At 34.4% G+C, this 144,179-nt stretch overlaps 2 protein-coding genes and 2 pseudogenes across 2 annotated transcripts; 3 read left to right on the forward strand and 1 right to left on the reverse strand.

Annotated features, from left to right (window-relative positions):
• The first annotated feature begins 12,051 nt into the window (after nucleotides 1–12,051).
• LOC149190394 (homeobox-leucine zipper protein HAT3-like) lies at nucleotides 12,052–24,181 on the forward strand (annotated as a pseudogene).
• A 236-nt stretch (nucleotides 24,182–24,417) lies between these two features.
• LOC149190395 (uncharacterized) lies at nucleotides 24,418–25,848 on the reverse strand. The gene has a single exon (XM_089410500.1). The coding sequence runs from the start codon at nucleotides 25,846–25,848 to the stop codon at nucleotides 24,418–24,420; it is 1,431 nt and encodes a 476-aa protein (XP_089266626.1).
• An 8,902-nt stretch (nucleotides 25,849–34,750) lies between these two features.
• Nucleotides 34,751–50,211, forward strand: LOC149190396 (G-type lectin S-receptor-like serine/threonine-protein kinase SD2-5; annotated as a pseudogene).
• Nucleotides 50,212–101,691: 51,480 nt separating this feature from the next.
• LOC149190397 (G-type lectin S-receptor-like serine/threonine-protein kinase SD2-5) lies at nucleotides 101,692–104,567 on the forward strand. Its single transcript, XM_089413395.1, is given in 2 exon segments — nucleotides 101,692–104,356; nucleotides 104,359–104,567. Coding segments are annotated over 2 exon segments (2,751 nt in total). The 5' UTR covers nucleotides 101,692–101,811; the 3' UTR covers nucleotides 104,565–104,567.
• Nucleotides 104,568–144,179: the final 39,612 nt, after the last annotated feature.

Genomic DNA, 144,179 nt, shown 5'->3' on the forward strand with positions numbered 1-144,179 from the left:
GTTCTAAATTGTGAATTAATGTTTGTAGAGCAGTAGAGTAGGTTTATGTCTTGTGATTTTAATTAAAAATTCATGAGCAGTTGCAGATATACAACATAATTTCTATGCCTTTTGTGGCAACAACCAAATCTATTTTTCCTATCATTTCCTTCAATGTATACATTGTTCATGTCTTGGGGCCTTTGGCCATCACCAATGCTCCTTTGCTAATTTTTAGCCTCCTTTTCTAAATCTTGTGAAATAACCTTCATCATATAGTTGTCCCACAAAGATCAAGCTCATGCACATTTCTAATACATGATTGGCATGTTTCAATAATATATCTTGTCCATCCTTCAATTGGTCTAGACATTTCCCACTCCAAAAATAATAAAAAAAATGATCGTTCCCTAAATGCACTCTACCATAATCACAAGGATTATATGCAACAAAACTATCTTTGCATTGGGTTACATGGTGAGATGTCCTAGAGTCAAGGATCTAATCAAAGCTACTACTAGATGTATATAAACATGCATCTTCTACTGAAAACAATAAATAACACATCACCATCTGTGACTACAGTAGTAATCTCACCTTCATTTTTGTTCTCTAACTTACAATTTGTAGTGGTTAGCTTTTGATCCTTTTATCCTTGCTTCCAGACTTGACACTCTTTCTTCATGTGTCTTAATTTACCACAATGAAAGAAAATGAGCCTACCCTCGATTTTGATCGGACTCTCAATCTTGAACGCCCTTATCAGCGCCGATCAATTCTCCTTCCATGATCAACTAGAGCTAGAGCTTCTCCTCACCGGTTTTCTACAATTGACTTGTGTCACAACTCCTCATTCATTAAACTGCTTTTGACATCATCAAACTTTAGGATCCCTATAGGTGCTGAAGTGCTCATAGCTATAATTAAGTTTTCTCAGTTGTCTGGCATAGAACACATTAAAAATATAACTCTAATTTCATCATCTAGTATGATTTTAATAGAGGCAAGATGACTAGTAATGATATTGAATTCATTCAAGTGCTTAGTAATTGAAGCACCCTCCTTCATCTTGAGATTATAGAGCTTATTCATCCATAACACCTTTATGTTGTGTTATTTTCATATAGATCATGGAGATTCTACAATAATCTTGTTGTCGTATTTTCTCTGGCCACATTGAAATATACATTCTTTACTAGCTATTGGCGGATTGCTACAATCACCTTTCTGTCTAGCTTAATCCATTATTCATTCGTCATTCATGAGGGTTTCTTTGCTATACCCTCAATCGACAAATAATGATCTTTTGAAATCAATATATCTTCCATATGTAATTTCAAAATTAGCCCACTTTAACTTCTCCATGTCACTTAACATTGTTGTCTTCATTCTCAATAAAATGCCCCCCCAAAATCAAGATGCCGCTTACAAAGCAAGATTTTAATTATTACACGTTTTTAAAATGAATGGCTAAAATCAATCTCCTTAAATAAAAACAAAAGATGAACTCTTTTTTTTTTCCTTTGTATTTTTATTTAGAGAATCAATGACATAGAGATCAGAATTTTATTAATAATTCTACAAAACTTTATAATGAAAATCTCCAATCAAATAAAAAATCACATAAATATACTATAGGAAGAACACCTATTCATACATAATTGATAACCCTCCTGCTTTTGTTTTGAGGAGCCATAACGATATTCTGTAACATGAATTTTAGATATTCTCTACCCTCTTAGGGGAAAAACAATAGAGAACATCGAGGCAACATTCACATGTTTCGGAACAACAACACAACATGAACATACAAGCATACGAACTGCAATTTCCTCATTGTACATCTAAAAAATTTCATAGTATGACAATTGCTGATAACCTAGATCTAATACTAGTTGATGGGAATCAAAGGGGAGAAAAATACAATCAGAGATAACACAAGACATATATTAGAAACAAGAATACATTGACAAATGGAGAACAAGAAAATTACAAGTTTTACATTTACTTTACAAGCCTTGCCTTTGCTTGGATTGCCTAGGCTGAGACAAAATTACATATTTATAGTTGATCCAAAGACTCAAGAGATTTTGAACATGTTTTCTGCATGGGGTAGGGCAACGTTTAGAATATGACAGGTGGTGGCGTTGTTAGCTGAAGATGGTTAGCTGGAGACAATGACTTCCAGAAGTTCAGTGTAGGCTAAGCCTCTGTACTGTGGCTGCATAATTTGGTTTCATAGCTAACAATCATTCCACCATACTAAATGCCTAAATATTGTTCAATTAGAGGCAAAGCTCGTTATGATACCCTTGGTTGACTCAACAGAGGTCAACTCTTGATCAAGATGCATAATTTCATGCTTTAATTGTAGATGTTGGCAGAATTCCATGCTTTAGTTCTAATTCTACTTGTTGGTAGTAGTTGTTCCCCAAAAAAACGAATCTTTTTGTTCCAAGAATAGAGTGGGGTCCAATTTTGAAGACAAGATCAGTGACGAGAAAACATTCTTCGAGCTCGCCACTGACGTTGGATCCATGGAAGGATCCACCGCCACACTTCCTTTGAAACTATACAACCTGTTGCTAAAGAAAACGACAATGAGCTACACCAACTGTATGAAAGAAGAGGTAGAGTGATCTCTTTAGGAGAACAGTCGCGGAGGTTAATTCACTCAATTAACTTGCGCAATAAACATAGTTTAAAAAATGGTTGCGTCGTAAAAATCAGATGTGAAATTTTCAGGAAGATATCGCAAGAAACTATATTTTAGGTTATGATTTCAAAACACAAGAAAATACATTCACATGAAAAATGGAGGCTGCAGTTCCTTCACCCAATAAAACTAGGAATTTTACACAGATTCACTCTTCTCTATTTCTTGCGTAGTCACTCACAGTAGCTAGTTGTTTTATGTGCCCACCAAAATTTTCTCCACACATTTCTCTAAAACTTCTTAGAATTACATCGGCAATAGAGCCAAGGACTTTTACTTGTTTATTCAAAACATAGAATTTTAATATTTTAATTCATGACAAGTCAAAGTATTAAACCCTAGGATGGGTATTTGTACTAAAACCATAATATTTTGAACTTATAGATGTTGCAAAGTACATATATCAGTTGCGGAATAAATGTCTAGATCATATATTTTACCAACCTTGCATTAAATGCTCATTTGTTTTAATTATATGATGTGTTGTAGAATGGGAAGTTTGTACTCCCGCTCAGAATTTCATTTAATTCATGTCCTTTAACCTGCAAACAAAAATCTTCTCCATGAAAGGAAAAAATATTTTTTGATTTGTTGTTGTACTTCAAAGGATGGTTGTTGTCAGTTCAATAATTGTAGTAGTTGGGATTAATTTTCCAACACTCCCCCTTAATCAAAACTACCACCATTTACAATTTCCAAACAATCTCTCAGATGGACAAATTTTTCATGTGTCAATGGCTTTATGAAGCCTTGTCTGCAAACTATTCCTGTGACTTGCAATGTTGCAACACAATTTCACCATTGTTAATCAATTCTCTAATAAAAAGATATTTAGTGTCAATGTGCTTGCTCCTCTTGTGAAAAACAAAATTATTTGATAATGCAATTGTGGAATTGTTGTTGTGGGTACATAGTTGTTGGTACCTCTTGTTCATGCCATAAATCCTCAACATTCTTTTCATCCAGACTGCTTGACATGTTTTTGTTGCGACATACTTAACTTCTCTTGTCGACAATGACACTATCGGCTACTTCTTGGAGGCCCATGAAATGGTTCCCAAACCTAAATGAAAAACATATCCTCTCTTTCAATCATTAAAACTTCTTGCCCAGTCACTTCTTGTGTAGCCAACTAGCCTAAAATAATTTGTAGTACTGTATAAAATACCATATTCCTTTGTCCCATTGACATACCTTAAAATCCTTTGGTTTCTTTCCAATGTGTCTCCTTGGGTGTCTCCATGAACTTTGACACCAAGCTCACTGCATACATTATATCAAGCCTAATAGTTATCAAATACATCAAGCTACCAACCATACTTTTGTATAATGTCAGATTAACATTGTTGCTACAATCTTCTTTGCTTAATTTCAATCCCATGATAGTTGGAGTTGGTGCAGGCTTGTTGTTTTTCATATTAAACCTCTCCAAAATGTCTTCTACATTCTTTTCTTGAGAAATAAAAATACCAGTTTTTGTTTGCTTTACTTCTATGCCCAAAAAATACCTTAACAAGCCTAAGTCTGTCATTTCAAACTCACTTTTCATGAATTCTTTGAAAGCAACAATGAGGATATCATCACTCCCTATAAAAATCAAATCATCTACATATAAACAACAAAAAGAAGCTTACCACCATTTTATTTGATGTAGAGAGTAGGTTCGCCATCACATTTGTGAAAGCAATTGTCCATCAAGTAAGCATCTATTCTACTATACCATGCATGCGATGCTTGCTTCAACCCATAAAGTGATTTATTCAACTTATACACCTTATATTCTTAGCCTTATACCTCATAACTAGGTGGTTGCACAACATACACTTCCTCTTTCAACACTCCATTAAAGAACGATGACTTCACGTCCATTTGATACACTTTCCATTTATGTTACACTATGTGCACTGTCTCCATCATCGTAATTGGAAAAAATGTACCTGCATAATCTATTCCATGTTGCTTCTTGTAGCCTTTGACAACTAGTCTTTCTTTATGCCTTTCAATCTTTCTTTCAATGTTGTTCTTGGTCTTATAGACCCACTTCACTCCAATGACTTATTTTCCTTGCAGAAGGTGCACTAAATCCCATGTATTATTCTTTTCTATTGCTTTTATTTCTTCATTCATTGTCTCTATCCATTTTTCTTCTTTGACTACATCCTCCAAATGGATTGGGTTGTCTACATGACAAAAGAATGAAAATAAGGAATTCATACCTACATTACTATCAACTTCATTTTTCTCTCACTTAAATTTATGAATTTTTGTCTTCTTATGCTTGTGGAAGATGGACTTGACGTGTCACTTAATGCTACGCTTGAAGTAGATGATGTTGTAGATCTTTGTGGTGTACTTGGAGTAGTATTTTCTTGACTACGCAACACAACCCTATTATTTGTTGACGGTGCCACTTGTTTATTTCTTTGTTGAGATTAAATAGGAGTAGGAGGAGTCACCATTGAGGAACCACTTGTTGCGGTCAAATCCTCTTTGTTTTCCTATGGTATACATGTTTTCACATTGATTTTATTCTCGAAACTTTGATCCCATGCTTCCTCTTCTATGAATGCACATCTTTGTTGATTATGAAATTCTTGGTTAATGTATAGTGGAGCTTGTATGCGTTGGATTCATCACTATATACAACAAATTTTCATTTCTCCCCCTTGTTTTCCAGCTTCTTCCATAATTCATCTAGGACATGTGCATAAGCCACGCATCCAAACACTCTCATATGAGTGACATTATTCTTTCTTCCACTCCATGCCTCTTCAGGAACCATACACTTGACACTTTTGGTTAGACACCTATTAATGATATATATTGCAAAAGTGGTAAATTCAACCCAATATTCATTTGGAAAATGCTTCGCCTTCAACATAATCCTTGTGATTTCCATAATGGTCCTATTCTTCCTTTCCACGACACCATTTTTCTAAGGTGTAGACCTTGTTGTAAATTGCTTGTGAATTCCATGCTCCCTACAAAAATGTAGGAAGTCATTTGAGATGTATTTGCCACCTCTGTCAGTCCTAAAAAATTTGATGTAGTGTCCACTTTGCTTCTCAACAAGAGATTTGTATTGGTGGCGCTCAAACACTTCACTTTTCTGTTTTAGGAAGTATACCCATGTCTTCCTTGTGTAGTCATCTATGAAAGTCAAGAAATAATAGTTTCCACCAATTGATGGTGTCTGCATTGGTCCACACAAATCTGAATGGAAAATCTTGAAGGGTGCCTTTCCCCTTATTGAATTTCATTCTGGAAATGATTCTATGTTTTTTTCCTAAGATTCATCCTTCACATAGGTTGTCCCATTTTTCTATGAATGAAAATCCCTTCACCATGCCTTTCTTATGTAGCAAATTCAGGCCTCCAAAGTTAAGATGACCAAATCTCAAATGCCATAACCAGTTTTCATCTTTGACCTCTACTTGAAATTTTATTTGTGTGACAACTCCAACTTTTTTCCATCCTCTTGTGAATTCATTGGCAATTGTGCATGTGCATCTTCTTCCTTCAAATTGGTTTTATCTTTAGGGGAAACATTCTATTGCTTGTCATCTAAACTTTTGCAATTAGCTATTTGCTTGGAGACTTATCCAAAATTGTACCCTCTCCATTTTTGAAGAAAACATTGTAGCCCTTTTGCATGAGTTGTCTAATGCTTATAAGGTTATGCTTCAAACCGAGGACAAAATAGACCCCTGAAATGTACTTCTTCTCCCCCTCCCTTGTTAAAATGTTGACTCTTCCTTTTCCCATGACAGAGACTTGGCTATCAATCCCTAATGCCACTTCAAATTTCACACTTTCATATAGAGTGGAAAACATTTCTACATTCCCTATCATGTGGTTGCTGCACCCTAAATTTAGAAACCATACATCCATTTGTTTTTCTTGTGTTACATTACAACCTAAAAACATGTTATATTGGTTCTAATTTTCCTTTGTGAAATTTTCACTTGGTTTATTACTTATATCACGTTGCTTCTTTCTATATTAATTTGAATAATGAGCATAATTATTACAATAATGACATTGAACTTGAGATTTATCATACCTCTATCCTTGTGCTTGATTTTGGCTTGGGCCTTGACTTGAATTTTGATTGTTACTCCTTCCACTTGAATTTGAAGGGTTGTATCTTCCACCTCTATGTGGGCTTCTTCCTCTTCCTCTAGCATTTGATCTTCCTCTACCTCTACCTTGACCAATGGAGACTTGTGTCTTGAGGGAATGCTCCAATGAGGAGCTTGTTGCTCTATTCAATCTATGTTCATGAGAAATTAATGATGCATGAAGCTCATGTACTGAAAAATGTGAGAGCTCCTTTGTCTATTTTATCGTCACAACAATAGGGTCAAATCTTGTTGGCATAATTCTCAAAATTTTCTCAACTATTCTCCTTTCCTCAAGTGTCCCACCATGAGACCTGATTTGGGTAACTAGTCCAATTACATGTGTAAAAAACGAGACTATATTCTCAGACTCTTTCATAAAAAATTTCTCAAAATATCTTCTTAGAATTTGTAGTTTTGTTATATTCAATTTTACCATGACTTTGTAGGTTGTCTGGAGGATATCCCATCCTTGCCTGGTCTTCCTTGCTGTTGCAATCCTTGGGAAAATACTTTCATGAACTGCTTGAAAAATGTAGAAGAGGGATTTTGAGTCATTCTTCCTTTTGTCCCTCAATAAATCCTTTTTTTCTTGTATCAAGGCATTGTATGTTGCAGCATCTGCTGGTTCTTGGAACCCATTCTCCACCAAATCTCAAATATCTTGAAAAGAAAACAAAGCCCTCATTGTAATAGTCCAATAATGATAATTTTTGCCATTAAATTGAGGTATATGAGGATTAGTCAAGCTTGTGCTTGATGTTGCCATTTCTTATTGTAAAAAATATCTTTCTCCTGTTAGTAATTATGCTAAAAAAATGCCTTCAAAACAACCTTTAACTCCTAGTAAAAACACTTTCACTTACACTAATAAAATTTTGAGTGTGCTCTGATAAGTGAAAGAAGAGGTAGAGTGATCTCTTTCGAACAACATTTGTGGAGGTTAATTCACTCAATTGACTTGCAGAATAAACAAAGTTTAAAAAATCCCAATGTCTTAAATACTTTAAGGAAGATATCACAAAAAAATATACTTATGATTTCAAAACACAAGAAAATACATTCGGATGAAAAATGGAGGCTGTGACTCCTTCACCCCCTAAAACTAGGAATTTTACTATGAGTTTGCGTAGTAAATCATAGTAACTAGTTGTTTTACATGTAGAGTGAAATTCCCTCCACACTTTTCTCTCTAAAACTTCTAACTAAGCCAAATACTTCTACTTACTTGAGTATTCAAAACATACAGTTTTAATATTTTAATTCATGATAAGTCAAAGTATTAAAACCTAGGATGGATGTTTGTACTGAAAACACAATTTTTGAACTAACATATGTTGCAGAGTACATAAATGTGTTGCGGAATAAATGTCTGGACAGTAAGTTTTACCAACCCTGAATTAAATAATCATTTGTATTAAATATCTAATGTGTTGAGAAATGGGAAGTTTGTAGTCTTGCTCATGTCCTTCAATTTGAAAACAAAAATATTCTCCGTGAAAGCAAAAAATAGTTTTCGATTTATTATTGTACTTCAAAAAACGGTTACTATCAATTGAATAATAGGTAGAAGCTTCATTGTAGCTCTTAATGGAATTATGGCCCATCCTATTCTCAATATTAATGGAATTATGGTCCATTCACTTGAAAATCTATCACATTTTGTCCTAAATCTTGAATGTAATTCTAGCCCAACCATTATGATAGAAAATTATACATGGTTCTAAAAGTATTCCAAAGAAACACTAAATAAAAAAGAGATGAATGAAGCAAGCCTCGAACGAAGAAATAACACACCATACCAAAAATGGTTTGCACTTTGATAAGGCAAGATAAATAGTTGTAGTGATGAATGAACATGAAATGTGCATCTAAAATGTGCATCTTAACAGGCTAAAGCAACAAGTGTTTAAGTGGGCATGAACATTTTTACTTGAACAAATAATTTGGCAATGTTATATGAGGTATAAGTGTAACTTTACATAGCTTCTATTATGGCAGGCAGGCAAAGGACAAATCTTACACTGTTTTAAAATCTCAAATGCACAAGCATACAATCATTAATGTTCGGATAATTGTCACTAACAAACTTGTTGAAAATATGATGTACATCTAATGTACAGTAAAGCCATGAGAGTGGGGCTAAACAATGCAAAGCTTCTTGACAAAATCCACAATGCAATGAAAGATTCCCCCCGTTCTATGGCTCTTCATACTAAAGGTTAAACTTGAAAAATATAATTACCTAGACCATTCTTATTGTGTTTAACATAATCTATAACATAAGAAATGGAAAAATCATCACATTTACAATAAAAAAATTAGAACTACAGCTGCAATTTCAGAACTACAGATTGTGTGTTCATGGCTGAAACGTTCTCTCTTCCACAATTTCTAAATGGAGGAAGCCCACAACCCAAAACCCCCCACAAAATTGAAAACCCACACAAAACTTTATCGACCTATCATAATAACACTCATTCTCCAGTTACTTATATGTCGCTCAAGGCTGCTGGACATTGAACCACGTCGAGTTGTTGCACAATCCGCCCGCCCTTATGACCTAAAGAAATAGGTGTGGTCTGCTTCATATAATAGTGGCGAAGTGAAGTGCGCCTCAGGCTGCGTATATTAATAAGCAATTCCAATTCTAGTTTAAGTTTAAGCACAACCTCCAGTAAACACAAAGGCTAAGGCGGTAGAGCCTATTGAATTGAAAGAACCAACAGCTAAGAAATATGACAAGGCCAACAATGCTACAATATTTAAAACCCACACAAAACGCACAACCCAAAACCCACAAAATTGAAAACCCACACAAAACCCACAGAGATGAAGCTAAATTTCAAAAAATTAGCCAAAACTCACAAAAGCAACATAAGTGAAGGTGTTTTAAAACATGTGCACATGCATAACAAAGGCACAATAATCCAATTTAGCTAAATGTGTTAAAAAACACAGTATTCAGGCTGGTAGTGTCCTATCTTCTATGTCCAGTTGTTGTTTTTTCTCCATGACAGAAAGCCACAGGAGCCCCAAATGCTCCAAAAACAGTAGCTTAGACTGCATCAACTTGCAACAACCTGCAAGACAACATCAAACATGGTTAGATATCCCCAAAACTACAGAGAAAATGTGAAATTCAAGCGCACAAATTTACCTACAAACCTGAAAAATCCATTTGGAGCACGAAACGACCATGTTCAACACCGAGCTGAGCTAAATCTGCCATAGGGAGGAACATAAACGAATAATCAGCCCATACCACCAGATGGGGAAGAAAAATTCATCAAAAAAACAAGACAAAATGGATGAAAACAACTGAACAACCTTCAACACGACCATATTTGTTGGTCCATAAACCACTACCTCCATCACCGATGACCATTATGGCAGTGACCGCCATTGGAGCAGTGATGTGCAACTACCTGGCAGAGCTAACAGATAAGAACATGACTCGAACAGAAATGAACGCAACACAAAACAAGCTGCAAAGGAGATGGCGTTACAAACCCTAAACCTCGACTCCACTTGTCGAACCGGTGGCTATGTATGCGCAATAGGTCAATGCAGGTTGTGGCAACATGTCATACGATGGGTGAGGTGCCAGCGTGGTGAACGGGTTTCTTGATGTGGACCCGTTCAAGCATTGGTGGCTCTCCTCTAGTTGGGAGTATTTAATATTCTTAGTAAAAAAAATAGTTTGCGATTTATTGTTGTACTTAAAAAATGGTTATTATCAGTTTAATAACTATGGTAGTTGGGAGTATTTTCCCAAAACTATATGCACGCTTGAAATTGAGCCTGGAACAGAGAGTACACTCCATTGCCTTTTTAAGTAAATGGCTAGATTATGTTTAAACATGTGGTATAATTGATAATACGAAGGTAACATAATAACCATATTACAGAGTGTCACCGTTATTTGCAAATGCTGCAGCTACCTGAGAAACTTGGAAACTGGGACAGGGTAAATTAACATTGTTTATTGAAGATATCCTTCCATATCTTCTTCCCGTTGGTAGATTGTACTGAGGCTATCTACTGTCAATCAGGTTAACAATATTTATAATTTAAGTTAAAAATGTCAAAATTGTTGAAGACTAACTGCAGAAAGAAGGAAACTAGGTGCAATTTAAAGCCAATCATGGGTGTTGAAACTAAATGCTGAAAGAAGGAAAGCAAGTGCAATTTAAAGCCACTCGTGGGTGTTAAGTGATTCATTAGCTCCTCGAGGTTATATAAACACATCATCAACTTGATTTAACTTTGTCATGAATATTCCACATCAACTATCAAACTAAGTAAAATCACAAATTTGATGTTCCTATAATATATCAGTAATACATACGACATTTCTGTTCAGTTTAGTATGAGTGGGATTTAATGATAATCTCATCAAGTCTCATGTTTAAATTTTATGGAAGGGATTGAGGATTACAGTTATTGTTGAGGGACTTAAACTATTTTAAAAGGGATTTCTATTAAGGGTAGCACTATCTTGATAATAGCATCTTCATGGTAATAGCATGTGATATGTGGTTTAAAGGTAAGTTTAGTTGGGTGAAACTAATGAGACTGCAGTTCAAATCCCATTGAATATATGGTCTGTTACGATCTCCGCTTAAGGAGTAAGCTCTCCATTTCTCTCAGGAAGATTGATCCTAAACCTTCTCTAGATTATTAGTCTAAAAAATTATGGATTCACCATTATTAAAAAAATAGCATCTATATTTATGCCGATAGGTGTCCCTCCTATTGGAGTTGGCAACTTTAATCATTTTCTTAATTAATCCTTTTGATCAGATGGCATAAATTGAAATATGCCAATATATTCTCGTAGTCGGCACTATATCAATGGATAGAATTCACACCACTAACTTGCTTATCTAAATCACATGTTTAAAGCATACTTAAATTAACTTTTTACCATACCATGATTAAAAATTCACTGTACCATTTGTTAATCGCCACCTATTATGATTAAGACAAAGTGGAAAGATTAAAAATGGTTGTGAAATGTATGAATCGACATCACCATCCATTTCAATTACCTTAACAACACCAACGGTTTCAATTCCGCCTACACATCACTCACCGTTTCAATTCTCCTATACGCAATGTGGCTAGAGGGATGTAATACATTGATTTAGCGTGGAAATCACTAACAATTTCAATTTCATATAGCCACCACTTACCGTTTCATTTGGCCTCCTCCATGCAGATAACCACACCATGGATTCCAAGGCGATTAACCTTGGGAATGGCTATGCAGAGATCAAGCGAAGATGGGATGATGGTGAGGAGTTGGAGAATGACTGAGTTTGGTCGAGGGTGCTTAGCGATGTAGAAGAGGAGGGCTATTCCAGGAAGAAGCTTAGACTGTCTAGAGAACAATGTGTTGTTTTGGAAGAAAGCTTCAGAAAGAACAAGGTGCCCGAACCTGTAAGTTTCTATACATAGTATTCACTTACAAGTTACTGCTCTATCGTTTGTGTTTCATCATGCTTTTGGCTGATGTAACTTCTTCTTCTTCCACAGAAGGAAAAGCATGCGTTGGCCTTACAGTTGAATCTCCACCATCGACAAGTTGAGGTGTGGTTCCAGAATAGACAAGCAAGGTTAGCTCCAGTCCTTTATTGATTCATTGTATTTTGCATGTCGAAATTCATATGGAAAGTTCCATTTTGGAATCAACAGCTACATAATTTGGCCTGTAACTATGAAGAATGACTTGGAAATCAATTGTTGTGCAAATTTATAGTTCGGAAAACTTTTGATCTGATGGAGATCCTATTGTGTTGACAGTTTTATTGACTCATTTCTATTATAGGTTAATTAAATGTTATGAATTTGTTTTAGGACGAAGCTTAAGAAAACGGAAATGGACTGCGAGCTTCTGAAGAGATATAATGAGGCACTTATAGACGAGAACAAAAAACTTCGCATAGAGCTGGAAAAACTGAAAGCTTTAAAAATGTCACCACCTCTCAGGCCTGCGTCAACCGTTACCATGTGCCCCTCTTGTGAAAGAGTTTCAGCAGTTGACAATAGTAGCCACTTGACTTTGGTGAAATATAGGTCTATGTTTTTACGTAGCTCTTTCCGACAATGAATTGTCGGGTATTGATCAGAGTTTCTTTACCCATAGTCATTGTTTAGCAATGGTGGACACCATCTCTTTGTCAAACATTTTAGGTTTTCTCTAAAGGTTCACTTTATGAAACATTTAGGGTTTCAGTATATTTTTTATTAATTGAATTCTGTTTAGAAAGCGCTCAAGTCTCTCTTAATTTATTGAATGAGACAAGGCATCTTGATAAACAAAGGAACATATAGCTGTACAGAGTGGGAGTCTATGAAATAAACATTGTATGTAAAATTCAAATGTTTATGTGAGATCATCTCTTTCTCCGAACCTTCTTGTGTTTATGAATTTTCTCCTTTTTTTATTATCAATCTAAACATGTATAATAATCGTTTTCATTTATTATTATTTTTAATAAAATACGATGACAATTTCTCTATTCATGCTCATAGTAAAAGTAAAATTCATCGTTATCGCTAAAAGCAGTACTTATTGACTAGTCAATGCATGCATATTAATGCCTACTTAATAACTATCATTAACACGATTTTTTCTTTCAAGGTTTCATGTTTGAGTTATACAACATAGGCAGGACACATGAAAATATTGTTATTGTAAAATGATTTAATAAATAAAAGACCTTTTTAGGTTATTTTATCGTTATTTTAAAAATGTTATAAAATTATAATTTTATTAATCATTGTTAATTTTTTTAATTTATTAATTTTATTAATCATTGTTTAGTTTGAACAATACAACATATTTCTATTGATGATCTTAAACTTGTTAAAAAAACTTAAAGTTTTTGTAAGCCCGGACCACTCATCTCGAGACACTTACAGTGTGAGTTTTACCCTTTAGTGCCCCTGGTTCCAGCCCTCAAGTCCCAACACTTATACATGGAGTTTTGTGCTTTTTAAAAATGTTTACAGTGTGAGCTTTACCCTTTAGTGCCCCTGGTTCCAATGCTAAAGTCCCAGCAGAGGAGAGAATGATTCAGAGGAGTCATTAGGGATCTTGGAATCCAGCTGAAGAATCAGACGAAGCTCTAGAGAGGAAGCGAAGTGGGAATTCACAGAGGATTGAGGCTCAGAGAGAATTGAGCAGCAGAATAGTTGAAGAAAGAAACCCTGAAGAAAAATCAAAAACACAGAGAAAACACTGAAGAATGAATTAAAGTCAATTTAAAGGGACGAACGAAGAAGTGTGGTTTCAGTATATGAGAACTGTTGGATCTTATAGATCAACGATGTGATGAAAAAGAGTGAGAACCATCGATCTCATAGATCGACGGTCATCACACAGTGAAGGATCGTAGGAGTTAACACAGAGAAAAGGTGGGTTTATAATGTTAGGCGATATTTCGGGCAAGGACTAGATGGTAAGTGGTTTGAGCGGTGATCAACTGACTCCATACATATCACGACGCGTGGCAGAGAGTTGGAGTGGGGAAACTACTTTATTAGGCGGTTAACCACCGTGTGTGTGGTCAACTCGAAACCAATGTGAATCGTTGGATCTTTCGGGAGAAGATCAATGGCAGAGAAGTAATGCGACATACAAAGGAGTGGACCTGATGGTGTTATGTGGCGTAGTTAATAAGTTTTGAGATCCGAAATCGCATTATTGCATATTGGATGCAATAGAGGTCTTTGTTAACAAAACCTGCAGAGAATCACGATTGCGATAAGCGAAAAGGTAAATCTCGAAAAGTGTGCCAAGGCCGTACCAAGGCAGAAAAGGTGTGGTAAGCGTATATTTCCTTTGTAAATGGTTTATTAAGAAAATAGCATCAATAGAAGGTTTATGTGCTAAATATATATGTAACCAAGGTTTAAAGAGGAAAAGGTTATATATGTGCGGTTAAAGGGTTAGCAAAGGTTTTATAAAGGTTAATGAGAGGGTTTTAGTCCTGATAGGAAGGATTTGAAAGCAAGGCTTTAATAAAGTATTTTTCCCTTGGGTTTATTAATTCCCAATGGTTTATAATATCAAATTATTGGTTTTCTTCGTTCTTCAACTTTTTAATATTAATAATTCCTTGGGTTCATAATCCCTTGAGCTTTTAGTGTTAATCTCTTAGGTTTAGTATTCATTTGGATTTATTATATCAATCCCTTGGGTTCATTATTCCCTTGGGTTTTATATTATAAAATAAACCATGTTTATTTTAGTGTTTGTAGTGTTTATATTTGGGTTTACCAATGTTGGGTTTATAATATTAGTCCCATGCTTCAATTTCACATTTTGACAAAGATTGTCTCACCATGAAAATAAAACATGTTTATTTTAGTGTTTGTAATATTTGTATTTGGGTTTACGAATATTGGGTTTATAATATTAGTCCCTTGGGCTTAATATTGTTCCCTTGGGTTCATAATCCGTTGGGGTTTTAGTACTACTCCCTTTGGTTTATTATTCATTTGGGTTTATAATATCAAAATTTGGGTTATTTTATTCCCTTAGGTTTATAATATAAATCGTAGCCAAACATGGTGAACCGCATTGTCACAAGGATTGTCTCACCATCAAAATAAACTATGTTTATTTTAGAGTTTGTAGTATTGATATTTGACTTTACTATATGTGAAGTTTCTAATATTAGTCCCATGGGTTTAATATTATTCCCTTGGGTTCATACTCCCTTGGGTTTTAGTATTAATCCCTTGGGTTTATTATTCATTTGGGTTTATAATATCAATCACTTGGGTTTATTATTCCCTTTGGTTGATAATATAAATCATGGTAAACCATTGTCAATCATAGCCAAACATCGTCAACCATGGTTGAATGTCGCATTGTGACAAGAATTGTCTCACCATCAAAATAAACCATGTTTATTTTAGTGTTTGTAGTATTTATATTTGGGTTTACCAATGTTGGTTTTATAATATTAGTCCCTTGGTTGAATGTCACATTTTGACAAAGATTGACTCACCATGAAAATAAACCATGTTTATTTCAGTGTTTGTAGTGTTTATATTTGGGTTTAACAATGTTGGGTTTATAATATTAGTCCCATGGGTTTAATATTATTCCCTTGGGTTCATAATCCCTTGGGATTTTTGTATTAACCACTTAGTTTTATTATTCCTTGGGGTTTATAATATCAATGCCTTGGGTTTATTATTCCCTTAGGTTTATAATATCGATCATGGTCAACCATTGCCAATCATAGACAACCATGGCCAACCATGGTTGAATGTCACCTTGTGACAAGGATTCTCTCACCATGAAAATAAACCATGTTTATTTTAGTCTTTCTAATATTTATATTAGGGTTTACCAATGTTGGGTTTATAATATTAGTCCCTTGGGTTTAACATTATTTCCTTCGGTTCATAATCCATTGGGTTTATTATTCCTTTGGGTTTATTATATCAATCCCTTGGGTTCATTATTCCCTTGGGTTTATATTTTTAGTCCCATTTGTTTAATAATATTGCCTTAGGTTCATAATCCCTTGCGGTTTTAGTATTAATCCCTTAGGTTTATAATATCAATCGCTTGGGTTTATTATTCCCGAGTCAAACATGGTTTATTATAATGTCAACCATGGTCCAACATGGAATTGTGATAGGAATTGTCTCAATATGTAAATCAATGATGATCGATCATGTTTATTTTAATGTTTATAATATTTTTCTTAGGGTTTATATACGTTGGGTTTATAATATTAGTCCCTTGGATTTAATATTATTCCCTTGGGTTCATAATCCATTGGGGTCTTAATATTAATCCCTTCGTTTTATTATTCCTTTGGGTTTCTCATATTAATCTCTTGGGTTTATTATTGCCTTAGGTTTATAATATCGATCATGGTAAACCATTATCAATCATAGCCAACCATGCTTGAATGTCACATTGTGACAAGGATTGTCTCACCATGTGAAATGCATCAGCCCATTTGTCCCAGGTATTTTAACTCTCTAAGGAGTCAAAATCTCTAACCTCCAATGGTTAAGGCCCTATTAATCAACATAGGCTTACCAACATACAATATTAACTTATCGGGACTTTAATCACCCCTTAACCTTCAAATAAGACTTAAACCCCAATATAAACACCAAATATAAAGACTTTATTAAATCCTTTCTTTTAAATCCTTCCTATCGGACTAAAACCCTCTCATTAAATTTTATATATGTTAATATCGAGACTTTCTTTACCCTACTGAACCTTCTTTACCGCTTAACCACATATATATATAACCATTCCTTCTTTAAAACTTGGTTATATATATTTAAACACATAAACCTTTTGTCGGCACTATTTTCCTTTATAAACCTTTTACAAAGGAAATGTCCACAAAACATACCTTTCTGCTTTATACGGCCTTTGCATGAATTTCGAGGTTCCACCTTTATCGCTAATCACAATCGCCATAGTCTACAGTCACATTAACATGTGGTTCCCATCTCCTCCGATATGTGATTAACCTTGGAACTCAAAACATATTAACTACACCATATAATACCATCGAGTCCACTCCTTTGTATGTCGCATTACTTCTCTGCCGTTGATCTTCTCCCAAAAGATCCAACGGTTCACAGTAGATTTCGGGTTGACAAAACACACGGGGTTAACCACCCAATAAAGCAGTTTCCTCACACTCCTCCGCTGCTACGTGTCCTTCGATTTGTGGACTCGGAGCCAAAACTCTCAATACCGTGTACCACTACTTTGCCACCTGAAATACCACTCAAGGTTATAAACTCGTCTTTTTACTGTGTTAACTCTTGCACCCTTCCATATGCAATGACCGTCGATCTACTCCATCGGACGAATTTTGAGGTTCCACCTTTATCACTAATCACAATCGCCATAGGCGGTCACATTAACATGTGGTTCCCATCTCCTCCGATATGTGATTAACCTCAGAACTCAAAACATATTAACTACACCATATAATACCATCAGGTCTGCTCCTTTGTATGTCATATTACTTCTCTGTCGTTGATCTTCTCCCGAAAGATCCAACAGTTAACGGTAGATTTCGGGTTGACAAGACACACGGGGGTTAACTGCCTGATAAAGCGGTTTCCCCACACTCCTCCATTGCTATGTGTCCTCCGATTTGTGGAATCAGAGCCAAAACTCTCGATACCACTTACCACTGCTTTGCTGCCCGAAATACCACTCGAGGTTATAAACCTGCCTTTTTACTGTGTTAACCCTTGCACTCTTCCATATGCAATGACCGTCGATCTACTCCATCAGATAGTTCCGATAGTTCCTTTAAGTTACTCTGTTGTTTAATCTGGACCATTGATCACTGAGATCCAATGGTTACTATGCAGCAATGCCTCACTTCTCCGCTTGTCCCTTTTTTACTTTGACTTTACGCTATTTTCATTGTTTCCTCTATGGGTTTGGGGTTTTCTTCAAGGTTTACATTTATAATATTATTGTTGGGATTTCATGTTCTACGTGTTTATATCAATATTTTTGAGATTTATACTATTAATACATTCATGTATTGATATCAATGTATTTATGGCTTAAATTCTATTTATTGTTTATAATGTAGTGATATAAATGTGTTATTATTAATGTAATAATGATTTATCACGTTTTAGTGCTTTATGGTTTGCAATGTGCTTCTTATATTGGTTTTCGTTTATGTTTTTTTATTTCTTTTTGTGTTATAACATTATTTATGTTTATATATTGATGCCATGGATTTAGGGCTTAGGTTCGGTTTACTATTTGCTTGGGTTTATAATATTAAATGATTAGGTTTATTTGTTCTTTAAGTTTGTAATATTAATAATTCCTCCCATTTATCATTTATTCCCTTTGTTTTATTAATCCACAATATTAAGGTTTAAATAATAGTCCTAAGGTTTAATATTAATCCATTACATTTACAATGTCTATTCCTTTAATTTATTGACGTGCCACTTTCATAATATTAAAAATTGCTAGGTTTTATTGATCCATTAGGTTTATAATATTCAAAGTCACATGGGTTGATCAATGTTTAAAAAATTAATTCCTATTGATCCCTTGCCGTTTTTTATCCCATTGGTTTCTAATATTTTTCCCTTGGGTTTATTAATTCCCAATGGTTTATAATATCAAACTATTGGTTTTCTTCGTTCTTCAACTTTTTAATATTAATAATTCCTTGGGTTCATAATCCCTTGAGGTTTTAGTGTTAATCCCTTGGGTTTATTATTCCTTTGAGTTTATTATATCAATCCCTTGGTTTCATTATTCCCTTGGGTTTATATTATTAGTCGCTTTTGTTTAATAATATTGCCTTAGGTTCATAATCCCTGGGTTTTAGTATTAATCCCTTGGGTTTATTATTCCCGAGTCAAACATGGTTTATTATAATGTCGACCATGGCCCAACATGGAATTGTGATAGGAATTGTCTCAACAATGTAAATCAATGATGGTCGATCATGTTTATTTTAATGTTTATAATATTAGTCCCTTGAATTTAATATTATTCCCTTGGGTTCATAATCCCTTGGGGTCTTAGTATTAATCCATTTGTTTTATTATTCCTTTGGGTTTCTCATATTAATCCCTTGGGTTTATTATTCCCTAAGGTTTATAATATCGATCATGGTAAATGCTTGTCAATCATAGCCAACCATGCTTGAATGTCACATTGTGACAAGGATTGTCTCACCATGAAAATAAATAATAATCCCATGGGTTTATTATTCCTTTGGGTTTATTATATCAATCCCTTGGGTTTATATTATTAGTCCCTTTTGTTTAATAGTATTCCCTTTGGTTCATAATCCCTTGGGGTTTTAGTATTAATCCCTTGGGTTTATAATATCAATCGCTTGGGTTTATTATTCCTAAGTCAAACATGGTTTATTATGATGTCGACCATGGTCCAACATGGAATTGTCATAAGGATTGTTGCAATATGAAAATCAATGATGGTCCATCATGTTTATTTCAATGTTTATAATATTTGTCTTAGGGTTTATATACGTTGGGTTTATAATATTGGTCCATTGGGTTCAATTTATTCCCTTGGGGTTTTAGTACTAATCCCTTCGTTTTATTATTCCTTTCGGTTTCTCATATTAATCCCTTGGGTTTATTATTCCCTTAGGTTTATAATATCGATCATGGTAAACCATTGTCAATCATAGCCAACCTTGGTCAACCATGCTTGAATGTCACATTGTCACAAGGATTTTCTAACCATGAAAATAAATGATGTTTATTTTAGTGTTTGTAATATTTATATTTGGGTTTATGAATGTTGGGTTTATAATATTAGTCCCTTGGGTTTAATATTATTCCCTTGGGTTCATAATCCCTTGGGGTTTTAGTATTAATCCCTTATTCCCTTGGGTTCATAACCCCTTGGGGTTTTAGTACTAATCCCTTCGTTTTATTATTCCTTTCAGTTTCTCATATTAATCCCTTGGGTTTATTATTCCCTTAGGTTTATAATATCGATCATGGTAAACCATTGTCAATCATAGCCAACCATGGTCAACCATGCTTGAATGTCACATTGTCACAAGGATTTTCTAACCATGAAAATAAATGATGTTTATTTTAGTGTTTGTAATATTTATATTTGGGTTTATGAATGTTGGGTTTATAATATTAGTCCCTTGGGTTTAATATTATTCCCTTGGGTTCATAATCCCTTGGGGTTTTAGTATTAATCCCTTGGGTTTATTATTCATTTGGGTTTATAATATCAATCCCTTGGGATTATCATTACCTCATGTTTATAATATCAATCATGGTGAACCATGGTTGAATGTCACATTGTCACAAGGGTTGTCTCACCATGAATAAATCATGTTTATTTTAGTCTTTGTAATATTTATGTTTGGGTTTACAAATGTTGGGTTTATAATATTAGTCCCTTGGACTTAATATTATTCCCTTGGGGTTTTAGTATTAATCTCTTGGGCTTAATATTATTTCCTTGGGTTCATAATCCCTTGGGGTTTTAGTATTAATCCCTTGGGTTTATTATTCATTTGGGTTTATAATGTAAATAAGTTGGGTTTACTATTCCCTTAGGTTTATAATATCAATCATGGTCAACCATTGTCAATCATAGCCAACCATGGTCAACCATGTTTGAATGTTGCATTGTGACAAGGATTGTCTCACCATCAAAATAAACCATGTTTATTTTAGTGTTCGTAGTATTTATATTTGGGTTTATAATATTAGTCCCATGGGTTTAATATTATTCCCTTCGGTTCATAATCCCTTGGGGTTTTAGTATTAATCCCTTAGTTTTATTATTCGTTTGGGTTTAATTATATCAATCCCAAAGGTTTATTATTCCCTTAGGTTTATAATATCAATCATGGTCAACCATGGTTTATTCTCGCATTCTGACAAGGATTCTCTCACTGTCAAAATAAATCATGTTTATTTTGATGTTTGTAGTATTTATATTTGGTTTCACCAAATTTGGGTTTATAATATTAGTCCCATGGTTGAATGTTGCATTTTGACAAAGATTGTCTGACCATGAAAATAAACCATGTTTATTTTAGTGTTTGTAATATTTATATTTGGGTTTACCATATTAGTCCCGTGGTTGAATGTCCCATTTTGACAAATATTGTCTCACCATGAAAATAAATCATGTTTATTTTGGTCTTTTTAATATTTACATTTTGGTTTACGATTGTTGGGTCTATAGTATTAGGCCCCTTGGTTTAATATTATTCCATTGGATTCATAATCCCTTGGGGTTTTAGTATTAATCCCTTGGTTTTATTGTTCATTGGGGTTTTAGCATTAATCCCTTGGGTTTATTGTTCATTTGGGTTTATAATATCAATCCCTTGGGTTTATTGTTCCCTTTGGTTTATAATATCAATCATTGTAAACCATTGTCAATCATAGCCAAACATGGTCAATCATGGTTGAATGTCACATTGTGACAAGAATTGTCTCACCATCAAAATAAACCATGTTTATTTTAGTGTTTGTAGTATTTATATTTGGGTTTACCAATGTTGGGTTTATAATATTAGTCTCATGCTTGAATGTCACATTTTGACAAAGATTGTCTCACCATGAAAATAAAACACGTTTAATTTAGTGTTTGTAATATTTATATTTGGGTTTACGAATATTGGGTTTATAATATTAGTCCCTTGGGCTTAATATTGTTCCCTTGGGTTCATATTCCCTTTGGGTTTTAGTATTACTCCCTTCGGTTTATTATTCATTTGGGTTTATAATTAGTGTTTGTAGTATTGATATTTGCTTTTACTCGATGTGAAGTTTATAATATTAGTCCCATGCATTTAATATTATTCCCTTGGCTTCATAATCCCTTCGGTTTTAGTATTTATCCCTTGGGTTTGTTATTCATTTGGGTTTATAATATCAATCCCTTGGGTTTATTATTCCCTTTGGTTGATAATATAAATCATGGTAAACCATTTTCAATCATAGCCAAACATCGTCAACCATGGCTGGATATCGCATTGTGACAAGAATTGTCTCAGCGTCAAAATAAACCATGTTTATTTTAGTATTTGTAGTATTTATATTTGGGTTTACGAATGTTGGTTTTATAATATTAGTCCCTTGGTTGAATGTCGCATTTTGACAAAGATTGACTCACCATGAAAATAAACCATGTTTATTTTAGTGTTTGTAGTGTTTATATTTGGGTTTAACAATGTTGGGTTTATAATATTAGTCCCATGGGTTTAATATTATTCCCTTGGGTTCACAATTCCTTGGGGTTTTTGTATTAATACATTAGTTTTATTATTCCTTGGGGTTTATAATATCAATGCCTTGGGTTTATTATTCACTTAGGTTTATAATATCGATCATGGTCAACCATTGTCAATCATAGGAAACCATCACCAACCATGGTTGACTGTGACATTGTGACAAGGATTCTCTCACCATGAAAATAAAACATGTTTATTTTTGTCTTTCTAATATTCATATTAGGGTTTACCAATGTTGGGTTTATAATATTAGTCCCTTGGGTTTAACATTATTTTCTTCGGTTCATAATCCCTTGTGGTTTTGATGGTAGGGTTACCCCTGCTTACACCCACAATATGCATGTAAAATGCATGGACACATTTTTTTCCTTGGAATTTAACTCTCTAATGAGTCATATCTTCAACCATGAATGGTTAAGGCCCTATTCATCAGTTCCTTTATGTCGGAACTCAATCACCCTACTTAAACCTCCTATCGAGACTTTAAACCTCCTCATAACCTTCATTATCTCTTTACCCACATATATAACCTTTCCTTTCTTTAGGATTGGTTAATATATATTTATCGCATAAAATCTTCAAACAACACTACTTTCCTTATAAAACATTTTACAAAGGAAATGCCACAAAACATGCTTTTTTGCTTTATACATCCTCTGCACATCTTTCGAGGTTCCACCTTTATTGCAATCGGGTATCTGCTCCTTCGCTGTTCACAATAATACACACCTCCTCCACACCTGATATTCGATTAACTATCGGACTTCACAAACACGCCCATATAACCCTGTCAGAGCCTTTTACACTATCGGGAGCATTAATCTTTCAGTTTTCCTTTAAAAACCCTCTGGGACAAAAAAATATTGAAAATACACAAAAATATGGGAAATTCGAAGGAAAACTCTGCCGAAACGCAAAGCCGGATCTTAAATATTATGAACCCTAATCTATGAATCGTCGGGTCTGTGGCTTTGTTACTTTTCCGTAGCGCTCCGACCTCCGAAACCTCTAATCCCCGATCAGCAATCGCTCCGATCGCTATCGGCATATCGATATATCGCATATCAGCCATCGGAGTATCGGGCCATCTACAATCGGAGTATCAGGCCATCAGAGCATCGGCCATTGGAGTATTGGGCCATCGGAAATCAACACTTCCTTCAGCTAGACCCCTTCTACTTGAATGCGCTGATCCCCGATTACCTTACGAACCCGATAAGGTAATTGGTTACGTCTGATAAGTTTTCGGGTCTGGCTACCAAATCGCATATCACCTTTTCTTTTGGGCAAGGTTCATTCCTCCCTTTAGATGATTGGGATGCGACATTCAATAATAATATTGGTTATATTATTGATTATAATAATAATTATATTTGTATATTATTATAATAATATAATAGTAATATAAACTCCTAATAATATTATAATAGTATTGATTATATTATTATTATATTGGTATATTATTTTTTTTTTTCCCATGGAAAAAGTCGTAATTTCTATTGATATAAAGAAATTACATTTTGCAGATGCCAAGTGCATATTCATATGGAGGCAGAGATGCCTGACGAGTTCATAAGCTTTTGACCAAAAAGAAAAACTATTATGTCTCCACGCAGGGAGTCTGTTGACTGCTATACTATGATTATACTAGTTTGCGGCTGTAGTAAGTATGATCAAAAATCTATCCGGCTCTTCGCAGAGAGCACTAAAACTTTAAGTATCCAAAAATGAGTTTGTAACCAGTACCAAGTTGTAGAATATGTACAGTAAATACAAAGATAGTCTAAAATAGGTGTGGGCCTTATAGCCCATTATCTGTAAGATCATCAAAAGGTCTGTGGTAATGCTGGTAGAAGGTCCCGTCGATCTCTTCCTGTATCAACCAGTCGTTTCCTTGTCTATGCGCTGCCTCTTTGGATAGTTGATCTGCCCCTGTATTTTGTTCCCTGTAAATGTGTTGACAGACAAAGGAGTCAAAGGATGTAATCAATCTTTTAGCTTCATCTAATATATGCCTCAATGAAAATGCATTGCAATGAGATGCATCATTCAACCAGTTGCAAATGATTTTAGAATCGCCGAATAGCTGCAGGTGTCTGCATTGTTTTTGCAGTGCAAAGTGGATAATATGTTTTGCTGTGCATAGTTCAACAAAGTTATTGGTTCCCCTGCCTAAATTAATTTGGATCTTGAAGCAATGATTTTCATTAAGATGAAGGATGGCCCCGCCCCCACATCCCGCCTCCTGTGCAGAGCCATCAAAGTAAGCCCAGGGCTTAGATTTGTCAATGGTTTCAGGTCTGATGGTGCGTGGAGGGGTGCTGGAATCTTCGGCTGGAAGCAGGTCAAAATCAGCGATGGTATGGAGCAAGATGGCAGGCCAATGGGGGGATCTATGGTTGAATATAGACTGGTTGCGAGCAATCCATAGTGCCCAACATACAAGAAGAGGCATATTTGTGGTTTTTCCTTTGTGATTTTGACACCATGTATTCCAGGCATCCATAAGATTGAGCCCATGCCAGTTTTTTAAGGTAGGATAGTGAGCAATGATGGAGTTCCAAAATTCCTTTGCTGTGGGGCAGTTTAGAAAAAGGTGCTCTGTGCTTTCTTCATCTCTGTGACACAGGTGGCACCAGAAAGGGCCATAAAACGATCTCTTCATCAGATTAGTCCCGGTAGGAATCTTGTCAAAAAGGATGTTCCACATCAGTAAGCGAGAGCGGGGGGCTGCCTTGAGCTTCCAGAGTATTTTCCAAATTGGAAGAATGTTCTGAGGCTTGTGTGGTTCCATTAGCCTAATATAACCCTGTTTCGGGGAGTATACACCGTGTTTGGCAAAGGCCCAGATTATCTCATCCGGTCCATCAGTGAGACGGATGTGTGCCTGGGTAAGGGCATCCGTATAGTCCTGCCATTCATGCTGCCACTGAACCAGAATGTCCAATTCACGAGCCGATATCCATGCCTGATGAAGAAAAGAGGAGTTGTTGTTGTCGCCAGTGTGCTTGATGTGGGTGATACCCCTGCTGTATAGATACCTTATTAAGTCTGCAGATAGTCTATGAGCATTGCCACAGCCTACCCACGGATCCAAACCGATTCGAACAATATTTCCCTCCTTGATACGCCATGTGATTCCTTCTCGCAGGAGAGGTAGTGTACCGATGACCGATTTCCAGATATTGGAAATGTTATTTATCGTTCTATGCTGCTGTCTGAACCAGTCCATCGGGTTCATAAGCCAGATATACTTCACATGTGCAACTCGGGACCATATATTGTTGGTGGTAATAAGCTACCAACCAAGCTTAGCCACCAAGGCTCTGGAAAAATGATCAAGCCTCTTGATGCCCCATCCTCCCCATCTCTTGGGTTTTGCAATAGTGTCCCATTTGACCCAGGTAAAAATATTTCTCGGTTGATTACCCTTCCATAAAAATCTGCAGCATATACTTTGTAATCTGTTTAGAATACCTTTTGGTATCTAGGATAGGGTCATCCAGTAGACTGGAGTTGCTTCAATCACCGCCTTGATGAGGATCAGTCTACCTGCCCGAGATAGGTATTTATGGTACCATATCTGAAGTCTCTTTTCCACTTTCGTAATGAGCCATGTCCAGTTTGCTATCCTGTATCCGAGAGGCTTTAATCTAAATCCCAGGTATTTTATACCCTCTGCCAGATTCAGAGAGGTAAAAGGAAAGCGCTGAGATGTGTATGTGATCTCATGTTGTGAGCAACCAACCGTAGTGATCATGGATTTACTACCATTTATCACCATCCCTATGGCTTGTTGAAATAGATTGAAGATGTTTTGGAGGGCCGTGGTATCCCCAATACTGCCATTTAAAAAAATGAGAATATCGTCAACAAATAATAGATGAGTGAGGAAAAAATTCTCAGCTATTTTGATGCCTGACAGGTGACTTCTATCGCGAGAAGATGTAATAGTCCTACTTAATCCTTCCATTATAAGTAAGAATAATAAGGGCGAGAGTGGACATCCTTGTCTGAGGCCTCTCTCCGAATTGAAGAAAGTTGTAGCTTCCCCATTAAGTAGCACACTGTAAGATACATCTGTTATACAGCTCATTATCCATTTGATATATGCAAAAGGAAATCCTAGGTGGGTCAGCAGTAGTCTGATGTAGAGCCAATTTTCTCTATCGAAGGCCTTAGATAGGTCCACCTTAAGTATCATACCTTTCTGCTTTTTAATTTGCATGGTGTGGAGGAGTTCCTGCACTGTAGCGATAGCTTCATGTATCTGTCTGTGGTGTAGGAAAGCAAACTGTTCAGATGATATATGTCGAGAGAGGATAGGCTTCAGGCGATTAGCGATGATCTTTGCAATAATTTTATACAGACAATTACAGAGGGAAATGGGACGAAAATCGTTGAAAGAGGCAGGATTGTCAGATTTCGGTATGAGGGCTATGAATGTGGATTTGATGGCCGGAGATATTCTGCCACTCCTTCTGCAGTTCTCCACGATCTTGAGCAGGTCATTCCCAAGGATTTCAAAGAAAGCTATGTAAAACTCAATGGTCCACCCATCTGGACCAGGGCTCTTATCTTTTTTGAACCATTTTAAGGTTGCCTCCAGCTCTTCCATTGATACTTCCATCAACAGATCCTCCGTGTCTTCCTGTTGTACGAATCTGGGGAAATGTTCAGCCACCCGCATGATCTCCAAGATGTTCACAGCTCTAGGAGCTTTATATATGCTCCTGAAATGCTCTATAGCTAATCTAGCCAGATCCCTCTGAGATGATACTAAGTGTCCTTGTTCATCGCGCAATTCCCAAATAGTGTTGATGGCTTTGCGGCCGTTGGAAAATTTATGAAAGAACTTTGTGTTATCATCTCCTTCGGTGAGCCATATTGCCCTACTCCTGAGCCTCCAGCTTTCTTCCCTTTCCTTCAGAATTTGTGAGTGCTTCATGATGTGGGAGGTGTAGAGTTCTTTGCTTTCTGGTGTAGGGAAGGTACCGTTAGATGTGTCCTCATGCGCAGCAATGGCCCTTTCTGCCTCCCTCAGAGAGTTGTCATCATTCATACGCTTCTGATGAGCCCAAATTTTAGAGATCCTCTTTAGTTCAGATAATTTCCTTATAAAGCCTTCAGTATGATCCTCTCCATCCAGGATGGGGTTGGTCTGCCAAAAGTTGGTTACCAACTGTATATACGAAGGGTCTCTTAGCCAAGAGGCATTAAATTTAAAGGGGCTCCTGATCTTCTGATTTACATCGGCCATTTCCAAGAATATTGGTCGATGATCTGAGATGCCTCCAGTCCCAACCCATTGACGAATGCGGGGGAGTCTGCTAAGAAGAGCTTCCTTGATGAGAAATCTATCAAGTCTTCTGGCCAGACTGTGATCTCCACTGCGATTATTAGTCCAAGTAAACTGAATCCTAGCCGAAGGAATGTCCACCCACTGATGTTCCTCAAGTAGGTTAGAGATAGTATCAGATAAGCAGTCTACCTGGGCCGAGTGTCCCCAAGATTCGCAGAAGCCCAACGAAAAATTTAAGTCCCCTCCAAGAATGATGTTGTCTGCCTGTAGGAGGTCAGAGTCCAGTAAGGTTCTCCAATAGTTTGCCCTGTCGGCGCAAGGACCATAAACATTCAAAATGCGAATTTCCAACTCCATAGAGTGGGCAAAAATATCCAATCCTATGAAGCCTCTGCCTCCCCAAATATTCCTGATCTCCATAGCTTTGTTGCTTATCCCAATAGCAGAACCCCCAGATCTCCCAGACGCATCCAATGCGTGGAAGGTCCAATTAGGCAGCCAGGAATTAAGTGTGTGTATTAGAGGTTCAGCTAAACAGAGAGTTTCTTGTAAAAAAATAATGTCCGACTGAGACGAGGTGAGCAGTCTTCTGAGCGCTAGTTTTTTGGGCATGCTAGCAAACCCTCTGCAGTTGAATGATAGAATCTTCATGTTGGGTGAAACTGCGGGCCATTCCTAGCTCTAAGGGCCCTGAAAATGGTTTGTTGTCGCCCGAGGGCAACTTCTTCACCCGCGGTATGTCTGGCTTTTGTGAGGCGAGAAGGTCAGCCTCTTGAGTTCTTATGGGTAATAGGGGTAGCCTCAGGGTCCAGACCAAATGCATCGAAGCTTCTTTCCTTCGATCTGGAGCGGAGTGAGTACCGGGGAGATACAGAGGGGGAGGGGATGGAGTGGGAAGGGAGGGAGGTAGATGACAGGGATGGAACACAGGGGGATGAGGCGGGAGCGGGGAGAGGGAGGGAGCAGATAAGGGAGGATGGAGGGGCAAGGCCCTGCGTACTAAGGGAACCCACAGAGGTCATGAGCGCCGATAGGGGGGAAGATGTGCAAATGATGGGATGAGATGCAATAACTTCAGATATGCAAGACACAGGAGGAATGTGTGAGGAGGATGAAAGTAACATACCCGGCGTCGAGGAGTCCTCCTGATCAGGAGCGGTGCTTGCTGGAGGTGGCGATGGAGGGTGTGTATCTGAGGTGCCCTTTACTGCGTCCGCATTATCAGGAGTACCGTGGGACTCCCCTGCATCCTTGACTCGCTCCTCCTGACTCTTTTTTGAATTTTGCCGAGAGGGATTTCCTTTGGGATGTTCAGTCTCCAAGCCCTGTGCATTATCCCTGATTTTCTGGAGGAGAGGACAATCCCTGTATAGGTGCCCCACTTTGTGGCATCTGCGACAGCGATACGGGATACCTTCATAGTCAATGATCTGTTTGCGTGATGTGTCCCTCCATTGAATAGTAATGTATTCCTGTAATCCGCCACTGGTGTCCAGATTGATGAGTATCCGAGCATAAGCCATCATGCCTGTGTGTTGGTCTGATTTTTCGTAGTCCATGTAGGAGCCTATCGCATTGCCAATCCGCTGGAAGATGTCTTCTGACCAGTATTGCAGGGGAAGTCCCGAGAGTCGAATCCAAACTGGTCCAATGCCAATCTGCTCAGTCTCGGGGTCAAAGAGGGGCGTCCATCGCTTGAGGAGCACCGGGGCGTGTTCAAAATGCCAGTAAGAGGACAATACCCAATTGGTGTGGTCGGCACGAGTGAATCTCAAGGCGAACCATCCCCTCACGAAAGTTTGCACGAAGGGGATGTCCACCAGATGGTGACCCCATACCTCCGTTGCCCAGGTCTTCAAGCAAGCGGCTGTGTAATTCCGACCTCTGATGCGTCCAACCAGTACCCTGTCAGCGAAGTCCATGGTCTCTCCCCACTGAATGTCCTCCTCTAATCTGAGAAAGATGTCGTCTGCCTTGGATTTGAAACACTTGTACTTCTTCTTTGGTCCTAGAGGGGGAGGCTGGTTATGAGACCGGTTCGGAGGAGGGGTTGATACAACCGGGGGGGAGGGTTAGGGTTAGACGAGGATGGGTAAGTGATACCCACAGTGACAGGGAGGGAACCGGCGAGCGGTGGAACTGCGGTGAAGCTGCCGGACGGGGGGGCGAAGGAGACTTGAGAGGTAATACCAGCCGAAACAATGGGAATCGAAGGGGGGAGAAACGGTCGGGTAAATGCTCCAGACACCGGGAGGTCCAAACCAGGGTTAGGGTTCAAACAGCCGGAAACGAAACCAAGGGTTGCCGGGGAGTGGGGGGGGTAGAAAGCGATGGCCAGGTAGGAGGGTCGTCCGGGAGGACCACAGGATGTAACCGTGACGGTTCCACCAAGGAATATGAGGGGTAATTCTCGGTGAGGCCAGAGCTGTACATACCTTCTGATGTGGAGAAAGAGGAGCGCCAGATGGAGACCCCCTCCAGCGGGTCTTCAGAGTAATCAACGGCTTCAAGTTCCTCCATGACGCCAGCTGCTTCTTGGAACGGCGGACACCTCGGATAGCAGGAAAAACTGGAGAGAAAACAGTGCCCAGGGAACGGACCGAGTGCAGTAGGTAAAGCGAACCGTCTGCGGGTTGTCAACCGGGAGATAGCGGCACAGCGAAACCCCCTCAATATCCCAGCAGGTCAACCAGCTCGAAGCAAGGGTGTAAGGTGACGAACGGGCCTATATTGGTATATTATTATAATATTATAATGAAATAATAATATTATTATTATTTTAATAATTATATTTTATTATTATAATTATAATACAATATAATTGTTATTTTTTTTTTATAATTTTATATTATTAGATTATTTAAATAATATAATGATAATTTAATATTATTATGAGCTATTCTTATTATTAATTAATATGTATTGGGGTTTATATAGTTATTATAATATTAATATAATATTTATAAAGTAATATATATAAATAATTTGGTTGTTAATATTTATATAGTTATTAATAATCCTAAATACTAATAATAATTAACCCTATGTATACAAATCCTAAGATAAATATTAAAAATACTAAAGCATAATAATCATAATAATAATAATAATAATAAGAGTTTATATTATTATAATAATATTAATATAATAATCATAAATATATAATTATATAAGAATATAGTTGCTATTATTTGTATAGTTATTAATTATCCTAAATCTGTTTGATAATATTTATATAGTTATTAATAATCCTAAATACTGATAATAATTAACCCTATGTATACAAACCCTAAGATAAATATTAAAAATACTAAAGCCTAAGAATAATAATAATAATAATAATAATAATAATAGTTTATATTATTGATGATGATGATGATGGTTAATGTCCACTGAGACCAAACTTTGGTCTATAATCATAATAATCATAAATATATAATTATATAAGAATATAGTTGCTATTATTTCTATAGTTATTAATTATCATAAATAATAAATAATTGGTCTTTATTGTTCTTATTATAATAATATTGATTATATTATTATTATAATAATAATTATATTTGTATATTATTATAATAATATAATATTATAATCAAATATTATTAATAACTATATTAATATTAACAACGAGATTATTTCTATATATTATCATATAAATATTATAATAATACTATAAACTCCTAATAATATTATAATAATATTGATTATATTATTATTATAATAATAATTATATCTATATATTATTATAATAATATAATAATAATATAATATTATAATCAATTATTATTATTATTATTATTATATTTTATTATTATAATAACAATACAATATAATTGTTGTTATTTTTTTTTATAATTTTATATTATTAGATTATTTAAATAATATAATGATAATCTAATATTGTTATGAGCTATTCTTATTATTAATTAATATATATTAGGAGTTTATATAATTATTATAATATTTATACAGTAATATATATAAATAATATGGTTGTTAATATTTATATAATTATTTATATAGTTATTAATAATTTTAAATACCCATAATAATTATTAATGTGGTTGATATAAGTCTATCGGCGTATATCAATCACATTAGAAAATGTGATTATATATATGTTTCATATATGCTTATAATAATACTATAAACTCCTAATAATATTATAATAATATTGATTATATTATTATTATAATCATAATTATATTGTATATTATTATAATATTATAATCAAATATTATTATTATTATTATTATTATAATAACAATACAATATAATTGTTGTTATTTTTTTTATAATTTTATATTATTAGATTATTTAAATAATATAATGATAATCTAATATTGTTATGAGCTATTCTTATTATTAATTAATATATATTAGGAGTTTATATAATTATTATAATATTTATACAGTAATATATATAAATAATATGGTTGTTAATATTTATATAATTATTAATAATTTTAAATACCCATAATAATTATTAATGTGGTTGATATAAGTCTATCCGCGTATATCAACCATATTAGAAAATGTGATTATATATATGTTTCATATATGTTTATAATAATACTATAAAATCCTAATAATATTATAATAATATTGATTATATTATTATTATAATAATAATTATATCGGTATATTATTATAATAATATAATAATAATATAATAATAATATAATATTATTATAATATTATAATCAAATATTATTATTATTATTATTATATTTTATTATTATAATAACAATACAATATAATTGTTGTTATTTTTTTTATAATTTTATATTATTAGATTATTTAAATAATATAATGATAATTTAATATTGTTCTGAGTTATTCTTATTATTAATTAATATATATTAAGAGTTTATATTATTATTATAATATTTATACAGTAATATATATAAATAATATGGTTGTTAATATTTATATAGTTATTTATATAGTTATTAATAATTTTAAATACCCATAATAATTATTAACGTAGTTGATATAAGTCTATCCGGGTATATCAACTACATTAGAAAATGTGATTATATATATGTTTCATATATGTCTATCCACATTTATCAATCACATTAGTAAATGTGGTTGTGTTAATTCTATCCAATAATAACATCATAATAATAGCATCCATATTTTTTTATCCAATCTGATGATAACATCTCACTATAAATAAATTGTTTTTCTATTCAATCAAAAACTTAACGCTAACCTGCTTACTAAATTAACCATATATATAGGTAAATTGTTTTTCAATTCAATAAAAATCTTAACTCTAACCTACTTACGAAACCAACCATATATATTACAGATTTTAAAAATGTTTCGGAATTTGAGCGAAGTCAAATATCTCAATTCCACCATAGATACTCCATGGATTTGTCGGTAGCGAAGCGATTTGCGCCTACTCCCTGCACGATCGATTCTTCTTTGTAAACACTTGGCGTTGTAGAATCGGACCAGAAGGCTGTTTTGCGTTAATGTAGGTCGTAGAAACGCCACAAGCAGGAGAGAATTCACGATTCTCAATGCTATTATAATTAAATGCTTCGAGGTCATTACTGCAGAATATCTTCTCTTTTTCTGAGTAAACACCAACCGTGCGAATGGTGAGTGAGCAGTCTCAGATCAAAACGCTCGTCAGATAGCAATTGGTCTATGAACTATGGAGAATATAACGTGGATTCGAGCATGAGCTGTATATATTGTAGGTGCAAATAAATTTATAACGAGTCTACCATCGCCGTGTGGGTAATTTATTTCATTATTAGAGAAGACCCTCAGACCCAACCTATTCTGTCTTCGTCCCATTATCTCATGTAAATAAATTTATTTGAGGGGAGAAGACTTTCTAGATCCAACCTATCCTCTCTTCGTCCCATTATCCCATGTAAATTTATTTGAGGAGAGAAGACTTTCTAGATCCAACATATTGTCTCTTCGTCCCTTATCTCATGTAAATTTCTTTGAGGAGAGAAGACTTTCTAGATCCAACCTATGCTCTCTTCGTCCCATTATCTAATGTAAATTTATTTGAGGAGAGAAGACTTTAAAGATCCAACCTATCCTCTCTTCGTCCCATGATCCTATGTAAATTGGTGAAAGCCAGCTTACATTTCACTGGACCAATGATTTATTTATTTGAAATTCATCGAACCACCAAAGCCAGCTCACATTTCACTGGACCAATGATTTATTTATTTGAAATTCATCGAATTTGACTATTTTGATTGCAAACTTCAAGGTTAGTTGTCCAAAGCATATCAATGGGCAATTACAATAAGATCTACATGCTAGGCAGCTTTACCTGGTTCGTTAATCAGTCACTTTCAGATTAAAAAAGATAAAGGAAACAATGTAGAAAATGCTCCAGCGAATTAGGCAGCTGCTTTTCTTTATTAATTTAATCAATGCACTTCAGCCTAAATAGGAAATCGAACCAGCCAAATAGCTAGGTACTTTATTAGTTTAATCAGTAGTCTTCGACCTAATTGAAATGAAACGATATGAAAATTGTTCCAGCGAAGTGGGTAGGTACCTACTTTCCCTTATTAGTTTAATCAGAAGGCCTTGGACGTAATCAAAATGAAGCTAACAGTGCGGAAATTGTTTCAGTTAGGTACTAACAGTGCAGAATTGTTTCAGTGTAGGTAATTCTCTTGATTAATTTAATCAGGAAGTTTTAACCCAAGAAAAATGAAATGAAGGAAACAATGTGTCATTTCCCTTGTAACTATAAACTGATAGCCTGCTGAAAATTTATCACATTGTCAGGCCGTGGAGGAAACAGTAGATATCAGAAAGGTCTGGCTTTTCACAAGCCATGAAGCCCTATGATGCAATGTGTCATTTCATTTTGTTGTGTTTGATTGGGGCAATCGAAGGGAAGTTCTTTGAACTGCCTTCCAATTGGCAAGTAGCTATCAGTAACTCCAGCCTTCCTAGGTGTTGAAGTCGTAATTTCAACGCAGACGCAAGAAACCGTCGAGCAAACCCGCCGGAGAGCTCTCGGGTCCATTTTCCGGCGAAGGGAATCTCCGTACTCTTGAACCCGAGAAAATCTGGAGCAGACGCGTGGCTCTCCCCTGACATCAGCGATAAAGTTAGGTGACAAAGTGCCTTCCGATATTGTTGTCCACCGTCCGATTTGATTGAATGTTCTCCGCCGTTGATCACCTGGAGCTGCATACGAACCTGCACCAAATTAAAACTATTGCGTGGAGTGTTAAATTTTTGGGTTGACCGTCGTGGAAGAAAGGACATGAAGTTTAATGTGTCAACGTAGAATTAAGTGGTGGCCTTTAATATGGTGATGGGCATACGTCCCATATTTTTTATATAAATTTGTTTATATACGGCATGTATTAAATATATGAAATCGTATGTAATAAGTTTTTTATGTTTGAGTGTTGACTTTTATCATTGTATGTGTTGCACATGGGAAAAAGAGAACAACTGGTGTTCGCAGTAGCGAGAGAGAACCAGAGATGTATGCACAGCAGTGCTCAAAATATACTTTGTAATGTTCTCTTTTGACTTTTGTAATGGAACGGTGAAAATGCAAGGTGAAATGAAAATGTTTTATGTGCTGAAGGTTTAGTAATATCCATGAGTGCATTTGTTTTGGATGCAAATGTAATTTGTTTTTGTTTTACAGCAGCGTGTAAAAAGAGTTTTACATCAGTAAATGTAAATGGAGATTTCACAGCAGTGAATATAAAAAGGATTTTACAGTGGTAAATCCCTCTCAGTAAAAGAGGATGAAGTTTGTATCAGTTTTTAATGAATAGAATGTTTTTATGGTGGTGAAATACTCTCTCTCTCAGTGAAATTTTTTAATCTTACCTGAGCACAAAAGATCCTGGAGTAAAAGAAACAGAGCATTGCCTCTGTGGTGTTTGTTTAAATCTTGGTTTTTGGTATTTTCTCCATTCAAAAATACCCAACAGTGGTATCAGAGCTGGTTCAGGCTCTTTAAAGAAGTTAAAGAAGCTGAAGGGAGAAGGTTGTTGCTGCAGCAAAACTTCTCAGGCAGACAGAAGACTCAGACAACGAAGGATTCAGGTATTCTTCATAGCAATCTTGTTTGTTATTGAAGAGACAGTCAGTTTTTTTTAAAAAAACACAGTCAAGGAATGGCTAGCACAAGCACTGGTATGGGTATGTTTAACACCCAGCTCCCACAGTTTAATGGGAAGAACTATGACTACTGGTTAATAACTATGAAAGCCTTGCTTGCTTCCCAAGACTTATGGGAAATAGTTGAAGATGGTTTTGAAGAACCAGCAGATGAAACTGAGTTCAATGCATTAACTCAGGGAGAGAAGGATCTGCTGAAGAGCAATAGGAAGAAGGATTCAAAAGCCCGTGTGTTGTTGTATCTAGCAGTAGACCAGAGTATATTTCCAAGGTTAGCAGCAGCTAAGACATCCAATGAAGCATGGGAAACCCTTAAGACAACCTATCAAGGCATGGAGAGAGTGAAGACAGCAAAACTACAATTGCTGAGGAAGGATTTTGAGAATCTGTGCATGAAGGAGTCAGATAACATTGACTCATTCTTCACTCATGTGATTGGTGTAATCACACAAATGAGAACTCATGGAGAAACCATTGAAGATAGAAGGATTGTGGAGAAAATATTGAGGGTCTTACCCTCAAGGTTCGATGCCATAGTCACCACCATTGAAGAGACAAAGGATCTCTCAAACTATTCAGTTGATGAGCTACATGCATCACTGATAACACATGAGCAGAGGTTGACTAGGAATGAAAACTCATCTCTTGAGCAAGCCTTCAAGACCCAGATGTCCTTTGGAAGAGGAAGAGGTCAAGGAAGAGGAAACCGAAGAGGAAGAGGCAGAAGTTAGAACAGAGGTGGAAGGAACAGCCTAGCAAATGCACAAGGAAGAGGCAGCAATCCAAATCAGAACCAAGGTCAAGGTAGCAGCCAACAAAGAGATCAGTATCAGGCTCAAGGACAAAGGTATGATAAATCTAATGTTCAATGCTATTATTGCAAAAAGTATGGACATTATGCTAGTGATTGTAGAAAGAAACAGCATGATATGAACAGCAGACAAAATGCAAATGTTACAAGAGAAAACAGCAGTCAAGAAAATGTCCTGTTAGCTTGTAACATGGCTAAAACACATAGTGAGGACATATGGTTTTTAGACTCAGGTTGCAACAACCATATGACAGGGAATATAGCCCTCTTCTCAGCCTTAAATCAAAACTTGAAGTCAGAGGTCACACTAGGAACTGATAGTAAAGTGTCTGTTATGGGAAAAGGAGAGGTAAAAATATTTACAAAACAAGGAGAAAGGAAAACCATAGCAGATGTCTACTATGTCCCCGGAATGAGATGTAACCTCTTGAGTATTGGACAGCTTGTCCAAAAGGGTTACAATGTTTACTTTGTAAATGATGTGTGCACCATCATGGATATACCACCTAGCAAAAGATGCATTGCTGAAGTGAAGATGACAAGGAACAGGATGTTCCCTCTCCGGATCAGGGCAGACTTGAAGAACAAAAGGGAAATGGCAGCAGTCACCCAAGAGGCCTTCCAAAGCGTGCCAAAGGATGAGAACTGGTTATGGCACTTGAGATTCGGGCATCTAAATTTTGGAGGTCTAAACTTATTGAGTAGAAAAGGAATGGTAAAGGGATTACCATTGATAGAGAAGCCGGACAGCCTTTGTGAAGGTTGTATATTGGGCAAACAACATAGAGAAAGTTTTCCATCAGGGAAGAGCATAAGGGCAAAGACACCCTTAGAGATTATCCACTCAGATTTGTGTGGACCAATGCAAGCTCCATCATTAGCTGGCAGCCTATATTTCTTGACATTCATTGATGATTTTACAAGAAAGACTTGGATATATTTCCTTAAAAACAAAAGTGAAGTGTTTGAGAAATTCGAAAACTTCAAGGCATTTGTGGAAAACCAAAGCGGGCTGCATATTAAAGTTTTGAGAACTGATAGAGGAGGTGAGTATATCTCCAAGGAATTCCTAAGATTTTGTAGAGAAAATGGAATTCACAAACAGTTTACAGCAAGGTACACTCCGCAGCAAAATGGAGTTGCTGAAAGGAAGAACAGAACCATCATGGAGATGGCGAGGAGCATGTTGAAGGCAAAGCATTTGCCAAATGAGTATTAGGCTGAAGCTGTACATTGTGCAATGTATATTTTGAACAGGTGTCCTACAAAAGCAGTGATGAACAAGGTGCCAGAAAAAGCATGGAGTGGGAGAAAGCAAGGAGTCACCCACATGAGAGTTTTTGGGTGTGTGGCCTATGCACACATACCAGATCAGCTAAGGAGGAAGTTGGACAGCAAAGGGGAGAAATGCATCTTCATTGGATACAGTGATGAATCCAAAGCCTACAGGCTGTACATCCCATCTACCAAGAAGTTCTTTGTGAGCAGGGATGTTCAATTCATTGAGGAAGAAGCTTGGGATGGAAGCATAGAGAAAACAGTGAATGTCAAGAATTGTTTGTCTCATGATGAAGATGAAGAGGAGGTGGCTGAAATGCATCCCCAAATAGCAGCACCAACACAAGGACAACAAGGGACACCATTGAGGATAAATGAAAGTGCTTCTCCAAGCACACCACAAGGAGGAAATTCAAGTGCATCTTCAAGCACTTGCACACCAAGTGAAAGAGGTAAGAAATTTAGAAATCTAAGTGAAATTTATGATGAAGGAATGAATTCCTTATTTGCCTTGTATTGTCATGTTGATGATCCTATTCATTTCGAAGATGCAATTAAAGATAGGAAATGGATAGAAGCTATGGATGAGGAGATGAATGCCATAGAGAGAAACAAAACATGGGATTTGGTTGATTTACCAAAAGGCAAAGAAGTCATTGGTGTGAAATGGGTCTATAAGACCAAGAGCAATGCTGAAGGCAAGATAGAAAGGCACAAGGCAAGGCTGGTTGTCAAAGGATACAAGCAGCAGTATGGGAGAGATTATGAGGAGACTTTCGCACCGGTTGCAAGAATGGAAACAGTGAGAGGAGTGCTGTCCATAGCAGCACAAAACAAATGGAAAGTCTACCAAATGGACGTGAAGTCAGCATTCCTAAATGGAGTGTTAAAGGAAGAGGTTTATGTTGAACAGCCTCTCGGCTATGAGAAGAAAGGTGAAGAGCACAAAGTGTGCAAATTGAAGAAGGCTCTTTATGGGCTGAAGCAAGCGCCAAGAGCATGGTACAGCCGGATATATTCATATCTCTTGGATAATGAATTTGACAAATGTGAAGGAGAACCCACAGTTTACATCAAGGAAAAGGATGGTAAAATTTTAATTGTTGTCTTGTATGTAGATGATGTTATTTTCACTGGAAATGATATTTATCTTATTGAGAATTTTAAATCTGTCATGAAGAATGAATTTGAAATGACTGACATGGGTTTGTTGAGATACTTCTTAGGCATAGAAGTAGATCAAAATGAAAAAGGAATTTTTATATGTCAAGCAAGATATGTAAATCAAGTTTTGGGCAGATTTAACATGCAAGAGTGCAAGGCAGCAATCACTCCCATAGTGATGGGATTAAAACTCAGCAGAGAGGACAGCAGCAAGGATTTTGATCGTAGCCTGTACAAAAGCATTGTGGGCAGCCTTATGTATTTAACAGCAACTAGGCCTGATTTAATGTATGCTGTTAGTTTGATTTCCAGATTTATGGAGAGGCCAAAGGAGGCACATTGGCAGGCAGCAAAAAGAATTTTAAGGTATGTCAAAGGCACCAAAATGTTTGGAATTTTATATAATGCCTCAGAACATTCATATTTGGTTGGATACACAGATAGCGATTGGGCTGGAAGTGTAGATGATTGGAAGAGCACTTCCGGTTATGTTTTTAATATGGGTTCAGGAGCCATCTCATGGGCTTCTAAGAAGCAATCCATTGTAGCATTGTCTACAGCAGAGGCTGAATATGTGGCAGCTACAGCAGCAACATGTCAAGCAGTGTGGATGAGAAGAATGTTGAGGAGCTTAGGCCAAGAGCAGGCAAAAGCGACAGTGATCTTTTGTGACAACAGCTCAGCTATTGCATTGTCAAAGAATTCTGTGTTTCATAAGAGAACGAAACACATTGATACAAGGTTTCACTACATCAGAGAATTGGTGAACAATGGAGAAATTGTCCTAGAACATTGCAGGACTCAAGAACAGGTTGCAGACATCTTGACAAAGCCACTTGATCAGAAAAGCTTTGAATTTTTGAGAAAGTGTCTGGGTATGACCGAATGCCCAGCTGTTGAAATTAAAGGGGAGTGTTGAAGTCGTAATTTCAACGCAGACGCCAGAAACCGTCGAGCAAACCCGCCGGAGAGCTCTCGGGTCCATTTTCCGGCGAAGGGAATCTCCGTACTCTTGAACCCGAGAAAATCTGGAGCAGACGCGTGGCTCTCCCCTGACATCAGCCAACGTAGTTTTCTCGGGCGATAAAGTTAGGTGACAAAGTGCCTTCCGATATTGTTGTCCACCGTCCGATTTGATTGAATGTTCTCCGCCGTTGATCACCTGGAGCTGCATACGAACCTGCACCAAATTAAAACTATTGCATGGAGTGTTAAATTTTTGGGTTGACCGCCGTGGAAGAAAGGACATGAAGTTTAATGTGTCAACGTAGAATTAAGTGGTGGCCTTTAATATGGTGATGGGCATATGTCCCATATTTTTTATATATATTTGTTTATATACGGCATGTATTAAATATATGAAATCGTATGTAATAAGTTTTTTATGTTTGAGTGTTGACTTTTATCATTGTATGTGTTGCACACGGGAGAAAGAGAACAACTGGTGTTCGCAACAGCGAGAGAGAACCAGAGATATATGCACAGCAGTGCTCAAAATATACTTTGTAATGTTCTGTTTTGACTTTTGTAATGGAACGGTGAAAATGCAAGGTGAAATGAAAATGTTTTATGTGCTGAAGGTTTAGTAATATCCATGAGCGCATTTGTTTTGGATGCAAATGTAATTTGTTTTTGTTTTACAGCAGCCTGTAAAAAGAGTTTTACATCAGTAAATGTAAATGGAGATTTCACAGCAGTGAATATAAAAAGGATTTTACAGTGGTAAATCCCTCTCAGTAAAAGAGGATGAAGTTTGTATCAGTTTTTAATGAATAGAATGTTTTTATGGTGGTGAAATACTCTGTCTCTCAGTGAAATTTTTTAATCTTACCTGAGCACAAAAGATCCTGGAGTAAAAGAAACAGAGCATTGCCTCTGTGGTGTTTGTTTAAATCTTGGTTTTTGGTATTTTCTCCATTCAAAAATACCCAACACTAGGTACAGCACCATGCAGGGGCCCCTCAGAGCAGTTACAGATGGGAATGGGAACGCTATTGTTAGCGAGAATGACATATTTGGGCTGGGATTCATTGATGTAAATTCTTCTGGCAAATTCGTTCTGTCTGTTGTAATAGGATTTATTCACACCTCGCTTCATGCAATGGAGGTTTGGACAGCAAACCAAAACCGGCCGGTGGCCAAGGGTGCTCTGCTCAAGCTGGGGAATCATGGGGATCTTGTACTGGAAGACTCCGATGGAACCGTGGTCTGGAGTATCGGTACTGGTAAGTCTAATGGTATTTTAATGGCGAATAACGACAATTTGCAGATCTATAATACCACGAATTCCTCGCTTGTGTCCGCGGGTTCAAATGTCGTGTGGCAGAGCTGGGATCATCCCACGCACACCCTGCTGCCTGTTGGGTATTTTTGAATGGAGAAAATACCAAAACCAACAATTCAAACCCACAGAGGCAATGCTCTGTTTCACCTTTCCAGGATCCTTTTGTGCACAGGGAGGCTTAAAAAAAATTACTGAGAAACAGAGTATTTCACCACCATAAAAACATTTCTATTCATTAAAATATATGCCTGATACATATTCATCCTCTTTGCTGAGAGGGATTCACCACAAAAAATACATTCAACAAAAAAATTTTACTCTGTCTCCACATGAGAATTTACTCTGCTGGGTAAAACTCTCATTTACATTCACTGCAGTGAAAAAAAACATTACTTACTGGTGTAAAACCTTCTTTTACATACTCCTGTAAAAACAAAATTTACACAGGCTTACAAAACCATGTGCGCTCCTCCTGTTTTTTTCATCCCTCGCTGCAGCGAAAAATTCTACTCATTTCATCCCAGTGTGTAATCAATACAATAACAAAAAAAAACATAATATACGAGCTCCCTCTTCTTTTGGATATTACATTGCGTAAAAACAAAAAATTAACACAAAGTCCATGCTTTTCTTTAAATGCACCATACCTATCTTTAAGTTCTCCATACGCTCGTGCATAAAGAAATATATTAAAAATAAAATGTTTACCAACTATCCTACGAACACACTTAATTTCATTAACGACGGTCAACCCAAGGTCTTTCACTCCACGCAATGCATTGAATTGCTGCAGGCCCGAATGCTGGTTTCAAACGATCAACGACGGAGAACATTCAATCGAATCAGACGGTGGACAACAATATCGGAAACCATTACATGACTGAACAATAGTACCCAAGAAATCTGAAATGGTGACGTATGGAGACAGCCACGCGTCAACACCAAATTTTCTCGGGCCCTTGTGTACGGAAACCACTCTCTGCAGGAAGGCGGTCCGAGAAATCTCAAGCTGGTTTGTGGTTTTGTTCTGGTGGTTTGGGCGTTGGTACGGCTGCTCCACGGGTCAACTCAGCCCGCTGTTGGAATTACGTTTTCAACACTCCCCTTTAATTTCAACTGCTGGGCATTCAGTCATACCCAGACACTTTCTCAAAAATTCAAAGCTTTTCTGATCCAATGGCTTTGTCAAGATGTCTGCAACCTGTTCCTGAGTCCTACAATGTTCTAAGACGATTTCGCCATTGTTCACCAATTCTCTGATGTAGTGAAACCTTGTATCAATGTGTTTCGTTCTCTTATGAAACACTGAATTCTTTGACAATGCTATAGCTGAGCTGTTGTCACAATAAATCACTGTCGCTTTTGCCTGCTCTTGGCCTAAGCTCCTCAACATTCTTCTCATCCACACTGCTTGACATGTTGCTGCTGTAGCTGCCACATATTCAGCCTCTGCTGTAGACAATGCTACAATGGACTGCTTCTTAGAAGCCCATGAAATGGCTCCTGAACCCATATGAAACGCATAACCGGAAGTGCTTTTCCGATCATCTACACTTCCAGCCCAATCACTATCAGTGTATCCAACCAAATCTGAATGTTCTGAGACATTATATAAAATTCCAAACATTTTGGTACCTTTGACATACCTTAAAATTCTCTTTGCTACTTGCCAATGTGCCTCCTTTGGCCTCTCCATAAATCTGGAAATCAAACTAACAGCATACATTAAATCAGGCCTAGTTGCTGTTAAATACATAAGGCTGCCCACAATGCTTTTATACAAGCTAGGATCAAAATCCTTCCTGCTGTCCTCTCTGCTGAGCTTTAATCCCATCACTGTGGGAGTGATGGCTGCCTTGCATTCTTGCATGTTAAATCTGCCCAAAACTTGATTTACATATCTTGCTTGAGATATAAAAATTCCTTTTTCATTTTGATCTACTTCTATGCCTAAGAAGTATCTCAAGAAACCCATGTCAGTCATTTCAAATTCCTCTTTCATGACTGATTTAAAATTCTCAATGAGTTGATTATCATTACCTGTGAAAATCACATCATCAACATACAAGACAACAATTAAAATTTTACCATCTTTTTCTTTGATGTAGACGGTGGGTTCTCCTTCACACTTATCAAATTCATTATCCAATAGATATGAATCTATCCTGCTGTACCATGCTCTTGGCGCTTGCTTCAGCCCATAAAGAGCCTTCTTCAATTTGCACACTTTGTGCTCTTCACCTTTCTTCTCATAGCCGAGAGGCTGTTCAATGTACACCTCTTCTTTTAACACTCCATTTAGGAATGCTGACTTCACGTCCATTTGGTAGACTTTCCATTTGTTTTGAGCTACTATGGACAACACTGCTCTCACGGTTTCCATCCTTGCAACCGGTGCGAAAGTCTCCTCATAATCTCTCCCATATTGCTACTTGTACCCTTTGACAACCAGCCTTGCCTTGTGCCTTTCTATCTTGCCTTCAACATTGCTTTTGGTCTTATAGACCCATTTCACTCCAATAACTTCTTTACCTTTTGGTAGCTCAACCAAATCCCATGTTTTGTTTCTCTTTATGGCATTCATCTCCTCATCCATAGCTTCTATCCATTTTTTATCTTTAATAGCATCTTCGAAATGAATAGGATCATCAACATGACAAAACAAGGCAAATAAGGAATTCATTCCTTCTTCATAAATTTCACTTAGATTTCTAAACTTCTTACCTCATTCACTTGGTGTGCAAGTGCTTGAAGATGCACTTGAATTTCCTCCTTGTGGTGTGCTTGGAGAAGCACTCTCATTTATCCTCAATGGTGTCCCTTGCTGTCCTTGTGTTGGCGCTGCTGTTTGGGGATGCATTTAAGCCACCTCCTCATCATCTTCATCATGAGACAAACAGTTTTTAACATTCACTGTTTTCTCTATGCTTCCATCCCAAGCTTCCTCTTCAATGAATTGAACATCTCTGCTGATGAAAAATTTCTTGGTAGATGGGATATACAACCTGTAGGCTTTGGATTCCTCACTGTATCCAATGAAGATGCTTTTCTCCCCTTTGCTGTCCAACTTCCTCCTTAGCTGATCTGGTATGTGTGCATAGGCCACACATCCAAAAACTCTCATGTGGGTGACTCCTTGCTTTCTCCCACTCCATGCTTCTTCTGGAACCTTGTTCATCACTGCTTTTGTAGGACACCTATTCAAAATATACACTGCACAATTTACAGCTTCAGCCCAATAATCATTTGGCAAATGCTTTGCCTTCAGCATGCTCCTCGCCATATCCATGATGGTCCTGTTCTTCCTTTCAGCAACTCCATTTTGCTGCGGAGTGTACCTTGCTGTAAACTGTTTATGAATTCCATTTTCTCTACAAAATCTTAGGAATTCCTTGGAGATATACTCACCTCCTCTATCAGTTCTCAAAACTTTTATATGCAGCCTGCTTTGGTTTTCCACAAATACCTTGAAGTTTTGGAATTTCTCAAACATTTCACTTTTGTTTTTAAGGAAATATATCCAAGTCTTTCTTGTAAAGTCATCAATGAATGTTAGGAAATATTGGCTGCCTGCTAGTGATGGAGCTTGCATCGGTCCACATAAATATGAGTGGATGATCTCTAAGGGTGCCTTTGCCCTTATGCTCTTCCCTGATGGAAAACTTTCTCTGTGTTGTTTTCCCAAAATGCAACCTTCACATAGGCTGTCTGGTTTCTCTATCAATGGTAATCCTCTTACCATTCCTTTCCTACTCAACAAGTTTAGACCTCCAAAATTTAGATGCCCGAATCTCAAGTGCCACAACCAATTTTCATCCTTTGGCACGCTTTGGAAGGCCTCTTGGGTAACTGCTGCAATTTCATTTTTGTTTTTCAAATCTGCCCTGATCCTGAGAGGGAACATCCTGTTCCTTGTCATTTTTACTTCAGCAATGCATCTTTTGCTGGGTGCTATATCCATGATGGTGCATACATCATTTTTAAAGAAAACATTATACCCCTTATGGACAAGCTGTCCAATAATCAAGAGGTTACATCTCATTCCAGGGACATAGTATACATCTGCTATGGTTTTCCTTTCTCCTTGCTTTGTAAATATTTTTACCTCCCCTTTTCCCATAACAGAGATTTTACTATCAGTTCCTAGTGTAACTTCTGATTTCACATTCTGATCTAGAGCAGAAAAGAAGGCTATGTTTCCTGTCATATGGTTGCTGCAACCTGAGTCTAAAAACCAAATGTCCTCACTGTTTGTTTCAGCCATGTTACAGGCTAACAACACATTATTTTGACTGCTGTTTTCTCTTGTAACATTTGCATTTTGTCTACTGTTCATATCATGCTGTTTCTTTCTACAATCACTTGCATAATGTCCATACTTTTTGCAATAATAGCATTGAACATTAGATTTATCATACCTTTGTCCTTGAGCATGATACTGTTCTCTTTGTTGGCTGCTGCCTTGGCCTTGGTTCTGATTTGTATTGCTGCCTCTTCCTTGTGCATTTGATGGGCTGTTCCTTCCACCTCTGTTCTGGCTTCTGCCTCTTCCTCTTCGGTTTCCTCTTCCTCTTCCAAAGGACATCTGGGTCTTGAAGGCTTGCTCTAGAGATGAGTTTTCATTCCTACTCAACCTCTGCTCATGTGTTATCAGCGAAGCATGTAGCTCATCAACTGAATAGTTTGAGAGATCCTTTGTCTCTTCAATGGTGGTGACTATGGCATCAAACCTTGAGGGTAAGACCCTCAATATTTTCTCCACAATCCTTCTATCTTCAATGGTTTCTCCATGAGTTCTCATTTGTGTGATTACACCAATCACATGAGTGAAGAATGAGTCAATGTTATCTGACTCCTTCATGTTCAAGTTCTCAAAATCCTTTCTCAGCAATTGTAATTTTGCTGTCTTCACTCTCTCCATGCCTTGATAGGCTGTCTTGAGGGTTTGCCATGCTTCATTTGCTGTCTTAGCTGCTGCTAACCTTGGAAACACACTCTGGTCTACTACTAGATACAACAACATACGGGCTTTTGAATCCTTCTTCCTATTGCTCTTCAGGAGATCTCTCTCTCCCTAAGTTAATGCATTGAACTCAGTTTCATCTGCTGGTTCTTCAAAACCTTCCTCAACTATTTCCCATAAGTCTTGGGAAGCAAACAAGGCTTTCATAGTTATTGACCAGTAGTCATAGTTCTTCCCATTAAACTGTGGGAGCTGGGTATTAAACATACCCATACCAGTGCTTGTGCTAGCCATTCCTTGTATCCTCAACTATGCCTCTGAATTCTTAACTGTGTGTTTAAACACTGACTGTTTCAACAGTACCAAACAAGAAAGCTTTGAAGAATACCTGAATCCTTCGCTGTCTGAGTCTTTTGTCTGCCTGAGAAGTTTTCCTGCAGCAACAACCTTCTCCCTTCAGCTTCTTTAACTTCTTTAAAGAGCCTAAGCCTGCTCTGATACCACTGTTGGGTATTTTTGAATGGAGAAAATACCAAAACCAACAATTCAAACCCACAGAGGCAATGCTCTGTTTCACCTTTCCAGGATCCTTTTGTGCACAGGGAGGCTTAAAAAAAATTACTGAGAAACAGAGTATTTCACCACCATAAAAACATTTCTATTCATTAAAATATATGGCTGATACATATTCATCCTCTTTGCTGAGAGGGATTCACCACAAAAAATACATTCAACAAAAAAAATTTACTCTGTCTCCACATGAGAATTTACTCTGCTGGGTAAAACTCTCATTTACATTCATTGCAGTGAAAAAAAACATTACTTACTGGTGTAAAACCTTCTTTTACATACTCCTGTAAAAACAAAATTTACACAGGCTTACAAAACCATGTGCGCTCCTCCTGTTTTTTTCATCCCTCGCTGCTGCGAAAAATTCTACTCATTTCATCCTAGTGTGTAATCAATACAATAACAAAAAAAAACATAATATACGAGCTCCCTCTTCTTTTGGATATTACATTGCGTAAAAACAAAAAATTAACACAAAGTCCATGCTTTTCTTTAAATGCACCATACCTATCTTTAAGTTCTCCATACGTTCGTGCATAAAGAAATATATTAAAAATAAAATGTTTACCAACTATCCTACGAACACACTTAATTTCATTAACGACGGTCAACCCAAGGTCTTTCACTCCACGCAATGCATTGAATTGCTGCAGGCCCGAATGCTGGTTTCAAACGATCAACGGCGGAGAACATTCAATCGAATCGGACGGTGGACAACAATATCGGAAACCATTACATGATTGAACAATAGTACCCGAGAAATCTGAAATGGTGACGTATGGAGACAGCCACGCGTCAACACCAAATTTTCTCGGGCCCTTGTGTATGGAAACTACTCTCTGCAGGAAGGCGGTCCGAGAAATCTGGGAGGCTCTGAAAAGGGGGCAGGCACTTGTTTCGGATTCATCTGCGACGAATACGAGTGTTGGATCTTATAAGCTGGTTATGGAACCGGGAGGGTTGGTTTTGTTCTACACAAGCTCAATCCAGGAGCCTTATTGGTCTATGGGGCTGCAAGGGCTAGACTACCAAGGTATTCTCAAGCCCTGCTTTTATAATTCCTCGTCTCTCACCTCCGAAGCCGTCTACACAATTCAGAATTTGACGGTTTCATTATATGAAACTATCAGCAATTTGTCTTCATCTTCTTCCTGCGTTAATGGGAATAGATCTCTACCAATTGATCCTCCTATTTTGAATAATGAAAACGAGTACAGGTTCCTAAGACTGGACAGCGATGGCAACCTTCGCGTGTACAAAGCCCCTCCGGCACCGGGACAGAACAATGTCACAAGCTGGAGAAGCGACTGGGAACTGGACCAATCTAATAAGTATTGTTTACTACCTAGAGCCTGCGGGCCTTATGGCATCTGTGTCAAAGGCCAGTGCAGCTGCCCGGGCTCCGGGACGCTGGATCAATTCAAGCAAATTCAGTCCCTGGACGTGACGCAGGGATGTTATAGCAGAGAGGGCGAACCCTCGTGCAGCCAGCGGTTGGCGACTGACCATTTCATGCTCCTCAACAGTGTGGATTATTATCCCAACGACTACCTGGAGCCTGAAGCGGGCGTCTCCACGGTCGGAAAATGCAGTAGCCTCTGCAATTCCAGTTGCTCCTGCAGTGCCGCCTTCTTCCGCAGCAGTTCCTCGTCTTGTTACCTTGCAAACGGCCCGCTATCGACCATGAAATTCACTGCGAACTAGATATACAAGGCTTATATCAAGGTTCTCAGTAAGTTGCCTCCTAACGTGACATCCGGGTCTAGGAATTCCCTGAGTATCGGCAGCATAGCCGGGATCACGTCCAGCTCGGTGGCCGTGGCTCTGTTATTCTGCCTGATAATGATCATAATAGTGCGAAGGACCAGAGCGAAGGAGCCAGTCATAGATAAAGAAGAGAGCGATCCGGAAGAAATGGAGGAGGAAGCCTTCTTGAAGACGCTTCCAGGGCTGCCACCCAGGTTCACGTATAACGAGCTAAAGGAAGCCACTGATAGCTTCAGTAGACAGCTCGGGACAGGCGGGTTCGGATCGGTGTACCGGGGCATTTTAAAGGACCAAACCGGAGTTGCCGTTAAGAAGCTGGACGGGCCGAGTCAGGGCTATAAGGAATTCAGAGCCGAAGTTGCCACGATCGGCAGCATAAGCCACATGAATCTAGTTAGACTACGAGGATTCTGCGCCGATTCACACCAGAGGCTCCTGGTTTACGAGCTCATGGACAACGGTTCTTTGGATAAATGGCTCCTCTCGGGTCCAGACGACAACAAAGAGTGTTTGACGTGGGAACAGCGTTACAACGTGGCAATGGGGACTGCCAGGGGCCTGGTTTATCTGCACGAGCAGTGCAGAGAAGTCATCATGCATTTGGACATAAAGCCTCAGAACATCCTGCTCGACACAAAATTCAATCCCAAGGTTGCCGACTTCGGCATGTCGAAGCTACTGAACAACGACATGACACAGGTCATAACAGCAGTGCGAGGGACTCCAGGGTACCTGGCCCCCGAATGGCTTCATTACTCTATTGCCACCAAGAAATGTGATGTGTACAACTTCGGGATGGTGTTACTGGAGTTGGTGTCCGGCCGGAAGAACTTTGATCCCTTGGCAGCCGATCCTCAGCTCCGTTATTTTCCGACTTGGGCCATGCTGAAGGCGCTGGAGAATAGGTATATGGATTTGGTTGATAAGAGGCTCGGGGATAACAGTGTGGACACAGAGGGTGTTACCAGGACGACTAAGGTTGCTTTCTAGTGTATTCAGGATAACCCCAACCAGAGGCCATCAATGAGCGTTGCCCTGAAGATGCTGGCGGGAGAATGGGATGTTCCTGATGCTCCCATGTGACTGTCACAGAGGTGGCCCAAATTCTTCGAAGGATATGTGTATGATGAGCTCATGAATGATGCAAATGGAGATCACGAAGAACAGAACGAGGGGTCCATAGTTGGGAACAACAGAGGCGCTGGCGGAACAGTGAAACCAGTGGCCGGCTCAGATGAATCCATTTTCACGAGCTTAGATAATTCCAGTCTCACCATTCCTTCCATACAACTCGGTGCACCCGGATGACAATTTAACCAGGTGTCATCACAATTCTATAGATAAATTTACACGGTTAATGTTGATTTCACCGTGCATATTATGGGAATTTATTTATTTTTCACTATTAATGTGGGTTTCACCATGCATATTATGGGAATTTTTCACCATGCATATTATGGGAATTTATATTGTTTTTAGTAATGTTGATTTTTTTCTTTACAGAATAAAGAAAAAGAAATTTTTTATCTTCTAAAATAAGGTTAGTCAAAAAGAAATTTTTTATCTTCTAAAATACTGTTAGTGACTTCATTAAAGTATTTTAATTTTCTTTTAATTTCTAGTTCTCTATCTTAACACAAATTCTCTTTAATTTATATGTAATAATATTTTTAATATTATGAATATTCTATAATATGGTTTATTCTTTTATTTTCTATTGTTGAAAGTTGTTTTTGTTGGATTTTGAAGTAATGGTGTATTCATTTTAATTTTGATATGTAAGTTAGATAAAATTCTTTTGGATTTGCTAGATATCTTTCTCCATAATTCTATGGAGATATTGCATACCAAGATTTCACATCCATAGGAGTGAAGAGAGTCTCAAAGATAAATTTCTTATTATCCCTTATCTAAAGATCCATTAATTTACAATTTTTTTTAAGCCCATAAGAATCTTTCTACCCCTCCATTTATGTTTTCCTCAATGCTATGGTTCTTGTTGAGTTTGTGATGAATATCAACTATGAGATATTTATATGAAGGAAATTCCTCTAAGTTGTTGTTTTCATATACAAAAGTATGAAACGTGATTTTTTTAAATTATCATAACTTCATTTTGTTAGTGTTAATAATGAAACCCATATTGGAGCAAAATTACTCAAGAAATCTTGGTCACTTGCCAAGATCCTAGGGACTCCTTACTATAAGAACAATATTATCAATGTAAAGAAGAAAAATTATGACTATTCCAACAAGAATAAGAATAATATTATTAGTGTAGAAAATAAAAATGATGACTATTCCAAAAATAAGTGAGTTGGTAGAACCTACTTCTCCGAAAAAGGACAGAGATAGCAGATAATAATGCTTGACTCATAACTATTTACTAACCTTCAATGTTCCTCAACTTGGGAATATGATACAAATCTCTCTCTCTCTCTCTCTCTCTCTCTCTCTCTCTCTCTATATATATATATATATATATATATATATATATATATGGTGTTATAGCAATAATAAAAAGTAATAATAAAAGTACAACAACAATGTGTGACTAATTTTTTATTGAAACCCTAGATTGCTCTAAGCTTCTAAGGATGAATTCCCTAGAGGGGGCTCCTCCCCCTCCCCCACTTGATGAAGTTGTTGCATTTTAGGCCCTAGTGGTAGCAATATCGAATAGGCCCAAAAACAAGGATGCACAAAAAAAGTTCATTAAGGAATCAGATTTAATCCCTTCGGTAGCCCTACCTATGGGGGTTTGTCAAACAATGATGAATTTCTTAGACTGAACACTAGTTGGACAATTTATGGGGACGTGGTTGTCTCCCCGTTCAATGGAAGGATGGATTGAGAAAACCTAGAGACATATGATGAAAGGTAACACCAAACTTTATGCCTGTGGGAATGGGTTTTGTTCTTTCTTGTTTGAACTTAAAGAAGATCGGGATGTAGTATAAAAAAATGGTTGATATTTTTTTGGTTCAAGAGGGTTTTATTTAAATAAGTGGTCTCTGGATTTTAATCCAGATGAAGATATTTGAAATGTGATCTAGGCATGGGTGAAGCTCTCGCAGTTGCCACTCTTTTGTTGGAGAGATGAATACTTGAGCGCAATTGGAAATGAGGTTGGCTAATATATCGATCAGGTTGAGTCCAAGGGTTCTCAATTTTCCTATGCTAAAATTTGTGTGGGGGTAGATTTGTAAAAGGGTTTCCTCTCTAAGATCAATCTCACACTAGGAGACTGGACACATAACCAGACTCTCAACTACGAGCAAATCCCTTTCAAGTGTAAATGTTTCCATGAATACGACCACTTCACAAGGGATTGTAAGAAATTTTTAGTGATTAAAGGGCCTGAATCACCCATTGATCAAGGTGAACAATGGAAGAGTCAAAGGAGGGGAGGAAATAAGGGAAAATCCTTGGGGCATAAGGCACAAACTATACAAAATAAAGGTGGGATTCCACATTAGCAAACCCTTTTAGTATTTTGCAGAATCATAAAGGTGTTGAAGAGGTCACCATAAACCCTAACTCACAGAAGCACAATTTAAGGAAAGAAACACTAGTGGTGAAGTAGGAAGATGGGGTAATAAATGGGCATGAGAAATAATAGGTCGCAGCAAAAGGCCAAGAGCCTCTTGCTACAAGGTCAACTCCTAATAAGTCTTAAGAGGAACAACCGCTTGTTGACATTCTAGGCATCACCACAAGGGGTCCAACCACCATAGGGGTCACCACTCAAAACATGACCCATTCCCTTATCTAGGCAGATGAGGGAAGCAACCATGAAACAAAAGGCAACAATAAAGGGAAAGGGAGACCTCCTAAGAAAACTATTCGGGAAAGGGAAGCTGAGCAGAATAAAAAATCAGGAAATCAACTAGTTATTTCTAAAGTTTTGAAAGCACAAATCCTCAAAGGAGTGGATTGATAACTATGTTTTCTATTTTAAATTATGTTTTGCAAATACATAGAAATTCTAGGAATTTTGAGGGTGTATAAGCTTAGCCTTTTTCGAATAATAGTATGTATTTATGGGTGTTTAAGATACAATCTTATTTGGATCATTTTGGATGTAGATGAAGAAATAAAAAAGAAATATGTAACAAGTTATGGCCTACAAACTAGTCTACTTTAATATAAATCTCATAGTCATTGCTTTAAAAAATAAAACTAAAAAGCAATAATCAATTTTAAAATATACATTTAATTAAAAAATGCATTTATCATGATGATGAAGGTGATGATTAACTTCAAATGAGATAAGAATTGGTTTATAAGACCTTAAGAAACGTATAATATTACTTGGACTTCTTTAAAATGTTGTTTTTATGATTAAAAAATAAATAAAGAGAAGCATTCCAAAATCACCACACTTTTGATGACTTAGAAGACTATGATGTTTAATATCATGGAAAATCTTTTGAAATTGTGGTATCTCTAAGAGAGTGATTTTCATCTTCAACCCTCTTAGTGTCATAAATATGGAAGATTCTTTCATACCTTAGTGTTTTAGGATATTTCCTACCCCAAGTCTCACTATGCATCCATTGAGAATTTATTCTTATTTTAATAATGTCAATTTTATTCTTTACATTAGTAAAAATAGATAAATACTTTTGATCCTCTAGATTAGAGTTGGTCACCTCCTTACAATATCTTAATTCCTTATTTCACAGTTTATTCTTCTTAAATTCAGATGTATTAATATTTTTAATATTATTGGTTTTATGTAAAATGACTTATTTTTTGTTCCCTAATTGTTTATCCATGGCATCCACACTTGAAATTTTGTTGGTTTTGGTAGGGGTTGGAAGCAATTTTGGGGAGTGACTTGCCATCCATGTTTTTTATCTTATTCTTGTACATTAAACCCCTAATCATAGCCATGTTGTCATTGGGGGAGAGGCTTACTTCTATGATGAGTATAGAATAAGATGTATTTCCTTTAATTTTGAGATTCTATGCCATAAAATTCTTTTAGATATGTTCTATGTTTCTCTAAGATTCTCTAGAGATATTTCATCCCAAAACATCACATCCATTTAAATATTATGAGTTATGAGAATCTCTAAGAGGATTTTTTTTCTTACTTAAAGGCGAAAAATATGCTAATTTACAATTGTTTTCAAACTTAAAATAAGCTTTCTATCCTCCATTTATCCTTTTCTCAAATTTTATAGTTCCAATTAAGCTTGAGATATATATTCATTTTGAGATATTTGAATGATGGAATTTCCTCCAAATTATTGTTTTCATAAATGAAAAGATAGTGGGAAATAATTTTGGATTTATTTGTCATAACTTTTCAAGAAATTTTTAAGAACCATTCTAAATTTAAATGTATAATAAATGGGTGATTTCATATGATACATAGGAAAATTTTAAGGTTGTTTTATTAATAGTATAATATGGATATATACATATTTAGCGATTCCTTCACTGAATTATAGAATATTGTAGATTCTTGGTCATTTTTTCACTAAATTATAAAACCTTCTAAGTCTTGGAAAATATTTTACAAATTTTTTAAATCAAGTATAAAACCATGTAATAATAGAAAAATATATTCATTAAATTGGAATATTCTAATTTGACATTTTTAGAAAAAGAAACATATTTTTTCTCTCATATAGACAATACTACAAGCATTAGGCTATGTTTGTAAAGGTTTTTACTATGTGCTCTTGCATATTCCTTGTTAAGTTTGATGATATTTCACCACAAATTTCCTATATGTTTCAATCATGACCACCATTTCTCTAAACTCAAGTGATATTAATCTTTGATTTACTATTTTCATTTGGATTACTTATTAATGACAAGATGATGAAGAATACAAAATATAAAACCTAATTTTCGCTAAAATTCAACTTTAAAGTGAGTTATAGTAATTTTGTTTTCCAACTTCTCCAAAAATAAAAGAAAAATGAATTCAACCAATTACGAATAATCACATCATTTATATATTTCCATTCACTATTTCTTACACCACCAATTAAATATCTATATAAGTCCCAGTGTCCCTTGATATCACCCTTGATATTAGATTTGATAGATTTTTGGGATTTATCAATTTCTTATTTCTTTTCTACATTATGAACATGTTTTTTTCTAGACAAACTTTTATTACAAGTGTCCAAAACATCATGCTTAAAATCAAATTTATTAAAAGCCTATCATTTGTATTATAACTAATGTTGAATCTAATCAAAATATAGAATAAAACATTTCTATAAATAAGGAAAAAAATTAAAACAACATTAACAATAATTTAAAATTTATTTAAAAAATAAATACTAACCACTACAACTAACTCACTCAATTTTAAACATTTATACTAACAAACTAAAATTAAGAATAATAATAATTCCAACTCTCTTTATATTATTTAATATTATTATATAAACAAAAAACTTTCATTTTAATTTTAATTTTAATGTTAAAATTTTTAAATAAAAACTAAAATCTAAGAATAATAATAATTCCAACCCTCTTCATATTATTTAATAATATTATATAAACGGAAAACTTTCATTTTAATTTTAATTTTACCCTCTTTATATTATTTAATAATATTATTTAATATTATTATATAAACCGAAAACTTTCATTTTAATTTTAATTTTAATTTTAATGTTAAAATTTTAAAAAACTTTATTTAAATAATGAATAAATTAAAATTAAAACTAAATGATCTAAAAATATATAACTTATGTTGCATGAGTTTTGGAACATTCAAATTTAAAAAAAAATGTCAAATTAAAAGTCCTAATATTATATATTAAAAATAATTTAAATTATAATATATGGTAATATTATTTCAAAAAAATTAAGTCAATTTAATAAAAATAATATATTCTATGCTGAAATTTAATTTTTATATAATATTTTTATAATAATATATTGCTATGTTAATATACTAAATTTTATTTTCAATATTAATAAGTATTAATTTTAAATTAAGTTGAATTCTCCAATATTAAAATCTTATTTTTTTCTAATAATTATATAAATATATTTAATAAAATATTTAAAATTTTATTATTCATAAATATTCATCTAGTGAGAAAAAAAAATGCATATGTAAAATTTCAATATCTTTATAAAACTACATATTATATATATATATATATATATAAACTTCAAGCAACTTTGTAAATATGAATCAATATTTTATTGAAAAAAATAAATAAAATAACAATGCTCTCGTAATATGAAAATACAGATGTGGTTGGTTGATATCAACAACACATCGGGTTTATCGCACATTGAACAATATAACTTATGAGATGTGGTTGGTGGACATCAACCGCACATTGGGTGGGTTTATAACACATTGATTTATTGGACTTTCATAGATGTCACAATACAAAAGTAAATTCATATCCACAGTTTTTTTATTTAAATATATTTTGTAATAAGATTTACTTCTCATTAAATTTGTGTTATAACGACAATTTAAATAAATATAATAAAAATAATTAAATTTTTGTTATAACGATATCTTAAATAAATATAATAAAAATAATCATAATAGAATAGCCCTTTGTAATAATTAAAAAAATATCTATATTTTAATTTAATATTATTAAAAAGTAATATTTATTAATACTAAAAATAAAATTTTAATTTAAAAGTTTTGACATTAAAAACACATTCTTCAGTTAACATTTTATTAAACTTGAAACTCCAAAGTTGAAACATTTCCTAGCTAATCGGATACATTTTAATCTCTCAACTTCTAAAAATAAACCTGAAAGGAACACCTTCAAGAAATGCGAGGAAAGGTTAGCATGCAATTATGCTTAAACCCTACCAACCATACATAATAAATGTTTAAAATTAAATTAAGAAATAAATTTAAAAAGCTAAAAAATTAATAGTAATAAATTATTTTTTTATTAATAAAAAATAAAAATATATACCATTCATAATTTTAGAAAACCTCTATTTTAATATTTTTTTCAAAGATATTATATATTATTGGATTATATTTTTCTCTTGTTTAATAATATATAATTACTTAGTGATAATTTCTTTCTTTTATGAAAGATAGTTAGTGTGAGCTTATTATTATTGGTATACATCTATCTTAAATATTTATGTAAAATGAGTTGACAAGGATTTAATTTTTTCACATGCAATTTTTTTATGAATTGACTATATATATAATTTTTATTTGGGCAGACATGAGCAAATAGACGATCAAGGTTACGCATCATAATGGGTTGTAAAATGAGCCTCTTGGCTCAATTAAATATAATTTTTAATTTCAAATAATACTAAATAAGGTACATTTCACTCACAAATTAATCTCAAAACATTTTTAGATAGAAAACTCAAAACTCTGTAATGAATTAGACGGCAATAGGTATGCGTGCTTCTATTTAGTTGAGAATAATATATTGTGTTCTAAGTTAAAGAACTTGCAGTTGTTGTTTTCTATTCCTTACTTGAGAGGCGGGAGGAACCTTCTGCAAGTCTTATTTATTTATATATAAAGTATAATTTAAATTTCAGTAATGGAAATATCTAAAAAGTATATTATATTATTGTAATAATTAGAGCACCGATGCTTTTCAATAGAAACAACACTGTTGCGTTAAAAAAAATTATCGTACTATTTATGGATTTCAAAAAAAAAATGTATCATATCAGTGAATTGAAAAAAATTGTCTCCTAGACAATGTCAATGCACTTTTTGTATAAATGATTAGAATTTTTTATTTTTTTAAATTAAAAAATGAGCGGCAATTGATTTCTCAAAATATAAAGTCTTTTAAATAGTAAAAAGTTATTCACCATTTCATTATTTTACACAAAATTTCAAGTGAGTGATTTGCAAGAGAGACATACCAAAAGAACTGTGCAACATTAGAATACTTTGTAGCCACATAATTATTTAGAAGATCAAAAGATGAAAAGTATGGTGATTCAATGAAAAACCTGCATACTAATTTTTTTAATTTTATTGTTTATTTTACTAATAAATTTTTTTACTATATCTGTGAGGGTTTAATTAAAGAGAGATCATTTGCAAGAGAGACATACTAAGAGCACCGTGAAGCTGCAAAGCTGCAAATTATTTTGGTTCTGTTGAAAGATTAGAAGTTAAAAGGTGTGGTGAATCATTCAAAACCCTAGATAGCAAAAATCTTGAAATTTATTGTTAAAATATTTTACAATTTTTTTAGATTTATTCACAATTTAAAAAAAAAAAAATTAAAACTTTGTATAATAAAAATTGTATTATAGATTTTACTAGTAATTTATTTTATGATGTGCTTTCCTATTTAAATTTAATTAAAATTCATACAAAAACTAAAATAATTCAATATTTACCTTAAATCTTTGCTTCTTCTTGCAAAATTTCACCTTAGGGTTTAACTTCTTCTACCACTTCACAATTAGGGTTTTTCAATTTAGGGATTTTCGATTTATGGGTTTGTGTACCTATTGAATATAGGGTGTTTAACATGTAAAGTAGGGGAATCAGTTATTGAATTAGATCCAAACCCTATCGATGGTCACTATTTTTTTAAACGTCTATATGTTTCGCGGTGTGACACACCAGTGCTCCATGTGTAATACAATGCATTGACATATTAGAACACTCTTTATTCTATCTAGTCTGTTAATCGTTTCTTTCGATGTAATTTAACACACCGACGCACCTCTTCTAAATAGTACCATTATCCCATTTTGGTTCTTTTATCCTTACAAATTTTAATAAATTAAAATTATTTTTAAAAATTAATTTTCCATGACGATGCGCCTGAACCATTAAAATCTTGGTGCGTTTATTTAGATAAATGCATCACTTACCACAACTTTTTTGGTTGACAATTATTTTATTTATTTGTAAAATATATTTAATGATTTTTATATTGAATGTTATAGGTTGTAAATTGATAAAAAAATGTCTCAAAAGGTCTGAAGTAACAAAAATATTGATCGACACAGTGATAACACATTAAAAAAAGAGAAGAGAAGGAAATTTCGTTGTGAATTCATTACAAAATTAATATGTTTGAGTTATATGTAAGTTTAATTAATATGTATTGATTGTTGTGTTTCATGAAAATCTGCAAATTGAATAAGGTCGATAAGATTATTTCTAATCTAAGTGCAGAAGAGTGTAAAAGTCTGATAGAAAAATTACAGAATGATGAATCGAGTGAATGAAAAAAGACTATTCAATATGCATTTTTTTTTAATTTTCATTAATAATATACTTAAGAATATTAAATAACATATTTCAAATAATCTATTAATTCATATATGTTTAATGTTCTACAGGGAGCAACAGTGATGGAAAAGATCGATGTCCTTCTAGGAATAGAAAAATTATAGAACATGTAAATGACGATGAATTGGTCATTAGCTCATTTGGAGTGGTGCTTGAGGTTAATGAAAGGGGGAGATTTTATTACAAAACTATGAGGGATCTAATGGAATGAACGTATAGATGTACTTTCCACTTATAATACAAAAATCAATCCAATGATTCTAAGAATCAAATTATATCTAAACTACATGAAGCGTTTCCAGAGGAATGGTCAATAAGACATGTCAAACTTACAATAGCAAATACATACAACAATGAAAAAGAATAATCCAAAAGGTAATATTACTAATTGTATAAAATGATTTTCTAAAATTATATGTATATATTACTACAAACCATTAATTTATTAATATTGATTTTAATATATTTAGCTTTCACATACTATTATAAAAATAGTTTTACTTTTTCAGAAAGATTATGGAAATCTCAAATGATCAATGCGTTGATATGCAAAACATGATAGTAAAAATGTCCAAAAGAGTGTATAAGGAGATGGTAAAAGAAATAGACATCATTGCATCACAGGAGGAGCCATCTCAACAAAAACGTGTTTCAAATGTATGTAATCATGATTGAATTGTTACATATAAAAAAAACTAACATTAAATATTAATTTTCAAGTATTTTCTTGCAGAAAATAAAACAAGATGGAACTCATTCAACACATAAAACATAACTAGAAGGAATAAAATAGTTGATTTCAAAGTTTGTGAGTAATTGTTAATATTTCCTTATAACAACTCAAGGTTTCATTTTTGTATATTTTAAGTTGTTTTACAACAAAAATCCTTGAATGTCTTCAAATAGGTGCTAACATACAAAAAAGAGTCATCAAAAGAATTGATTGACATTGGGTTAAATAGCAGTTGTGAGTATATGTTGGCATATCAAAAATTAATTGTGGAATATGTAAGTATCTATGTTGTTTTCCTTCTCCGAGTTTAAAATTAATTGAAGAAAAAAAATCCTTTATATTAAATCTATGATTTATAATGGCGTTTAAAGCACGCAAGAAAGAAAGTATGAAACTAAATCAACATAAGACTTATTGCAACAAGGCATGAGACTTGGTTTTGAAACCATGTGCACTATCTATGAGTCACTTCTTGCTATGGTACATTGCTTTTCGATTTACATTGATGTATATTATTTATTTCAATTTTCATTATTCTCACCAATGTAGATACACTCATTGCACTTTATTTTTGTTTGTAGATGGAATTGCAATACCAAGAAGGCGAAAAAAATCGATGCAATCAACAAAATATTCCTCCTAGTAACCCAAGTCATGGAAGTAGGTCAATCAGTGATAGAAATTCCAACGAAGAATGATGGTCGATTTGGATATCAATGCAACCTGTTATATTTTTTGAAATAATTGTCTGTAAAAATCATATATTTTGTTTAATATAATGGACATAGTGCCCCAATTGAAAGACAAGGGGTTACTAATAACAATCTCATTTTGTATGGCAAAGACCCTCTTATTGATATATAATAAAGCATATTTTAATTTATTCTATTGTGTTATCCAATGTCGCTATGAAATGTTACACCACTGATTAAATATATGGATAATTAAATATTATAATGAAGAGATGTGAAATATAACCATATAACAAATTAATCCAAACATCATATACAAATGCACTAATGAAATTTTAATTTAAATTAATATTGTTATAAAACATCTCTCGATTTTTCGATGAATAACATATTTAAAAAATTACAATAATTGCACTATCACAAGAATATCTTTCCAAAAAGAGAAATTTTCATTAAAAAATTGTTGCATCTATAACATAAAAAAGCATTGGTGCTTTGTGTTATATAAAAGCACCGTGACAACACGTTTTTGCATGCCTGGTGCCTTCTAAGAAAATGAGAGCACCAATGTGTTTATCAATTCAAGCATTGATTTTGTTTTTGATTAATGCCTTGGTGCATTCTAATTATTAATGCACTAGTGCTTTCATATAACTAACTCTCCAGTCCTACAAATTATTATTTCCATCTCAGTATTTTATAAAACTTAATAGCACCATTCCTGTTTTATTACTAATGCACTAGGGCCTTTAAAAAAGAGCATCGACACAACAATTATTTTTTGCGTGCCCTAGTGTCATTCCTTAGAAGAACGCCCCGAGGATTTTTTGTCTCTTGGCACCGATGTAGTATATATTACTTATCGATGTTCTTTGCATTCAATGCCTAAGTGATTTTAGTTATGTATGTCACCCGGTGCTTTTATGTATGTAGTGCACTAGTGCTTCTTGTTCCATTAAATGCACCGAAAAAAATAAAATAATAATAATAATAATAATAATAATAAAATAAAATAAAATTAAAACTTCCGACCATCAAATTTTTTTTTAGTTATAATGAAGTTCCATTAAAACTTTCGCTATCTTAAAAATTATTTTAACGGATTCTCTTTTGAAAATTTTATAACATTAAAAACTTCCATTATAACCTTAACTAGAAAATATTTTCCACATAGCGAAATATTGGAATTATTCCTCATGAGAATTGAAGTCACCACCATAGCTATGTCGTCATCTTTTCATTAGCACAAGGAAAGATTTGGTAGGTAGGAAAGAGGTAATCAATTCAACCATAGAATTTCAATAGAAATTTTAAGGTAGCAAAAATAGAGACTAGACACGCTAAAATCATCCATTAGGGACATCTCTCCAGACCATAGATAGCCACCTTTAACAAGCCTGGAACTTTGTTGTCTTGTTCATTGACACCTAGTTCTGAGTGGAATCAACTTCAATTTTCCCCTCTTATATGCAATTAAGAGTAGTAACATATTGATGGACTTGACTTTATGGTATAGCTCTCGCTCTTATATTCAATTAAGAGCAGCAACATATTGATGGACTTGACTTATGGTATAGCTCTCTAGCATTTAAGATAGTTTTAGATATGTCATATAATATAGCTTATGAAGTTTCTCAATATATTTCTACGGTCAAACTTGACTTATGGTATAGCTCTCTAGCATTTAAGATAGTTTTAGATATATCATATAATATAGCTTATGAAGTTTCTCAATATATTTCTACGGTCAGTTGTTTTAGTAATATCCGTTGGATATTTGCATCCTTTTATAAGCCAATGGCTATAAGTAAAATTAGAAAATCCCACTAGGCTCTTTGAACCTCCTTTATTTGGCAGGAAAACTCCTTTGTGCTCCTTCATTGTGAGTCCCAACTACATTTTTTTTGTTAATGAAAATTATACCAATGTTGGCTAAAAAGAAATTATAATTCAATTGATTGAATATAGTAATTATAGTATTATAATATGTTGTATACTGTATAGTTCATAATAATTATATTAAATTTATATTTTTAATTTAATACAAATTCAAATATATAATTACAATGATTAATATGATTTATTACATTGGAGGTTTATATGGCACATTATTAAAGATAAATTTTATTGTTGCAATGTGATAAACATAATTTATATATACATATATTATGTTATGTTGTCTATTGATATGTGTCTGTATGTTTTGCAAGGGTGCAAGGTTTGTGTTGGATTGTGAGGTTCTCTAATAGTTATGTCACATTGTAACAATCATCTTGATTATCAAATGTCGAATTGATACATGTTTCAATGATTATGTTGCATTGCAACATTTATTAAGGGTCATGTCACATTGGGTTTCATTGGCTTTAGTTTTCCATGGTAGGCATTGGTTGGACAATGGTTAACTTTATTGATGGTCTATTTATGCATAATTGGTTTATGTTCATGCTAGAGGTTTAACTATGTTTCACTATGAAGAATTATTATGTTCTTGAACAATTATGTTGTAATATGACATTCATTAACGACTATGCCCCATTGAGTTCAACTAACATTGGTTTCCATGGTTAATTGTTGTTGATCATGATGGTTGTCTATAGCTGAAAATATTTAATAGTATTATTAGTTTATGTTTGTTGTTACTCAAAGGTGATGTCAAATTGTGACATTGATCTTGATCGAATTATGCTTAATTACTACATTCCTCATTAGTTATGTTGCATTGTAGCATTCTAAAATTTTTATATTGGATTGTGACATTTCTCAATGGCTATGCCTCATTATATTATATATCTTTGCTAATTTATGTTGAATAACCATAATGACCATGGCTTTTGGTCATGGTTGGATTTGGTTCAACATTTAAAACTTGTTTATTCTTTTTTTAATGTTATAATATGAATTAAGAATTTTTATTATTATTTCTAAACATTGAACAAAGTGCCATTACATGTTTTTTCAAACACAATCTTCTATAGTGTAATTTTCATCTCTTATTAAATATTTTTAAAACATTATACTATATTTATTTCAACTAAAGTTAATTTTTAGAAAATAGATATAAATATATTACCACATATATTTATATTAACTAATGTTAACTTTTGGAAAAAATTGTTAAGTAACTTATACTACAAGTTTTTCTTATTCTTTTGGAATATTTATCAAGAATTATGTTATATTGTGAAATTCTTCAAGGATTATGTTGAATGTGATATTCCTCAATGATTATTTCACATTATGAATATACTTATAATACATATTTATAACTATTACCATGTCCATTTTGATTGACTTATATTTTGTATTCCTCAATAATTATGTCATAATGCAATAATTATACCATACTGCAGTGTTCATTAAAAAAAAATGAAGCATTATGACATTATGCAAAGGTTATGCTTGATTGAGACATTCTTTAATAAGAATGCCACAATGTGACATTTATTTTTGAAAACATATACTTAACTTACTATATTTCTTATTCAGAGCACACGCGTGCATACATACATCTTGGTACTTCGAAAAAGAGACAACGAAGTTCAAAGCCCTTCCACTTAAAACTTGGGAAATGTGGCTATGTAAGAATCCAATGGCATGTGAATGAAAGGAGAACCTCCATCTTGAATGTGTGATTTTAATCCCTCAATATCTTAAGTCCTTACTCATACGAGAGGGAAAAACCATTAAAACATGAAATCAAAGAAAAAGGAAGAAACCAAGCTTTTCCTTGAGCATTTTTTTGATGGAGCTTCACCAAAGGAGGTACAAGAGGAATATATATAGGGTATTTGTTGGGAAACTAATAACTCCTGGGACGCTTAAATTATATCTTTAGTTGACCTAGAGCATGGAGTCCAACAAATTTATATATTTGGTAACTTTTTCGATCATCAAATAATTAGCATAAATTTCTCTTTAGATAATATACAATTGCATATTTCAAATTTCTCACACACAGCCTCTCTATTTCTCACACGCACGGATAAAAACAACATACGGTAGATGACCTTTTAAAAGCTACATAGGGATGGGAACAAAAGCCATAGGTCACTGGCATATTACAAAATGGCTATGCCACCTGCTTAATACATGCAACTTGGATATATGGAAACACTTTATTTTCATTACGAATTGATCACGGCTTTAATGTTTTAATGAGATAATTTTTTATCTAACCATTTTCGAAAAAAAATAATATATTATGTAATTGTTTATGGAATTTTGTTATAAAAAAAAAAGCCCGACTATTATATATACAATAACAACCAAATATGAAGAGTTTTTTTTATTTTTAAAATTAAATTATTAATAGCACATTTTTCAAAGACATGCCCGTGATTTTATTTTTTTAATAAATTAAATTATGAATTTTTTTCTCTCGTATATTAAAATTTAATAATATTTAAAATTTAATTTAAATATTATAATGGATACGTATTAAATTAATATATAAAAATATTATTAAAATTTAATCTAAAATAATAAAATGAGTAAATATTAAATTAATATATAAAATATTATAAATAAAAAAAAATCAATGTTAATCACATCAAGAAATATTTGTCTATGTGTTTCAAACCAATCATTGTGATTCATCGTCAGAGAAAGATGAAGAATCAGATCATGGCAGCGGGTTAAATATATAGACAGAACATTCTAACAATTATATGGAAACGGTTACTATAGACTGGGTCAAAAAAAGAGTTAATTTCCATGATGAAGAATCAGATCATGACACTAGGTTAAATCGATAAACAAAACATTCTAACGACTATATGGAAACAATTACTATAGACTGGGTCAAAAAGAGTTAATTTCCATGATTTGATCAAAGTCAAATGAATATAACTCAATGTAAATATTATTATTCTAAGAAAAATTAATATTAAAAATGTAATATAAATGAATACATATAAATTAAATAATTTTTAATCAAAGATTCAAAATTAACTTTTGAGTAGTCTAAGATTTTGAAAAAAATAATTTTCTATTAAGATATAATTTAAATAAGGTATATATAAAAATATAAATAAATAAATAAAGTATATATATATAACTAAAATAATGAAAATTAATAACCTTTTCATAAAAGGAAGTAATATTAAAATAATGAGAGATCTTATTCACATTATAAAGCTTAATAAATAGGAGATTTACTAAAGTCAAAGGAAGAATAAAATAAATATCAAAAATAAAATAAATATAAAAGAATTTTATATATCAAAAATAAAATAAATATAAAATAATTTTATATATCAAAAATGGTAAATAAATCGACAAGGGAAACAAAGAGGAACCAATAAACCTAATGGAGAGAAACCATAAGAAAATAAAATCAAGGGAATGAAAAGGGAAACCAAGAAAGATGACAAAACAACTAGACCAGGAAAGAAAAACTAAGAGGAAAGGGCAGAGATCCAACAACCGCTAATTTTCCATCCATCATCCCTGTTTAAGTAACTCGACCTCCTTTCAATTTCAATGGATTCCCTAAACTTACGATGATGAAAATGAGAGATCTTCATAATAACTTCAACCTCATCAATGCATATATGATGCTTTGTCTTCTCAGTGTGCTCAACCAAAGCTGAAGAGCGGGTCCTCCCATGTTTAATGTCAGCTGCATGTTCCTTAATCCTCTCGTTAATGGACCGAACAATTTCATCAATGTAAGAGGTTTTACAAGAACATGGGATAACATAAACACCTTTCATATCCATGGGGTCCACTGGGTTTTTAACACATTTCAAGGAGGTTCTAATGGTGTTGAGAGGTTTAAAGGTTGAGGGAACCTTATGATTCCTAAAGATTCTCATGATCCTGTCTATGGTCCCTTGGATGAAAGGGAGGTGTACCCTTGAAATACGATTATTGGGGTGTTTCTTAACTTTGGGACTTTTGCTAGCTTTGAGGAAAGATTTAAGACATTGATGCCTACTATAACCATTATTAATGAAAACAATAAGGAGATGGATTTTCTCTTTAGAGAGGTGGTCTTCGTAAAAAATTCTCAGGCACGAGTAGCTATCATGTTAAGAACACCTAACTTTTGAAACGTTTAAAGACCACCTCTCTAAAGAAAAAACCCATATCTTCAATGTTTTCATTAATAATGGTTATAGTAGGCATCAAGGTCTTAAAACTTTCCTCAAAACTAGAAAAGGTCCCAAAGTTAAGAAAGACCCCAATGATCATATTTCAGGGGTACACCTCCCTTTCATCCAAGGGACCACATACTAAATGATCGCGAGAATCTTGAGGAAGCATAAGGTTCCCTCAACCTTTAGACCTCTCAACACCATTAGAAGTTCCTTGAAATCTGTTAAAGACCCAGTGGACCCCATGGATATGAAAGGTGTTTATGTTATCCCATGTTCTTGTGGAACCTCTTACATTGGTGAAACTGGAGGGCCCATTAATTAGATGATTAAGGAACACACAACTGACATGAAACATGGGAGGACACACTCTTCAGTTTTGACTGAGCAAGCTGAGAAGACAAAGCATCATATATGCATTGAGGAGGCTAAAGTTATTGCAAAGATTTCTCATTTTCATCACTGTATGTTTAGGGAAGCCATTGAAATTGAAAGGAGGTCAAGTAATTTAAACAGGGAGGATAGATGGAAAATTAGCAGTTGTTGGATCCCTACCCTTTTCTCTTAGTTTTTCTTTCCTAGTCTAGTTGTTTTGTCAATTTTCTTGGTTTCCCTTTTCATTCCCTTGATTTTATTTTCTTCTGGTTTCTCTCCATTGGGTTTATTGGTTCCTCTTTGTTTCCCTTTGTCGATTTATTTCCCCTTTTTTATATATAAAATTTTTTTATATTTATTTTATTCTTCTTTTGACTTTAGTAATTTATAATCTCCTATTTATTAAGCTTTATAATAAGAATAAGATCTCTCGTTATTTTAATATTACTTCCTTTTATGAAAAGGTTATTAATTTTCAATATTTTAGTTATATATATATATATATATATATATATATATATATATATATATATATATATTAAAAGAAGATGAGTAAAAAGTTAATTTTGAATCTTTGATTAAAATTTATTTATTTTATTTATATTATTCATTTATATTACATTTTAATATTAATTTTTCTTAGAATAATAATATTTACATTGAGTTATATTTTTTTGACTTTGATCAAATCATGGAAATTAATTTCTTTTTGACCCAGTCTATAATAACCATTTCCATATAACCATTTTTATAGCTGTTAGAATGCCCTATCTATCTATTTAACCCACTGCCATGATCTGATTCTTCATATTTCCTTGACGATGAACCACACTAGTTGGTTCGAAAAGCATCATCAAATATTTCTTGCTGTGATTAATACGAAAAAATAGTTTTTATAATCTTGATATGGATCACAAAAACCTAAATTTGATTATATAAAATATTTTTTATATAAATAATTTAATTTACAAACACATTTTTAAAAAAGGTTTAGCCTCATGTTTATATATATGAAATATCTTTTATTGTTTTTAACGAAAAATATAGATGTTTTAGTTTTTATGGGAAATATTTTTGTATTTAGTATATGAAATATATATGCTTTAGTTCTTAAGGATTACACAATAAATATTTAAGTCATTATAAAAAACCTTATTGTGAATTTAATATATCATATGTAAAAAAATAAATTTGGATAAAAACAATAACAACATTCCACCCAATTACCCAAACTAAAATCATTTTATAATATAAATATTAAAATAAAAAAAAATTATAACATAAAAATAAAAAATAATTTAACATAAGAAAAAATCCAACCAAAAAATATAGAAACAAATTTTTCTTTACACAACCATATATCAACATATTTGAAATAATATATTCATTTTTTTTTTTAATTTTTTTTTTGTAAATTGTTGCATTTTGAATTGGAGTTGTCTTTAGTGCGACTTTTTGGAGATTCTGGTGACGGAATCCGGCGGAAAAAATTGAGGTTAAATATTGATTTGTATTATTTAAAATGGTTTTTTAACTGCATATTTGGATTCAACACCCTGAAAAACCCCTGGGACACTTTGATTGTGTAGAAATTAGCTATCAAACTTGCGATTTCAATAAATTGCTGCCGGATTTTGACTGGAAAAACCCACCGGAAAAGCTTCCAAAAAGTCTCTTTAAAGACAACTCCTTTTGAATTCATATCGAAAAGAAAGATTACATCATTGATATTTTTAGAACCTATAGGGAAAAAAGCCTAACAAATCAGTTTCGCCCATACCCAACATGCATAAACATCATAGCCAAATTATGCTCATCTAATCAACAAAGATCAAAACTATAGGAAAATTACAGTTATCTTTAATCATCAAACCATTGAAAGAGACTATCAATATAACCAAGTAAGGCACACAAAACCAACCATAAGCATCCATAAGGCTTGCAAAACTATCCATAAGCAGTCATAAGAAACCAAAAGACGCCCAAAACCATTCATTAGCACTCATAAAAACCAACAATGGCACAAAACCATCCACAAACATCCATAAGTCACATAGAAACATAAGACACACATTACCATAAGAAAATACAATTTCCATTGCAAAACCCTAGAAATTTGAAAAACTTCGGTGCTATGAGGAGACATTAAAAAACCACCACCTCGAGGACAAACGCATTGTATATGAATCAATGTTCCATGTTGTGCAACTACTCAAAGCTTTGGTAAGCCAAAATTAACCCAAACATAACTTAGGAATTAGGATGGAAAGAAAATACATGATTGCATAAAATAACATTAAAATTGTTTCTCCAAGAAGATCCCAAAAATCCATTTGGCCATAAGACATAAAAAAAATTTCATCATCATACCACTGATACCCATGACCACATATCTCTAAACCTAAGTGGCTATAAAGAACCCAAAATAAAGGCTCAAGGCCCTCTATATAAAGTTCAAAGCAATATTCAAAACCACTTCATTCCTATGATATCCAAAAAAAATGGAGCATGATAGCGAACCAAAAAATACCATAGCTATGTACTCCATAATGAAATTAAGATGAAAACCACCATGAAAGATCCTGATGTGAAGGACACATACAAAATATATGACAAAAATACCTGAAACATCCATTTCTAGTCATGATCAGAGAAAATTAGAGCAAGTTCCTGGACATTATCACTTGAAGGATCCATGAGGTCACTAGAGGCGAAGTCACTCACAAGGAAGCTTTCTACATGAGCCAAGCGAGAGTCCACATTGTCCAAACATAATATTTTCTTATGAATTGATGTCCTCCAATGAGGAAAAAAACATTATAATTGTTTGTCCTTAAGAATAAGGTGCAACAAAATCACAATTTATTGATGAAGAGCCAGGGAATTCATAAAATGGAGCCTCCTTTTCTTGAACCTGCCAGGATTAGGAACCCATTTCATATCCCCACCACCTTAGAATATGAATGATATAGACCTTCATTTATCTCTTTTTCATCCAACAACAAGATTTGCTTCCTCGCCTCCAGAGGTAGAACATAAAAAAAGGTAGCAACAGAGTCATAGGAAGCAGGATGAAACCTTTTATGCCCAATATGACTTCCACACCTCATTTTCTTCCTTTGATGCATGAGAAAAGATGCAAATGCACACTGAGGACAAATACAAGAAAAAAATCTTCCAATAAAACTAGAAAAAAGATGAGACAAAAGGCCTTGAACCGCATATCTAAATACAACTAGATCATCACCTACATGCCACACTACAGTACCAAATTCCAACAAATATTTGAGCTCAAAACATCGCAACAACATGACAAAACACAAAGACAACCAATGGGAATTCCTTAAAAATAAAATTGACACAAAGATGCTACAACAAAGCCCTGAAATCCTAAATCAACTAGCAAGAACTGGAGACAAAACACTTCGAGAAATTTGAATGGATGCAATATGCTAAGGACTAGAGCTTTAGACATAGAATTGTTTTGAGACAGAGAAACCCCAATAGCAACAATTACCCACTGAGGATGAGAAAAATTCCTCAAGGTCTTAGGAAAACCAGTGGAATAAGAAATTTCCCACAAAGACCCAAACGAGAGAAATAAAGAAGAAATTGTACCAGATTCATGACTCAAAAACCACAAATAAAACTATAAGCCCAAGAAAAACAAAATTAAGCTCACCAGTACACGAAGAAATAACTTGACGCATTCCATATGAGGGAAGATCCAATAGAGACACCACTGAAAGCAAAGATTGAATTGGTACACTACCAGGAAGAGGTAGGAAATGGAGGACAAGGAAATATCATTTCCTCCTTTCACAACAAACTTGTCATTAGGGGATTTTTGAGGTCTAAAATGGGCCTCCTAAGAAAAATCTACAACCAAAATAAACTTTATAAGAACCAATAGGATTCAAGATGATGATGTGAACCATCGGGTATGATTCACCATTTTTGGAGTTAAAAAGTACAAATATTAAAAAAATAATAAAATAATAAAACTACTTTTTCAACTCGTATTTTCAACTTATCTCCCTAAGTTTTTACTCAAATTTCAAGCAGGAGTACTCTTTGGATGAAAAATTTAATTCCTCATCGAAGGAGTACCCATGTTGTATACTTTCGATGGACCCCACTACCTGAAAAATGGGAAATACATGGAAAAACGTGATTGCAATCAATTTTTTCATGTATTTCTCATTTTTCGTATAGCAGAGTCCATCAAAAGTGTGCAACATGGGTACTCCTTGGATGAGGAATCAAATTTTGCATCCAACGAGTGTTTCTACTCAAAATTTGAGTAAACCTATATGGAGATAAGTTGAAAATACGAGTTGAAAAAATAGTTTTGTCTTTTTTCCCTCTAAAATTTGATGATGTAATCTAATCTTATTTTATTATTTCCACTATTATTTTATAATTTCCTTAGGAGGCCTATTTTATACCTCAAAAATCCCCTAATGACCTCTGCCAACTCTCCATATCTGAACATTTAAAACAACAATCCTATTACATATCTAACACACCCATATTAACTAGTCAATGTTATGTTGTGACAAGGAGGAGATAGGTGTGTGGATGGAACATGATTCTAAGTAACCCTGGTAGCTGGGAAAACATCCCCACTGGGGATTAATCTATTCAAAAAAAAATTCCTACTATTACTTTTGAATTGTTCGACGTAGCAAAAGCACTAAACCTATCTCATAAAGTGCAATTAATTACACAACAAATATAAACTTAATTCTTAACGCATAGTAAATAATATAGAAATTGTAAAGTTTATATAATTAATTAATGTGTATTGGATTTGTAATTGGAAAATATTTTATAAATTAAATGTTTTTTCATTTCAAAATGATAAATTTAAGATGGATTTACATATATTTTACATATACATATGTCATGTGTCAATTCCATGTTGAATATAAAGAAATTATACATCTATCTTATATTGAAAAACACATCATTAAGCATATTAGACATAGAGTAGTTGGGGACATGGTGTTCTATTAAGGTGATCTGTGGTGAAAAGGTCACCATTTTGAATCTTTGTGGGCACAAATCCAGCCACTAGCATGTGCTAGCGTGACTAGCCATGAGTATCAGTTCCTTAGTTGATTTTCACAGTTTACATGTACTTGGATATTGGTTTAACAAACTGATCCTCTCTCTCTCTCTCTCTCTCTCTCTCTCTCTCTCTCTCTCTCTCTCTCTATATATATATATATATATATATATATATATATATATATATATATATATTTGTGGAATTACACATCTTCCTCATAAATTGTAAAAACAACCATATTATTTTCAATTACTATTTGTTTACTTTAATTTTTCGACCATTCAAAAAATTGTAATAGCCATAGGTTGTTATCTATCTCGAGCTCATGTTTTGGGAAACCATACCAAAAAAAAAGGAATTAATTGACACTCATTGTCCAAAATTAAACTAAGGGGGTGAAGCACCATACTATAGAAATTAAGAGTTGCACCTATAGTGGGGAAACCAATTGAGATTATAGAAAAATGAGTGATCATAATTTGTGACCATGCATAAGACTAACCAAAACCTAAAAATCATGAAGATAGGAAAGTGTCGAAGCTTATGAGGTGTTCTTCATCTTTGCAATGTGGCACGATTGTCAGACCTGGAGATGAACCTGTTTCTAGCCAAGAGAGATGTCTTTCGACATCCATCAACAATAACATCAATTCATCTAGTTGTGCAATATACTAGCACAACCACATAAGTAAATGTGGTTGATATATGCCGAAGGCATATTATAATAATAATAATAATAATAATAATAATAATAATTTAATAAAATTATTATTATTATTATTTAATTAATTTAGAAATAATTATAAGTAATTAATATTAATTATTAATTATTTATTTATTTAAAAATAATAATTAATAATATATAATATATAATTATTTTTACAGCTGATTAAATTTAATAACATTATTAATTAATAAATATTAAAAATAATTAATACATTCATTTTTATTTTTACTAATTATAATTAATTGCTATTAATTATTGCTATTAATCATTATTAATTAATAAGTTCTAATTTTTAATATTTAATATTTATTGTTAATTTAATTATTGATTTATTAATAAGTTGAACGGGAGAGTGGAAAACCAGTGGACGGGTGTGAAGGTCTGGACTAGGGTTTGCAGAGTTCCGATAGCTCGCCGCCTTCTCCCGCCTATGGAGAAACTCCCCAGGCTTTCCCGCAGCAAGTTACACAAGCTGCTCTTCGAAAAATCGCTGCCAAATCGCTTGCAGAGGCTCAGCAATGGCGGATACAAGAGGAAGGTAGATTTATTCTCCCTTAGTGAAAGAAAGAAGAGAACCCACCGAAATGGCACCGATCCCTTCACGATCTGGTGCCCTTCTTCTCCCGCAGAAAGCACGAAGAAGCTATCGGATGAGAATGCCCATATGGAGAACGGAACGCCTGATGCGCCATCACTATTCTCGGATCTGGAGATTATGGTGGCATTGCCTCTGACTCCGCCTTCATGTTCGTTGCCTGATACCTCCAAAGCCGTTTCAGAAATTTCACAGTCTGAAACCCCTGATAGTGCGAACCTGAAAATGAGATCTCTGTCAGAGTCTCCGGCTCGAAAGAATTCCTTTGCAGCGGATCTGGGCTGGAGTGAAAGCTACCATCGGCAGAAGCTTTTTCCTCCCCCTCTGCCTCCAATGCGTCAAGAGATAGGAGACCCAAAAGCCTCTGAGCCTGTTCTGCTTCAGAAAGTTTCAGAAAATTTCTCTGCCCCCTTTCAGGTTCAAATCATACAGATCTCAGGCAAGACCACTCTGCAATGGGTACACCCTTCAGATCTGGTGCAGAATCTCAAAATAAATATGGAACGCCGATTCGGGATCCCCACTGCCCTACAGAGACTTATATTTCAAGGTAAACAACTTGATGATCCTCTTCCCCTCTCTTCTTACAGCATAAAAAATAATAGCTCTTTAGTGTTTTCCCTTCGTTTGAGAGGGGGCGCTGCAGGTCAATCTTCTTCAGCTCCTCCCTACTCCTACAAAGCTGTTGTACGCTCTGAGATACCCATCTCCCCTGAACCTCCCAAACCTAAGCCTTTTCTGGTTGACAAGTTAGAGGAGGTCCCCTCTGTTGAGATCTCCCACTCTGAACTTGAAGATGACATTCAAAGATTTGCTGAAAGGGCTATCATTTGTAGATTCAATGGGCTGTGGCCTCGCTCTAAGGACCTTTATGACTGGATCAATGACAACTGGACTCACCATTGCAAGGTTTGCTTCTGCTCAAAAGGATATTTTATAGTTCTGTTCGATAGTCCTAAGCACTATGAAAAGGCCTTAGAAGAAGGTCCTTGGTTCATGGGTACAACAGGACTCTTCATAACTCCATGGTTCTCAGATTTTGACCCTGCTTCTGCAGTCATTACCAAAGCCCCTGTCTAGATCAGACTTCCAAACTTTCCAGTTCACCTGTGGCATACAACAGTCTATAGGAGCATAGGCAACACCTTGGGCAACTTTTTAATGGGAGATTACAGGCGGGAACAACAAGGTCTCTACACTTATGCTAGAATATGTGTGGAGCTAGATCTAAGTAATGGACTGCCAGAGCAAATCAATCTCAAGATCAATGACTTCGTCTGGACCCAGAACCTGGATTAAGAAAACATTGCCTTCCGCTGCCGCCACTGTCACCTAACAGGGCACCTGCAGAATTCCTACCCATCATTGCCTGCAAAATCGAAAAAGGGAAACTTTGCAAAGACCAAACCCAAGCGTTGGACCCCTTGTTCTCCGCCGCCAGCAGTAAGCTCGGATTCCTCAAGCTCGAAAGATGAGGAGAGCGATTCAAAACCGAATCAGGCTCCTCAGACGATGGATCCGTCCATAGATACTCCTGCGCACACCACTGTCACAGCAATCTCCCAGAAATGCGTCCATGAGACCTCCTCTTCTGAATCAGATAAGGAGATCCCCCTGATGGAGAATTCCAATCTTCAAGTTGTTTTAGCTCATACTCCCGAGGATGGCTGGATAAAAGTCAATAAAAGGAAAGGAAAAAAACACCGTGTTGAGGTTATCACCCATGTGGGATAATAGTCAGTTTTTGATCTCAAGTTATTTATTGTAGCTCCGTGTTTGGTTCACTCCTTCTCCGGACCAAGGTTGATAGTTTCATCATTTCCGGTCTACTGGTTTCTTGTCTCTCATGATTGTACTATATTTTACTCAATAGAAATAGTTTAATTTTACTGAGAAATTTTTTTTTTATTGATTTATTAATAATTAATTAGTAATGTAACCTCAATGAATTAATTCTAAAACTCCGAGGTTTTTTTTTTTTTTTTTTTTTTTTTTTTTTTTTTTTTTTTTTATCTAGTAAGAGTGGAGCCTTCCATTAATCGAGGAAAAATACATAATGTACTTTTTTTTTCTATTAACAAGGTCAAGAACAACATCACCAGCTCTGTGAACACTCAACAGACAACTAGGTTGACGCAACCCCATACCTAACTCAAACAAAACTACAAAAGGATTGACTCTCAAACTACCAATGAGGTAGGATACCTGCCTTCCTAACCCGAAAGAGAAATTTAAAAGGTTCTAAAGTTCTTTTGGGTCCGCTAAAAGACTTAAGTCTCGAGCATCAAAGAACCCGAAAGCCCTTGATGATGAGGGCCCATAGATCCTATAGCCCACAATGCAACAATATGTGACTAAAAAAAAGCCTTAACCTGTGGTTGACTTAGCACCCGAAAACCGAGTGATCCAACCCTCGAAGATCCGACGGTCATAATCTGATTTCGGGTCATCAACTTGCCCACTCCTTAATTTTTCTTATGGACCTGATGAGAAACCAAAACCGCCATTCTAAAATTTTTCAGGTTCATTTGAGGATTAACCTTCGATTATCTTTATGACTCGTATACCGTGTGATCCAGCCCTCATTGATCCGATGATCCTGAGCTGATTTCAGGCCGGCAACATGCCCACTCTTTATTTTTCCATTCGGACCCGATGAGTAGCATAAACCGCTGCTCCAAATTTTTTCAGGTTCATTTGAAGGTTTATCCTACAAGCAGTTATCCGCCCAAAATCCATAGGATGCTAGAGTTCATTGCAATCTTTGGTCAGCTGCCTATCAACCTGCCCATTGTTTACCCCTTGCTTCTTCCCTGTGATTGGTTCACTTTCTACTGTTTCCATTGGTCTATTTACTGCTTATCTTTCATAAATTGAAAATACTCCCTGCCTTTGATTGCCTGTCTATGACAGTCCTTGCGCAAATTCCCTGAGGGTGTCGACTCCCAAGCATATCTTCTGTTATTTCTTGTACAGAGCACTCCTTCATTCGCCAGATGATCCGCTAACCTGTTGGTTGTTCTGTGCACGTGAACAAATCTGAGTGTTCTCAGGGTTCTCAAGTGGGATTGTATACGTTGATAGACCTGCAATAACTGCCAGTGATTTGATACTTTTTCTGGTGCTGTGTCGTTGCCTATCTTCTTGACCGAATTAATTATCAATTCAGAGTCTGCTTCTATGATGGCATTGTGTAAATTGGAGTTAATCAAGATTTCTAGGCATTTCTCTAAGGCCATGAGTTCTGCCATATTATTAGTGGCCTTCCCCAAATGACTATGAAAGATGACTTTTATGTATCCCTGCTCATCTCTTATGACTCCGCCATAACCAGCCACCCCAAGGTTTCCCTTAGAGGCTCCATCTATATTAAATTTCAAAAATCCATGAGGAGGCAGTTGCCAGAAGTCCTTCCCCATTGTTGTATGTCTTACGATCTTGCTTATGCCCTGGGGGACAGGCAAATGGAGATCCAAATGAAAGAGTACATGAGAATCCTGGTTTAGAGGAGGGTTCTCGGGGAGTTTCTTTAGAAGGGTGCTCACAGTTTCTTTGAGCTATCTTATAATCTGAGCTATGATGCTCTGGGTTGAGCCAATTCTGTTCTTGAAAATCCTATTGTTTCATTCTATCCAAACATCCCAGATCAAGAAACCTGGTACTTGAGTCCATGCTTTGTTAATTATTTCATTTTCTGAGAAGTCTTTCCTCCAGTTCTTCAAAGTGCCAGTGATGTTGAATTCGTCCTTATCAGTTTGCCTGAAGATTGAAGCTACCCAATTCCACAAGGTAGAGGTGAATGGGTAGAGGTTGAGTAGGTGATCCATCGTTTCTTCTTGTAGACCACATAACTGGCATCTAGATGGACCAGCTAAACCTCTTTTTCTAAGCTTTTCCCAAGTCAGAAATTTTTTATGTTGCACCAACCACATGAAAAGTTTGATTTTCATCGAGTGCGGGGTTTGCCATAGGTCCTTCCGTATCTTATCAGGGTTTGGAAAGTCAAGCCCAATGGCAATTCTTTTGGCTTCTTTGAGGTTGAAGTTGCCTTCGTTGTTTCTTCCCCATATTAGTTGGTCAGACGATGTTGAAGTTAAAATCTTTCTCTGTTCCAAGATCACTGTAAGAGCTTCTGCATGGGCCTTCAAAGGGGTCTCTTCACTATATACTAGGTCCTTTATTGTCAGTGTCATTCTTGAGAATGGCTAGTTCTTCTCTACACAGGTTAGGTTCCTACTGCTAGTTATCCTCCCAAAACCAAGCTATGTTTCCATCTCTGATCTCCCAAAAACTATGCTTCTGAACTATGGCTCTATTCTCCCAAGCATTGTTCCAAATGTGGGAGCCCTTAATGAGCCTAGTCATTCCAATATGATCCCTTTCTTTCCATTTATTCGCATACTTCTGTTTCCAGAGCTTGGCCTAAGGGGTTCTCGTTTCCTTTAGCCATCTTCACCAAATTTTTTCCCCCAAAACTTTGCTTAGGGTTTCTAGGTCATGAAGTCCCAAACCTTTATGGGTCTTGGGTTTACAAAGCTTTTCCCAAGCTACCAAAGCCCATTTCTTTTTTTCTTCCCCATTGCCCCAAAGAAAATCTCCTTGGATGTTCCTGATGTGTTGTAAAACTCCTTTAGGAGCAGGAAGAGCTGAAAACATGTAGATGGGAATAGTTTGCAGGACAACCTTTGTAAGCACTAGCCGTCCTGCTAAATTCAAAGATCTGCTTGTCCATTTCCTGATTTTGTCCTATAGTTTATTAGTCACTGGCTCCCAAACTTCCTTTCTCAGAGGTTTGTCAGTGAGAGGTATTCCCAAATATTTGGAGGGAAGTTGATCTCTTTGAAAGCTGAGAATTTTGGAGAGGTTTCTCTGAATAGCAATGTCAGTATTAAAAAAGAAAATTTTTGATTTGGTGAGGCTTACCTCTGTACCAGCGGCCATAGAAAAATCGTTCAGGATTTGTTTGAAAGCTTTAGCTTCCTTGACCGTGGGTGTACCCTGCAGCATGGTGTCATCCACAAATTGTTGATGAGTCAAGGTATCCCCATTCAGGGTTAGTTTGAGACCCTAGATTCTTCCTTCTGCATTGGCTGATTTGATCGCTTTGCCTAATCCTTCCATCATGAGAATAAAGAGGAAGGGGGAGAGCGGATCTCCTTGTCTGAGGCCTCTCGAAGGCCTAAATGTTCTACATAGAGAGCCATTAAGTAGGATTGAAAAACTAGCTGTGGTAAGAAGGGCCATTACCCATCTTATCCAATTGTGGTCGAAGCCATACGCTTTTAGTACTTCTCTGATGTACGACTAGCTTAGCTTGTCATAAGCTTTCGCTAGGTCAAGATGTATGATCATACCCACTTGCTTATTTCTCTTAAGAGAATGTACCACCTCGTGAGCTTGAATGATGTTATTTATAATTTGCCTTCCTTCCACATATCCAGTTTGCTCCTCAGACACAAGAGTTGGGAGAAGGGGCTTGCGTCTGTTTGCAATTATTTTAGAAATAATTTTGTACACCACATTGCATAAAGCTATGGGTCTGAATCTATTTGGTGTCATAGCTTTTTCCTGCTTTGGAATCAAAGCTATGAAAGATGCATTGAGTGCCAAGGAAAATTTTAGGGGCTAATATTTGCCCATGGGCTAATTTTCTATACTTTTTCCAAAAAAAAGATTCACTAATTTCCCTTTTTTGTAAAAATTATTCACCCAAATTTTATAAAATGAAGTTAATTTACCCTAAAAATCGCCAAAAAATTATATATAGACTATATAAAAATATTATAAATTTGAATATTTTTACAAAAATATCTCCAAACATTTTATAGATTTCATATTATGGACTAGTGGGATTTGCCAAGGTTTCTAAACTTTAAGATAAATTTCCATCTTTAAAATTTTCCCTGTTGAGTGCCCTCAAAACTGTTTTGGATCTTCTCGAGTCCTCCACAACATCAAGGATATATTGTTTGACTATTTCTCAATAAGCAAGTCTACATTGAACCCATTTGGGCCTAGAGCTTTCCCATTTTGCATCTCTTTGATGACTTCATTGACCTCCTCTTCAGTCACTGGCCTGTTAAGATTATAATTGTCTTCCATGGTTACAAGTTTTGGGATGTATTGTGTGAAGTTGTTGATAAATTGTGATTTGTCTAAGAGAGGCTCCTCTGCTATGCTTTGGAAATGTTGTACCAGAGCCGATTCCATTTCTTTGTGGGTGTTGAGCTCTTTCCCTTGAGTATCTCTAAGTTTTGAAATCTTGTTATGTGCCCTGTGATCCACGGTTGACTTGTGAAAAAACTTTGTATTTCTTTCCCCTTCTTTAATCCATTGTACTCTCGATTTCTATCTCCAGAATATTTGCTCTTGCTAGCATCTGTTTTCCCACTCCTATTGAAGAGAGTCAGCTTGCATTTTCCTTTCCTCGGTAAACCCATCTATGATGAGGATCTGATTAATTCCCTGTAGTTTCTGTTCAAATTCTCTTTTGGCTTTGAAAATATTGCAAAACTCATTTTTGTTCCATTCTTTAACCCTGAGTTTGATGTGTTTCAGTCTCTGTTGTAGTAAGAACATCTTTGTGCCTTCAACATGCATGTCTTCCACCCACCATTTTCCAATATTACTGATGAATTTAGGGTGAGTGAGCCAGACATTTTCAAACCTGAAAGGTTTGTTCCTCGGAGTGCCTATAAAAGAAGCTTCAAGCTGGATAGGCTGGTGATCTGAGCCTCCAAAAGGAAGGATTAATGCAATCAAGTCAAGGCCAGTGAGAAGGAGGTCCTCCGAGATTATGAATCTGTCTAGTTTAGAGGCAACTTGAGTAGCCCCTCCTCTCTTACTTTTCCAGGTGAAGGTACCCGTTGGGCCGCCAAATTAACATAAATTTTCACTCCATTTTCACCTTTATCCTCATTTTGTCACCTCATTTCATCATGATATCACTATGTAACCCTATATTTCCATTACCATATGAGTTTATATTTTCATTTTCCAAAGTTATTAATTTTATGTATTTAGAGTGAATTTATTATTAAAACTTAGAGAAATAACATGTATTTGCTTATATCTAAAAGTGGCTTGAGTTTGATGACATGTGTAGATCATTTGGAAGCTTCCAAGGCACCCTTATTTGGTCTCCCAAGATCAAATTCGAATTTCAATTCAAGAGGTGCACCATATTCCAAGGAGAAAGATCATGGAGATTTTGATGTGTTATGGGATTTGTATCTAGTATTTAGGATAAGTTGAGACAAGTATGGGTCTAGTAGATATTTAAGGGATCTACATTTATTGAGTAGATATCCATAATTCATGTATAAATAAGAGGAACATCCTTCAAAGGAAGGAGAGAGAAAACAGTTATCAGTTATTCATTAGCACTAGATTTATGATTGTTCATTCAACATGGATAATATCATTTTCTCCAAATCATGAGTTATGAGTGTTGTTTTATTCTTAAGGTGTGATAGTTGTTCATGTGTGCTCATTGAGGAATGGAAGGATCCCCATACTGAGATAAGTACACTTTGTTGTAGAGTAATGTTGTGAATATACTAATTTTAATTCTGATGTTCATCTTATTTCTTTGTTGTGAATACTTGTAGATAATTTCAATATGAATTCATGTTATGGCCATGTTTTGTTGTGTGGAGGTTGATCTCCTTTCAGTAGCTAGTTTTTATGTGAGAAGGACAACCGGTATCTCCTTAGTTAGGAGACTCTTCTCCATGAGCTAAGAACTGAATTGAAAACAATATTTACTTGCTTTCATTTATATGTTTTCTTTCCTACTTTTTTAGGTGTTTGGCAATGTTATTATAGGAAGATTGCAGAAGGACAATCAGGACTCTTGAACAAGAGACTATTCTCTATCTTCTAAAGTAAAACAATTCCATTGATCAAACATTTTTATGCTTTCATAAAAAAGATCTGGTAATTTAGATTTGTAATATGCATTTCCATTCTAAAAAAACTTTCTACACCTGTTTCATCTGAGGTCCCATATATTTTGGTTTTCTTTTAAGTTTACAATACCCCGGATTGATAAATTAAATGACAGGGATTTAGCAGACAACTAAATTGCCCAACATTTTGGCGGTGTTTCTAGGGAAGCAAACTTAAATGTAAGCTAGCTAGGATGATTGTTTAGGAAGAATTTTTATTTAGGATCATTTAGGGTTAATTGCATTTAGAAATTTTCATTTAAGTTTATTCTCATATAGAAAACATAGAAATAGAACACAAATAAAAAACCCCCATTCACTTAAAATAAAAAACAAAAATACAATAAAAATCCATTTGTATATATGGAAGAATAATGAGTATAAGTTTGGAACAACTCACTCAGATCCTAGCAAGTGTCATGATCTCCTCTTCTTGCAAAGAAGAGATCTTGATAGCAGCCAAAAGCTTAACTACTCCTCCAGAAGAAAACAATGAATTAACATTCGAAGAATCCTGTATGTCTGATGATGAACAGTTATTTGAACAGGAGATTGAGGAGGACGAAGAGAAGTTGCAGCATGATCTGAATCAGAGTAGAAATCATGCCTATGAAAGCCTTATCGAAAGGTGGTTTCGATTGTTTAAAACACGTACGAGGTTAGATCGATTTCATTTTTATTTGATTAAATCATACTCACAAAAACTAGATTCAATCATCCTTGTATATTTTCATTTTAAAATTGCGAAATTGAAAATGGACATATTTTTACTACTATTGCGTGAATGGTTACATTGGAAATTTAATTACACGCAATAGTCTGTAATTTTCAATTAATATAGGATAGGTAGGATGATATTTTCAGTTTGAATAAGTATTCTCTCCTCCTGCATCTTTGGGTGATTTGGAAGATCAGAAAATCTATCAATTTATTTCAAATAAAAAGGCTCTCGCTGAAAAATTGATCTGTGATATGACAATAAAAAAATTTATGAATGAGCAAAAGATCATCTTAAAATAATTTAGATAAAATCTAGTTTTTTCTTTGAATTTTAGTTTAAAAAAAATAATAAAAATAAATAATGAAAATAAAAAAAAATTCCCACGTAATAATAAATAATATATATCATATATATATTATTATAATAAAAAAAAATCTTTTTGAAAACAAACCATTTTTTAGAGATAAGTTCAATTTCATTTTTTTTTTTAAATTAATAAAAATAATATAAAAAATAACAATTCAAACTAAATTCTTTTCCTTCTCAGATCCTGATCAGTTTGTCTTCATTAATTGAATAACCCAATAGCATCTTCTGTCATAGGGCGAGCAATTGGATACTTGTGATAGTAAATGTATAGGAAATGCTTGTAGTTTTTGGCCATGCGCAATATGGATTTGTCACCAATTTGTTGAATCTTTGTCAAGACGCCTATCACAAAAAGGCTATTAAATTCATCTCACCAACATGAAGATTGGGCAAATTAAGTTTGGATGACTATGAATGAACCAAATTCCCAATTACTCCCACTGGTCTAGGGCTTCCAGCCGATATATACTTATTGCAGAAGCACAACACTCTTCAAAGTCCATTCTTCTTGAAGCAAGATGTTCCATCGAATTGAGAATATCAAGAACTTTAGATTCCTTCATCGCATCAGTCACATTCCTCGTTAAAGCCAATATAAAGCTTTCTAGGGAAATCTTTCCATCTTTGTTGGGTTCAAGAAGTTTAAACTGTGATATGAGATAAAATAATTCATTTTCTGTCAATGATTTTGACAGTGCCTTCAAAGCTGCCCGTTTCAAATGAGAAGCCCGCATATATGCTTTGACTAATCTGAAAATCAAAATATCCAATGGGATGGCATGTTGACCTCGAAGCCATGGATGTGTAAGGGCCTGTGCAGCGGTCATTATTTTGCGCAAGTCTTTATTAAGAAGCCTTTTAGTGGATGCCCACTGTCTCATAGTGGATGCCAACATCCTCAGAACGCAACCCATTAAAAATGTCAGTTTTCAAAAGTGATTTGTGATCTAACTAGGACAAATTTGGAAAAACGAAGACATAGGTTTTTTCCATAATAGAATGAATTATATAACCCAGAAATCGTTCGCTTAAATTTCTAACCATCTAAGAGGAAATCGTGGTTCTTTGGGACCCTATTTTGGTAACTGCATAAAGAAAAATGGTTTTTACAATTAATGTGCAGAGAATTACGGGTTTTGCTGGCAGTGAAGCAAATTTTGAGGGATTTAAGTGATTTTTCATGCAGATTTATTAGCTCGATTTGAGCGATTTGCACTCACGCATTGGAATCATTTTTATCTCTAGGGTTGCACCATCTGGTATAAGTTTAGCGAAACTAAAGTTAGCAACCCGTGCTTGCAAGTCTGAATCTGGCAGTACATTGCTTGACTTGACATCTTTGTGAATTATATGCGGGTTTGCATGATGAAGGTACTCTAAACTTTCTACAGATCCAATTGCTATGTTCACTCTTTTGGGCCAATCCAAGAGGCATGGTCGAGGATGTCGGCCATGTAAATGTGCATGCAGACTTGAGTTTTGCATGTAATCATAAACAATGAGACATTCCTTGCCTTCAGCACAATATCCACGCAAGCTCAACAAATTTTTGTGTCTAAGTTGACCGAGAATCATTTCAGCGTTAATACTCCATTTCAGCTTTAATACTCCAAATTTTTAATTTGTTTTCACAGCAACCTGTGATCCATCTAACAGTTGGCCATGGTAAACGGTGCCAAAGCCACCTTCCCCAAGTTTTTTTATGATAATTGAAATTGTCTTTTGCTTCAATCAATTCCTTGAAGGAGAAGATTTGCCATCTAGAGCTCTTTCTTTCTGCAACAACCCTATCGCAAGGCCCGTAGTAGCACATTAAATTTTGGAGCATATCTAGGCTTTAAAATAATAGTCGGGGGTTTGTTCTTCGCCAGCTTGGTCTCGAGAATTTCCTGATATGAGAGAAATTGTTCGCTTTACGATTTTGTAATTCATTGGCAATAAGATATTTGTTTGTTTGATTGCTGTCATTTATTTGATTATGATTTCCTCGAGCAATCCAGAGGTTGTCTCGAATGCGTGCTGTCCAACAATGGGAAAACAGACGGGCTCATATCATAAAAAACGTCAAACAAATAGAACACGGATCATTCAGATGTGTGGATCACTGCTCTCAACGATTTGGGTATTTATTTTGGGCTTTAGAAAATTAAAAAAAAAACATTTTAGTGTTAGATTTTTATTTTTATTTATTAGTTTTTATAGAAAATAAGTAAATATATATATTTTGTTGATTTTATTTATTTCTTTATTAATTTTTTTTTTTATTTTTTTTTTTAATTCAAAATAAAAAAATAAATTTAAATAAATTTGTTTTTTTTGTTTTTTTTGTTATTTAAAAAAGAAAAACATACAAGAAAATTTTAAAAATAGACACTACAACATTTTTTTGAAAATCATTCACTATTGTCATTCTCAAAATGCACTTTCATTGCAGATCTTTTTACTCTTTCATTTGAAAGATACTTCGAAGTCTTCCCAGGAAATTTTACACAAATTTGATATTTCATTCATTTGCAAACATATAATGGAACATTTGGAAAAATAATTTAAAGAACATTTGGTGGATTATTTACATGATGATTAACTTAGAGTTGGCAATTTCATATTTTTGTATGTTTTTATAACGTACTAATCTGCAAGACACAACAAATCTATAATGCCAAGCTTTTCACCATGCACAAAAGTTAGCTGACAAAAATAGGGAGTAAATTTACTTTTCATGGTTATTTCTTTACGAATGGATTGATATTAATATCATGATTGAGTCAATTTCAACACTTTGATTGTCCTTAATCTATTTTATTTGGTACGAAATTTTTGCGTAAGAATCATGAAGGAAATGGCCATTTCTTCTTGAACACACTTATGTTTTCTTTTTTCCAAGTTTTTTTTATAGGTTACAGGATAATCAAGTAATCATTAAGGAGATTACATTGTGACGACAATTGGTCTTCCAAAGACTAAATTCATGAAAAATTCTAAAGACAAATCCCTGTCCACAACCACTATCTTCCACCTCCCTTTTTGAAAAAGATTTTGAATTCCACAAATTGTAAAGCCATAAAGCATGCCATTTCCATATCCATTTTTCACAGCAAGAGTTCTTATTCATTCACCATGCATTTCCTTTCATCCATTCCTAACCCACCAATAAAAGCAAAGAAGTTTACGCCATTTTCCATTTCCATTTCCTTTTTCCTACTATTTTTCATTTTCCACCAATAAAACCCTGCTTCTACATATCATCCATGTCAAAGTCCACTGAATCATTGCCTTATCCATCATGACTTCATACATGTTTACTTTTCTGAGTTGCATACATTTTTGCCTTCTTTTCAGTTCATCTTTTTGCCTCATGAATAAACCATCCATCTCTCTACATTGCCTTGTTTTCCTTGCCATAAAAAATGTTTCACCATAACATCTTGTATCTATAGTCCTACCAATCATTTTGTATGAACTCACGTTGACTGATGTGGGATTCCTTAAGGCCCACCTTTCAACAAGTCTTGACCCATTGACCTCAGCACCTTATCTGGGACAAAGACTAGAGTCATTATTAGTACCTTGAGGCTTGCATGCCCTAATGGAAAGTCTTCTCGCTAACAAACAATGGGAATACATTAATGTCCCTTATTTGTTGGATCCTGTAAGTCGCTCAACATCAGCTCATTCATTCGCATTTTGCAAGATGTACTTGGGTACCTTGGCACTCATTGACATTAACGGTGAGTTTTCCTTACATTGGTTAACGACATTCATCAATGGTCGGTAATCCAATGACTTCTTTCCATGTTCGACATCGACACATTTATTCGCATGGAAAGAATTGTGCCACAATATGGAATGACATGAAGACTATATGATTCAGTAGCAGATTCAATAGTCATAAAGGATCAACATTTACAACTTCATCCATCATGTATGCAACCAAGACATAGATCACATTATTGTATTTTTCATTCCATGATTCAGCAGCAGAAGCTACACTTTTCTACATATACATAGTTTTTCCACTTAGGTAAGTAAAGGTATGTTCTTTTCTAGCTTTTTATCATACAATTCCTTTAATACTAAAATTATATTTTTTGGAAAATGTTTCACCATGTTCATTCACATTCACATTCACATTCATACTCCATTATCACCTTCCATATGTCATATATGTCCTTTATACACATATCATCCTAACCAACATACTTTTTCCAAACAACTACTATTACATTATGATTCAACTGTTACATGTATTGCAAATAATGATCAAAGAATGAATGGTTGATTAAATGTTTTCAAAGTCTTTTGATGCAGCACAAAAATAATGAAAGTATTGTTACACAAGAACCAATACTAATCAAATTTTGGTTGTCACACAAGAACCACCCAAAATAATATGTTGCAATCAAATGTTTTTAATAAATAAGACTTTGCAAAAAGGAACAAAGTTGTCAAAAAGAAAAATATGTGAAGTTAAAAAAATGGATATTAGCCAAAGTTCATGAAAAAGAAAGACAATTCAAAAGATCAAATCATGATCATTGTAATAGATTGCATGAGGACATGCAATAACTTAAGTTGAGCGGTATGTTGGGCCGCCAAATTAACATAAATTTTCACTCCATTTTCACTTTTATCCTCATTTTGTCACCTTATTTCATCATATTATCATTACATAACCATATATTTCCATTACCATATGAGTTTGTATTTTCATTTTCCAAAGTTATTAATTTTATGTATTTAGAGTGAATTTATGATTAAAAGTTAGAGAAATAACATGTATTTGCTTATACCTAAAAGTGGCTTGAGTTTGATGACATGTGTAAATCATTTGGAAGCTTCCAAGGCACCCTTATGTGGCCTCCCACGATCAAAGTCGAATTTCAACTCAACAGGTGGACCATATTCCAAGGAGAAAGATCATGGATATTTTGATGTGTCATGGGATTTGTATCTAGTATTTAGGGATAAGTTGAGACAAGTATGGGTCTAGTAGATATTTAAGGGATCTACATTTATTGAGTAGATATCCCTAATTCATGTATAAATAAGAGGAGCATCCTTCAAAGGAAGGAGGGAGAGAACAATTATCAGTTATTCATTAGCATCAGATTTATGATTGTTCATTCAACATGAATAATATCATTTTCTCCAAATCATGAGTTATGAGTGTTGTTTGATTCTTAAGGTGTGATAGTTGTTCATGTGTGCTCATTGAGGAATGGAAGGATCCCCATACTAAGATAAATACACTTTGTTGTAGAGTAATGTTGTGAATATACTAATTTTAATTCTGATGTTCATCTTATTTCTTTGTTGTAAATAGTTGTAGATAATTTCAGTATGAATTCATGTTATGGCCATGTTTTGTTGTGTGAAGGGTGATCTCTTTTCAGTAGCTAGTTTTTATGTGAGAAGGACAACCGAGATATCCTCAGTTAGGAGACTCTTCTCCATGAGCTAAGAACTGAATTGAAAACAATATTTACTTGGTTTCATTTATATGCTTTCTTTCCTGCTTTCTTAGGTGTTTGGAAATGTTATTATAGGAAGATTGTAGAAGGACAATCAAGACTCTTGAACAAGAGACTCGTCTCTATATTCTAAAGTAAAATAATTCCATTGATCAAACATTTTTATGCTTTCATCAAATAGATCTGATAATTTAGATTTGTAATATGCATTTCCATTCTAAACAAACTTTCTATACTTGTTTCATCTGAGGTCCCATATATTTTGGTTTGCTTTTAAGTTTACGATACCCTGGATTGATAAATTAAATTACAGGGATTTAGCAGACAACTAAATCGCCCAACAGTACCATTTATTGTCTCCGTATCCACTAGCCTCATGTCGTTTAGGAAGTTCTGGAAGGCAATGGAGTCCTTGCCTACTGAGAGAATCTTTATCTCAATGCGACGTTGGACCATGTTTGACCGTTATCTACCATGGTTGATTTTCATATTGTGACAATCTTTGTGGAAATTTCACATATTATACCCTAGGAATATGAAGTCTTAGATTGATATTATAAACCCAAGGGATTAATTCTAAAACCCCAAGGTACAATAAACCCAAGGGAATAATATTAAACCCAAGGAATGAATATTATAAATCCAAGGTATATAACCACTAAGATAAATATTATAAGCCCAAGGGAATAATAAACCCAAGGGATTAATACTAAAAACCCAAGGGAATAATATTAAACCGAAATGAAAATTATTATAAACCCAAGGTATATAAACCATAAGATAAATATTATAAACCCTAAAATAAACATGGTTGACCACGATTGATTTTCATATTGACACAATCGTTGTCACAATGCGAAGTTGGAATTTGGTTGACCATGTTTGATTTTCATACTGAGACAATATTTTTCATAATGCGACGTTGGACAATGGTTGACCATGGTTGATTTTACTATTAAGGCAATCTTTGTCACAATGCAACGTTGGGCCATGGTTGAACATGGAGGACCATGGTTGTCACAATGTAAGATAGGACCAAAAGACAATCTTTGTGATAATGTGACCATGGTTATTGCCCATTGTTGACCGTGGTTGATTTTTATATTGAGACAATATTTGTCGCAATGCGATGTTGGGAATAACTCTTTTTATTTTTAAAAATTCTATTGTTGCGTTCTTTCCAGACATCCCATATTAGGAAGCTTGGAGCTAAAGCCCAAGCTTTGTTTACTGTTTCATAATTAGAGAAGTTTCTCCTCCAAATCCTTAGGGTGTTGGTGATGCTTCCTCTGTCCCTATCTGTTTGTCTGAATATTGAGGCAATCCCATCCCACAACGAGGAAGTAAATATACAGAGGTTGAGAAGGTGCTCCATAGTTTCCTCTTGTGATTCACATAGCTGGCATCTGGATGGGCCAGAAATTCCCCTTTTCCGGATGTTTTCCCATGTCAGAATCTTCTTATGATGCACTAACCACATGAATAGTTTGGTTTTCATCCATCCTTGGTTCTTCCATAGTTTTTCCCAAACCCATTCCTGATTTGTAGAATCAAGCTTAAGGGCTATGCTCTTAGCCTCTTTAAGGTTAAAGTTTCCTTCATTGTTATTGCCCCATCTTAGTTGGTCAGAATCAGCTGATATCAGGATCTTCCTTTGATCCAGGATGGCTTTTAGAGCATCAGCCTGTGCTTTCAAGGGGGCATTGTCCCTGTAATCCATTTCTTTCCAGATTCTCCATTTTCCTTCGTTGTTTGTCTGATCCCAAAATTCATTTACTCGGATTAACCCTTTGGTGTCTGTATCATTCTTGAGATTTGCAAAGTCTTCTCTTAACAGCTTAGGTTCCTGTTGCCATTTATCCTCCCAGAACCAAGCCAGGTCTCTAACTCTTATTTCCCAAAAACTATTTTTTTGAACTATGCCTCTATTTTCCCAAGCTTTGTTCTAGATGTGGGAGCCTTTTATGATTCCAGACATTCTTATGCGGTCCTTATCTTGCCAATTATTTGCATATTTCTGGTTCCAAATTTGTGCCCAAGGAGCATCTGAATCTTTTATCCATCTCCACCATAATTTTGCACCCAACACTTTGTTTAGCACTTCAGGATCATCCAGTCCTAAACCTCCATGTGTTTTAGGTTTGCATATCTTTTCCCAGGCTACCAAGGCCCATTTTTTCCCCCAAAGAAAATCTCTTTGGATATTTCTGCATTGTTGCATAACCCCTTTTGGAGCTGGAAGGGCTGAAAACATGAAGATGGGGATTGATTGAAGAACAACTTTTGTAAGCACTAGCCTGCCTGCCAAGTTCAAAGACCTGCTTGTCCATTTTCGTGTCTTGTCCTGCAACTTATTAATCATAGGCTCCCATACTATCTTGCTCAGAGGTTTGTCTGTGAGTGGTAATCCCAAATATTTGGATGGTAGCATATCTCTCTGAAAACCTAGAATTCTGGAAATGTTTCTTTGAATAGCAATGTTAGTGTTGAAAAAGAAAATCTTTGATTTGGAGAGGCTTACCTCTGTCCCCGCAGCCATAGCAAAGTCTCGCAGGATTTGTTTGTAAGCTAGCGCTTCCTTGGCTGTAGGAATGCCCTGTAGCATGGTATCATCTACAAATTGTTGATGGGTTAAAGCCTGTCCATTCCCGGATAGTTTGATACCCTGGATCTTACCGTCGTCTTTAGCAGACTTGATAGCTCGGCCTAGTCCTTCCATCATAAGAATAAAGAGGAAGGGGGAGAGAGGGTCTCCCTTCCAGAGGCCTCTTGAAGGATTAAAGATCTTTGATGGAGAACCATTTACCAGAATTGAAAAACTGGAGGTAGTGACAAGGGCCATTACCCATCTCACCCAGTTGTGGTCAAATCCATAGGCTAGAAGGACTTTCCTAATATAGGCCCAATTTAACTTATCATAAGCCTTTTCTAGGTCCAATTGCATAATCATTCCAGCCTACCTCTTACTTATCAGAGAGTGAACCACCTCATGAGCTTGAATGATATTGTTGAGAATTTGTCTTCCCTCCACATATCCCGTTTGTTCCACAGAAACCAGCGTTGGTAGGAGGGGTTTAAGCCTGTTGGCAATTACTTTGGAAATTATTTTATACACCACATTGCATAAAGCTATAGGTCTGAATCTGTCAGGTGTCATAGCATTGTCCTGTTTAGGAATCAAGGAAATGAAGGATGTGTTGAACGCCTTCAATACAGTTCTGTTCTTCCTGGAGTCCTCCACCACATTCAGTATATCTTGCTTGACAATACCCCAACAGGCTTTAAAGAAATCTACATTGAAACCATCCGGGCCTAGCGCTTTTCCATTCTGCATATCTTTGATGACTTCACTAACCTCCTCTTCATTCATCGGCCTATTAAGATTATAATTGTCTTCTCTTGTTACTAGCTTAGGGATGTGCTTTGTGAAGTCACTGATAAATTGTGATCTGTCTACGAGAGGTTCCTCTGCTATGCCTTGAAAATGTTGAACCAACACTGCTTCTATTTCTTTATGGGTATTGAGCTGATTACCTCTGGAATCCTTGATTGTTGAGATTCTGTTGTGAGATCTGTGCTCCAAGGTAGATCTGTGGAAAAACCTTGTGTTTCTATCTCCTTCTTTTAGCCATTGTACTCTTGATTTTTGCCTCCAAAATATTTCCTCTTGCTTACATAAGTCCTCCCATTCATGTTGATGTTTGTTAGCTTGATCATTTCTTTCCCCATCAAAGCCTTCGGTGATTAGGGTCTGATTGATTTCCTGTATTTTCCTTTCAACAACTTTTTTAGCTTCAAAAATGTTGCCAAACTCATTCTTATTCCAATCTTTGAGCCTGATTTTGATATGTTTCAATCTTTTGTGCAAAAGAAACATTCTGGTTCCCTGAATCTGTAAATCTTCTTTCCACCATTTTTCAATGTTGCTAATAAAGTTTGGATGGGAGAGCCAGATATTTTCAAACCAGAAAGGTCTATTTTTTGGGGTTCCTATATAGGACGCCTCAAGTTGCATAGGCCAATGGTCCGAGCCCCCAAAGGGGAGAATCCTCACCGTCATATCCAGGCCTGTGAGCATAAGGTCCTCTGAGATTATGAATCTGTCAAGCTTTGAGGCTACTTGAGACTCTCCTCCTCTTTTGTTGTTCCAGGTGAAGAGGCCATTACTTGTATCTGTGTCAACTAGCTTCATATTGTTTATAAAATTCTGAAATGCTATAGAGTCTCTGCCTAGTGTTCTGGTTCCACCCTTTTTTTCTGACAGGGATCTGATCATGTTGAAGTCCCCTCCCAAAATCCATGGTATTCCTGAATGTCTATCTCTCAGATCTTCTAGTGAGGTCAGTAGTCTGAGTTTATCATCAGGCTTCTGTGGACCATAAACGTTTGTGACTAAATAAATTTCCCTGTCTCCCAGAGGCTGAATAACCACTGATAAATAATTCCTAGATGCCTCAGCATCCACTATACCTATTCTTTGAGGGTTCCAAAGTGTGAGAATACCTCCTGCTATTTTGTCTGCTTTGACTTCTAGAAATTCATATTTATTAAGCCATTTGCTATGTATTTCTCTTACTTTCTTTATTGAACATTTAGTTTCCTGGATGAAAATCATATCAGGTTTCTCTTCTTTCATTCTATTGTTAAGATTTCTTTGTTTCCTTTTACTTCCAAGACCTCTAATATTCCAAGATGTGAGCTTCATTCAGAAAGATTTGTAAAAGCATAGCTAGTTAGATCTTTCATCTTACCTGAATCTATCATCAGTTTTCCACATTCTATCAGTAACTCGTTTTGTTTCTTTCTACCCCTTTTCCTACCTGGGTTTCTCGGAGTGAGTCCTGCTATGGTTTTCATGGTTTTCACCCCTTTGTTGTCCTGACTCTCGAGGTTTCTTTTCCCGCCCGACCCTTTTGTCTAAGTTCTCCACAGAAACAGCTGCTGCACTCTGTTGAACTCTTCTTGAGGTACTGAATCCATTCCTTTTGTGGTCCCCTGTTTCAGGAATTTTTCCAGATCTAGATGTTCTCTTTCGAGAATATCCTGTAGTTCATGATCTTTTGTTTCCACCTCACTCGGGGTCATCTCTTGGTCCTTATCAAGTTCCATGTTGCTCATCATAGTCTCCTTTTGTTGGATAATGTTTTGTATCTCCTCCATCTTTTCCACCTTTTCCTTCTCCCCTGGGCTGCCCTCCATAGATTGATTTGCCTCTTCTAACTCCTCTTCTTCTTCTAGTACCTTGTACCTGTTCTGGCTTGTCTGATTTTCCTCATTGTTTTTTTGTAACCTTTTCCCTCCTTTTCCTTTATTTCCCACCTTGAGAAAGCTATCAGTTTCTTTCCCTACTGTGGCTTTCATTCTGCTTTCTATGTTGTTGAGAGGGCAGTCTCTGAATAGATGCCCATGTTCGTGGCATTTGCAGCATTTGAAAGGAACATGTTCATAGTCCACCGCTTGTACCCATTCTTCATCAAAAACTTTCAAGATCACTTCATAGATAGAGCTCTAGAGAGATCCATCTCCACACATATACAAGCAAAGGACGTGTACTTTCCCCTACTAGTGGCCTCAAATATTTTAACGAAACGCCCTAGTTTGTTTCCTATAGTTGATAATGATTTTGGTTGCCAGTAGTCTAGAGGTAGAGAGTAGAGTCGTACCCAAACCGGAACCGAAGTGAAAGTTTCTCACTCCGGGAAAAAATTCATCATCCAAGGCCGCATATAGAGGCCTGTTGCCGCATAGATGTAGGGCCCGCCTTCAAACACCCTGTCTTTATCCTCAATGTTAGTGAAAATATAGTGAAGAAACCCTTTGACCTAAGATGTAGGTCTATATGCCCTTTAGGTTTCCAATGATTTTTAATCCATGCCTGTAGCATCGTCTCTATTGGCCATAACCCCATGAATTTACAAATGATTGCATAAGTCGTCATGTGATCCCTGTGCGCTTGCATTGTTGGATCATTTAATACTACTCTGAGTGTGATAGTAGTCTTAGGCTTGCATGGACCATTTTTTTTTTTGGTTTCTGCATTCTGATTATTTTCCTCAATTCCCGTCTCTCTTCTAGCTTCTTCCCGCCTATTATTCTGCTCCTGTGTGTCTCCGTTGTCCTGTTTTCCTCCTAAAAAACCTTTTACAACCCCCAACATTTTTTTGCCGCGACTGGAGACTGCCTGACTGTAGGAGGGAGTGGAGCTCCCCCCCTTACGCCCCTCCATGGTGTCCAACGCTTGTTTTTGCTCCTGTAAACCCTAGCTCTTACCAGTCGCCTCAGTAAACTACTTAACAGATCAAGCCAAGGGTAATACAATTTTGATAATTGCATTTTCATGGTAATAGTATGTGATATGTAGTTTAAAGTAAGTTTAGTTGGGTGAAACCAACTAGACTGCAGTTCAAATCCGATTAAATATATCATTTGTTATGATCTCTGCTCAAGGAGTAGGTTCTCTATTTCTCTCATTAAAATTGATCATAGACCTTTTCTAAATGATTAATCTAAAAAATTACCAATTCACTATAATTAAAAAAAATAACATCTATATTTCCATCTAATAATAACATTTTCAGAATAATAACATCCATACTTTTTCTATCAATCTGATAATAACATCCTACTCCAAATAAATTGTTTTTCTATTCAATAAAAACCAAACTCTAACTCACTTAACCAACCATAAGTAAATTATTTTTCCATTCAACAAAAACCTTAACTCTAACCTACTTACTAAACCAACCATATATATTACAGATTTTAAAAATGTTTCGGAATTTGAGCGAAATCAAATTATCTCAATTCCCCATAGATACTCCATGGATTTGTCGGTAGCTAAGTGATTTGTGATTACTCCCGGCACGATCGATTCTGCTTTGCAAACACTTGGCGTTGTAGAATCCGACCAGAAGGCTCTTTTGCGTCAATGTAGGTCGTAAAAACGCCACTAGCAGGAGAGAATTCACGATTCTGAATGCTATATAATTAAATGCTTCAAGATCATTACTGAAGAATATCTTCTGTTTTTCTTAGTAAACACCAACCGTGCGAATGGTCAGTAAGCAGTCTAAGATCAAAACACTCGTTTGATAGCAATTGGTATATGAACTATAGAGAATATAACATAGGATTCGAGCATGAGCTGTATATATTGTAGGTGCAAATAAATTTATAACCAGTCTACCATTGCCGTGTGGGTAATTTAGTTCATTATTAATGGAGCTGTGAAGCTGGCATGTCGTGTTTTACGAAATCAACGTAGGCTCTTGTCAGAAATAAGATATTCACGAAATATGCTAATGAATTCATTGTCCAGTTGCAACTCCCAAGGAATCTCAATCTGCCAGCGATGAACTATTTGTCGTAATATTGATTTCTCTGACTGCTATTATTTTAATGTTATTTGAGGAATCACAAAAGTCAGATGCCACAGAGATAGGTTTTTGCCACGATCTCAGAGCTGATAGGTTGGCAGTTTCCACACAAATTGTGTTTGTCATGATCTCAAGCTTCTGTTTTTGCAAACTTTTCGATTTGCTTACCAAGAATCCGAGGGACATGCATTCCATTCGGCAGCGCCTAACGAGCCATATATAGGGTATTAAATGCAGTTGAAGATGCACGGGACATAGCCCGCTAACACACGCATTGCCTTTTTTTATTTAGTGGCGAATTTCGCAATTCGTGTGTTAACGAGTTATGTCCCGTGCATCTTCAAGGGCATTTAATACCCTATATGGCTAGACGCTGCCCATTCCACAATATCGTCTAAACCACGGTTGAAAATTGATTGGTATTCAAACTTCAGCTTCTCGTGCGTTTTTACGTTATAATATAGATCTATAACTATTTTATTGAAATATACGTTTGCAATTCAGTGTGGGGCAATGATACTTTTACAGTTTCATAATTAAATTAATCAATTATGATTTTTAAAATGTGATAATCATAGATTATAAGAGTGTATAAGAGTGTAATAAAGTTTATTTATTTTTGTAGTTAAAAATTTTGTTTTATATATATATATATATTAAATGTATATATATTTAATTTATATATTAGTATAATTATATTAAAAATATTAATGTGGTTGATTTAGTTTAAAGTTTCATAAATATAAAAAAAAATTATTAAAATAAGAAGAATGCTTTATTAATGCACATATTCACTAAATATGTAGGTTATGGGTCAACTTTAATTTAGAAAAAAAAATTACACATCTTATTGTAAAATGAAATATTTTGCTAAATAAAATTTGCTTATATATAAATGAATGTTCTAAATAATAATGAGGAATTAATCATGGAGAAACTTATTAGAATAATCTCAAATCGAAACCAATTTTTTTAATTTATTAAAAGTAATAGACTATTTTGCTAAATAAAATTTGCTCATATATAAATTAACGTTATAAATAATAATGAAGAACTTATCATAGGGGAGATTAATAGAATTGCAATAATTTCAAATCCCTAGGAAATTGGTGGGTCGGGAGCCACTTGACAGGAATCTATTTTTTTAATTTATTAAAAGTCAATGAAACCTAACAAACTTGTAACATAGTACAACCCTTGATAAACATTAAGACTAAGCATATGTTGAGCATATTCCTTTGAGAACCAATCTAGGAAGTCAATAAAAAGAAATTCAACAGATCTTTATCCACCTTAAATTGAAATAAGAAGCCTTGGCAATTAACTCTTTTATAAATAATAATAATAATAAAATTATAATTTAGTTAATTTTTATATTTTTCTAAATCTTATAACATGAAATATGTGTCTTGATATCTATTATTAATATTTACCAGCTATATAATTCATATACTTACACTAATTCTTACCTTAATCAACATCAAATTTGACTACAATATTTTAAAATAAAAATAATAATAAACTAATATGAAATAAATTGTATAAAAATATTTTTTAAATACAATACAAAAAGTTATATAATTTTTATCTTAATCAACAAAAACTTTACATATAATATTTTACCATAAAATTAATAACAAAATAATATTTTAATATTTTTCATAAATAAATTGTTTCAATATAACTATTTGTGTAATTATTTTATTATCACCTCACCCAACATCAAATTGATAGATTCCAATTAAAAAATTAAAAAATACAACATTATATGATCTCATTATTAGTCCTAACTAACCATTGATTTGTCCATTAAGGGTTATTAATTCATATTCATCCACAAGTATGCTCATAATTTGTTAAACTAAGCAGTGACAACGTGCTATAATATGCCACCCCTACCACTAAAACCCTTGCCACGACCTCCACCATGGCCAAAACCACTTCGTACCTCCACTAGGCTGGTCACATCCTCCTCTATATCTAGATAAATCAGTTCAAGATCTTCAATCACCAAGTCATGGCCACCATCCATGTGCACAAAAACTAAGACAATCATCTTCATGGCTAATATATTATAACTCTAATAAACACCAAGGTATAGTAATGTTGGCCACCATCCATGTGCACAATAACTAAGACCCACAACATCCACATAAGAAACCAATTTAAGGTTTTTATTTTGCAATCTCTGTGTAATTCACAACATTCAAACACTCAACCTAATAATTTAATCAGATTAACAAAATAATTGTTAATTAATATTTACAAACCAATTTTAATTATAAATATTAATAATAACTAGATAATAATTTCTTTAAAACTATGTGCTAAATCAACCCAACAATTTTTATAAATTCATTTTAGTCATAAATATTTATTTGACCTAAACAATTATTTCTTAAAATTTAAAAGTTATTTAATTTAACTATTTTTCTTAAAATTTAAAAGTTATTTAATTTAACAATTTTTTATTTGTTTTATCCGGAAGATAGCTAAAATTTAATAATAATGTTCTAAATATATGTTGATTTTTTAATGATGTTTAAATAAATTTTTAAATGTAATTTAATTGTTGTACATTTATATTTTTGAACTTATTTTTTCATTAATTTTATTTGATAAATTAAAATTGTAATTAAAATTATATAATATATAATTTAAATGTTATATAAGTTTTTAAAAATGCTTAATTTATTTATATTAAAAATTTACAAAATAAAAAAATCATAAAAATAATACTATAACATCTTTATTTTGCTTATATTTATATACTTATTTATAATATTATTAATTTTTCTAATAACATAATAAATAAACATAAAAAAGAAAGCGCTGCATACAAATAAACATAAAAAAGAAAGCGCTACATTTTATGTTGAATTATATTGAATACATAGGTGTCACATTTTATTGATTATTTCAAATATATTACGCACTATTTAATATCGTTTTTTATTATTTCAATTTCTTTTACCATCGTTGTTATTTCTATTTTTCTTTATTAAAATTTCATTTATTTTGTTTTCATTTAAATTAATTTTTGTAAAGCATATTATTTTATTTTATATTTTAAGTTTTTTTTATTATTTCATTTTTTATTTTATTAATTAAAAAACTTTACAACATTAAAGTTAAGAGGTTTCTATAAATTGTTTCTAATTCTAGTTAAAATTATCATTCTTACTCAAGTGACAATGGCATAAGGATGTTTAGTTTTGATTAGACTTTTGTAGAGTAAAAGAAGAGATATCTTAGAGAAAAAGGAAAATATTAAAAGTACTATCACTTCCAAATTTAAGGATAAGCTATGGTATGATAAGGAGGTAGAGGGGAAAAGGATGCTAAGGTTTTATAAGGAGGTGATGGACCCTACTCTTGATAACCGTAGTACTAAGAGGAAGATGAACATTGTGAAGATAAGAATTAATTCTCTTGATAACCATAGTACTAAGAGGAAGATGAACATTGTGAAGATAAGAATTAATTCTCATGAACTTTTGGTTCATTCCCAAAACACCTTGGGATGAAAGAATTAGTCACCTTTACTATACTAAGAGGGTTGAAAATGAAAAACACTTTCTCTTGAATTGACATCCGTACTCATAAAACATTTGTCACACTACCAACCTTCTTGACTTGTTAAGTCAACAAAATTATAGTGATTTATGAAGGTTTCTTTCCCTTCTTTTTGATCATAAAATTAAGATATTAAAGAGTCTCAATTAATCTCTTTATTTCTTAAAGTGAGATAAACCATATTAATCTTAATAGAACTTAATTATTATCATCATCATCATTAAAATGTTTTCATATCTATCAAAAATTCACATTTCACGTAATCTCTTTGTATTTTAACTATTTTCTATATATTATATTATAATATAAAAATTAATAAAAAATATATTTCAAATAAATATAATTTTTATTGTTTTTATAAATTTCATAAAAATATATTAAATTATAATAATAAAAAATTCACTAAAAACTATATAAATTAAAATTTTGATAAATAAATATTAAAGTTTTATATAATTTTTTTATTACATTTATATTAATTTGTATTAAAGGTATCAGTGATTAAACTCATTTTATGTTTATCTGGCCTAAAATCGACTCCGACAAATGACACTCTATTTTGATATCTCTACGTATGCACTTCATATCACGTACGTCAATTGAATTACCTCGGAGACCCTAAATTTATAATAAGTATATGTTAAAATTTAATAATTTAATGTTTAAATTATTTTTAGGTTTATTAGGTTTAAATGATTTGAATTGTTAAATTTAAAATCGAGTCTAAAACATTTCAATTTATTGAGTCAAGAGATTTATTTTACAGTTTAGTATGATGTGTAACAACTTAATTAAATTTTTAAAAATCTTAAAAATAAAATAAAATAAATAACTATATAAAACATTTAAATAATGTTGGTTCATTAAAAAATGAAGAAATTGGATCTCTCTTGGTTCATGGTAGATCTGTATCTAAAATGGATCTATGATGGTGATTCAATTCTCACATCAGCTTAATTTTTTTTCTAGAAAAAAATTATAATTTAAGCCTAAAAAGATACATCACAAAAACTGTGAAATTTTGTTCGTAAAATCCGTCTTAAAAAATAAATTTTAAGGCTAAACTGAAATTCAATTTATGATTAAAAACAACAAAATAAACTATAAAGGTTTAAAAACACTGCACAACTTTCTTGGATGGTTAGTTAGTCTTTAGGTTGAGTTCTTTGTAGATATCTTTACATGTGAACCATTATAGTGAACTTATCTCGTCTACTATGTTATTTAAAATATATTTAAGAGATAGTTTTGAATATTTAAAGATTTGAAATTGGAGTATTTAATTGAGTCGAGTTGTTATAAAAATTGAAATTTTGTTATATTAGATAAAATAAAAAATTTAAAAAACTAAAAATTAAATAATTATACAAAACATTTAAATAATATAAATTCATAAAAAATTGCATATAAAGAAATTATATTCTTCTCGATTCATGTTAAATTTTTATTTAAAATAAATCTATATTGGCATGTTCCAACTCCCCATATAAAATATCTTTACTGAAATCATGAAAAAATCACACTAAATTTAATGATCCATCTTGACAAGAATTCTATTTTTTTTTTTTCGAATGCTTTGTAAAGGGTTATAACAACCTCAACTAGTATCGCTTTGTTTTGGAAAATAGTTGAGTTTATGACCCACCTGACAGAATGAACGAAGGAAAGAACACTCGGTAGTCGATAATAGATTGTTTGAGACGCATTAAGACCCAATCTAGGACGCACTAGCTCAGAGAATTCTTACCCCAAGAAATAGCAAAAATAAGTCAAAGTGACTTTGCTGAAGAACATACCTAAACAGAGAAAAGATATCTGATAAAAAAAAGATATATAATTTCCTCTCAAATATGAGGAGAGAAGACCTTCAGATCCAACCTATTCTGTCTTCGTCCCATTATCTCATGTAAATAAATTTATTTGAGGGGAGAAGACTTTCAAGATCCAACCTATCCTCTCTTCGTCCCATTATCTCATGTAAATTTATTTGAGGGGAGAAGACTTTCTAGATCCAACCTATTGTCTCTTCGTCCCATTATCTCATGTACATTTATTTGAGGAGAGTAGACTTTCTAGATCCAACCTATGCTCTCTTCGTCCCATTATCTAATGTAAATTTATTTGAGGAGAGAAGACTTTCAAGATCCAACCTATCCTCTCTTCGTCCCATGATCCTATGTAAATAATTGGTGAAAGCCAGCTTACATTTCACTGGACCAATGATTTATTTATTTGAAATTCATCGAATTTGACTATTTTGATTGCAAACTTCAAGGTTAGTTGTCCAAAGCATATGAATTGGCCATTACAATATGATCTACATGCTGGGCAGCTTTACAATAAGATCTACATGATGGGCAGCTTTGCCGGGTTCGTTAATCAGTCGCTTTCACATTAAAAAAGATAAGGGAAACAATGTAGAAAATGCTCCAGCGAATTAGGCAGCTGCTTTACTTTATTAATTTAATCAATGCACTTCGGCCTAAATAGGAAATCGAACTAGCAAAATAGCTAGGTACTTTCTTTATTAGTTTAATCAGTAGTCTTCGACCTAATTGAAATGAAACGATATGAAAATTGTTCCAGCGAAGTGGGTAGGTACCTACTTTCCCTTATTAGTTTAATCAGAGGCCTTCGACCTAATCAAAATGAAGCTAACAGTGCGAATATTGTTTCAGTGTAAGTACTAACAGTGCAGAAATTGTTTCAGTGTAGGTAATTCTGTTGATTAATTTAATCAGGAAGTTTCAACCCAAGAAAAATGAAATGAAGGAAACAATGTGTCATTTCCCTTGTAGCTATAAACTGATAGCCTGCTGAAAATTTATCACATTGTCAGGCCGTGGAGGAAACAGTAGATATCAGAAAGGTCTGGCTTTTCACAAGCCATGAAGCCCTATGATGCAATGTGTCGTTTGATTTTGCTATGTTTGATTGGGGCAATCGAAGGGAAGTTCTTTGAACTGCCTTCCAATTGGCAAGTAGCTATAGGTAACTCCAGCCTTCCTAGGTACAGCACCATGCAGGGGCCCCTCAGAGCAGTTACAGATGGGAATGGGAACGCTATTGTTAGCGAAAATGACATATTTGGGCTGGGATTCATTGACGTAAATTCTTCTGGCAAATTCGTTCTGTCTGTTGTAATAGGATTTAATCACACCTCGCTTCCTGCCATGGAGGTTTGGACAGCAAACCAAAACCGGCCGGTGGCCGAGGGTGCGCTGCTCAAGCTGGGGAATCATGGGGACCTTGTACTGGAAGATTCGGATGGAACCGTGGTCTGGAGTATCGGTACTGGTAAGTCTCATGGCATTTTAATGGCGAATAACGGTAATTTGCAGATCTATAATACCACGAATTCTTCGCTTGTGTCCGCGGGTTCGAATCTCGTGTGGCAGAGCTGGGATCATCCCACGCACACTCTGCTGCCCGGGCAGGCTCTGAAAAGGGGGCAGGCACTTGTTTCGGATTCATCTGCGACGAATACAAGTGCTGGATCTTATAAGCTGGTTATGGAACCGGGAGGGTTGGTTTTGTTCTACACAAGCTCAATCCAGGAGCCTTATTGGTCTATGGGGCTGCAAGGGCTAGACTACGAAGGTATTCTCAAGCCCTGCTTTTATAATTCCTCATCTCTCACCTCCGAAGCCGTGTACACTGTTCAGAATTTGACGGTTTCGTTATATGAAACTATCGGCAATTTGTCTTCATCTTCTTCCTGCGTTAATGGGAATAGATCTCTGCCAATTGATCCTCCTATTTGGAATAATGAAAACGAGTACAGGTTCCTAAGACTGGACAGCGATGGCAACCTTCGCGTGTACAAAACCACTCCGGCACCGGGACAGAACAATGTAACAAGCTGGAGAAGGGACTGGGAACTGGACCCATCCAATATGTATTGTTTACTACCCAGAGCCTGCGGGCCTTATGGCATCTGTGTCAAAGGCCAGTGCAGCTGCCCAGGCTCCGGGACGCTGGATCAATTCGAGCAAATTCAGTCCCTGGACGTGACGCAGGGATGTTATAGCAGAGAGGGCGAACCCTCGTGCAGCCAGCCGTCGGCGACCCACCATTTCATGCTCCTCAACGGTGTGGATTATTATCCCAACGACTACCTGGAGCCTGAAGCGGGCGTCTCCACGGTCGAAAAATGCAGTAGCCTCTGCAATTCCAGTTGCTCCTGCAATGCCGCCTTCTTCCGCAGCAGTTCCTCGTCTTGTTACCTTGCAAACGGCCCGCTATCGACCCTGAAATTCACTGCGAATAAGACATACAAGGCCTATATCAAGGTTCTCAGTAAGTTGCCTGCTAACGTAACATCCAGGTCTAGTAATTCCCTGAGTATCGGCAGCATAGCCGAGATCACGTCCAGCTCGGTGGCCGCGGCTCTGTTATTCTGCCTGATAATGATCATAATAGTGCGAAAGAGCAGAGCGAAGGCGGCAGTCATAGATAAAGAAGAGATCGATCCGGAAGAAATGGAGGAGGAAGCTTTCTTGAAGACGCTTCCAGGGCTACCGCCCAGGTTCACGTATAACGAGCTGAAGGAAGCCACTGATAGCTTCAGCAAACAGCTCGGGACAGGCGGGTTCGGTTCGGTGTACCAGGGCGTTTTAAAGGACCAAACCGGAGTTGCCGTTAAGAAGCTGGACGGGCCGAGTCAGGGCTACAAGGAATTCAGAGCCGAAGTTGCCACGATCGGCAGCATAAGCCACATGAATCTGGTTAGACTACGGGGATTCTGCGCCGATTCACACCAGAGGCTCCTGGTTTACGAGCTCATGGACAACGGTTCTTTGGATAAATGGCTCTTCTCGGGTCCGGACGACAACAAAGAGTGTTTGACCTGGGAACAGCGTTACAATGTGGCAATGGGGACTGCTAGGGGCCTGGTTTATCTGCACGAGCAGTGCAGAGAAGCCATCATGCATTTGGACATAAAGCCTCAGAATATCCTGCTCGACACAAAATTTAATCCCAAGGTCTCCGACTTCGGCATGTCAAAGCTCCTGAACAACGACATGACGCAGGTCATAACAGCTGTGCGAGGGACTCCAGGGTACCTGGCGCCCGAGTGGCTTCATTACTCTATTGCCACCAAGAAATGCGATGTGTACAGCTTCGGGATGGTGTTGCTGGAGTTGGTGTCCGGGCGGAAGAACTTTGATCCCTCGGCAGCCGAACCTCAGCTCCGTTATTTTCCGACTTGGGCCATGCTGAAGGCGCTGGAGGATAGGTATATGGATTTGGTTGATAAGAGGCTCGGGGATAAGAGCGTGGACACAGAGGGTGTCGTTAGGATGACTAAGGTTGCGTTCTGGTGTATTCAGGATAACCCGAACCAGAGGCCATCGATGAGCGTTGCCCTGAAGATGCTGTCGGGAGAATGGGATGTTCCTGATGCTCCCATGTGGCTGTTACAGAGGGGGCCAAGTTCTTCGAAGCATATGTGTATGATGAGCTCATGAATGATGCAGATGGAGATCACGAAGAACAGGACGAGGGGTCCATAGTTGGGAACAACAGAGGCGCCGGCGGAACAATGAAACCAGTGGCCAGCTCAGATGAATCCATTCTCACCGGCTTAGATAATTCCATTCCATCCATTCCTTCCATACAACTCGGTGCACCCAGATGACAATTTAACCAGGTATCATCACAATTTTATTGATAAATTTGCACGGTTATTTTTTCTCTATCCGAGTACAATTTCTCTTTAAATTATATGTAATAACATTTTTAATATTATCAATATTCTGTTCTTTTTTTTTTTTAATTGTTGAAGGTGGTTTTTGTTGGATTTTGAAGTAATTTTGGAATCTTTTTGTCTTCCATGTTCCATGTAGTTAGATTTGTTTCTCAACAAGTGAAAGACCTAGACTATAAAGAGAATGACATAAGGTGTATTTATTTTAATTTTAATATTTAAGCTAGATAAAATTGAGAATGAGATAGGGTGTATTCATTTTAATTTTGATACTTAAATTAGATAAAATTATTTTGGATATGCTAGATATCTTTCTCCATAATTCTTTGGAGATATTGCATCCTAAGATTTTACATCCATACAAAATAATAGGAGTGAAGAGAGTCTCAAAGATGATTTTTTTATTATCCCTTATCCAAAGATCCACTAATTTGCAATTTTTTAAAGCCCTTAAGAATATTTCTACCCCTCCATTTATGTTTTCCTCAATGCTATGGTTCTTGTTGAGTTTGTGATGAATATCAATTATAAGATATTTATATGAGGAAAATTTCTCGAAGTTGTTGTTGTCATATACAAAAGTATGAAAGGTGATTTTTTTAAATTATCATAACTTCACTTTGTTAGTGTTAATAATGAAACTCATATTGGAGCATAATTACTCAAGGAATCTTGGTCACTTGCCAAGATCATAGGGAATCCTCACTATAAGAACAATATTATCAATGTAAAGAAGAAAAAAGATGACTATTCCAAAAATAAGTGAGATGTTAGAACCTACTTCTCTAAAAAAGGAAGGAGATAGTAGATAATCATGCTCGACTCATAAATTATTTACTAGCCTTCAATGTTCCTCAACCTGGGAATATGATACAAATCACATATATATATATATATATATATATATATATATATATATATATGGTGTTATAGCAATAATAAAAAGTAATAATAAAAGTACAACAACAATGTGTGGCTAATTTTTTTTTTGAAACCCTAGATTGCTCTAAGCTTCTAACAATGACTTCCCTAGAGGGGGATCCTCCCCCTCCCCCACCTAATGAAGTTGTTGCATTTTAGGCCCTAGTGGCAACCATATCGAACAGGCCCAAAAACAAGGATGTGCAAACAAAGTTCATTAAGAAATTAGATTCAATCCCTTCGGTAGCCCTACCTATGGGGGTTTGTCGAACAACACTGAATTTCTTAGAGTGAACACTAGTTGGAAAATTTATGGGGATGTGGTTGTCTCCCCGTTCAATGGAAGGATGGATCGAGAAAACGTATATACATATGATGAAAGGTAACAACAAACTTTACACCTGCAGGAATGGGTTTTTCTTTCTTGTTTGAACTTGAAGAAGATCAGGATGTAGTATTAAAAAATGGTCCATATTTTTTTGGTTCAAGAGGGTTGTATTTAAATAAGTGGTCTCTGGATTTTAATCCAGATGAAGATATTCCAAATGTGATCCCAGCATGGATGAAGCTCTCGCGGTTGCCACTCTTTTGTTGGAGAGATGACTACTTGAGTGCAATTGGAAATGAGGTTAGCTAATATCTCGATCAGGTTGAGTCCAAGGGTTCTCAATTTTCGTATGCTAAAATTTGTGTGGGGGTAGATCTATAAAAGGGTTTCCCCTCTGAGATTAATCTCACACTAGGAGAATGGACGTATAACCAGACTCTCGACTACGAGAAAATCCCTTTCAAGTGTAGATTTTTCCATGAATATGACCAGCTCACAAGGGATTGTAAGAAATTTTTGGTGATTAAAGGGCCAGAATCACCCACTGATGAAGGTGAACAATGGAAGAGTCAAAGGAGGGGAGGAAATAAGGGAAAATCCTTGGAGCATAAGGCAAAAACTATACAAAATAAAGGTAGGATTCCACATCAACAAACCCTTTTAGTATTTTGCAGAATCATAAAGGTTTTGAAGAGGTCACCATAAACCCTATCTCACAGAAGCACAATTTAAGCAAATAAATACTAGTGGTGAAGTAGGAAGATGGGGTAATAAATGTGCATGATAAATAATAGGTCACGACAAAAGGCTAAGAGCCTCTTGCTACAAGGTCAACTCCTAAGTCTCAAGAGGAACAACCGCTTGTTGACGTTCGAGGCATCACCACAAGGGGTCCAACCACCATAGGGGTCATCACTCAAAACATGGCCCATTCACTTATCTAGGTGGATGAGGGAGCAACCATGAAACAAAAGGAAAAAATAAAGGGAAAGGGAGACTTCGTAAGAAGTCTATTCAGGAAAGGGACACTGAGTAGAATAAAAAATTAGAAAATCAACCACTTATTTATAAAATTTTGAAAGCACAAATCCTCAAAGAAATGGATTGATAACTATGTTTTTTATTTTAAATTATGTTTTTCAATACATATAAATTCTAGGAATTTTCGAGAGGGTGTATATGCTTAGCCTTTTTCGAATAATAGTATGTATCTATAGGTGTTTAAGATATAATATTATTTGGATCATTTTGGATGTAGACGAAGAAATAAAAAATAAATATGTAACAAGTTTGGCCTACAAAGTGGTCTGCTTTAATTTAAATCTCATAGTAATTTCTTTAAAAAATAAAAATAAAAAGTAATAATAAATTTTAGAATATAAATTTTAATTAAAAAAATGAATTTATCATGATGATGAAGATGATGATTAACTTCAAATGAGATAAGAATTGGTTTATAAGACCTTAAGAAAGGTAGAATATTACTTGTATTTCTTTAAAATGTTGTTTTTATGATTAAAATATAAATTAAGAGAAGCATTCCAAAATCACCACACTTTTGATGACTTAGAAGGTTATGATGTTCAATATCATGGCAAATATTTTGAAATTGTGGTATCTCTAAGAGAGCAATTTTCATCTTCAACCCTCTTAGTGTCATAAAGATGGAAGATTCTTTCATATCTTAGTGTTTTGGGATATTTCCTACCCCAAGTCTCTCTATGCATCCATTGAGAATTTATTCTTATTTTAATAATGTCAATTTTATTCTTTACATTAGTAAAAATAGATAAATATTTTTGATCCTCTAGATTAGGGTTGGTCGCTTCCTTACAATATCTTAATTCCTTATTGCACCGTTTATTCTTCTTAAATTCAGATGTAATAATATTTTTAATATTATTGGTTTTATTTAAAATGACTTATTTTTTGTTCCCCAATTGTTTATCCAAGTCTTGGCATCCACACTTGAACTTTTGTTGGTTTTGGTAGGGGTTGGAAGCAATTTTGGGGAGTGACTTGTCATCCATGTTTTTTTATCTTATTGTTGTACATTAAACCCCTAATCGTAGCCATGTTATCGTTGGGGGAGAGGCTTACTTCTATGAGGAGGATAGAATAAGAAGTATTGCTTTTAATTTTGAGATTCTAAGCCATAAAATTCTTTTAGATATATTCTATGTTTCTCTAAAATTCTCTAGAGATATTGCATCCCCAAAATTCACATCCATTTAAATATTATGAGTTATGAGAATCTATAAGAGGAGTTTTTTCTTATCTAATGGCGAAAAATATGCTAATTTACAATTGTTTTCAAGCCTAAAATACGCTTTCTATCCTCCATTTACCCTTTTCTCAAATTTTATAGTTCCAATTAAGCTTGAGATATATATTCATTTTGAGATATTTGAATGAAGTAATTTCCTCCAAATTATTGCTTTCATAAATGAAAATATTGTAGGAAATAACTTTGGATTTATTTGTCATAACTTTTCAGGAAATTTTTAAGAACCCTTTTAAATTTAAATGTATAATAAATGGGTGATTTGATATGATACATAGGAAAATTTTAAGGTTGTTTTTATCAATAGTATAATATGGATATATACATATTTGGCAATTCTTACACTAAATTATAGAATATTGTAAATTCTGGGTGATTTTTTCACTAAATTATAAAACCTTCTAAGTCTTGGAAAATATTTTACTAATTTTTTAAATCAAGTATAAAACCATGTAATAATAGAAACATATATTCTTTAAATTGGAATATTCCCATTGACATTTTTAGAAGAAGAAACATAATTTTTCTCTCATATAAAAAATACTACAAGCATTAGGCTATGTTTGTAAAGGTTTTTACTATGTGCTCTTGCATATTCCTTATTAATTTTGATGATATTTCACCACAAATTTCCTATATATTTCAATCATGACCACCGTTTCTCTAAATTCAAGTGATATTAATCTTTGATCTACCATTTCTATTTGGATTACTTATTAATGACAAGATGATGAAGAATACAAAATATAAAGCCTAAATTTCATTGAAATGAAACTTTAAAGTGAGTTATAATAATTTTGCTTTCCAACTACTCCAAAAATAAAAGAAAAATGAAATCAACCAATTAAAAATAATCACATTATTTATATAGTTCCATTTACTATTTCTTAAGCCACCAATTAAATGCCTAGACTAAAATAAGAGTCCCAGAGTCCTTTGATATGGGATTTGATAGATTTTTGAGATTTATCAATTTCTTATTTCTCATATTGGTTCTCATTTTTTACATTATGGACATGTTTTTCTCTAAACAAACTTTTATTACAAGTGTCCAAAACATCATGCTTAATATCAAGTTTATTAAAGACTTATCATTTGCATTATAATTAATGTTGAATCTAATCAAAATATACGAATAGAACATTTCTATAATTAAGAAGAAAAAAAATAGAATAACATTAATAATAATTTAAAATTTACTTAAAAATATTTTACATTAAATTTAAAATACTAATCACTACAACTAACTCACTAGATTTTAAAACATTTATACTTAAAAAAAACCTAAGAATAATAATAATTCCAACTTTCTTTATATTATTTAATTTCATTATATAAACTGAAAACTTTCGTTTTAATTTTAATTTTAATTTTATTAAAATTTTTAAAAATATCTATTTAAATATTGAATGAATTAAAATTAAAATGACATGATTTAAACATGTATAACCTATGTTTCATGAGTTTTTAGAACATTCAAATTTACAAAAATGTCAAACTAAAAGTAGTAATATTATATATTAAAAATAATTTAAATTACAAGGTATATTTGAATATTATTTCAAAAAAAAATTGAACCAATTCAATAAAAACAATATACTCTATGCTGAAACTTGATTTTTATAATAATATATTGTTAGGTTAATATATTAAATTTTATTTTCAATATTAATAAGTATAATTTTAAATTCCATTAAAATTTCCAATATTAAAATTTTATTTTGTGCTAATAATTATATGAACATATTTAGAGAAATATTTGAACTTTACTATTCATAAATATTCATCAACAAATGAGAAAAAAAAGCATATATAAAATTTTAATATCTTTATATTTTACAAAATTATTTATATATATAAACTTCAAGCAACTTTGCAAATATGAATTAATGTTTTATTGAAAAAAAATAAAATAAATAACAATGCTCTCGTAATACGAAAATACAGATGTGGTTGGTTGACATCAACAACACAACACATTGGGTTTATCACACATTGAACGATATAATTTATAAGATGTGGTTTGGCGACATCAACAACACATTGGGTGGGTTTATCACACATTGATTTACTGGACTTTCATAGATACACAACACAAAAGTAAATTCATATCCACAATCTTTTTTTGTTTTATTTAAATATTTTTGGTAATAAGATTGACTTCTAATTAAATTTTTGTTATTACGATATCTTAAATAAATATAATAAAAATAATCATAGTGGAATAGTCCTATGTAATAATTCAAAAATATTTATATTTTGATTTAATAATATTAAAAAGTAATATTTATTAATACTAGAAATAGAATTTTAATTTAAAAGTTTTGACATTAAAAACACATTCCTCACTCAACATTTTCTTAAACTTTAAACTCCAAAGTTAAAACATTTCCTAGCTAATTGGATACATTTTAATCTCTCAACTTCCAAAAATATCAACATGAAAGGAACACCTTCAAGTCCTAGCTAATTGGATACATTTTAATCTCTTAACTTCCAAAAATATCAACCTGAAAGGAACACCTTCAAGAAATGATAAGAAAGGTTCCCATGAAATTATGCTTAAACCCTACCAACCCTACATAATAAATGTCTAAAATTAAATTAAGAAATAAATTTAAAAAAATAAAATCAATAGTAATAAATTGTTTTTTATTAATAAAAAATAAAAATATATATCTTTATTTCAATTTTTTTCAAAGATATTATATATTATTTGGATTATTTTCTTCTCTTCGTCAATAATATACAATTACTTAGTGATAATTTCTTTGTTCTATGAATGATAGTTAGTGATTATTACCAGCATAAATCTATTTTAAATATAGATCTAATATGAGCCAAGAGGGATCTAATTTATTCACATGCAATTTTTTTTATGAATCAACATTATTTAAATATTTTATATAATTTTTTTATATTTAATTTTTTCTTTTTTAATTTTTATTTGGGCCGATATGAGCAAAATTTCAACTTTGATGATGGATGAGTAGGGTTACACATCATACTAGGTTGTAGAATGAGTCTCTTGGCTCAATTAAATATATTTTTTAATTTAAAGTAATACTAAATAAGGTACATTTCACCCACAGATTAATCTCAAAAACATTTTTTGATAAAAAAACTCAAAACTTTGTAATGAATTAGACAACAATAGGTATGCATGCTTCTATTTAGTTAAGAATAATATTATGTGTTCTAAGTTAAAGAACTTAAGGTTGTTGTTTTGTATTCCTTACTTGTGAGGTGGGAGGAACCTTCTGCAAGTCTTATATATATATATATATATATATATATATATATATAAAGTATAATTTAAAATTCAATAATGGAAATATCTGAAAAGTATACCATATTATTGTAATAATTAGAGCACCGATGCTTTTGAATAGAAACAACACCGTTGCATTAAAAAAATTAATCGCACAATTTATGGATTTCGAAAAAAATAAAATAAAATGTATCATGCCGGTCTGTTGAAAAAAATTGTCGCTTAGACAATGTCGATGCACTTTTTGTATAAACACACCGATGCATTTGACTATCGAACGAATCAATGTGCAAAGGAGAAAAAAGTAGCACATTTTTTTTAAATTTAAAAAATGAGCGGTAATTGATCTCTCGAAATATAAAGTCTTTTAAATAGTAAAAAGTTATTCACCATTTCATTATTTTACTCAAAATTTCAAGTGAGTGATTTTCAAGAGAGACATACCAGAAGCATTGTGCAACAGTAGAATACTTTGCAGTGACAAAACTATTCAGAAGATCAGAAGTTGAAAGGTATGGTGATCTGGTGAAAAACCTACATACTAATTTTTTTTAATTTTATTGTTTATTTTACTAATAAAAAATTTTACAATTTCTGTCAGGATTTAATTAAAGAGAGATCATTTGCAAGAGAGACATACACTGTGTAGCTGCAAATTATTTTGGATCTATTGAAAGATCAGAAGTTAAAAGATGTGGTGATTCACTGAAAACCCTAGATAGAAAAAATCTTAAAATTTATTGTTAAAATATTTTACATTTTTTTTTAGATTTATTCACAATTTATAAACAAAAAAATAAAAACCCTATATAATAAAAATTGTATTATAGATTTTACTAGTAAAATTTTTATGATCTACTTTCCTATTTAAATTGAAGTAAAATTCATACGAAAACCAAAATAATTCAATATTTACCTTAAACCCTTGCTTTTTTCTTGTAAAATTTCACCTTAGGGTTTAACTTCCTCTACCACTTCATAATTAGGGTTTTTATATTTATGAGTTTGTGTCTTACTATATATAAAGTGTTTAACATGTAAAGTAGGGAGATCAATTATTGAATTAGATCCAAACCCTATTGGTGGTCTCTATTTTTTTTTTTATATGTCTATATGTTTTGCGGTGTGACACACCAGTGCTCCATGTGTAATACAATGCATCAACATATTAGAATACTCTTTATTCTATCTAGTTTGTTAATCGTTGCTTTCGGTGTAATTTAACGCACTAGCGCACCTCTTCCAAATAGTACCATTAAATCATTTTGGTGCTTTTATCCTTACAAATTGTAACAAATGAAAAATAATTTGAAAAATTAAATTTCCATGACAATGCACGTGAACCATTAAACTCTCGGTGTGTTTAATGTTCTAAATGCTTTGCTGCATTTATTTAGATAAATGCATCACTTAGCACAACTTTTTTGGTTGAAAATTATTTTATTTATTTGTAAAATATATTTAATGATTTTTATATTGAATGTTATAGGTTGTATATTGATAAAAAAAAATGTCTCAGAAAGTCTCAAGTAATAAAAATATTGATTGACACAGTGATAACACATAAAAGAAAGAGCAAAGAAGGAAAGTTCTTTGTAAATTCTTTACAAAATTAGTATGTTTGAGTTATAAGTTTAACTAATATATATTGGTTGGTGTGTTTCATGAAAAGCCACAAAATGAATAAGGTTAATAAAATTATTTCTAATCTAAGTGAAAAAGAGCGTAAAAGTCTGATAGAAAAATTACAGAATGATGAATCAAGTGAATGAAAAAAGACTATTCAATATGCATTTTTTTTTTGAATTTTCATTAATAATATACTTAAGAATATTAGATAACATATTTAAAACAATTATTAATTAATATATGTTTAATGTTCTACAGGGAGCAACAACGATGGAAAAGAAAAATGTCCTTCTAAGAAAAGAAAAAATATAGAACATGTAAATGACGATGAATTGGTCCTTAGCTCATCTAGAGTGGTGTTGGAGGTCAATGAAAGGGGGAGATTTTTTTACAAAACTATGAGGGTTCTAGTGGAATGAACGTATAGATGTAAAATCAATCCAATGATTTTAAAAACCAAATTATATCTAAACTACATAAAGCATTTCCAAAGGAATGGTAATTAAGACATGTCAAACTTAGAATAGCAAAAACATACAACAACGAAAAAAAATCATGCAAAAGGTAATATTACTAATTGTATAAAATGATTTTCTAGAATTATATGTATATATTACTACAAACCATAAATTGATTAATATCGATTTTGTTATCTTTAATTTTCACATACCATTATAAGAATAGTGTATTTTTTTTTAAGGAAGATTGTGAAAATCTCAAATGATCAATGCACTCATATGCAAAACATGAAAGTAGAAATGTCCAAAAGAGTGTATAAGGGGATGGTAAAAGAAATAGACATAATTGCATCATAGGAGGAGCCATCTCAACAACAACGTGCTTCAAATGTATGTAATCATGATTTAATTTGTACATATAAAAAAAAATTAGCATTAAATATTATTTTTCAAACATTTTCTTGCACAAAAGAAACAAGATGGAACTTATTCAACACATAAAACATAACAACAAGGAATAAAATGGTTGATTTCAAAGTTTGTGAGTAATTGTTAATATTTCCTTATAACATACCAAGGTTTCATTTTTGTATATTCTAAGTTGTTTTACAACAACAATCCTTAAATGTCTTCAAATAGGTGCTAACATACAAAAAAAAGGTCGTAAAAAGAATTGATTGACATTGGGTTAAATAAGGGTTGTGAGTATATGTTGGCATATAAAAAATTAATTGTGGAATGTGTAAGTACCTATGTTGTTTTACTTCTCTGAGTTTAAAATTAATTAAACAAAAAAATCCTTTATATTAAATCTATGATTTATAATGGGGTTTAAAGAATGCAAGAAACAAAGTGTCAAACTATGTGAGCAGAATACTTGTTGCAACAAGGCATGAAACTTGGTTTTAAAACCATGTGCATTGTTTATGACTCACTTGTTGCTATGGTACATTTCTTTTCAATTTACATTGATGTATATTACTTATTTCAATTTTCATTATTCTCACCAATGTAGATACACTCATTACACTTTATTTTTGTTTGCAGATGGAACTGCAATATCAAGAAGATGAAAAAATCAATGCAATCAACAAAATATTCCTCCAAATAACCCAAGTCATGGAAGTAGCTCAAGTAGTGATAGAAACTCCAACGTAAAATGATGGTCGATCTGGACATCCTGTTATATTTTTTGAAATAATTGTCTGTAAAAATCATATATTTTGTTTAATATAATGGAAATAGTGTCCCAATTGAAAGACAAGAGGTTATCAATAACAATCTCATTTTGTATGACAAAGAGTCTCTTATTGATATATAATAAAATACATTTTAATTTATTCTATTGTGTTATCCAATGTCATTGTGAAAGGTTACACCACTGATTAAATATATATATGATTAAATATTATAATGAAGAGATGCGAAATCTGATAATATAACAAATTAATCCAAACATCTTATACAAATGCACTAATTAAATTTTAATTTAAATGAATATTGTTATAAAACATATGTCGATTTTTCGATGAATAACAGATTTAAAAAATTACAATAATTACACTGTCACAAGAAGATCTTTCCAAAAAAGAGAAAATTTCATTAAAAAATTGTTGCATCTATAACATAAAAAAACATTGGTGCTTTGCGTTATATAGAATCGGTATCTTGTGTTATATAAAAGCACCATGACAACACGTTTTTGCATGCCCGATGCCTTTTAAGAAAACAAGAGCACCAATGTGTTTATCACTTCAAGCACTACTCTTGTTTGAGATTAATGCCCTGGTGCATTCTAATTATTAACGCATTAGTGCTTTCATATAACTAACTCCCAAGTCCTACAATATTATTTCCATCTTAGTATTTTATAAAAATTAATAGCACCATTCCTTTTTTTATAATTAATGCACTAAGGCCTTTAAGAAAAATAATCAATAAAAGAAATTTTTTTGCGTGCTCCGGTGTCACTCCTTAGAAGAATGCCCCAGGGCTTTTTTGTCTCTTAGTACCAGTGCAGTATATATTACTTACCGATGTTCTTTGCATTCAAAGTGATTTTAGTTATGTATGTCTCCTGATATTTTTATGTATGTAGTGCACCGAAGGAAAAAATGAAAAAAAGAAAAAACCAAACAAAAAAACAAAAACAAACAAACAAAACAAAACAAAACAAAACATCCATTAGAACTTTCAACTACTTTTCAGTTTTAATAAAATTCCATTAAAATCTTCACTATCTCAAAATATTATTTTAGCAAATTTTCTTTTAACAATTTCTACTATTTTTATAATATTAAAAGCCTATGTTAGAAACAAACGTTGAAATTATTCCTTATAGTCATCAAATTTGAAGTCGCCACAAAAGCTATGTCATCCTCTTTTCATTAGCACAAGAAAACATTGGGTAGGTAGGAAAGAGGTAATCAATTGAAGCATGAAATTTGAATAGAAATTTCAAGGTAGCAAAAATAGACACTAGACACGCTAAAATCATTCATTAGGGACATCTCTGTGGACCATAGATAGCCACCATTTAACTAGCCTAGAACTTTGTCGTCTTGTTCATTGACGCCCAGTTCTTAGTGGAATCAACCTCAATTTTCCCCTCTTATATGCAATTAAGAGTAGTAACATATTGATGGACTTGACCTTATGGTATAGCTCTCTCTCTCATATTCACTTAAGAGTAGTGACATATGGATGGAATTGACTTTATGGTATGGCTCTCTAGCATTTAAGATAGTTTTAGATATGTCAAATAATATAGCTTATGAAGTTTCTAAATATTTTAGTTTATGAAGTTTCTAAATATTTTTCTACGGTTCGTTGTTTTAGTAATATCCGTTGGATATTTGCATTCTTTTATAAGCCAATGGCTATTAGTAAAATTAGAAAATCCCAATGGGCTCTTTGAACCTCCTTTATTTGGCAGGTAACTTCCTTTGTGCTCCTTCATTGTGAGATCCAACTACATTTGTTTTGTTAAAGAAAATTATCCCAATGTTTGCTAAAAAGAAATTATAATTCAATTGATTGAATATAGTTATCATAGTATTATAATATGTTGTATACCGTATAGTTGATAATAATTATATTAAATTTATATTTTTAATTTAATACAAATTCAAATATATAAGGACAATGATTAATATGCTTTACTACATTGGAGGTTTATATGGCACACTATTAAAGCTAAATTTTATTGTTGCAATATGATAAACCTAATTTATATATACATATATTATGTTATGTTGTCTATATGCATGTATTTGTATGTTTTGCAATGGTTATGCGGGATTGTGAGGGTCACTGATAGTTAGGTGATAGTGTAACAATCATCTTGATTATTAAATGTAGAATTGATACATGTTTTAATGGTTATGTTGCATTGTAATATTTATTAAGGGTTATTTTACATTGGGTTTTATTGGCTTTAGTTTTCTACGGTAAGCTTAGGTTGGACAATGGTTAACTTTATTAATTGTCTATTTATGTATAATTGGTTTATATTCAAGCTAGATGTTTAACTATGTTTTACTATGAAGAATTGTTATGTTCTTGAACAATTATGTTGTAATATGGCATTCATTAACGACTATGCCACATTGAGTTCAACTAACATTGCTTTTCATGGTTAACTGTTGTTGATCATGATGGTTGTCTATGGCTGAAAATATTTAATAGTATTATTAATTTATGGTTGTTGTTACTCAAAGGTGATGTCAAATTGTGACATTGATCTTGGTCAAACTATGTCTAATTACTACATTCCACATTAGTTTTGTTTTGTTGCATTGTAGCATTCTAAAAATGTTATGTTGGATTGTGACATTTCTTAATGGTTACGCCTCATTATAACATATATCTTTGCTAATTTGTGTTGAATAACCATAATGACTATGATTCTTGGTCATGGTTGGATTTGGTTCGACATTTAAAACTTATTTATTCCTTTTTTAATGTTATAATATGAATTAAGAATTTTTTATTATTTTTAAACATTGAACAAAGTGACATTATATGTTTTCTCAACATCTATAGTGTAATTTTCATCTCTTATTAAATATTTTTAAAATATTATACTATATTTATATCAACCAAAGTTAACTTTCGGAAACATAGATATAAATATATTACACATATATTTATATTAATTATGTTAACTTTTGGAAGAATAGGTTAAGTAAATGTATAATATAAGTTTAATTATGATAACTTTGGGAAGAATAGGTTAAGTAAATGTATAATATAAGTTTTTCTTATTCCTTTTGGAATGTTTATCAAGCATTATGTTATATTGTGAAATTCCTCACGAATTATGTTGGATGCGATATTTTTTAATAGTTATTTTATTGGGAATATGTTTATAATATACGGTTATAGCTATTAACATGTCTATCTTGATGTTTATAATATACGGTTATAGTTATTAACATGTCTATTATGTTATATTGTGAAATTCCTCACGAATTATGTTGGATGGGATATTTTTTAATAGTTATTTTACATTGTGAATATGTTTATAATATACAGTTATAGCTATTAACATGTCTATCTTGATGTTTATAATATACGGTTATAGCTATTAACATGTCTATCTTGATTAACTTATATTTTGTGTTTCTCAATGGTTATCTCATAATGCAATGTTCATCAAAGATTATGAGGCATTATGACATTATGCAAGAATGAGGCATTATGACATTATGCAAGAATTATGCTTGATTAAAAGCTTCTTTAATAAAATTACTACATTGTGACATTCATTTTAGAAAACATATACTTAACTTGCTATATCTTTTACTGAGAACACACGGATACATACACACATCTTGGTACTTCAGAAAGACACAAAGAAGTTCAAAGCCCTTCCCCTTAAAACAACTTGGGAAATGTGCTATGCAAGAATCCAATAACATGTGAATGAAAGGAAAACCTCCCTCTCGAATGTGTGATTTTAATCTCTCAATATCTTAAGTCCTTACTCATATGAGAGGGAAAAACTATTGAAACATGAAATTGAAGAAGAGGGAATAAACCAAGCTTTTCCTTGAGTATTCTGTGATAGAGCTTCACCAAAGGAGGTGAATATACATCTCGTTCCCTCAAAATATATCCTTTGAAGTGGGTATTTGTGGGGAAACTAATAACCCCTGTGACACTTCAATTATATCTTTAGTTAGACATAAGAGCATGGAGTTCAACACATTTAAATATTTGGTAACTTTTTCGATCATCAAATAATTATAATTTAATTAATCTAAAATTATAAATATCTCTTTATAACCTCTTTAGATATATACAATCGCATATTTCAAATTTCTCACACACGCCTCTCTATTTCTCACATATACGGATAAAAACAACATACGGTAGATGACCTTTTAAAAGCTACATTGTGATGGGAACAAAAGACATAGATCATCACTTGCATATTGAATCTCTTTATAACCTCTTCAGATATATACAATAGCATATTTCAAATTTCTCACACACGCCTCTCTATTTCTCACACATACGGATAAAAACAACATACGGTAGATGACCTTTTAAAAGATACATTGTTATGGGAACAAAAGACATAGATCATCACTTGCATATTACAAAATGGCTATCCCACCGACTTAATACACGCAACTTGGATATATGGAAACACTTTATTAGTCCTTGCCGTCCCGGCGTGGATTACAGTAACTAAAACGAAGAGAGTACAGAAATTGAAACAGTAACTGAAACGAAGAGAGTACAGTAATTGAAACGAAGAGATAGTTCGGGCTCATTAGTTATAAACAAAGTTTTTCAAGACATATTAATTTATCGTGTTATTCAAAGCTGAAGTGAACCTAAAACAATAAATTATATTTTTATTAATCTTGATATTTTAAAACTTGTAAATAGTACAATCTTTTTACAATCTAAACTAATGTTAGCATTAATTCAAAACATTAAATGTTATGTGAATGTTTTGCAAAGCCAAGCAGAGTGTCTAAGTCATTCAGAGTGGCTGTTGCTACTATTGAATGCATGTTTCTTCCGTGTCGGGAGACGGAAGTTGAAGCTGGTGAGAACAACACGAAAGTTGAAGCTGGGAGACGAAAGTTGAAGCGGGTAAGAACAACACGGAAGTTGAAGCTGGTGAGAACTAACGGATTTTATATCTATATCTAGCGAGAACGGGAGGATAATAGGGAACAAGAGAGAATAAAAAAGATCTAGAACCAGGACCCTGGGAAGAAGTGAACAAGTGAGATCTGGAACCAGGACTGAGGGAATAAGGGAGATGAGGGAACAAGGGAGATCTGGAACCAGGAGAAGCCAAGTTTTGTTAGCAATGTGACAAATCTAAGTGCTTAAGCTGTATTGGAAGTCCAACAAATTCTGGTGAAGATAAGTCCAATAGATTCTGGTAATTCCTTCAGCTCAGTACAACCACAAAGCTCCAACATTATGAGGGATGTATGATTGCTTAAATCTAGAAGAATTTGTATAGTAATTCGGCTGTAGTACTTTTAGATTGTGGGGACCTGCAAAAGCATTGTCCATTAACCAATTTAGCAGGTATTTCCCAGTATTTCTTTTTGGTAATATGAGAGATTTTATTCATAGTGGAAGTGGAAATTACATGTAAGCAATACAAGCTTTATTTTTTGCTTATATTTTTCTTTCCTAATTACCTTTTCATCCGGCAAAGTTTTCCATACTTCCTAGAACAAGCTTTATTTTTTGCTTATATTTTGCTTTCCTAATTACCTTTTCATCCGGCAAAGTTTTCCATATTTCCTCGACTAGCCTCGATGTCTTTGCTGAAACTCAAATCTAGTACAGCTAGTTGCTGGTAAGCATTTCACATGGTAAGCATTTCAGTGGGAAGTTTTCCCATCTCAGCCATTTTATTGCTTGAGGCATATGTGCAAAGTCTCCCTCGACCAGCCTCGATGTCTTTGCTGAAACTCAAATCTAGTACAACTAGTTGCTGCATCTCCCATTCACATGGTAAGCATTTCAGTGGGAAGTTTTCCCATCTTAGCCATTTTATTGCTTGAGGCATTTGTGCAAAGTCTCCCTCAATGAAAGCTCCATTCCTTTTCTGTTCCCTACCCAGAGAAGAATTCATACAATTTCATTAGCATGAATCCCAACGTACATGCTACAACAATTTAAAATTATCTACTAGTAGAGAGAGTAGATCCTCAAAGAAGAAATGGTCTATCGGTTCCAAAACATCAAATAAGCATGGGCACAATCGGTTCCAAAACATCAAATAAGCATGGGCACCCGATTGAGTAGCATCACGCAAACAACTTTGGAGCTAAGTGATAGTTCCACTCAGACTTGGATAATGGAGGGTTGGTCAAAGGCCGCCGGCAGCCACAGGGCCAGAGGACGACCAAATTTCGGTTCTGTTCAACCCAAATTGTGGGCATTGCTGAGATAGCAAACCTGCTACAACAACATATTTGAAGACGCAAATAGGGTTGATTTGTTCAAATGGCAATACCTGAATTGATAGCTTCTACATTATTCTGGGCATTGCTGAGACAGAAAACTTGCTACAACAGCATATTTGAAGACGCAAATAGGGTTGATTTGTTCAAATGGAAATATTTGAATTGATAGCTTCTACATTTTCAATCAAAGTTGAGACTCAGATCACGCAAACAACTTCGGAGCTAAGCGAGAGTTCCACTCAGACTTGGACAATGGAGGGCTGGTCAAAGGCCGCCGGCAGCCACAAGGCCAGAGGAGGGCCAAATTTCGGTTCTGTTCAGCCCAAATTCTAGGCATTGCTGAGACAGCCAACCTGCTACAGCAACATATTTGAAGACACAAATAGGGTCTGTTTGAACGTTGATCAAGTAACCCCATCCAAACATAGAATTTGGGATAGTGTTCTCTTCAACAACTAATGACATTAAAGAATCAGGGAGGAGCAACTTTACCTAAGCTTTTTGTTATGTTGAAGAACATAACTGCGAAATCGTAATTTCACAAAGCAGCTCTGAAGGTCTGAGTTATTTAAAAAAAATGCTATTTTTTCAAAATGTCAACTCACCACAAGCTTATTCCCTTCGTTAATGCAATTATTCTAAACCTATCAACAAATATATTCTTTGAAAGCTGAAATTTGCAGCAAAAGAAATTTTGCATTTCTTGCTCAATTTTTACCCTCAAATTCGTCGTTTCCGTTTGATTCCGAACCGACTGGTGTGAACTCTGGCTCCTTCACATCGATGCATCTTTCTAGTTCATATATTTGGCCCAACCTTGCTCGGATTCTCCAAGCAAAAGGCAAGCTCAACCCGCCAGCTAACAAGCAAGCTAACCAGCCAGCCAGCATCATCAGCAAGCCTGGAGTTCTTTCTCCCAGCTCCCGGGTTCTAACATCATGCATGGGTTCAACTAGCTTCTTTTTATTTTGTTTCTCCCAACCTCGTTTTAGTAGCTCCGTCAAGCCTCACCACCACGTCAAGCCACCACGTGTGCCACCAACATTGTTCTTCACGCTGAGTGCAGCAGACACCGAGGGGAGGTTGCGCTCCTGAGTAGCTCTTTGTCCTGCCTAACCCTCTTATGCTAATCCTCTTGGACTTGCATTTTCATGATTTGGGTTGCAAACAGAAAGCCCATACAGTATTGTTTTTTTACTGCTGAGCCCGGAATAAGAAATGAGTGAACAGAAAGCCTAGACAGTATTTTATTTATTTATTTATGTTGGGTATTTTTAAATGGAGAAAATACCAAAAACCAATTACAAATTCACCACAGAGACAATGCTCTGTTTCTTCTGTCCAGGATCTTTTGCAGAGAACCTCTTTTAAAAAAAAATTAACCCAGAACACAGTCTATTACACAGTCACAACACATTTCTATTAATTTAAAACTGAAAGACTGATACAAATTCCATCCTCTGTGCAAAGAGGGATTCACAAAAAAAACTCTGTTGCAGTCACAGATTTTCCACTGCTGTGGATATTACATAAAACAGCTCTCTGTTCTTCAATGGCTAAAAACAAAACATTACAGCCCCTGTTTCTTTTGGAAATTTCGCACTGCTGTGCACCAAAAATTACACACACTGCTTTTCGCAGCCACCATACATACCACTCACAAAAAAAACTTGCGCCCGCACTTACACAACAACATATAAAAAAAATATAAAACATATTAAACGTGACCATAACTATATTAAAGGCATGGGACGTATGCCCATCACCTTATTAAAGGCCGCCACCAAAACTACGTAAACACATTAAAAACATTGAATTCCTCCTACGGCGGTCAACGAAGAAAACGACAAAATTTGATGTGGCGCGGGCGGACAGCACCATCGGGAAATTGACGGCAGAGATCACGCGATCAAATCCCTGAGCCGATCCTATGTGGTTCGCACGCCAACCTCCAGCAAACCAAACGAACTTTAGCATCCGGGGAAAGCGGTTTTGGGCATCGTACAAGAGATGCGTGGCGGAGTGTGAATGTGTTCGGAGCCCCTCCTGCTCGTACAGTCTTTGGAGAATGGCGGTGCGGGGAGACCGGGGTGGTTTTCGGAAAACCACCGCGCGGCGTAAAATTACAATTTTAACACTCCCCTTTAATTTTAACAGTCGCGCGTTCGGTCATTCCCAAGCATTTTCTCAAAAATTCGAAACTCTTCTGAACCAGTGGCTTTGTCAAGATGTCTGCAACCTGTTTCTGGGTCCTGCAATGTTCTAGGACGATTTCTCCATTGTTCACTAATTCTCTGATGTAGTGAAACCTTGTGTCAATGTGTTTCGTTCTCTTATGAAACACTGAATTCTTTGACAAAGCAATAGCAGAGCTATTGTCACAAAAGACCACTGTTGCTTTTGCCTGCTCTTGGCCTAAGCTTCTCAACATCCTTCTCATCCAAACTGCCTGACATGCTGCTGCTGTCGCTGCCACATATTCTGCCTCTGCTGTAGATAATGCTACTATGGACTGCTTCTTAGAAGCCCATGAAATGGCTCCTGAACCCATATTAAAAACATAACCGGAAGTGCTCTTCCGATCATCTACACTTCCAGCCCAATCGCTATCTGTGTATCCAACCAAATCTGAATGTTCTGAGGCATTATATAAAATTCCAAACATTTTGGTGCCTTTGACATACCTCAAAATTCTCTTTGCTGCCTGCCAATGTACCTCCTTTGGCCTATCCATAAATCTGGAAATCAAACTGACATCATACATTAAATCAGGCCTAGTTGCTGTTAAATACATAAGGCTGCCCACAATGCTTTTATACAAGCTAGGATCAAAATCCTTGCTGCTGTCCTCTCTGCTGAGCTTTAATCCCATTACTGTGGGAGTGATGGCTTCCTTGCATTCTTGCATGTTAAATCTGTCCAAAATTTGATTTACATATCTTGCTTGAGATATAAAAATTCCTTTTTCATTTTGATCTACTTCTATGCCTAAGAAGTATCTCAACAAACCCATGTCAGTCATTTCAAATTCATCCTTCATGACTGATTTAAAATTCTCAATAAGATACATATCATTTCCAGTGAAAATAACATCATCTACATACAAGACAACAATTAAAATTTTACCATCTTTTTCTTTGATGTAGACTGTGGGTTCTCCTTCACATTTGTCAAATTCATTATCCAAGAGATATGAATCTATCCTGCTGTACCATGCTCTTGGCGCTTGCTTTAGCCCATAAAGAGCTTTCTTCAATTTGCACACTTTGTGCTCTTCACCTTTCTTCTCATAGCCGAGAGGCTGTTCAACATAAACCTCTTCCTTTAACACTCCATTTAGGAATGCTGACTTCACGTCCATTTGGTAGACTTTCCATTTGTTTTGAGCTGCTATGGACAGCACTGCTCTCACGGTTTCCATTCTTGCAACCGGGGCGAAAGTCTCCTCATAATCTCTCCCATACTGCTGCTTGTAGCCTTTGACAACCAGCCTTGCCTTATGCCTTTCAATCTTGCCTTCAACATTGCTCTTGGTCTTGTAGACCCATTTCACACCAATGACTTCTTTGCCTTTTGGTAATTCAACCAAATCCCATGTTTTGTTTCTCTCTATGGCATTCATTTCTTCATCCATAGCTTCTATCCATTTCCTATCTTTAATTGCATCCTCGAAATGAATAGGATCATCAACATGACAATACAAGACAAACAATGAATTCATTCCTTCATCATAAATGTCACTTAGATTTCTAAACTTCTTACCTCTTTCACTTGGTGTGCAAGTGCTTGAAGATGCACTTGAATTTCCTCCTTGTGGTGTGCTTGGAGAAGCACTCTCATTGATCCTCAATGGTGTACCTCGCTGTTCTTGTGTTGGTGCTGCTGTTTGGGTATTCATTTCAGCCACCTCCTCTTCATCTTCATCATGAGACAAACAGTTTTTAACATTCACTGTTTTCTCTATGCTTCCATCCCAAGCTTCCTCTTCAATGAATTGAACATCTCTGCTGACAAAGAACTTCTTGGTAGATGGGATGTATAGCCTGTAGGCTTTGGATTCATCACTGTATCCAATGAAGATGCATTTCTCCCCTTTGCTGTCCAACTTCCTCCTTAGCTGATCTGGAATGTGTGCATAGGCCACACACCCAAAAACTCTCATGTGGGTGACTCCTTGCTTTCTTCCACTCCATGCCTCTTCTGGCACTTTGTTCATGACTGCTTTTGTAGGACACTTGTTCAAAATATAAACTGCACAATGTACAGCTTCAGCCCAATACTCATTTGGCAAATGCTTTGCCTTCAACATGCTCCTTGCCATCTCCATGATGGTTCTGTTCTTCCTTTCAGCAACTCCATTTTGCTGTGGGGTGTACCTGGCTGTAAAATATTTATATATTCCATTTTCTCTACAAAACTTTAGGAATTCATTGGAGATATACTCACCTCCTCTATCAGTTCTCAATACTTTTACGTGCAGCCCGCTTTGGTTCTCCACAAGTGCTTTGAAATTTTGGAATTTCTCAAAGACTTCACTTTTGTTTTTAAGGAAATATATCCAAGTCTTTCTTGTAAAATCATCAATGAATGTCAAGAAATATAGGCTGCCAGCTAATGATGGAGCTTGGATTGGTCCACACAAATCTGAGTGGATAATCTCTAAGGGTGCCTTTGCCCTTATGCTTTTCCCAGATGGAAAACTTTCTCTATGTTGTTTGCCCAATATACAACCTTCACAAAGGCTGTCCGGCTTCTCTATCAATGGTAATCCTCTTACCATTCCTTTTCTGCTTAATAAGTTTAGACCTCCAAAATTTAGATGCCCGAATCTCAAGTGCCATAACCAATTCTCATCCTTTGGCACGCTCTGGAAGGTCTCTTGGGTGACTGCTGCCATTTCCTTCTTGTTCTTCATGTCTGCCCTGATCCGGAGAGGGAACATCCTGTTCCTTGTCATCTTCACTTCAGCAATGCATCTTTTACTGGGTGGTATGTCCATGATGGTGCACACATCATTTACAAAGTAAACATTGTAACCCTTTTGGATAAGCTGTACAACACTCAATAGGTTACATCTCATTCCGGGGACATAGTAGACATCTGCTATGGTTTTCCTTTCTCCTTGTTTTGTAAATATTTTTATCTCCCCTTTTCCCATAACAGAGACTTTACTATCAGTTCCTAGTGTGACCTCTGATTTCAAATTCTGATTTAAGGCTGAAAAGAGGGCTATATTCCCTGTCATATGGTTGCTGCAACCTGAGTCTAAAAACCATATGTCCTCACTATGTGTTTCAGCCATGTTACAAGCTAACAGGACATTATTTTGACTGCTGTTTTCTCTTGTAACATTTGCATTTTGTCTGCTGTTCATATCATGCTGTTTCTTTCTACAATCACTAGCATAATGTCCATACTTTTTGCAATAATAGCATTGAACATTAGATTTATCATACCTTTGTCCTTGAGCCTGATACTGATCTCTTTGTTGGCTGCTGCCTTGACCTTGGTTCTGATTTGGATTGCTGCCTCTTCCTTGTGCATTTGATGGGCTGTTCCTTCCACCTCTGTTCTGGCTTCTACCTCTTCCTCTACGGTTTCCTCTTCCTTGACCCCTTCCTCTTCCAAAGGACATCTGGGTCTTGAAGGCTTGCTCAAGGGATGAGTTTTCATTCCTACTCAACCTCTGCTCATGTGTTATCAGTGATGCATGTAGCTCATCAACTGAATAGATTGAGAGATCCTTTGTCTCTTCAATGGTGGTGACTATGGCATCAAACCTTGAGGGTAAGACTCTCAATATTTTCTCCACAATCCTTCTATCTTCAATGGTTTCTCCATGGGTTCTCATTTGTGTGATTACACCAATCACATGAGTGAAGAATGAGACAATGTTATCTGACTCCTTCATGCTCAGATTCTCAAAATCCTTTCTCAGCAATTGCAGCTTTGTTGTCTTCACTCTCTCCATGCCTTGATAGGCTGTCTTGAGGGTTTGCCATGCTTCTTTTGATGTTTTAGCTGCTGCTATCCTTGGAAATATACTCTGGTCTACTGCTAGATGCAACAATAAAATGGCCTTTGCATCCTTCTTCCTATTGCTCTTCAGGAGATCTCTCTCTCCCTGAGTTAATGCATTGAACTCAGTTTCATCTGCTGGTTCTTCAAAACCATCTTCAACCATTTCCCATAAATCTTGAGAGGCAAACAGGGCTCTCATAGTTATTGACCAGTAGTCATAGTTCTTCCCATTAAACTGTGGGAGCTGGGTGTTAAACATACCCATACCAGTGCTTGTGCTAGCCATTCCTTGACTGTGTATGTTTAAAAACAACTGACTGTTTCTTCAGCAACACAAAAAACAACTTTTGAAATACCTGAATCCTTTGATGTCTGAGTCTTCTGTCTGCCTGAGAAGTTTTGCTGCAGCAACAACCTTCTCCCTTCAGCTTCTTTAAAGAGCCTGGTCCAGCTCCGATACCACTGTTGGGTATTTTTAAATGGAGAAAATACCAAAAACCAATTACAAATTCACCACAGAGACAATGCTCTGTTTCTTCTGTCCAGGATCTTTTGCAGAGAACCTCTTTTAAAAAAAATTAACCCAGAACACAGTCTATTACACAGTCACAACACATTTCTATTAATTTAAAACTGAAAGACTGATACAAATTCCATCCTCTGTGCAAAGAGGGATTCACAAAAAAAACTCTGTTGCAGTCACAGATTTTCCACTGCTGTGGATATTACATAAAACAGCTCTCTGTTCTTCAATGGCTAAAAACAAAACATTACAGCCCCTGTTTCTTTTGGAAATTTCGCACTGCTGTGCACCAAAAATTACACACACTGCTTTTCGCAGCCACCATACATACCACTCACAAAAAAAACTTGCGCCCACACTTACATAACAACATATAAAAAAAATATAAAACATATTAAACGTGCCCATAACTATATTAAAGGCATGGGACGTATGCCCATCACCTTATTAAAGGCCGCCACCAAAACTACGTAAACACATTAAAAACATTGAATTCCTCCTACGGCGGTCAACGAAGAAAACGACAAAATTTGATGTGGCGCGGGCGGACAGCACCATCGGGAAATTGACGGCTGAGATCACGCGATCAAATCCCTGAGCCGATCCTACGTGGTTCGCACGCCAACCTCCAGCAAACCAAACGAACTTTAGCGTCCGGGGAAAGCGGTTTTGGGCATCGTACAAGAGACGCGTGGCGGAGTGTGAATGTGTTCGGAGCCCCTCTTGCTCGTACAGTCTTTGGAGAATGGCGGTGCGGGGAGACCGGGGTGGTTTTCGGAAAACCACCGCGCGGCGTAAAATTACAATTTTAACAATTTATTTATTTTATTTATTTATTTTTTACTACGGAGCCTAGAATGAGAAATGAGTAAATAGAACAAGTCAAACATAAAACAAAATAATGCCCAGAGCTTTATAAGCAGCTCAGACCAAGTGGGTGGGGTGCAACCGGAATGCTGGAATGGCTAGAGGGAGGACTAGATGAATCCTGCAAAATTGGTACCCCAGGCAGATCAATTGACTACTTCATAGGCGTTTTCTCTAGGTGAATCATGCAAAATCATATACCAGATGCGAGTTTCGTGCCTAGCCTCACCTCGCCTCGCTTGGAATTGCTTGAGCTTGAATTCAAAGACTTTGACCATTCTGCAACCGAAATCATCGTCACGCTAGGAAAGAAAGGCCAGGTTCCTGAAGGAAAGGTAAGGTTGGTACGGTGTGGTGACTAATGGATAACTCAAGGACACGTGAAATGCATGCAATCTCCGCGTTAGAACACTCGTTGCTCCCAGACGCTCAATTTTAACGTATGCCCTGTAACCAAAACTAAATAAATAGCTCAGTGTCTTATTTTCTCCCATGTGTATATATAAATATTAATCATGTGATATTTTTAGGACATGATCACCGTTGATTAAAAAATAAATATGGTTTATTTTGTTTTCTTTAACCGGAATTACAAACATAGGGTTCACATTCCGGAATTTCTATATATATGCATTTTTATTTAATTGTTTGGGAGATGATGATATTTTTAAGCAAAAGCTTATGGATATTTAATTTATTTAAATATTTTATATATAACTGTTAAGTATATTAATATATAATTAGATGGGTTTTTAGTGAAAAATATCCCCCAATAAAAAACAAATGGACTACAGCAAACATGAAACAAATAAACTACAGCTATTACATATAAGAATGATCTTTTCTTGAAAACTTATCAAGTCTTAAACTATACACTTGTTCTCGATTCAGCAAATAAACACATTTATCTTAATTGATGGTGCGATGGATTTAAATTCAAGTGGAGAAGTGTATCTTTAGGTTTCACTCGGCTTTGGAATTTTTTAATCAAGAATGATTGTAACCAAGATAATGTTGGGTATGCATCATATGCAAAATATGCTAGGCAATACAGGGATTTTATGACTGTGTACATGTGTCTCCAAATTTATTCATCTTGCAATAAAGGGATTTTATATTTGGAAGATAAGTCAAGATTCTACTTCTGTCTTGCTGTTTCAACTTGGAACCTTGGCGACAAATGTGCAATCAGCTTAGCCGGCTATGCTCAGAATCTGTGTTTCATGTCAACCAGTTCATTCTTCACACTCCTACTTGACAGGCTAGCTCTTCCTTGTTAATAAGATTTTTGTACCAAATTCAAATAGATCTACAGAAAGCAGACTTCAAAAACAGAATTTATTTATATACCAGCTGAAAATAAATGCTACGATGCTGGTTTTAAATATGATTGTGTATCAATTTAGTTTTTCCTAGCTAGAGATTTAGACGTGCTAATATATTTTGTATTTTGAAAATTTTCCATCTATTTCTGGATTAAACAATTGTAAATGTTTTTGTAATTGGTAAGAGGATAATTACTTTCTCAAAATACTCATATGAGGATACATTCTATACTGTAGGGCCCTCATCTGCTGCTAGGAATAGTCTGCAACTGGTCACACAAACATCACCTTTCTCCACTGCCTGTGACTCTTGAAATTAGCCCAGAGTCAGTTCCTGAGCGGCTCGATTGACGAGGAAAATGAAGTCCAGGCCCCGGGCCAAAACCTGAAACCTGGAAAATATTTCCCACCTAATACGATGCAATTCTCGTGATATGCCGCCATTGTCTCTCGTATATAATGAGACACACTACTGGAGAGCGGGATGAGTGAGACTTTGTACCATAAATTGAGATGTTTTAGTATCTCAAATTTCTTTTGAATTCCTGTTACTTGTTGAAGGCATGACATCTGGTTCTCAAATTCTGTCTATGTTAGCTATTGTGAATATAGGAAAGCCATTGTGCATTTCAGTCTATCTTCGTTTGCATAGCGAGGTCTCTCTATTACTCTAAATGCCAAGTCCCGAGTAGAGTTACAATTTCACTAAGAAGCTCCTTGCAAGACTCACGCAGAGTTACAATTTCACTAAGAAGCTCCTAGTAATAGTCCAACTAGGAAAATCACGATGCTTGTCTCTAGTTTTTTTCAAAACCCGCTTTGGATTATAGAAACACTAGTCTGGTAGTTTCTATGTTAGTTTTCTTCAAGCCCTAGGCAGGGACTAGTTGCCCTGCAGCTTCCCTGGTTTTGAATACTAATTGATCACGGCTTTAATGTTTTAATGAGATAGTTTTTTATCTAACCATTTTAGAAAAACAAAATATATTATGTAATTGTTTATACAATTTTTTTGAAAAAAAACCGACTGTTATATATATACAATAACAACCAAATATGAAGAGTGTTTTATTTTTAAAACTAAATTATTAATAACACATTTTTCAAACAACCGTGATTTTATTTTTTTATAAATAATATTATGAATCTTTTTCTTTCCTAAATTAAAAATTAATAATATTTAAAATTTAATTTAAATATTAAAATGATTAAATATTAAATTAATATATAAAATATTATAAAATGAATTTTCCAGTGTTAATTACATTAAGAAATATTTACTGACGTGTTTCGTATTAACCAGTGTGGTTCATCGTCAGGGCAAGATGAAAAATTAGATCATGGCACCAGGTTAAATAGATAAACAAAACATTCTAGGCTATATAAAAACAATTACTATAAATTGGGTCAAAAAAGAATTAATTTCCATAATTTGATCAAAATCAAATGAATATAACTCAATGTAAATATTATTATTCTACGAAAAAATAATATTAAAATGTAATATAAATGAATAAATATAAATCATTTTAAAATCGTTTAAATTGCAATCTCAGGTAGAGGTTTCGATTCAAGGTCCGAGCCATGAACCCTCACGCGTCTGCACTCGTTCTGCAACCCGGTTACGTGGGACGGGAGTCAATGAGCAAAAGCATCGGCGGAGCTGCATCCAAGTTCTTTGTAGAGGGATCTATCACTCGAGCCATTCAGCGATCTGTTGACGTCTCTGAGTCACTGAGAAGGAAGCGCAGAAAAGGGAAGGAAGAGCGCGAAGCAGAATACTGTGAGGTGAAGAGAGGCTGCGGGGATCTTCAAGCCGGCAAACTGAACCACTTGACAAGGTACGAACTCAGATCTATCACGCCTGAGACAATCGCCCTCCCCTGCGAGTGGCTGATTGCCGATACAAAACCCGAGTTTGAAAACGTTGCCTCTGCATGGCTTTTGTATGGACCCGGGCAGATCCTTTCTACTATGGAAAGGAATTTTCTCTTCAGATCCGCCTTCAATCTGACAGATCAGGCATACAGCAGACTGGAAGGCCCATCCCAAGCCCAGATCGGGAGGCATGCACGCGCCAAGCCATCCCTCTGCCCAATTGAAAAGGAAAAAATGGAGAGCGCGGGCGAAGGTTCTTTCGACCCAGGGTTTTATCTGGAACCTCTCTCGGATACGGAGTTGAATGGCTCAGATCCGACAAGAATCGAGCCACCCCAGAGTGCTAGGTTGGGGTTTCAAATCTTTGTTAAGATGCCAAAAGGAACCACAATCGTGATCTGGACATATGACAGCGACAGGGTTTCAGATCTGAAGAACAATATCGCCGATCAAACTGGCTACCCAGCTGAGGAACAACACCTGTTAAATGAGGGCAGATCATTGCAGGAATGCAGAACCATGCAAGAATACAACATCAAGCCAGGATCCACAATCTTTCTCAATATGAGATTACGAGGAGGAGCCGAAAACGCTGGAACTAGCTCGCAAAGCAAAGGGTTGTTTAAGGAAGCAGTGAAGGGCAAAGGAAAAACCACCACAACTGTCACTGAACCTCCAGGGCAGTACATTGTAGATCAAATGCCGGAGAGCCCATCCATCTCCATCGAAATACCAGAGGTAAAAAACATTTATTCAGATCTACAAAAAAATGAAGTTATTTGTAGATTTAATGGCTTTTGGCCTAGAACTGATGCATTGTATCAATGGATCTACTCGGTTTGGACAAAAAAGTGCCAAATCTACCTATACCCTAAAGGGTTTTTTATAGTATGTTTTGATACAGAGGAAGAAAAGGAAACAGTTCTCAACCAAGGGCCATGGTTCTAGAGCAGTGCTGGACTGTTTATTACCCCTTGGTTTCCTGAATTTGATGCTAACACCATGGTGGTTTCAAGGATGCCAGTATGGGTTAGGATGCATAATCTTCCATTACATTTTTGGCATTCAAAGGTCCTAATAGCAATTGGAAATACCCTGGGGAGAATATTAAAGATAGATGGAGAGAGACACATAAAAGGAATATTTACTTTTGCCAGAATATGTGTCGAGGTAGATCTCAGCCGAGGACTACCTGAGAGCATCATTATGAATTTCAATAATACACAGTGGGAACAATCTTTGGATTATGAGAATACAACATTCAGATGCCGGGGATGTCAACAAACATGTCATCTATACAATGCATGTCCAAGCCACAACAACAGAAAGCAACAACAAAGGAAGCCGAAAGGATGGCAGAATATAGACGCCGCACTTAAGAAGGAAACTACAGCAAAAAAGAAGAACAAAATACAGAAAAGGATAAAAATCAGGACAATAAGGACAAGGAGATTAATGAGGAAAAGGAACAAGAGCTTGAGCTGGAAATAAGTGGTAATAAACGAAGTCACAGTCCTGAAGGATCAGATTCAGATAAGGAGCAACCAATGATTACGACGGAAAACCAGTTAGCCGTTATTGACTCCACCCCCAACATGGATGGTTGGCGAAAAGTGGAGAAGAAGAAGGGCAGGAAGACTTAGGCCAGCTGTTTTTCCTTTAGGCTGCTCTCCGGAAATTTGGAGCAGCTCTTTCTCTTTCTGCTTTTAGGCAGTAATGTACATTGCGGGCTGTATGATCTTCTTTCACACAGCCAAATTGAATGCTTAATGCATATGCTTGTAACCTTTTTTTTTTTTTAATAAAAAGTTCGCTTTTTTCCTTGGAAAAAAAATGAATAAATATAAATAAAATAAATAAATTTTAATAAAAAATTTAAAATTAACTTGACTAATCTAAGATTTAGGAGAAAATTAATTTTCTTTTAAGATATATATATATATATATATATATATATATATATATATATATATATATATATATATATATAGATATATAACCTTTTCATAAAAAGAAGTAATATTAAAATAGCGAGAGATATTATTCATATTATAAAGCTTAATAAAGAGGAAATTATAAATTACTAAAGTTAAAGTTAAAGGAAGAACAAAATAAATATCAAAAATAAATAAATACAAAAAAAATTATATATCGAAAAGGGGAAATAAATTGACAAAGGGAAACAAAGAGGAACGAATAAACCCAATGGAGAGAAACGAGAAGAAAATAAAATCAAGGGAATGAAAAGGGAAACCAAGGAAATTGACAAAACAACTAGACCAGGAAAGAAAAACTAAGAGGAAAGGGTAGGGATCCAACAACCTCTAATTTTTCATTCAAGGGAATGAAAAGGGAAACCAAGAAAATTGACAAAACAAGTAGACCAGGAAAGAAAAACTAAGAGGAAAGGGTAGGGATCCAACACCCTCTAATTTTTCATCCGTCATCCTTGTTTAAATTACTCGACTTCCTTTCAATTTCAATGGCTTCCCTAAACTTACGGTGATGAAAATGAGAAATCTTTGTAATAACTTTAGCCTCCTCAATGCATATATGATGCTTTGTCTTCTCACTATTCTCAGCCAAAGCTGAAGAGCGGGTCCTCCCATGTTTAATGTCAGTTGCATGTTCCTTAATCTTATGATTAATTGACCAGCCAGTTTCATCAATGTAAGGTTCCACAAGAACATGGGATAACATAAACACCTTTCATATCCATTGAGTCCACAAGGTCTTTAATAAATCAAGGAGCTTCTAAGGGTGTTGAGAAGTTTAAAGGTTGAGGGAACCTTATGTTTCCTCAAGATTCTCCCAATCCTATCTGTGGTCCCTTGGATGAAAGAGGGGTGTACCCTTGAAATACGATCATTGGGGTCTTTATTAACTTTGGGACCTTTGGTAGCTTTGAGGAAAGCTTTAAGACCTTGATGCCTACTATAACCATTATTGATGAAAACATTAAGGAGATGGGTTTTCTCTTTAGAGGAAATCTTTAGGGCCTTGATGCCTACTATACCTTATTTAAACTGTTTAGGTTATTAATAATATGAATAATTTATATAGAAGTTAATTTTGAATATTTGATTAAAATTTATTTATTTTATTTATATTTATTCATTTATATTACATTTTAATATTAATTTTTCTTAGAATAATAATATTTACATTGATTTATATTTGTTTGACTTTGATCAAATCATGGAAATTAATTTCTTTTTGACCTAGTTTATAGTAACCATTTCTATATAGCCGTTTTTATAGCCGTTAGAATTCTCTGTCTATCTATTTAACCCACTCCCATGATCAAATTCTTCATCTTTCCCTGATGATGAACCACACTAGTTGGTTCAAAATACGTCGAAAAATATTTCTTGATGTGATTAAGACCAAAAAATTATTTTTATAATCTTAATATAGATCACAGAAATTTAAATTCGATTATATAAGATATTTTTTATATAAATAATTTAATTTACAAACACATATTTTTTAAAAAGGTTTTAACTCATGTTTATATATATGAACTATTTTTTTATTTATTTTTTAATGAAAAATATAGATGTTTTAGTTTTTATGGGAAATATTTTTGTATTTGGTATATGAAATATATATGTTTTAGTTCTTAAGGATTACACACAATAAATATTTAAGTCATTATAAAAATACTTATTGTGAATTTAATATATCACATGTAACAAAAAAAATTGGATGAAAACCATAACAACATTCAAACTAAAATCAATTTATAATATAAATATTAAAATACAAAAAATATAATATAAAAATAAAAAATAATTTAACATAAGAAAACATTCCACAAAAAAATATATAAACAAGTATGCATTTACACAACCATATATCAACATATTTGAAATAATCTATTCAATTTCTTTTATTTTTCTATAAATTGTTTCATTTTGAATTCATATCCAAAAGAAATATTACATCATCGATATTTTCAGAACACGTAGGGAAAAAAGCTCAAAAAATCAGTTTTGCCCATACCCAACATGAATAAACATCATAGCCAAATTATGCTCGTTTAATCAACAAAGATCAAAACTATAGTAAAATTACAATTATATTTAATCATCAAACCATTGAAAGAGACTATTAATATAACCAAGTAAGGCACACAAAACCAACCATAAGCATCCATAAGGCTTGCAAAACTATCCATAAGTAATCATAAGAAACCAAAAGACTCCCAAAACCATTCATTAGCACTCATAAAAACCATCAATGGCACAGAACCATCCAAAAACATCCATAAGTCACATAGAAACATAAGGTGCACAATACCATAAGAAAATACAATTTCCATTGAAAAAGCCTAGAAATTTCAACAACTTCAGTGCTACGAGGAGACATTAAACAACCACCACCTTGAGGACAAAAGCATTGTATATGAATCAATGGCCCATGTTGTGCAACTGATCAAAGCTTTGGTAAGTTATAATTAACCCAGACATAAACTAGGAATTAGGATGGAAAGAAAAGACATGATTGCATAAAAAAACATTGAAACTGTTTCTCCAAGAAGAACCCAAAACTCCATTTGGCCATAAGACACAAAAACAATTTCATCATCATACCACAGATACCCATGACCACATATCTCTAAACTTGAGTGGCTATAAAGAACCCAAAATAAAGGCTCAAGGCCCTCTAAAGAAACTCCAGAGCAATATTCAAAACCACTTCATTCCTATGATATCCAAAAAAAAATGGAGCATGATAGCGAACCAAAAAATACTATAGCTATATAATCCATAATGAAAGTAATATGAAAACCACCTTGAAAGAGCCTGATGTGAAGGACACATACAAAATATATGACAAAAATACCTGAAACTTCCATTTTTAGTCATGATTAGAGGAAATTAGGGCAAGTGCCTGGACATTATCACCCGAAGGATCCATGAGGTCACTAGAGGCGAAGTCACTCACTAGGAAGATTTCTAGACGAGCCAAGAGAGAGTCCACATTGTCCAAGAAGAATCTTTTCTTATGAATTGATGTCCTCTAATGAGGAAAAAAACATTATAATTGTTTGTCCTTAAGAATAAGGTGCAAAAAGATCACAATTTAATGATGAGGAGTCAGGGAATTCATAAAATGGAGCCTCCTTTTCTTGAACCTACCGAGATCAGGAACCCATTTCATATCCCCACCACCTCAGGTTCTAAATGATATAGACCTTCCTTTATCCCTTTTTCCTCCAGCATCAAGATTTCCTTCCTTGCCTCAAGAGGTAGAACATAAAAAAAGGTGGCAACAGAGTCATAAGAAACAGGACGAAACCTTTTGTGCCCAATATGAATCCCACACCTCATTTTCTTCCTATGAGGCATGAGATAAGATGCAAATGCACATTGAAGGCAAATACAAGAAAAAAATATTCCAATAAAACTAGAAAAAAGATGAGACACGGGGCCTTGAACCCCATATCTAAATACAACTAGATCATCACCTACATGCCACACTATAGTACCAAATTCCAACAAATGTTTGAGCTCACAACATCGCAACAACATGACACAACACAAAGAAAACCAATGGGAATTCCTTAAAAATAAAATTGACACGAAGATGCTACAACAAAGCCCTGAAATCCTAAATCAACTAGCCAGAACTGGAGACAAAATACTTCGAGAAATTTGAATGGATGCAATATGCTGAGGATCAGAGCTTTAGACATAGAATTTTTTTGAGACAGAAAAAACGCAATAGCAATAATTACTCATTGATGATGAGAAAAGTTCCTCAAGGTCTCATGAAAACTAGTGGAATAAGAAATTTCCCACAAAGACCCAAACGAGAGAATTAAAGAAGAAATTGTACTAGATTCATGCCTCAAAAACCACAAATAAAACTATAAGCCGAAGACAAACAAAATTAAGCTCACCAGAACACTGAGAAATAACTCGATGCTTTCCAGATGAGGGAATATCCAATAGAGCCACCACTGAAAGCAAATATTGAATTGGTACACTACCAGGAAGAGATAGGAAATGGAGGACAAGGAAATATCCTTTCTTCCTTTCACAACAAATTTGTCATTAGGGGATTTTTGAGGTCTAAAATGGGTCTCCTAAGAAAAATGTACAACCAAAATAAAGTTTATAAGAACCAATAGGATTCAATATGATGATGTCAACCACGGGGGATGATTCACCATTTTTGGAGTAAAAAAGTACAAATATTAAAAAATAATAAAATAATAAAACTACTTTTTCAACTTGTATTTTCAACTTATATCCTTAAGTTTTTACTCAAATTTCGAGTGGGAGTACTCTTTGGATGAAAAATTTAATTGCTTATCCAAGGAGTACCCATGTTGCATACTTTCGATGGACCCCACTACTCGAAAAATGGGAAATACATGAAAAACGTGAATACAATCAATTTTTTCATGTATCTCTCATTTTTTGTATAACAGGGTCCATCGAAAGTATGAAACATGGGTATTCCTTGGATGAGGAATCAAATTCTGCATCCAACGAGTGTTTCTACTCGAAATTTGAGTAAACCTACGGAGATAAGTTGAAAATACAAGTTGAAAAAATAGTTTTGTCTTTTTTCCCTCTAAAATTTGATGATGTAATCTAATCTTATTTTATTATTTCCACTATTATTTTATAATTTCATTAGGAGGCCCATTTTAGACCTCTAAAATCCCCTGATGACCTACACCAACTCCTCTCCATATCTGAACATTTAAAACAACAACCCCATTACATATCTAACACACCCATATTAACTACTCAATGTTATGTTGTGACGAGGAGAAGATAGGTGTGTGGATGGCACATGATTCTAAGTAACCCTCGTAGTTGGGAAAACATCCCCATTGGGGATTAATCTATTCAAAAAAATTTCCTACTATTATTTTTGAATTATTCGACGTAGCAAAAGTACCAAACCTAGCTCTTAAAGTGCAATTAATTACATAACAAATGTAAACTTAATTCTTAACACATAGATCTACTATAAAAATTGTAAAGTTTATATAATTAATTAATGTGTATTGGATTTGTAATTGGGAAATATTTTATAAATTGAACCTTTTTTTCTTTTCAAAATAATAAATTTAAGATGGATTTACATATATTTTACATATAGATATGTCATGTGTCAATTCCATGTTGAATATAACGAAATTATACATCTTCCTTATATTGAAAAACACATCATTAAGCATATTAGACATATAGTAGTTGGTGACATGGTGTTCTATTAAGGTGATCTGCAGTGAAAATTTCACCATTTTGAATATTTGTGGGCACAAACCCAGCCACTAGCATGTGTTGGTGTGACTAGCCATGAGTATCAGTTCCTCAGTTGATTTTGACAATTTACATGTAGTTGGATTTTGGTTTAACAAACTAATCCTATATATATATATATATATATATATATATATATATATATATATATATATATATATATATATATATATATATATATATATATATATATCTATATATGGTTTAATATTTGTAGAATTACACATCTTCCCAATAAATTGTAAAAACAACCATATTATTTTCCATTAATATTATTTTACTTTAATTTTTTGGTCATTCAGAAAATTGTAATAGCCATAGGTTGTTATCCATCTCGAGCCCATGTTTTGGGAAACCATACCAAAGAAAAAAGAATTGATTGACACTCATTGTCCAAAAATAAATTGAGGTGAAGCACCATACTATACAAATTAAGAGTTGCACCTATAGTGGGGAAACTAATTGAGATTATAGAAAAATGAGTGATCATAATTTGTGACCATGCATAAGACTAACCAAAACCTAAAAATCATGAAGATAGGAAAGTTTCGAAGTTTATGAGGTGTTCTTAATCTTTGCAATGTGGCATGATTATCAGGCCTGGAGATGAACTTGTTTCTAGGCAAGAGAGATGTCTTTTGACATCCATCAACAATAACTTCAATTCATCTAGTTGTGCAGTATACTAGCACAACCACATAAGTAAATGTGGTTGATATACCCTGAAGGCGTATAATAATAATAATAATTTATTATTATTATTATTATTTAATTTAGAAATAATTATAAGTAATTAATATTAATTATTAATTTCTTTAAAAGTAATAATTAATAATTAATAATTATTTTTAATTAAATTTAATAACATTATTAATTAATAAATATTAATAATAATTAATACATTCAATTTTATTTTTACTAATTATAATTAATTGCTATTAATTATTAATATTAATAATTATTAATTAATAAGTTCTAATTTTTAATTAATTTTTAATATTTTATATTTATTGTTAATTTAATTATTAATTTATTAATAATTAATTAGTAATGTAACCCCAATGAATTAATTATAAAACCTTGAGGTATTATAAACCCAAGGGAATAATATTAAACCCAAGGGGTCAATATTATGAACCCAAGGTATATAGACCCTAAGAAAAATATTATAAACCCAATGGAATAATAAACCCAAAGAATTACTACTAAAACCCAAGGGAATACGTTTTTTTTGTAAGCCTGACAAGACTACATTTTCATCATGTCCAATATATCACTCCGATCGGGGCAGAGAATTGAACCAATGACTTCACATCAAAGAGTGTCGTAAAAAAGCACCTGTTCACTATGTATCCAAGGCCTTGTGGATAAACCCAAGGGAATAATATTAAACTCAAGGAATAAATATTATTAACCGAAGGTATATAAGCCCTAAGATAAATATTATAAACCTTAAAATAAACATGGTTGACCACGATTGATTTTCATATTGACACAATCTTTCTCACAATGTGAAATTGGACTATGGTTGACCATATTTGATTTTCATATTGACACAACCTTTGTCACAATGCGATGTTGGGCAATGGTTCACCATGGTTGATTTTTCTATTGATATAATATTTGTCACAATGTGGCCATGGTTATTGACCATGGTTGACCATGAATGGTTGGCCATGGTTGATTTTCATATTGAGACAATATTTGTCATAATGTGACATAGGAACAAGCTCGATCATGGTTGAATTTCATATCTAGACAACTCTTGTCACAATGCAACATTGGACCATAGTTGACCATGATTAATATTATAAACCTTATGAATACTATTATATCCTAGGAATATGAACCCATAGATTGATAAACCCAAGTGGTTGGTATTATAAATCTAAGGGATTAATTCTAAAACCCTGAGATATTATAAACCTAAGGGAATATTATTAAACTCAAGGAATGAATATTAGAAATCTAAGGTATATAAATCCTAATATAAATATTATAAACCCAAGGGATTAATACTAAAAACCCAAGGAAATAATATTAAACCCAAGGGATAAATATTATAAACCCAAGGTATATAAACCCTAAGATAAGTATTATAAACCCTAGAATAAACATGGTTGACCATGTTTGATTTTCATATTGACACAAACTTTGTCACAATATAAAGTTGGACTATGGTTGTCCATGTTTGATTTTCATATAGATACAACCTTTGTCACAATGCGACATTGTAAAATGGTTGACTATGGTTGATTTTCCTATTGAGACAATCTTTGTCACAATGCAACGTTAGACCTTAGTTAACCATAGATGACCATGGATTTCAAAATGCAATGTTGGACCAAGAGACAATATTTTTCACAATGTGACCATAGTTGATTCTCATATTGAGACAATATTTGTCACAATGTTGCGTTGGAACATGGTTGACCATAGTTGATTTTCATATTGAGACAACCCTTGTCACAATGCAACATTGGACCATGGCTAACCATGGTTGATTTTAATGTCGAGCCAATATTTGTCACAATGCAACTTTAGATCATGGTTGAACATGGATGATTTTCATATTGAGACAATCTTTGTCACAATGCAACATTAGACCATGGTTAACCATGGTCGACCATGATTGATTTTCATACTGAGAAAATCCTATGATAAACCCTTAGATAAATATTATAAACCAAGTTATATAAACCCTATGATAAATAATATAGATGCTCAAATAAACATGGTTGACCATGATTGATTTACATGTTGACACAATCTTTGTCGCAATACAATGTTGAACCATGGTTTACCATGGTTGACCATGATTGATTTTCGTATTGAGAGAATATGTGTCACAATGCGGCATTGTGCCATGGTTGACTTTGGTTGAAATGATTGAACATGACTAAACATGGTTGAACATGATTGTCCATGGTTAATTTTCATACTGAGAGAATATTTATCTCAATGCGACGTTGGACCATGATTGACCATTATCGACCATGGTTGACCATGGTTGATTTTCATATTGTGACAATCTTTGTGGAAATTTCACATATTATACCCTAGGAATATGAAGCTTTAGATTATTATTATAAGCCCAAGGAATTGATACTATAAACCCAAGGGTTTTATTCTAAAACCCCAAGGTACTATAAACCCAAGGGAATAATATTAAACCCAACGAATGAATATTATAAATCCAAGGTATATAAACGCTAAAATAAATATTATAAGCCCAAGGGAATAATAAATCCAAGGGATTAATACTAGAAAAATAAGGGAATAATATTAAACCCAAATAAAAATTATTATAAACCCAAGGTATATAAACCATAAGATAAATATTATAAACCCTAAAATAAACATGGTGACCATGGTTGACCACGGCTGATTTTCATATTGACATAATCTTTGTCACAATGTGAAGTTGTACTATGGTTAATCATGTTTGATTTTCATATTGAGACAATATTTGTCACAATGCGACATTGGAAAATGGTTGACCATGGTTGATTTTCCTATAGAGACAATCTTTGTCACAATGCAACGTTGGACCATGGTTGTCACAATGTAACATTGGACCAAGAGACAATCTTTGTGACAATGTGACCTTGGTTATTGACCATTGTTGACCATGATTGATTTTTATATTGAGACAATCTTTGTCACAATGCGATGTTGGAACATGGTTGACCATGGTTGATTTTCATATTGAGACAATCATTGTCACAAAACGACATTGGACCATGGTTGACGATGATTGATTCTAATGTCGAGACAATATTTGTCACAACGCGACATTGGATAATGGTTGAGCATGATTGATTTTCATATTGAGACAATCTTTGTCACAATGCGACATTGGACTATGGTTAACCATGGTTGACCATATTAAACCCTAGGGATCAATATTATAAATCTATGGTATATAAACCCTAAGATTTAAATATTATAAACCCTTAAATAAATATGGTTTACCAATATGAAAATCAACAATAGTAAATCATGGTTAACCATGTTTATTTTAAGGTTTATAATATTTATGTTAGGGTTTATATACGTTGGATTTATAATATTAATCTCTTGAGTTTAATATTATTCCCTTGGGTTTATAATATCAATCCCTTGGGTATATTAATATAAGGGTTGATATTCCTAGGATATAATATTATTCATAAATTTTATAATATTAATCCCTTTGGTATATTGATCTAAGGGTTCATATTTGTAGGCTATAATATTATTCATAGGGTTTATAATATTAATACCTTAGGTTCAATATAAATCATGGTCAACCGAGGGTTTATATACCTTGGATTTATAATCTGAGTTCCTTGGGTTTAATATATTCACTTGGGTTACCCGGATGTGGGTGAATTTACAGTTCATTAATGCGAGGGTGATGGAATGACGGTGCTCGGCCCAGCCAGCTGGTGGCCAGTGCACCATCCCAGGCTTGGCCTTGGCACCTGCATGTTCACCTCAAGTGAGAGCAGGCCAGCCTGTAGAAATTCATAAATGCTCGCTCTAGCCGAGAAATGCAGACAGATCAATTTATTATGGCACCTATTAACCCCTTTGCTTGCCCTCCGTCCTTCAGTGTTTGCCCGCTCCAAGCAGAAATCCCCTGCAATAGAACTGTTGTAGGAAAACGCTGCTGCCTGCTCTGCTGTCTTGCCTTTGGCAATGGGTTCCACTATTCCCATTCCAAGTTCTGCCCTTTGAACCATACCCAGGCACCCTCTACTCATTCTCAGATTTCTTTCCAAGCCCTCAATTCTCCAGAGCTTCTTATCCGGCGCAGCGAGATGGTTCGACATCGCATGCAGAGTCACCGAGGGGACCGAGGTGGCAGTGCTCGCTCTCAGGCTGCGCACAATGAAGCTCCGCCTACGCATCCTGCTTCTTCGCCTCCTTCTCAGACCAGCTCTCCCCCTCCTAGTCTGCCTAGCCATCACTACCCTCACTCTGCTTTCCACTCGAACCATTTCAGGTTCCAGAGCAACCTGAATCGGCCCATTATTTCGGCTAATGTCACCATTATCTTCTCTGAAGAAGAAGACCCGCTTAGTGCTCCTGCGCGTATCTGTGAGGTCCAAACTCAGAACATTCGCAGAATGGCACTTAGTTTGGGCCCTGAGCAGCCTCCTTTGGATGAAGGCAGAGTCGCCAGGTATGTCAACCTGAATGTTAATGATGATTCTTGAGGCTACACCCGGTACCTCGATGGCAGTGCTTAGGGAGCCACTACTTCGTCAGCTTTCATGGGAAGCTCGAGCGACACTCCTCTGGTTATGGAAATCC

Source organism: Pinus tabuliformis, chromosome 3_1, assembly GCF_031772625.1.
Source record: "Pinus tabuliformis cultivar Carrire ecotype Pingquan chromosome 3_1, CPIR1, whole genome shotgun sequence".
NCBI classification, from domain to species: Eukaryota; Viridiplantae; Streptophyta; class Pinopsida; order Pinales; family Pinaceae; genus Pinus; species Pinus tabuliformis.

Excerpts from the sequence above, each read along its gene's own strand:
- LOC149190395 (XM_089410500.1), bottom strand. The coding sequence starts at position 25,848 with ATGGACTGGTTCAGACAGCAGCATAGAACGATAAATAACATTTCCAAT.